At 47.0% G+C, this 144,179-nt stretch overlaps 1 long non-coding RNA gene and 1 pseudogene across 3 annotated transcripts; both read left to right on the top strand.

Moving 5' to 3' along the window:
* Nucleotides 1-28,827: 28,827 nt before the first annotated feature.
* Nucleotides 28,828-29,189, top strand: LOC309523390. 2 transcript variants are annotated; one of them, XR_014215341.1, is made up of 2 exons: nucleotides 28,828-28,928; nucleotides 28,965-29,189. It is a non-coding gene; the product is annotated as an uncharacterized lncRNA (long non-coding RNA). The 2 variants fall into 2 exon arrangements; XR_014215342.1 differs by having other exon boundaries at nucleotides 28,961-29,189.
* Nucleotides 29,190-32,579: 3,390 nt separating this feature from the next.
* Nucleotides 32,580-116,982, top strand: LOC309523262 (NALCN channel auxiliary factor 2 pseudogene; annotated as a pseudogene). The gene is made up of 3 exons (XR_014224659.1): nucleotides 32,580-33,291; nucleotides 113,555-113,726; nucleotides 116,375-116,982. The product of XR_014224659.1 is annotated as an NALCN channel auxiliary factor 2 pseudogene (transcript).
* The last annotated feature ends 27,197 nt before the right edge of the window (nucleotides 116,983-144,179 follow it).

The following is a 144,179-nucleotide window of genomic DNA, read 5'->3' as shown; positions in this document are numbered from 1 at the left end:
AAGAGACAAAAATTGAACACGGTTACAAACTTTGAAACTGAAGGGAGAAATATCCAGAAACCTGAGGAAATTAGAAAGTGCTTCCAGAGATACTTTAAACAACTTTACACACAAGGGCCACAGAAAGAGACTGAGATAGACCAATTTTTAAAAATTAATGGATTACCAAAATTATCCCAGGAAGAGAGAACAATCCTGAACTATAAAATAACACAACAAGAAATTGAAGGTGCCATTCAGAATATGCAACTAGGCAAATCTCCAGGGCCAGATGGACTCACCTCCAAGTATTATAAGACATTGAAAGACTTCTTGATTCAACCACTAATGGAGGTGTGTAACCAGATCATGGAGGGGAAGAAGGCACCTGAATCGTGGAAAGAAGCTTTCATCACATTGATACCTAAACTGGAAACTGAAAAGACTCAACTTAAGAACTACCGTCCCATCTCACTCCTAAATGTGGATTACAAAATTTTTGCAGATATTTTGGCAACTAGACTTTAAAAAGTGCTAAATGAAGTAATTCATAAAGATCAGGCAGGCTTTCTCCCAGGCAGACACTTGTTTGATAACACTAGGAATATTATTGACATTTTGGAACTTTTGCAAACTAATATCAATACAAAAGCAGTGTTAATTTTTATTGACGCGGAGAAGGCCTTTGACAATATTTCTTGGAAGTTTATGAAGAAAAACCTTGAAGGGATGGGAGTGGGACGGGGGTTTGAAAATGGAATAGAGGCAATTTATTCAGAGCAAAAAGCTAAATTGATAGTTAACAATGTGGTGACAGAAGAGTTCAAAATTGAAAAAGGAACACGACAAGGTTGCCCCATATCCCCTTTGTTATTTATTTCAGTCCTGGAGGTGCTTTTGAATATGATTAGTGTCAGGGAACTGCCATCGGAGGGACAGGTGGTGGAAGGGCTCACGGAGGTTGGGAGAGACCCAGCAGCTGAAGCAGGAACCAGCAGGGGGAGAGGTGGGTCTCTGAGGGAAAGCGAGCAAGAGGGAGGGCTCAGGGAAACGTCCAGCGAGAACAGTGGGGAGGTTTCTGGACCTCCCATAGGGAGACCCACTCCTCGCCGGAAACTGTCACGCCGCGAGTCCAGAAGACGTGTTTCCGTTAAGGAGCTTTTATGTTGGAAGCGATTCCGAAAGCAACCACTGTCGGAATCTACCAGTGACTAGAGGAGCCATGTCTGAGGGGCTCCGTCACAGACAGAGGTTTGTGGACTTGAACAAACTCTGAGGGACTACGATTTTACGCACAAGCAGCTCATCATCCCTTCACAGCATTCCGACAGTCTTTGTAAGCAGCTTGTGCAGGAGAAGGCATCATGAGCGACCCAGCCGGAACCGGAGAAGCAGGAGCAGGAGCGGGTCCAAGCCTGGAAGAAAGGTACCGGGTGTTGGAAGTCCAGCTAGCGCTGCAGACGGCGAGGCTTGAGGAGAGGAGGGCTCTGGATGCAGACAAAAAGGGGAAAGCCACCCAGCTCACCAGAAAGGTACCAGGATTGGTGCAGAAGTTTGGGGGGGAGCCCAAGGACTATCATGCCTTTCGGACAGAGATGCAATATGCCCTCAATCTGCAGTTTGATGAATTCCCTGACGAGGAATCGCGAGTGGCTTTCGTGATTGGGCATCTTGAAAAGGGGGCGAGAGACTGGGTTAGACCCCGATGGCAGCGAATAATGACATCCTAAAGGACACTAGGAAGTTCTTTCGCGCCATGGGTCTGATGTTTTCCAGCGATATTGAGCAGGGAGTGGTGCGCAGACAGCTAATGGCTTGCAAACAGGGGAGCCGATCTGTCCGTGAGTACTGGACTGAGTTCACCATGCTGGTTCACAGATTGGGGTGGGACTTATCGGCGGAACCCATTCAAATGCTATTTGAAGAAGGGCTTGCTTCGGCTGTGAAAGACGAACTTTCCCGGGGTCCCAGGGCGGATTCTATGGACCAGCTGACCAAATCTGCGCTGACCATAGGAGCGCGCCAGGAGGCGAGAGCCTTGGAGAGGCGGGAAGGGAAGGGGGAACGTTGGAGGGAGTTCCGCATTCCAGACATTCCAGAGCCAACTTTCCCGCCTGCAGAGCCGATGGAAATCGGAACAGCGCGCGCGCAGTTTCAAAGCCCAGTGAGGGGGGAAAGAAGGAGGGAAAAGGCGCCCGGAAATGCTATCTCTGCCAACAGCCAGGTCACTTTGCCAGAGTCTGCCCCCAGAGGAAGGAATGGCAAGGGATGGTGGGAGCTGTTGAGGGAAGAGAGGAAGAAATACAGGAGCAAGTAAAAGCCAACGCCTGGCTGCCACCATCGGGGCACAGCAGCCAGGCCAAAGAGCAGTGAAAGTGCCCACGCCAGAACCTCCGAAACCCGCCCTAGTGATAGAAGTGTCACTAGAGCTGCCAAACGGACACCCTCTAAAGATAAAGGCGCTGTTGGACTCAGGCAGCTCCTGCAATTTCATGAGCAAGGAGTTTGCAGCTGAACACCAGATACAGACCATCCCTTTAAGCAACCCCCTGCAGGTGACCACGATCGATGGCAGGGAGCTGTTGGGAGGAGAAGTCAGCTTGCAGACCGTCCCAATGCTAATGAAGGTGGCAAGGCACACCGAACTGATAGCGTTTAATGTGGCCACCTTGGGAGGTGCTCCCATTATTTTGGGGATGAGCTGGCTAGCGTTACATGATCCGCTGGTGGGCTGGCATCAGAGAGTGGTTTCCTTTGGTTCAGCACATTGCTTAGAACACTGCAAAGAGGGAAAGGGTTCAGCAGGGGCCCAAGCCACCCGGTGTGATGGCCTGGGATTCCGATTCGGAGGATGAAACAGAGGAATCCCAGCCTGCACAGGAGTCCCCGCCTCCAGGGCCGGCTGAACTGGGGCAAGGCCTAGATGCTGAGGAGCCTGCACCTGTGGCAGTGCATCAGGAGCTGGCCCCAGGTGAAGCCCTTCTGGCCCCAGAGGGGCTTGATGACTCAGTGGCCACAGGTGAGCCTCCTCCAGGGCCCAGTAACCCTTCGGCCTCTCCTGATCTGCAGAGGCTTAGGGCAGAGAGGCGAAGGGAACTGGTTGCCCCCAGGAGGAGTGCTCGCCTTAAGGCCAGAGGAGGCGGGGCTCCTGGGGGTCGGGACCGCCCCTGACCTTGGAAGAGGATAAAAGCCCAGTCAGGCCGGCCCCAGGTTGCGGGAGCAACGTCGTTGTTGGCTACGGACCTTCCTGTGTTCTTGATCCCTGCTCGGCCTCCTGTTCCTGACTATCCAGTACTCCTGTTCCCTGCTCGGCCTCCTGTTCCCGACCATCCGGCGTCCCTGTGACCTGCTCAGCCTTCTGTTCCAGCGTTCCTGTTCCCCGCCCGGCTCTCTGCATCGGACCTCGCCCCTCTTCGTGTGGACTCTGCTACACTCACGGTACCTTACCCCCGGGACGAGCACAGTTTGCTCCCGCCACACCCGCACTCCCCCTTCGTAGGGGTGCGTTCGGGAAGAGCCAGAGGCCATGGCTGACCAGGCGGCTGCACTGGTGACTTTGGCCCAGGAGAACCAGGCCTTGACTCACACCGTGCAGCAGCTCAGTGACGCGGTTGTGGCACTTCAGCAACGCTTGGAAGCCCTACCGGCTCCTGGGGCCGACGCCCCGGCGCCTGGCAAGTACCCAGTGGCTTTGCCTGAGAAATTTGATGGAGCCCCGGCCAGCTTTCCCATGTTCCTGGCCCAGGCCAAGCTGTATATTCAGGGGCGAGCCCGGAACTTTCCTGACGACCGCACCAAGGTGCACTTTTTGATTAGTTTGTTAAAGGACCAGGCGGCCAAGTGGGCGTTGCCGCTACTCAGGCAAGACTCCCCCTTGCTGGCAGACTATACGGGGTTTTGCAATCGTTTGGAGGCCGCGTTCGGCAACCCCCAGAAAGGGAGTCAAGCCAACCGGGCGATTCGGCGTTTGAAACAGGGCAAGTCCACGGTGGCCGCATATACCACGGAGTTTCGGCGGTTGGCACAGGACTTGACCTGGAATGATTCGGCACTGCGGGACCAGTATCTCGAAGGGCTTTCGGACGAGGTACTGGATCAGTTGGCCACAATGGAACGCCCCACCACGCTAGACACTCTCATTCAACGGAGTCTACAAATAGACGACCGGTTGGAGGATCGTTGTCAGGCCCGGGGTCGCCGACACTTCCAGTTCACGGCACCAGCTTTTTCCGGCAGCCCCACGGTCACAACTGATTTAAAGGAGGAGCCTATGCAGCTCGGGGCAGTGCGGCCACGCCTTTCCCCCGCCGAGAAGGCGCGGCGTCGGGAGGGAAATCTCTGTCTTTACTGTGGCGGAAGTGGACACTTCGCTCGGTCTTGCCCTGAGAAACGCCAGCCGCAGGGAAACCGCCAGTCCCCAGTAGCTGATGGCCCTAGCTACCGGGGGTCCCAAACCGCGCAGAATGGGCCTGCACCAATGGACTTGCAACATCTTATGGTTTCGGTACGTTTATACCCTCCAGGTGGGCCCTGGATCCTCACCCATGCTTTGGTAGATTCAGGGGCAACCCGCTCCTATATGGACGCTGCTTTTGCCGCCCATCATCAGGTGCCACTTCGGAACAAGCCAGTACCGGTCCAGGTGGAAGCGATTGACGGACGACTTCTGTGTTCAGGTGCCGTTACTCAGGAGACCCAGCCCCTGGTCCTGTGTTTCCAGCAGCACCGGGAGTTGCGCACTGTGGACATTGCCTCTATGCCCCGCTTCCCCCTGGTGCTCGGGATGGACTGGCTGGAGGCCCACAACGTTCAGATTGACTGGGTCAAACGGACCGTGCACTTCCCAGACCCATGTTCCCATGCTCAATCCGGGACGCTGGCGGCCGCGCCCTCAGAGGAGGCAGCACCCACGCTCCCAGCCGTGTATCAGGACTACCAGGACGTGTTCGAGGAACGGGGGGCAGATCAGCTGCCGCCGCATCGGCCTTTTGACTGCGGCATAGACCTCCAACCCGGAGCGCCTTTACCAGTGAGTCGCTTATATTCTCTAACAGAGCCAGAGCGCGAGGCTTTACAGGACTTCTTGCGCAAGAACCTGGAGCGTGGGTTCATTAGGCCTTCCACCTCGCCTACCGCGGCACCAGTGCTTTTCGTTAAGAAGAAATGTGGGGAACTCCGCCCTTGCCATGATTACCGAGCCCTGAACAAAATTACTGTCCCAGATCGGTACCCCTTGCCCCTTATCTCGGAGCTGCTGGAGCGGGTGCAAGGGGCACAGGTGTTCACCAAGCTGGACCTCCGGGGGGCCTACAACTTGATTCGGATCCGAGCCGGGGAAGAGTGGAAGACAGCGTTTGGGACCCGGTACGGGCAGTTCGAATATTTGGTTATGCCGTTCGGTTTGTGCAACGCGCCTGCTGTGTTCCAACGCTACATCAACCACGTGTTTCAGGACTTGTTAGACAAGTACGTGGTGGTGTATTTGGATGACATACTGATTTACTCCCGTGACCCGGCTCGCCATGAGGGACATGTCCGGACCGTGCTGCAACGCTTGCGTGAGCACCGTTTGTACGCAAAGCTCAGCAAGTGCGAGTTCCATCAGCGGACTGTGGACTTCCTTGGTCACCGGCTCTCTCCGGATGAGGTGCAAATGGACCCGGGGAAGGTGACAGCGGTTCAAGAATGGGCGGCACCCCGGAACCGCAAGGACCTACAACGTTTCCTGGGGTTCGCCAATTACTACCGGACCTTCATCGCTGATTATGCTCATCGCACCACCCCGCTGACCCAGCTACTGCGCCCAAAGACGCTGTTTTCCTGGGACAAGGAGGCAGAGGAGGCGTTTCAGGGGTTGAAGGCCTGTTTCCAGAGGGCACCAATCTTACAACATCCTGACCCCTCTCGACCCTTTGTGGTGGAGACCGACGCCTCCAGTACGGCTCTCGGTGCCGTCTTGTCTCAACAGATTGGTCCTGAAGCGCCACTCTTAGCCTGTGCCTTCTATTCCCGCCAGCTCCTACCAGCGGAGCGTAACTATACTGTGTGGGAGCGGGAACTACTGGCCATCAAGGTAGCCTTTGAGGTCTGGCGCCATCATCTTGAGGGGGCACGACATCCGGTGGAGGTGAGAACCGACCACCGGAACCTGGAGTACCTCCAGACCACCTGCAAGCTGAACCAAAGACAGATCCGGTGGCCGTTGTTCTTTTCCCGGTTCCAGTTTCGGATCCGCTACATCCCTAGCTCTCAGAATCAGAAGGCGGATGCCCTGTCCCGGAAACCTGAAGACAACGCAGACACGGTACAGCAAGCAGAACCCACCACGATCCTACCTCCGGCTGCATTCCTAGCCACCCAGGAGGCGCAGCCACTGCAGGTTCGGGTGCGGGAACAGCAGCGGGTCGACGCTTGGGCCCAGGATCGTCTCCGGGAGCTGGCTGAAGGGTCCAGCCCACAGTATCCGGGGCTGGTCCTGCATCAGGGCCTTCTGCTGCACCACGGTCGACTGTACGTCCCGCCAGGGCCACTACGGCTGGAGGTTCTCCGGATGGCCCATGATGCCCCAGCAGCGGGGCACTTTGGTCGGTATCGGACCACCCATCTGGTCAGTCGTGAATTTTGGTGGCCCCGCCTGAAGGCTGACGTGGCTCGCTACGTTGCTGGTTGTGATGTCTGTCGTCGCGCCAAGGGTCCTACCGGGCGACCCCCCCGGCCTACTTCAGCCATTGCCAGTTCCACCGCGCCCTTGGCACACGGTTTCGTTGGACTTTATAGTGGACTTACCCTCGTCTCGTGGCTGTACCTGCCTTCTGGTTTTCTCCGACCATTTCACCAAGATGGTACACTGCGCTCCCTGTCCATCTGTACCCACAGCCAAGGAAACTGCTCAGCTGTACCTTCAGCATGTCTTCCGCCTGCATGGACTACCTGAGCGCGTGGTGTCCGACCGGGGAGTTCAGTTCACATCCCGGTTCTGGCGAGCATTACACCAGACCCTCGGGACAGAGGTCTGCCTCTCGTCAGCCTACCACCCACAGACCGATGGCCAGACGGAACGGGCGAACGCGGTGCTGGAGCAGTACCTCCGGTGTTACTGCAGCTACCAGCAGGATGACTGGGTCGACCACCTGGCGTTGGCGGAGTTCGCCTATAACAACGCGGTGAATGCGTCCACCCAGCAAACCCCGTTCCAGGCCAGTTATGGTTATCATCCACGGCTGTTTCCAGAGGTGCTGCCGGCATCCGCGGTCCCGGCAGTGACGGAGTGGCTTCAAGAGCTCCAGTCCCAGCAACAGCTTTTGGTGGAGCAACTGCACCAGGCTAAGGAAGCGTACAAAGGCCAGGCCGACCGCCACCGCCAGGTGGGGCCGGAACTTCGCGTCGGTGACCTGGTTTGGCTCTCCACTCGCCATCTCCACCCCTCTCGACCTTCGCGGAAGTTGGACGCCCGCTTCACCGGCCCATTCCCTATCGTAGACCAAGTCTCTCCTGTGGCATTCCGTCTCCGGTTACCCGCAACCCTGAAGGTTCACCCGGTCTTCCACAGGTCCCTTTTGAGTCCGGTGGCCCCACCCGACGAGTTCCACCCGAACCGTCCCCGACCGCAGCCAGTGTTGGTTCGGGGAGAGCCTGAGTACGAGGTGGAACGCATCCTGGACTCCCGATACCGCAGGGGAAAGCTGCAGTATCTCATTGACTGGAAGGGGTACGGACCGGAGGACCGTTCCTGGGAACCAGCGGCCAACGTCCACGCACCTGCCTGCCTCCGAGAGTTCCATGCGACGTACCCCGGCAAGCCAGGTCCGGACCCTCGGTTGAGGGGGGGGCCTGGGAGGGGGGATGGTGTGATGGCCTGGGATTCCGATTCGGAGGATGAAACAGAGGAATCCCAGCCTGCACAGGAGTCCCCGCCTCCAGGGCCGGCTGAACTGGGGCAAGGCCTAGATGCTGAGGAGCCTGCACCTGTGGCAGTGCATCAGGAGCTGGCCCCAGGTGAAGCCCTTCTGGCCCCAGAGGGGCTTGATGACTCAGTGGCCACAGGTGAGCCTCCTCCAGGGCCCAGTAACCCTTCGGCCTCTCCTGATCTGCAGAGGCTTAGGGCAGAGAGGCGAAGGGAACTGGTTGCCCCCAGGAGGAGTGCTCGCCTTAAGGCCAGAGGAGGCGGGGCTCCTGGGGGTCGGGACCGCCCCTGACCTTGGAAGAGGATAAAAGCCCAGTCAGGCCGGCCCCAGGTTGCGGGAGCAACGTCGTTGTTGGCTACGGACCTTCCTGTGTTCTTGATCCCTGCTCGGCCTCCTGTTCCTGACTATCCAGTACTCCTGTTCCCTGCTCGGCCTCCTGTTCCCGACCATCCGGCGTCCCTGTGACCTGCTCAGCCTTCTGTTCCAGCGTTCCTGTTCCCCGCCCGGCTCTCTGCATCGGACCTCGCCCCTCTTCGTGTGGACTCTGCTACACTCACGGTACCTTACCCCCGGGACCAGCACAGCCTAGCAGGGACTGAAGTAACGGAGAAAGTGAAGGTACCACGACAATACGCAGATCTCAGCGACGTTTTCAGCGAAAGGGAAGCTGACCAACTACCCCCGCATAGACCCTTTGACTGTCAAATCAATTTACTCCCTGGGGCACAGCTCCCAGTAGGCAAGTTGTATGCCATGTCAGACAGGGAGATGTTACAACTAAGGGAGTTCATTGACAAAAATCTGAAGAGGGGTTTCATCCGAGATTCCAGAGCGGTGGGAGGCAGCCCAGTGTTTTTTGTGGATAAAAAAAACACGGACAAGCCGAGGCTGGTGTGTGACTTCAGGGCGTTAAACGCAGTGTCAGAACCAGTGGCCTTCCCTATGCCCATAATTGACGACATTTTGACAAGGGTGCGGAAGGGAAAGATTTTTACAAAGCTGGACCTAAGGGGGGCGTACAACCTGATACGTATAAGGAAGGGGGATGAATGGAAAACCACCATGTTCACCCCTTTGGGGGCATTTGAATATTTAGTTATGCCCTTCGGCCTACAAGCAGGTTCTGTGTGCTTTCAATCGTTTATGAACCACGTACTGGGGCCTTTGTTTACAAGAATTGTGTGGCCTTCCTAGATGATGTGTTGGTGTATTCTGAGAATGAGGAGCAGCATGTGAGAGACGTCAGAGAAGTGTTGAGCAGGCTGCAAGCCAACCAGCTGTGGGTGAAACTGGAGAAGTGTCAGTTTCATACCAAGGAGGTGGAATTCCTGGGGTATTGCCTGTCAGACAAGGGATTGGCCATGGATCCCGGCAAGGTCCAGGCAGTGCTGGAATGGAAAACACCCAAAACAAAGAAGGATGTGCAGAGGTTCCTAGGGTTTGGGAACTTCTATCGTAAGTTCATCCGAAACTTTGCCCACCTGACGGCGCCCATTACGGACTGTCTCAGCAGTAAGAAGAAATTCGTTGGGACTGAGGAGGCGGAGCGAGCTTTTGAGGAACTAAAAAGGGCCTTCGCCTCGGAAGAACAACTCCTGCATGTGGATTTACAAAAACCGATGAGAGTAGAAACTGACGCATCAGACAGAGCGATCGGGGCGGTGCTTCTGCAGCCAGGAAAGGAGGAGTCGGAGTGGAGACCGTGTGCCCTTTTTTCGCGAAAGCTGAACAAATCCGAGAGGAACTACACGGTGTACGACCGAGAACTACTCGCCATTCATGAGGCTTTCCGGAGATGGAGGCACCTGCTAATTGGCGCACAACATAAGGTGCAAGTGTGCACTGACCACAAGAACCTAGAGTATTGGAGAATGGCACGAGTGCTCAACCAACGGCAAGTGAGATGGGCTCAGGAGTTCTCCAAATTTAACTTTGAGATTTGTTACATGCCAGGCCCAGAGAACATTAGGGCGGACGCTCTCTCACGCAAACCTGAATATTTGGAGGGGGAGGGAGCACCCGAAGAGAGACATGTCATTCCAGAGGACCGCTGGGTGTGTGGGGCGGCATTGGTGGGGCAAAGAGAACTGGTAGAGGGAACGGAGAATGATGAATACGCCCAGGACAAACTCAGGGGTCTCAGGAGGGAGGGAGACAAACCCGGAGGTTTTGAGGAGAGAAACGGGGCGTTGTATTACAAGGGAGCGCTGTATATACCTGAAGGAGAGTTGAGGGGGAAGGTACTCAAGCAGCTGCACGATAGCCCCACAGCGGGGCATTTTGGGCAACACAAAACCATGTGGCTGGTTACCAGGGAATTTTGGTGGCCCAAGGTCAGGGAGGATGTGCGGCAGTATGTGAGAGGTTGTGATCAATGCCAGCGAGCCAAAGGGGAGAGGCGGGCGCCGGCGGGGTTATTAGAACCGCTACCCACACCTGAAAGACCATGGGAAGCGGTGTCAATAGATTTCATGACTGATCTGCCAAAGTCCAGAGGGAAAACAGCCATCATGGTTGTGGTAGACCTGTTAACCAAAATGGGCCACTTTATAGCCTGCTCACATGCTGTCACGGCAAAAGAAACAGCGAAATTGTTTGTAGAAAATGTGTTTAGGTTGCATGGCGCCCCCTTGAGGGTGGTTTCAGACCGAGGGAAACAATTTACTTCCAGGTTCTGGAGGAAGCTCATGAGCTTACTGCATGTAGAGGTCAATTTTTCGACTGCCCGGCATCCTGAAACCAACGGGCAGGCGGAAAGAGCCAATGGCATCCTCCAGCAATATCTGAGGTGTTATGTCAATGACAGAGAGAATGATTGGGTGGAGAAGCTGGCGTTGGCGGAATTTGCCTACAACAATGCGGAGAACGTGTCCACAGGGATGAGCCCCCTTTTGGCTAATTACGGGTGCCATCCCAGGGCTTTCCCATGGGGGGAAGGGGAGAGATGGAGCGTCCCTGCTGCCGAACAGTTTGTAGAAGAAATGGAAGCGATCCATCGTCAGCTCCAACTCAACTTAGACAGGGCCAAGGAGGAGTATAAGAGGCAGGCAGACAAAAACAGAAGGGAAGGTGAAACCATTAGGGTGGGGGACCAGGTGTGGCTGTCAACCCAAGGGTTACCATTCAAAGGGGGTTGTAAGAAGTTAAGACCCAAAAGATTGGGCCCATTTGAAGTCACGCAACAGGTCAACCCAGTGGCTTTCAGACTCCGGTTACCGAACCACATGAAGTTGCACCCAGTTTTCCACAGGTCGTTGCTGTCACCGTATAAAGGGGACAGAGAAGGGAGGTTCACACGGGGACCAGCAATGGAGGAAAGGGAACACAGCAACCATGTGGCGGAGATCCTTGATTCCAGGTGGAAGGGAGATAAAGTGGAGTATTTGGTAATGTGGGAAGGGGAACCGGAGTCGGAAAACACCTGGGTCATGGCAGAGGATGTCAATGACGAGGTCTTAATAGAAACTTTTCATCAGAGGTTCCCACGTAAACCTCAGCCTGTAGCGAGGTTCCGGAGGGAATACTTTGCAACCACAGATGAGGAAGAGGAGTTGGAGGGGTTCACAGATTCCGAGGAGGAGGAGGATTCAGCGACCCGGAACGGCAACCGATGGAGGGAAATGTTCGAGACATCTGAAGATGAAGGGGATTCTTTTCGGGGTTTTACCTCCTCACCGCCCAGAAGAGAGGGAACGGGAGGGGGTGAAGGGGGCCCTGGCAGAGTTTCGAAAAATTGAAGGGAAAGGTGCGAGACTGGTTTCATTATGCCCAAATTTTAGAGGTTTTTAAAAAAGATAAGAAAATTGGTTTCCAGGTGGAAAAATCAAAACTAGAGACAGAATTACTTGAACCTAAGACTAAAGTGCTTTCAAGAATGTATAACTTGTTGCTTAAATGGAATACTCAAGATGAGACAGTTAAATCAGCTATGATAAAATGGGCACAAGACATTGGGTACAACATTATGTCTGAAGACTGGGAAAGGTTATGGACCACCGGTATGAAATTTACGGCATGTAGTGCCTTAAAAGAAAACATTATGAAAATGGTATACAGGTGGTACATAACCCCGGTTAAACTTGCAAAGATATATCATCTGTCTGACAATAAATGTTGGAAATGTAAGGAGGCTGAAGGTACCTTTTTTCACCTCTGGTGGACATGCCCGAGGGTGAAGGCTTTCTGGGAAATGATTTATAATGAGTTGAAAAAGGTATTTAAGTACACCTTTCACAAGAAACCAGAGGCCTTCCTCCTGGGCATTGTGGGCCAGAGAGTGTTAAAGAAAGATAGAGTTTTCTTTTTATATGCAACTACAGCAGCAAGGTGGGACGCGGGTGGCGCTGTGGGCTAAAGCCTCAGCGCCTAGGGCTTGCCGATCGAAAGGTCGGCGGTTCGAATCCCCGCGGCGGGGTGCGCTCCCGCTGCTCGGTCCCAGCGCCTGCCCACCTAGCAGTTCGAAAGCACCCCCGGGGGCAAGTAGATAAATAGGTACCGCTTACCAGCGGGAAGGTAAACGGCGTTCCGTGTGCGGCTCTGGCTCGCCAGAGCAGCGTTGTCACGCTGGCCACGTGACCCGGAAGTGTCTTCGGACAGCGCTGGCCCCCGGCCAATAGATGTGAGATGGGCGCACAAACCCCAGAGTCTGTCAAGACTGGCCCGTTCGGGCAGGGGTACCTTTACCTTTACCTTTTACAGCAGCAAGAATTCTTATAGCCAAACATTGGAAAGCACAGGAGTTACCCACGCTGGAAGAGTGGCATTCACAGCTGATGGACTACATGGAACTAGCTGAAATGACCGGCAGAATTCGAGATGTGGGAGAAGAAGCGGTGGAAGAGGACTGGAAAAAATTTAAGGACTATTTACAAAAACATTATAAGTTACATGAATGTTGAGAATTTGTTAAGTTTTCGGGAAAAATATGCTTCAGTATTGAGATTGGTAAATGGTGGAAATCAAGTTAGCATTCTGAAAAACATAAATCACAGACTATATAATCAAATGAAAGTACAAAAACACATAAAATAAGGTATCAATTTGCTATTTATTTTTATTGTAAAGAAAGCAGGGGATGGAAGATGTGGGGAAGTCCAGTTGATTATGAAAATAGATCTGGAAAAGTGATTTTCTTTTTTTTTCTTTTTCTCTTTTTTTCTTTTGTAACTTTCTTCTTTTTTGTAAAACTACTTTTGTTGTGTCAATGACGATGTATTTTGACCTTGGAAAAAAAAGCAAATAAAAACTATTTAAAAAAAATAAAAAATGAAGGGGGCCCTGGAGGGGAGGTGGATGTCAGGGAACTGCCATCGGAGGGACAGGTGGTGGAAGGGCTCACGGAGGTTGGGAGAGACCCAGCAGCTGAAGCAGGAACCAGCAGGGGGAGAGGTGGGTCTCTGAGGGAAAGCGAGCAAGAGGGAGGGCTCAGGGAAACGTCCAGCGAGAACAGTGGGGAGGTTTCTGGACCTCCCATAGGGAGACCCACTCCTCGCCGGAAACTGTCACGCCGCGAGTCCAGAAGACGTGTTTCCGTTAAGGAGCTTTTATGTTGGAAGCGATTCTGAAAGCAACCACTGTCGGAATTTACCAGTGACTAGAGGAGCCATGTCTGAGGGGCTCCGTCACAGACAGAGGTTTGTGGACTTGAACAAAATCTGAGGGACTACGATTTTACGCACAAGCAGCTCATCATCCCTTCACAATTAGGGAGGACCGGTTGGTGCAAGGAATACAGGTCGGAGTGAAACAGTACAAACTTAAAGCTTTTGCAGACAACTTGGTTTTAACATTACAGGAGCCAGAATCTAGTACGAAAAGAGTTTTAGAATTGATTCAGGAGTTTGGTCGGGTGGCGGGATTTAAACTGAACAAGCAAAAAACTAAGGTTTTGGGGGAAAATTTGACACCTTTGGAATCAGAAAGGTTTCAGAAAGAGACAGAGTTAAATGTGGTTAAAAAAGTGAAATACCTAGGGGTTAATTTGACTGCTAAAAACCTGAACTTATTTAAAGACAATTATGAAAAATGTTGGTCAGAAATCAAAAAGGATCTAGAAACTTGGTCAAGGTTGAAACTTTCCTTGTTGGGTCGAATTGCAGCTATAAAGATGAATGTATTGCCAAAGATGTTGTTTTTGTTTCAAACCCTACAGATTGTGGACAGAGTGGAATGTTTTGGAAAGTGGCAGAAAGATATTTCTAAGTTTGTCTGGCAGGGCAAAAAGCCCAGAATAAAATTTAAAATTCTAACTGATGCAAAGGAAAGAGGGGGATTTGCCCTGCCGGACTTAAGGTTATATTATGAAGCTGCAGCTTTCTGTTGGATGAAGGATTGGTTACTTTTAGAGAACAATGATGTCCTAGATCTGGAAGGGTTTAATAATGCTTTTGGATGGCATGCATATTTGTGGTACGACAAGGTAAAGGTTCATAAAGTGTTCAAAAACCATATTGTCAGGAAAGCAATATTTATTGTCTGGACAAAATACAAAGACTTATTAGAAAACAAGACCCCAAGATGGTTATCACCAATGGAGGCTAAGGCCCGGAAAAGACTCTATATGGAGGCCGGTTGGCCGAAATATTGGGAAATAATAGAAAAAATCGGAGACAATTGGAGGTTGCAGAGCTTGGAGAAACTAAAGAATAAGGTGCGAGATTGGTTAAATTACGCTCAAATTAAAGAGGTTTTTAATTTGGACAAAAAGATAGGATTCCAGGTGGAAAAATCGAAATTAGAGACAGAATTGTTAGAACCAAAGACTAAGGTACTTTCAAGAATGTATAACTTGCTGCTTAAATGGAATACTCAGGATGAGACAGTTAAATCAGCCATGATAAAATGGGCTCAGGATATTGGGTATAACATCATGTTTGAGGACTGGGAAAGGTTATGGACCACCGGAATGAAATTTATGGCATGTAATGCCTTGAAGGAAAATATTATGAAAATGATATATAGGTGGTACATGACCCCAGTCAAGCTTGCAAAAATATATCACCTGTCTGATAATAAATGTTGGAAATGTAAGGAGGCTGAAGGGACATTCTTTCACCTCTGGTGGACTTGTCCAAGAGTGAAGGCTTTCTGGGAAATGATCTATAATGAGTTAAAAAAGGTATTTAAATATACCTTTACTAAGAAACCAGAAGCCTTCCTCTTGGGCATTGTCGGCCAGAAAGTGTTAAAGAAGGACAGAACTTTCTTTATGTATGCGACTACAGCAGCAAGAATACTTATTGCAAAACATTGGAAGACACAAGATTTGCCCACACTGGAAGAGTGGCAGACGCAATTGATGGACTATATGGAACTGGCCGAAATGACTGGCAGAATCCGAGATTTGGGAGAAGAAACAATGGAAGAGGACTGGAAAAAGTTTAAGGACTATCTACAAAAACAGTACAAGCTGTATGAATGTTAAAAAATTGCACGATCCAGAAAAATATGGTTCCAGTAACTTGACTGTGAGACATAGAAAATTAAGTGATAGGTAAGAAAAGGTCGAAACTTAAAGCAATATTATGTTTAATTTAAGTTACAACTAATTGACGAAAATTACTTTAAGTCTAGAAATATAACATTTGAGAAGTACAAAATAAGGAATGAAACAAGGTAATAATTTGCTGGTATTTTTATTACAGAGAATGCAGGGTAAGGGAGATGTGAGGAAGTCCAGTTAGTTATACAAAAAATGTTATGAATAGTTGTGTTTTTCTTTTTTCTTCTTTTTATATTATTTGTTGGTGTAATTGTACTTGTTTTTTTGTTTGTTATTTCTTTGGTGAAGGGATTCTGTGTGTTTGATATATGACTTTCTATTTTGTGTTTGAAAACCTAATAAAATATTTATATATAAAAAAATAAAGGTACAGCACTGTAACACAAAATGTAATGTGGCGGATTTGTATACAAAATGTTTGGATGGTCCTAAATTTCGAGACTTAAGAGAATTATTAGGTCTCAAGCCTTTGATTTAAGGAGGAGTGTTGGGATTCGCAGGATGCTGAGGAAGTCTGCATGCTTCAGTTTGCAACAGGCTGATGCAATACTCTGTGAAGTGCTGGGTCAGAATGACTCAGCAGTAATGTGATTGGCCGTCACCTGTTTTAAAGGAAAAGCCTGTTCAACAGTAGTTGTGGTGCTGTGGTGGAGTGGTGTAGAGTTTTCAGCTTTCGTTTGCCTCAAGGTGCAGGTACTCTGTATGAACTGCTTTTGTAAATATCTGTATATATGTTTAGCTCACATTAAACAAGACTGCTCTAAAGAACCTGGGACTCTGAGCGTTCTGCTAAAAGCGCCGTGAGGAATTCGCGACAGGCTCCTCCACCGGCAGCTGCTTGCCCAGGGCGCTGCCAGCCCGAGTGGGCAGCATGGCCCCTGAGTAAGCCGCTAGGTTGGCCTACCAGCCTTTTGTGATGGCCAGCAGTGGTGTGGGCCCCAGCTGGGCCGCAGCTGCGGGCTGCTTGCATTTGGGTGGCAGGGGGGGGCATCACCCCTTGCTACCCCTTCCTACCCTGGGGGGCGGCGCGGGGCTCCAGCAAGGCCGCAGCCGCGGCCTGCTTGCTTTTATGGCGGGGGCACCGGGAGGGTGGCACGGGCCCGCTTAGGCCACAAAACGCGGCCTAGTCCCTTTGTTCAGTGGCGGGGGGGCGGAATTGCCCCCGCATGAGACGCCTGCTGGCCCAGGAGGGCGGCATGGGCCCGACTAGGCCGCAAACGCGGCCTGGTCGCCTTGTTTGTTTCAGCAGTGGGGGTGGACCTGGCTAGGCCACAGGCGCGGCCTGCTTGTCTGTTGAGGCTTATTGTTGAGGTTTGTTGAAGCTGCTGCTGCCGACCCGAGCGGGATCTAGGCAGCAGGCACTGCCTGCTTACTTTTGCAGCTGGGGGTGGCATTGCTGCCAGCCACGGGTGTTGCTGGCCCAAATGGGTGACGCGGGCCTCAGCTGGGCCACTAGGCCGGCCTGCTTGTTTTGCCATCCGCAGGGGGCCACATGGCGACCTTTTTGAACTGAATCACGCTGGGGAGGGGGTGCCCCGCCGGACTGCAGGGCAACCCACTTCAGTTTTTCCTTATTGGGGGGGAGCTAAGTCAGACCGCATGGCGGTTATGCTCGCACCCCCCCTGTTCCCCCAAGTTGGTATTCAGGATGTGTGCTAACTGTTTCTATCTTTTGCAGTCTTAGCGTTTGTGCGCAGTTAGGTTGGCTGGTTCTGTCTTTCACCAAAACATTCCGATTGCAAATATAAATAAATCTAATAATTATAATTAATAAAACAAACAAACAAACAAAAACATACAAATAAATACAACAAACTGCCATCATACTTAGGTATTTGTAGGTCTTAGTAGTGGTTGACTTGCTTCAAGGTGCATTATGTCTCTAGCCGTGGCTGCTGATCAGAGAAGGCTCCCCCTCGCACTCTCTTGGTGCCGTAGTGGTGGGCACCCCAAGAGGCGCATCGAGGGGTACCCCTAGCAATGCCGTAAAGGCAGCCAACAGGATTTAAAAAAGGGCCTTGTCTTCCAGCCGGAAGGTCCCACCTATGAAGTTCATAATCTCCAAAAAAAAAGTGAGGGATGATGGCCCCTCCACCTCTGATGCCAGGCCCACCAGGGCCCTCCCTAAGAAGAAAAAGCGAGCATACACAGAGGAGCTCACTGCTGAGTGCGATTCTTCCCAGTCCAGTGAGGGTGATGTGCAGGAAGTACTGCGTCAGAACCGTAGCCTGCAGCATCGCCTGGCTAGGGCTAAGGAGTGCTTAGATAAGTCGAAGTCCCCTCGTCGACGCTCTCGCGAGGGTAGGCGTAGGCATAGGTCACCTGTTTCGAGTTCATCAGACAGCTCCTCCAGCCCTGATTTGCGCAGAACACATCGCAGGAAGAAGAGGTCTTGCAGATCGAGGAAGCATGAGCGTAAGTGCAAGAGGGTCTCTTCAGATTCTTCGGATCTTTCAGGTACGTGTGATTCCTCCTGTGGCGAGTCGGAAGAACGGTGCAAAGGGTGCAAATGGTGCAAAGTTACTACCCACAAGGCCCCTGGCCTGCCTAGTTGGATTTGGGAACATCGCACCCGGCGCCATCGCCGTGCCTTTGGGGCCAAGGAGCCATTTGGGGAGGATGGGCTTGATGCGAAAGGGAAGGTGCAGGAGTCAAACTTCAAGACCACGGATCAGCCTCCCGGCATCCAGCTTAAAAAGAATATATGCAATCGCATTCTAAATGGGGAAATCGTGGACTTGTTTGCCCTGCTCTCCCCGGCTTATTCTTGTAGTTCCAAGTTTAAGCCTGAATCGTGTTGCAAGAAGGACAAGGCAGTGGATATTGATAGAACTTTTGACAATTGGCTAACTGCTTTCTCCTCTTACATGGGATTGGTGGCCGCTGCTTACCCTGATAGGGCTTGGCACTTGGCTAACTATCTGGGCATTATCTTAAAAGCCAAAAAAAATGGCAGGGGACTCAGCAGCTTTGGCTTACGGTGAGCTGTTCCGTGAGAGGGCTGCTGAAGAACCCACGGCCCATTGGGACATCAAGGACAATGATCTTTGGTCTGAAGCAGTGGCCCCATACTTCCAAAAAAGGGCTTTTGGGGAGAAGTCAGGTAAACCCCCCTCCAAAGTGCAAAGGGTGGCTATATCAACATGTTGGGAGTTTAATAATGGGTTGTGCAGCAGGGACCGATGCCGCTTTGACCATGCTTGTGAGCGTTGTGGTGGTCCTCACTCACGGACTAAGTGTTTTCGGGTTAAGCCCCCTTTTCGCAGTTTTCGAAAAACAGGATCGGGGAGTGGAGCCAAGGACGCCAAGGGAGACTCAGGAGCCCAGCAAGCCAAGGCTGCCTCCCAAAAATGAGGTTTTTCCCACCCTAGTCCCAACCCCTCTCCGCCTCTCCGTGATGTTACCTTTGTTACAGGCTTATCCCAACAGGACTGCAGCCAACTACTTGGAGGCAGGGTTTCGTTTTGGCTTCCGCATCCGTGTCTCCAATACACCGGTATCCAGAACCCCTCCTTATCAAAAGTCGGTAATGGAAATGCCCCTTGTTGCTTTTAACAAAACTGGAAAAGAGCGGCGTTTAGGCAGGGTGGCTGGCCCTTTCCCGGCTCCCCCTTTCAAAAAGTTTATAGTTTCCCCTCTCGGCATAGTGCCCAAAAAACTTCCTGGTGAGTTCCGCATGATACACAACCTTTCTTATCCTAGGGGTGGGTCTGTAAACGACGCCATACCACGGAAGGTTTGTTCAGTTCCTTGGAAGTGGCCATCAAAATGATTAGGGAATTGGGCACTGGAGCCTTATTGGCAAAATGTGACATCGAGTCAGCCTTTCAGCTGCTCCCGGTTCATCCTGAAGATTTTTGGCTTCTTGGATTCAAATTCAGGGATAGCTGGTATTTTGACAAGGCTATGCCCATGGGTTGCTCTGTGGCCTGCGCAGCATTTGAAACCTTCAGCACATTCATTGACTGGGCCTTCAAAACCACATCTGCTTCCCCTTTTGTGACCCATTACTTAGATGACTTTCTTATCATTGGGGCCCCAGGCTCCCCCGACTGTGCCCTATCCCTAGCTACATTCATGTGCCTTGCAGCTGACTTTGGCATACCTCTGGCTGCTGACAAGACCGAGGGCCCTTCGACTATCCTTTCCTACTTGGGTATTGAATTGGACACAATTCGGCAGTCGTCACGCCTACCGCAAACCAAGTTGGAATCCTTGAAAGTCTTGCTGGAGGCAATGCTTGGGGTTAAAAAGAGCTCCCTTCGCCAGGTGCAATCCCTATTGGGTCATCTTAATTTTGCATGTAGAGTAGTGGCGCCAGGCTGTGCCTTTTGTGCCTGTCTGGCACGGCTCACGGCCGGGGGGGGTAGCCCCCCACCATCACATCAGGGTGACAAAGCAGATAAAGGACGATCCGAGGGTTTGGCTTGCATTCCTGCAGGATTATAATGGGGTTTCTTTTTGGCAGAAGTGCCTTAACCCCAGGGTGGAGTTCCAGGTTCATTCTGATGCTTCTGGCCGCTTTGGCTTTGGCGTGTTCTTCAGGGGACATTGGTGCGCCCAGCCGTGGCCATCTTCTTGGCACACAGCAGGCATCACTCGGGATTTAACCTTTCTTGAGTTCTTTCCTATTCTAGTCGCCATTCGCATCTGGGGAACCCTCTTTTCGAATTCCAGGGTCTGTTTCTGGTCCGACAATCAAGCGGTGGTAAGAGTTATATCTAGGCAGTCAGCAAAGTCCCAGAGGGTCATAAGGGTCCTGCGCCTGTTTCTGCTGGAGTGCCTGTGGCACAATATTTCTTTCACTGCCCGCTTCATACCTGGCCTTAACAATAACATTGCTGACGCACTGTCTTCTTTCCAGATGGAGCGTTTCTGTGAGCTGGCACCAGGAGCAGCCCAGTCCCCAGATGCCTTCCCAGACGATCTGTGGGAGATTGGAAGCGAGAAGTAAACCAGGGAGTATTGGCAGCAAAAGCACCCTCCACTAGACGTTCTTATTCCAGGGCCTGGGCTGCCTTTGGGTGCTTTCGTGGCTCTGCAACACGGCGCACATCCGAGGAGGAGGTGCTTCAGTTCTTGGTGTTCTTAAAGCGCAAGGGCTTTGCCATAAAAACTTTAATGCTTTACAGGGCAGCTATTTCTTTTGTAAATTCCGTCACTGGCCGGACCCCTGTGACAGCTTCCATGTCAAGAAGTTACTGGCTGGGTGGCGGCGTGTCATTCCCCCACGTCAGGATGGCAGGAAGTCTATCACCATAGACATACTTTATCTAATTTGGAAAAAACTACTAGAGATCTGCTGGTCAAATTTCGAAACGCGTCTCTTTCGGGCAGCATTCTCCCTAGCCTTTTTCGGTGCCATGCACATTGGGGAGTGTTTGGCTGGGCCCCTGCAATCAGGGTTGGCAGACAACGACATCAGGTTCTCTGGGCATACGTTGAATGTTAAGATTCGGTCCTCAGAAACTGACCAGTTGCGGAAAGGGGTCACGCTCGCACTGCCCCCAACGGAACAGGCGGGCCCCTGCCCATAAGGCGACACACGCCGCTTCTTCAGGGTCCGGCCCCAGTGCAAGGGCCCTTTCTTCATTCACTCAAACACGTGCCCGTTGACATGATCACAATTCACAGCGGTTTTACGCAAAGCCTTATCTCTTTGCGGTGTTAGTCCCCAGGAATATTCCGGGCACTCATTCCGTATTGGGGCTGCTACTTCAGCGGTGATACAGGGTTGGGACCCTGCACACATAAAGACACTGGGGCGCTGGCACTCAACAGCATACAAAAGTTACATTCGTCCTGGCTCCTCCTCCTTATCACTTGCAATTTAATTGTCTTACAGGTTTGCCCACCATGAAGATCTGGGTGATAGGCCACAACATAGTCCATTGGGCAGCGGATTATGCACGGTCTCAAAATTGTGGCCATAACCTTAACATCCACCCCAAGGTACGCTTTTATCGCTTTTATTGGATGGCTCAGCAGGGCATGCGTTGGCGGAGCTTGATGCCCATGCTGCGTAGTGCCACAGCGACCCATGGCCCTCCAAGGGTCTTGATTATACATGCAGGGGAGAATGATCTAGTGGAGCAAAAAGGCATTGCCCTTGCCCTTGCTGCAAGGGAAGATTTAAAAAGCCTGCATGCCTTGTAGTAGTAGTAATAATAATAATAATAATAATAATAATAATAATAATAATAATAATAATTTATTGTTATCTGTACCCCACCCATCTGGCTGGGTTTCCCCAGCCACTCTGGGCGGCTTCCACAGAAACCAAAAAACACTAAAATACCATACATTAAAAACTTCCCTGAACAGGGCTGCCTTAAGATGTCTTCTGAATGTCAGGTAGTTGTTTATCGTTTTGACATCTGATGGGAGGGCGTTCCACAGGGCGGGCGCCACTACCGAGAAGGCCCTCTGCCTGGTTCCCTGTAGCTTTGCTTCTCGCAATGAGGGAACCGCCAGAAGGCCCTCGGCGCTGGACCTCAGCGTCCGGGCAGAACGATGGGGGTGGAGACGCTCCTTCAGGTATACTGGGCCGAGGCCGTTTAGGGCTTTAAAGGTCAACACCAACACTTTGAATTGTGCTCGGAAACATACTGGGAGCCAAAGTAGGTCTTTCAAGATCGGTGTTATGTGGTCTCGGCGGCCGCCCCCAGTCACCAGTCTAGCTGCCGCATTCTGGATTAGTTGTAGTTTCTGAGTCACCTTCAAAGGTAGCCCCACGTAGAGCGCATTGCAGTAGTCCAAGTGGGAGATAACTAGAGCATGCACCACTCTGGCGAGACAGTCTGCGGGCAGGTAGGGTCTCAGCCTGCGTACCAGGTGGAGTTGGTAGACAGCTGCCCTGGATACAGAATTGACCTGCGCCTCCATGGACAGCTGTGATTCCAAAATGACTCCCAGGCTGCGCACCTGGTCCTTCAGGAGCACAGTTACCCTATTCAGGACCAGGGAGTCCTCCACACCAGCCTGTCCCCCCAAAACAGTACTTCTGTCTTGTCAGGATTCAACTTCAATCCATTAGCCGCCATCCATCCTCCAACCGCCTCCAGGCACTCATACAGGACCTTCACCGCCTTCACTGGTTCTGATTTGAAAGAGAGGTAGAGCTGGGTATCATCTGCATATTGATGGACACCCAGCCCAAACCCCCTGATGATCTCTCCCAGCGGCTTCATATAGATGTTAAAAAGCATGGGGGAGAGGACGGAACCCTGAGGTACCCCACAAGTGAGGGCCCAAGGGTCTGAACACTCATCCCCCACCACCACTTTCTGAACACGGCCCAGGAGGAAGGAGCGAAATCACTGTATAACAGTCCCCCCAGCTCCCAACCCCTCTAGATGGTACAGAAGGATGTTATGGTCGATTGTATCAAAGGCCGCTGAGAGATCCAGCAGAACTAGGAAACAACTCTCACCTTTGTCCCTAGCTCGCCGGAGATCATCAACCAGTGCGACCAAGGCAGTTTCAGTCCCATGATGAGGCCTGAACCCCGATTGGAAGGGATCCAAATGGTCCGCATCCTCCAAGCGTGTTCAGCAACCACGTGCTCAATCACCTTGCCCAAGAATGGAAGATTTGAGACTGGGCGATAGTTGGCCATACTGGCCGGGTCTAAAGATGGTTTTTTAAGAATCGGTTTAATGACCGCCTCTTTCATCGGATCTGGGAATGTTCCCTCACAGAGGGAAGCATTCACCACCCCGCAGAGCCCATCGCCCAGCCCTTCCCAGCTTGCTTTTATTAGCCAGGATGGGCAAGGATCAAGGAGACAGGTGGTTGGTTTCACGCGTCCAAGCAGCCTGTCCACATCCTCGGGGGTAACGGATTGAAATTAACCACACAGGGCTCTAGCACTCACCCGCCCCAGCCCTGCTCCCACGGTGGTGTCTAGCTCCTTCCAAATATGAGTGATTTTTATCTGCAAAAAACTTTGCAAAATCGTTGCAGGAGATCTTGGGGTCTTTACAAGGCCCCAGTGGTAAAGGTGGTTCCGTTAAATTGTGGACCACCTGAAAGAGTCTCCTGCTACTATTTTCTGCAGATGCAATAGAGGCGGTGAAGAAAGTCTTCTTTGCCGTCGCTATCGCCACTTGGTAGGCTCGACGTTGAGCTCTAACCTGTGTCCGGTCAGATTCGGAGTGAGTTTTCTGCCACCGATGCTCTAGCCGTCTCAGAGATTGTTTCATTGCCCTCAGCTCCGATGAAAACCACAGGGCTGTCCGGGCTCCATACAATAGGAGAGGGCGCTTCGGAGCCAGACAGTCAATAGCCCTGGTTAACTCTGCATTCCAGCGGGCCACCAGGGAATCAGCTGAAAGGCCACCGACATGGGATAAAGCATCCCCTACCACTCTCTGGAAACCATTTGGATCCATTAAGTGGCGGGGGCGAGCCATCCGAATTGGTCCCACCTCCCTGCAGAGGGGAAGGGTCGCGGAGAAGTCCAGTTGCTCAAGAAGTCCAGGAAGTGATCTGACCATGGCACTTCTTTTGCTTCACTTTTACTTAGTGTCAGATCACCCACGTCACTAGAGGTGAATACCAGGTCTAAGGCATGTCCATGACTATGAGTTGGGCCCAACTTATTCAGGGACAGCCCCATGGAGGCCATGCTTTCCACGAAGTCCCGAGCGGCCCCTTGTAAGGTCGTGTCGGCGTGGATGTTAAAATCCCCTAGGACAACCAAACTAGGTGTCTCCAGGAGAACATCCGCCACGACCTGCAGCAGCTCGGACAGGGAATCCTTGGTGCAGCGGGGAGGTCGGTACACCAAAAGGTAGGACGCCTGATGCAAGCTAATGACTTCCTAAAAATCACTGCAACCCCCCCCTCCCCGTCCACATGACCTGGGTTGCTGTGCGTAAGAGAAACCTGGTGGGTAAGCAGCGGCAAGGACAGGCCCATCTGCTTCCTCCAACCAGGTCTCTGTCACACATGCCACGTCAAATCCTCCATCCACAATCAGGTCGTGGATGGCAGTGGTTTTATTCATAATTGACCTGGCATTACACAGCAACACCTTCAGGTCATGTGGGTTTCCCCTGTTGATTCCAGTATCCATCTGGTCAAGGCCAGACCCGGAGGCAGGGATAGTCCTCAAACAATGACTAAACCTGCCTCCTCGGTAATGACATGGTCTGGTCTTAGCGTAACTCCTCCTCCTGCCCATGATCACCGAGATCGGATGTCCCAGTGTCCCCCCCCCCCGTGGAACTTGTCCCAGCCATCGTGTTGGCTGGGGCCCCACTCCCAGGCAGCCCTGATCCTGCCCCTTAAAAACAAAACACAAACTGCCTCGGACGTAAGGTCACCAGGCTAAAAAGACGGACTAATGGACTTTGGTTTGGGATTGAAACCGGGGAGAGAAGGGTGGGGTTTGGAAGTCCAAAGGGGGCCTGATCTTTCTTTTGCTGTGTTAAAATTTTATGTTGTTTATCATTATAAGAATGGGGAATTCGTGGAAGGGAAATAGGGTCAACCTTAGAAAAAGTTTTTTTCTTCTTTTTACATATGATCAAGGTATATAATCTAAAAGTTGTTTTATAAACTGAACTAAATATAATAATGAATTAAGGGTTAAAATCTATTATAAAGAAATACATTAACAAATTAAGGTTAAGACATTAGGGATAAAAACTTGTTGAACAAATAACTGGATTTGGAATACAAGAAGGGGAGGTGAGGGGAAGTCGTGAAAAGAAGTTATTGAAAATGAGATCTTAAAGGTGGAATTTTTTGTGTGCTTTTCTTTGTTTTTCTGTTTTGTTTTTTGTACCTTTTGAAACTTTAATAAATATTATTTAAAAATAAATAAAAACAAAACACAAACTATACAGAACCAATAAAACAACAAAAAACAAAAACAGAACAATTATACTAAAATTAATCCCCAATCAAATATCCATCCATCCCACCCACCCAGACCCAACAAAGGAAAAAAGAAAAAAAAGAAATACAAATTTAAATTGCCACCGACTGCTTGAGGACATTTTAAAACACATTAACCACTTGGAACAGAGAAGAAATCGCAGAACACTTCCTACACTTCCCCAAAAGTTTGTTCCAAATAAGGGCCTGGGCCATGCCCCCTGGGCCAGTTGGAAAAGGCCCTGGAAGGGAGCAGGCCCTGCCGTCCTCCCCACAGCCGATGGTCTGTACCCATCGATGACCATCGGCTGGTCCAATCTCCTACCCCGTCTTCACTGGAGGAGGGCTTCCAATCCCTCTCGCCTCAATTATGCGGTGAGTAAAATTAACAGGGCCATGCACAACACCATGCGCCAAATTGGTGGGTTCTCTATCCCACATCCCACCATCACATCAGATAGAGTTGACCTATTCCGGGGGGACGGGGTGCACCTGTCCCCACTGGGCAATGACTTCTGGCTCCACGACTTGCGACGAGCCGCTGGGGACTGGATAGATTGCGGGGTTTGATTGGTCCTCAGTTGTGGGATTTGGCGGCGAGGCCCCTTAGGGCCTCGAGTGGTGGTTCTAGGCCTTGGCAAGGTAGCCTTTAGTCTAACATCAAGTTGGGGGGATGCATTCATGCTCCCTCCCCATGCGGCAGTGCTTGCAGGGCCCGTTAAAGGGCAAAACTGGGAGTCCCTGGCCCTAGAGTGGCAGTATGTAGGTCAAAATCCCTGGACGAGGTCAGTGGCAGGGCATGCTGTGTAAGTTTGCACTTTGCAGTCCCCTCTCACTGGGCCTCAACTGCCTGCATATTCTCAGCCAGGCGGGCTGAGAGGGTTACCTGCCAAGGCCTGTGCCAAGTTTCCCACTTCTGAAGTTCAATAAAGTTGTGGCCAATTTGAACCCATACTCTGGTCTCTTGTGTTATCATTTGGGGAAAGGGGTAGGCACCACAGACAGGGTTTAGCGTGTGTGCCCGCAATACTCTGCTAAGCTTTGCATCAGGCGAAAGCACTTCAAAAGTTCACAGGCTTCAAAGTTTTAACACACTGTTGATTCATGTTAAGCTTGGGGGTCTAAAAAGACCCCTAGATGGTTCTCACATGTACTACTTGCAAGCCAGGTGTCCCTCATGTTATATTGGTGCAATTGGTTATTCCTGCCTAAGCGCAGAACTTTACATTTGTCCCTATAGATTTTTTTTTGTTAATTTTGGCCCAGTTCTCCAATATGTTAAGGTCATATTGAATTCTGATTCTTTCTTCTGCAGCATTAGCTACCCCTCCGAGTTTTTGGTGTCATCTGCAAATAGGATGAACATCCCCTCAATACCTTCAGCCAAGTTGTTTATAAAGATGAATGAATGAATCTTTATTTGTGTCAGCCATTGGCCATAGCAATAAAACAACAATACAATATACAAAGAATACAAATGAAAAGTCAATTATATAAAATACATTTTAGGGTTTTGAATCAATAGCCAAATAGTGGATCTTATTCTGATTGCCCCAGCTAAAAACCTTGCAACCTTTGCTGTCACCTGCTCATCTTGATTTGCCAAGAGAAAGGACAGTGTGGCCGTGGCTGGGCGACCCAGAATGGACAATAAAAGAGGGGCAATAACCTTATTCTCCAAGTCTTTATAAAGAGTGCAAGCCAGAAGGGCATGCGCCACTGATTCGGTATTGCCATCTCCACAGGGACATAAGCTTTTTTCATGTGGAATCTGTTGGAATCGTCCCTCAAGTACAACCAAGGGCAATACATTCAATCTTGCAAGAGTAAAAGTGCGTCTATATTTTAGAATTGCTAGGTTATGCAGATAGGGTGCCAGAGAGTCGAAATGGGAAGGTGGATCCCCTCAATACCTTCATCCAAGTTGTTTATAAAGATGTTGAACGACAATGGACCCAGGACAGAAACCTGTGGCACCCTACTTGTCACTGGTCACCGTAAGGATTGCATCAAGCAATCCTCCCTGTGGAGAGCACTCTGCAGACTAGGGCTGTGAGATAAATTGCCATACCGTTGAAATGACATTGTGGTAAGTCTTTCAACTAGGCCAGGCATGTCCAACTCCCAAGAGACTGCGATCTACTCCCAGTATAAACAAACTGTCAGTGATCTTGCCACTTTTTGGGTGGAGAACCAAGCTGTTGAGCTTTTTTTTAAGGGGAAATGCCAGAAAAAAATCACTCACCAATAAAACCGCCACTAACAAACACACGAAGAGCAAAATCTGATGTCAAATGGCCACCCACTTGACCACCTGTAGATCTCGGTCCACCAGTTGGACATGTCTGAACTAGAAAATATACTGGTGAACAAAAGGAGGAGACTGACAGCTTGGGGGGGGGCAGTTCAGCTAAACTGATACTTTGCAGATACTATCATCTCTCCTGCTTTGTTTGCTCTCTCACTCCTCCCTCCCTCACATCCTGATAATGATGATGATAACCCCTCACACAAACCAGCAAACTCTTTCAGCTTAACTGATATGTTTCTTGCTACTTTCCTTGGCAAGAAGGCAGGCACCCTTTGTTGTCCCTCCCCTTGCTGAAAAATAAGGACATAAGTCCTAGGCTGTAACCAATAATCCCTTGCAAGCACACAAACCAACACAGGCCTAACTTCCTGTTCTCTCTCCAAAAACTCAGAGCTCAGCTAATTATGCAGAACCTGCTAACAATCCAGGAGCAACCCCCCATGGCTAGGCAATCAAAGATCCAGCACAAAGCAAACAAAGAACTAAACAAAGAACTGGAAAACACTTCTATCTTTTTCCCCTTGCACCCACCCCCACTGGTGAAAAAAAAGGGAGGGTGTATTTTTATTTTCTGGTGGTGTTTACATTGTTGGTTCCCACTAAATAGCTTTCCCATAGGCGCCGACTCCATGGGGCCTGAGCCCCCTCAAAAATTCGTTTGGGGGGGCTCTGCCCCCCCCAATAATCTCAGGCGCCCCCCCAGCAGAGCGCCGCCGCCGCCGCGGCTCTGCTCCTCGGCTCAGCCTCCCTCTCGCCTTGACGTCACGGCGCCCAGCTACGGTCTGTCCGCCCCCCCTCTCCACCGACACCACCCCCAAACACACACACACAACCTGCCCAGCGTGCTCCTAACGAGCGCCCACCTGCCAGCCTCAGTGTGGCTTCTCTGGTTCCTATTATGAATGTGATTTCTGCCTCTCTGTGTATAGAAGGCATCGACAAGGGTGTATGCCCCCCTTTCTTTCTCTCTCCCTCTCCCCCCTTTCTCTCTCTCTCTCTCTCACACACACACCACAGGGAAAGGCGAGTGCTGGGAGGTGGGCGGGGGGGAGCGGGGGGTGAGGGGAGAGGGGGCAGCAGCAGCGGGGAGTAAGGGAGAATAGCGATATAAAATCAATTGCGGCTGGAGGGTGAGCGAGAGTTTCAGCTGGGCTGTAGGGCGGGCGGTGAGGGGGGAGAGTGTGAATCTGTGGGGAAGGCGAGAAGGAAGGAGGGAGGGATAGGGGTGAGATTGAGAGAGGGGGAGGGAGGAGGGGTGGGGAAGGAAGGAAGGAAGGAAGGAAGGGTTGGAGGAAAGGAAAGAAATGAATGAAACAGGAAGCAACGAGAAGAAGGAAGGATGGAAAGGGTTGGAGGAAAGGAAGGAAGGAAGGAAGGAAGGAAGGAAGGAAGGAAGGAAGGAAGGAAGGAAGGAAGGAAGAGAGAGAGGGGTGAGATTGAGGGAGGGGTGGAAAAGGAAGGAAGGAGGGAGGGAAAGAGAGAGAGGGAAGGAAGAAGGGAAAGAAAGAAAGAGCAGGGAAGGGTTGGAGGAAAGGAAAGGAATGAATGAAACAGGAAGCAATGAGAAGAAAGGAAGGAAGGAAGGAAAGGGTTGGAGCAAAGAAAGGAAGAAAGGAAGGAAAAAGGAAGGGAGGGAGGGAGGGTGAGATTGAGGGAGGGGGTGGAAAAGGAAGGAAGGAAGGAAGGAAGGAAGGAAGGAAAGAGAGGGGGAAAGGAAGGAAATAAGAAGCAATGAGACGAAGGAAGGAAAGAAAATGAATGAAATAAGAAGCAATTAGACGAAGAAAGGAAGGAAGGAAAGAAAAAGCAGGGAAGGGTTGCAGGAAAGGAAAGAAAGGAATGAAATAGGAAGGGAGGAAGGAAGGAGCATCGAAGGGTTGGAGGAAAGGAAGAAAATGAATGAAATAAGAAGGAATGAGACGAAGGAAGGAAGGAAGGAAGGAAGGAAGGAAAGAAAGAGGGGAGCAGTGGAAAGAGGGAGGAAAAAAAACAGGAAGGAAGGAAGGAAGGAAGGAGTACTTAGGCTATGTCTCTTGGGACAGGTTAGCTGAGCTCCTGAGCAAGCGCCCCGTGCCCCGCCTGCCCTCTTCGCCCCTCGGCCCCGTCTGCCTCCGCCCCCGACTGTATCAGGACCCCCGCCTTCTCCCCACCTGCTCCCTCGCCAGCCAGCCAGCCACGCGCCCTAGCCGGAGAGCCCCGGCCGTCCCCATCGCGCAATCGGCTGGATCTCCCTTCAGCAGGCCGTGCTCACAACTCGGCCCAGGGACCCCCCAGCAGCGGATCTCCGGCCCAGCTGAAGAATCCGGCAACAAGCCCCCTCCTCCTCAATCGCTCCGCCGAAATACGCTTCAAAACCCCCAGATAGGCCGCCGGCCACCAAGTCTCGTGGTGCCCTGAGCGAGGCTCTCTCCCCAACACCACCACCTCGAACTGCGTTCTCCCGGCTACCCGAGCGAACCAGCGGCAGGACCCCGGTATGGGCCCCCCCAATATTTTTTATAAGTCGGCGCCCCTGAGCTTTCCTCCATATTAAAAAGGAAGGTTTTTTTATTTATTTAAATGAGACTATTTCTTTGCTTGCTTGCTCTCCCTCCCTCCCTTTGATAAAAAGGGAGAGTCTGCTGGGATGGGTTTTTTTTTGGGGGGAGGAGGGCTTCTGTGTCAGGGGGAAATAGAGGGGAGAAGATTTAACTGGCTGCCTTCTGCTGAAATGGGAGGTTGGGTACTGCGTGAGAATGATGAGGAGGGTGTTTATCGGTAAGCAGTGCAGGCAAATGTGTGTCTACTCACAAACAAGCCACACTGAATTCAATGGGGCTTACTCCCAGGAAAGTCGAAGTACATTTAGTTGAACTCAGTGGGGCTTATGCATGCACAGATTCCACTTAGACCTCTGAGTGGGGAAGCAGATGCAACTTGACTAGTAAATCACTTAATCTATTCTTAAATTAGTTGAAAATATATTAAATATATTATATGGAAATTCATTTAATATTTTAATTAAATCTACTACTTCCTTACATTTTAAAGCCCTCCACCACCACGGGAAGGCGCAGCAAAGACTGCCGTCACCCCTGGGAAGCACAGTGCACCCTCCACCACTGTGGCGAGGCCCTCCCCCACCGTGGGAATGCCTGGCAAGACCCTCCACTGCCAGGGATAGGCGAGGTGAGGCCCTCCACCACTGCAGGAAGGCATGGTGGGACCTTCTGTCACCACGGGGAGGCACAGTGGGGCCTTCTTTCTCCACAGAGATTCCTGGTGATGCCCTCCACTGTCGCAGATTGGTGCACAAGGCCCTCTGCCACCGCAGGGATGCTCCGTGAGGCCCTCTTCTGCCATGGAGATGCCTGGCAAGACACTCTGCTGCTGCAAGGAAGTGTGATGGGGCACTCAGCTGCCGCGGATATATATTGTGATATATCAAGATATTGTGATGTTTAGCTGGTGATATATTGTGATCTTGAAAAGCAGATATCGCCCAGCCCTACTGCAGACAGGGAGCCACCACTGAAAAGGTCCCATTCTCCTGCTTGTAAAAGTAAAATAATTATAATAATTTTAATTATCCCTGAGCAGAGTGCCCAGTTCAAACAAACAGGAGCGCCTGAGCACCTCTGCTGCTTTAGTCTTTAAGAGAGGGGAGACACAGGATGTGATGGGAACCCAGAGAATTATCTAGTACAATCTCCTGCAATGCAGGAACCACAGCAAAATAATCCCTGAGTTCACAGCGAAAGTGGATCACCTTCTGAGGGAGACTGCTCCACTGTCAATTGGCTCTTACCCCTACAAAATTCTTCTGAAAGTTTAGTTTGAATCACCTTTCTTGCCATTTAAATAAATTGAAACACAGACTCATAGAATTGTTAGCTTTCCATACTGCGCTCTGTAGATTTTCTTCATGAGCGGATTTTCTCTTTTTTCTGTGCATGCAGAAGAAGCACCAATACTAAGTTCATAGTTATGTCTTATGTGTCTTTGAATCGTAGAATTGTAGAGTTGAAAGGGAGCATGAAGCCCAACCCCCTGCAATGCAAAAAATCACAGCTAAAGAACCTCTAACAGGTGGCTGTCCAACGTCTGTTTAAAAACCTCCAAGGAAGGAGAGTTCACCACCTTCCGAGGGAGAACGTTCCACTCGAAAGACGGCGACCGTAGAGAGGCGTCCAGGCAAGGCAGCAGTAGCAGCGCGCCACCTCCTTGGCCGAGAGCTGCCCGGAGCTGTCCTTTCAGCACCACTGCGGGTACCTCCGTAAGCAGAGCTCATGCACCAGTCGCCGCCCCGGCTCAATTCCGCAAGGTATTCTCAGAAGAAGGTGAGCAACGGGGACAGTGGCAGACCTTGTGACCTCAAATTTTAGCGGCGCAAATTCGGCAGCTATCCCCACCTCCAATTCTACATAATATTTGTACAATTGACCGGTGCACCAAACAGTTCGCGTTCCCCTAAATCCGCCTCTGGCGGAGTGTGGGGAGAGTGAGCGAACGAGCAATGAGCAAGCTGCGCCCCACCCTGCGCCAGGCTCCCGCGCCGCTGCGCGGTCGGCCGGGAAAGAAGCCAGCGAAGGCGGAGTGGTCGATTGGGAGCGAGTTGGCCGGCCAGTCCCCGCATAAGCTTAGCGGAGATGGGGAGGTGGTGGAGGAGGAGAGCCGAGCGGTGACAGACGAAGATGAAGAAGAGGACTGCTGCCAGGTGGCTGGCTAGGGGATGCCGACGCCCCGGTGCCGGCCATGGTGAAGGGTTTCCCGGCGGTGGCAACACAGCATCATGCACTGCTCGGTGGGAGCCCATAGCAGCAGCAGCCAAGCGGCAGCAGCAGGGAGAGGCTGGGGGCACTATCGGGGCGGGGACCGGCGGTGGACAGGGGGCGCCGCTGCCGCGCGTCTCCTTGTGTCCAAAGATGCTTCTGCCGCCGCCGCCGCCCGTCGTCGCCGAGCCACCATGCTGCGGAGGAGGAGGAGGCCGGTGACATTGCCGGGAGGGGGCGCGAAGAGGAGTCAGGAGGAGGAGAAGGAGCCCCTCCCTCGCCCCCCCTTCCAAAAATATGACCGGCGGCACCGCCTTCCAGAGCCGTCGCCCCCGTGCCTCCTCCAGCCCGCCCGACAAGCCTTGCGCCGACTCTGAGCGGGCCCAGAAATGGCGCCTGTTGCTGGCCTTGCTCCTTTTCTTCACCGTCCTTCTTTCTGACAGCCTCTGGCTCTGCGCCGTCGCCGCTGGGGCCCAGCTCGGAGCCCAATATAGGAGCGTCTCCTGGCCAGAAGTCGCGGTGATGGGCAGCGACGATGGTCAGGCCCCGACGGCTCGGCCCTGTCTGGACTTGAGTTCGGCCTGCAGCCCACGGCACCTCCTGCAAGGACCGCCCGGGGTCGCCTTCCCGGCAGCGCGTGTGGAGGCCTCACCGTCGCACCTGGCCTTTCTGGAGCGGCACTTCCGGGTCCTGCGGCTCCAGTTCTGCGAGGCCTACACCGTCTGGGACCTGCTGCTGGGCATGGACGACCCGGAGAGCCTGGACTGCAGTCTCCGCAGCCTGCTGGCTGACGTGGCGGCGGGCGGAGCGCGGCGCGGGGAGGCCTGCAGCGGCTGCCTCGAGGCCTACCAGAGGCTGGACCAACACGCTCAGGAAAAATACTATGAGTTCGAAGAGCTGCTGGAGAAGTACCTGCAGGCTAAGGACTACTCTGTGTGCTCCTGCCTAAGGGACTGTAAGGTATGGTTATTATCACTATTACTACTATTAATTGCCATTATATCCCACCTTTCTTCCAAGGAGCTCAATGTGGTGTACACAGCGGCGTAGCGTGGGTTGTCAGCACCCAGGACAAGGCAAGTAATTTGCGCCCCCTAACCCGTGGATTTGTGCCCCCTAACCCTAACCCCCAGATGTTGCGCCCGGTGCGGCCGGCCCCCCCTGCACCCCCCACGCTACGCCACTGGGTGTACATACTTCTCATTTAATTCTTAGTCCTTTAATTCAATGTGGTGTACATACTTCTCATTTAATTCTTTTTTTTAATAAAATATTTATTAAAGGTTTTAAACAATATAACACCAAGCACATAAAACACCATCACCAAAATAAAAAAAATACACACAGAACAAAAAAAATACAACATAGTTAAATTTCAAAAACCAAATTTCCATAACCTTCTTTTCAGACTCCCTCACATCTCCCTTTCCTGCGTTCCCGTTTACAAAGTCATATTCAGCAATACTTCCCCTTCTCTCAAATCTTGTTTTAATTTGTACCTTTCAAATATTATGTCTCCAATTTTACCCTTTGTTATCAAATATTTAAATATTTAAGCTTGACATAATATTAATCAAATTTCATCTTTGTTCTTATAGTTCAGTTATTTTCATACTTCTTTCCACTAAGTTACTAATGCCAAGTTATCTTTATATCCTGCATCATTCTAGCATTCATACAATTTACAGTACTTTTGCAAGTAGTCCTTAAATTTCTTCCAGTCCTCTTCCACTGTCTCTTCTCCCAGGTCTCGGATTCTGCCAGTCATTTCTGCCAATTCCATGTAGTCTATCAGTTGCATCTGCCATTCCTTCTCATTTAATTCTTAGTCCTCTTTGGTAGGCTAGGCTGAGAGGGTGTATGACTGACCATCCAAGGTTACAAGCAGTGAGCTTCATGGCCAAGTGGGGATTCAAATCCAGGTCTCCTTAGTCTGCCACTCTTAACCATTACACTACACAAGTGACTTGTTTTCCCTCGTGTTTGCTTGCTCACACCTGCACACCTTGCTCATTTAGAGTAAACTGCTCTGTAACATAGCTGAAATCTAGGTATAGAATCATAGAACTGTAAAGTTGCAAGTGTCACCTAGTCCAGTCCTCTGCAATGCAGGTGGAAGGACAGCAGGAAAATTGGTTTTATAAAAGGAGGGAAAGCAGAGGACAGCCTCATATCTCCCCACCCTGAACAGTCAATGAATTGTTGGGCAGGGTGGGTGGGGAGTTGCCATGGAGCCTATGATGGAGAAAGGCTACTAGCCACGATGGCTATGCTCTGCCTCCACAGTTGGGTGAAGTGGTGCTTCTGCATACTAGTTGCTGGAAACTAGCTCTCAAAGTTCACTTGTCCTCTGGAGCACATTGTTACACTATGGAACTTACTCCCACAGGAGGCAATGATGGCCACCAACTTGGATGGCTTTAAAAGCGGATTAGACAAATTCATGGAAGAGAGGGCTGTGGACCATTGGCCTGATTCTGCAACCTGTTGGATGAGGTGTGTGACTCATAATCAGAAGAGCCCTGCTGGATCACTCCTCTTTTAAATTTCCTATTATAGGTTTCAAAATTCTGTTACTTACAAAAATGATGCCTGTTGCGCTCGTATCATGTAGCTTGGTGGGAATTTGTCTACTTCATGAGGTCTAGGAACCTGCTAAATTTCAAACCAACCTGATAAAAACTGAGATAAGTACAGCAAGTTGGAAAGTGCTCGCCTTTGTCATTGTTGGAAGATTCAAACAGTGTTAGGAACTCAGATATTTATTTATTTATTTCCAGTTTTTTAAAATTCATTTTATAACACAAATGAACAAAACAAACAGGAAAACAAACAATACAAACAATACAGATTCTTGTATTATCCTTATTTTTTCTAAACATCATAATTTCTAACCATTTTTTTATCACACTTGCTTTAACCATAAAAACTTCACATTTTATCACTTGCAAATAATACACTATCTTCTACTTCTAACCCTACAGCCTAAATCCACTTCCAAAGCTATTCTAAGATTTAAATATTAACATGTTTTTTCAAATATTCCTTAAACTTCTTCCAATCTTCTTCCACTGTCTCCTCTCTCTGGTCTCGGAGTCTCCCAGTCAGTTTGGCAAGTTCCATATAGTCCATCATCTTCATCTGCCATTCTTCGATAGTTGGTAAATCTTGTTTCTTCCAATTCTTCGCTAGCAGTATTCTCGCAGCTGTTGTGGCATACAGAAAAAAAGTAACATCCTTTTTTGGGATTTCACCCCCCACTATACCAAGTAAAAGGTCTTCTGGTTTTTTAATAAATGTGTTTTTCAACACTTTCTTCAGTTCATTATAAATCCTTTCCCAGAAGTCTTTTACCTTGGGGCGCGTCCACCACATGTGGTAAAAGGTTCCTTCTTTTTCTTTACATTTCCAGCATTTATTATGATGAGTATGATACATTTTGGCTAACTTCACTGGTGTTAAATACCATCTATACATCATTTTCATCAAATTTTCTCTTAATACATTACAAGCTGTAAATTTAATTCCTCTTTTCCACAATTTCTCCCAATCCACCATCATGGTATTGTGCCCCACATCCCTGGCCCATTCAATCATTACAGATTTCACTTGTTCATCTTTCGTATGCCATTCCAGCAACAAATTGTACATCTTAGATAGGTTTTTTGTTTTTATATCTAATAATTCCATTTCCAGTTTGGATTTCTCTGCTTGAAAACCAATTTACTTATCCATTTTAAAGACTTCACTTATCTGGATGTACTGGAACCAATCATTAATTTATCTTTTCAACCTTTCATAGGATTTTAATCTAAATTGGTCTCCTACTTCCATCAGAATATCATTATACTTCAACCACATATCTTTCATATTCAACCTTTTATGGGTCTTAGCTTTCAATGGTGATATCCACCTGGGTGTTTTCCTTTTTAGCAAATCCCTATATTTTATCCAAACATTGTACAAAGATTTTCTAATTATATGATTTTTAAATCCTTTATGAGTTTTTATCTTCTCATACCATAAATATGCATGCCAACCAAATACATTATCAAAACCTGCCAAGTCCAAAACGTCTGTATCTTCCAGTAAAAACCATTCTGTCAGCCAGCAAAAGGCTGCAGCTTCAAAATAAATCCTTAAATCTGGCAGGGAGAAACCCCCTCTCTCTTTCACATCTGTTAATAATTTAAACTTGATTCTGGGTTTTTCCCTCTGCCAGATAAATTTAGATAATACCTTTTGCCATTCCTTAAAACAATTCAACTTATAAATGATAGGAAGTACTTAGAACAAAAATAACAACTTAGGCAATACATTCATCTTTATCGCAGAAATTCGGCCCAACAAAGATAATTTCAACCTTGTCCATATATCCAAATCTCTTTTGATATCTTTCCATAACTTTTCGTAGTTGTCTTTGTACAAATTCAGTTTTTTTGCAGTCATACTTACACCCAGATATTTCACCTTTTTCACAAACTTCAGCCCTGTGGTTTCCTCTAAATTAAGTTTTTCATGTATTGTTAATTTTTTCCCTAAACCTTTGGTTGTATTCTTATTCAATTTGAAACCTGCAACTTGTCCGAACTCTTGAATCATCTTCAGTGCTTTAATTGCACTGATCTCGGGGTCCTGTAAAGTCAATACCAAATCACCAGCAAAGGCTTTTAACTTAGATTGTTTAGTTCCAACTACTATACCTTTAACTTCCTCATCTTTCCTTATCATATTCAGCAGCACCTCTAGGGCAGAAATACAAAGCAGTGGGGAGAGTGGGCACCCTTGCCTGGTTCTCTTCTCAGAAACTCAGATATTTAAGCTACTTGCCAAATGACTCCTTAATCCTGAGTTATTGGTACAACAACGGAATGTCTAGTCTCTGTTTTTATTTTATTTTTTGCAAGATTTGTTGTTGTTTAGTTGTTGAGTCGTGTCCGACTCTTCGTGACCCCATGGACCAGAGCACGTCAGGCACTCCTGTCTTCCACTGCCTCCCGCAGTTTGGTCAAACTCATGTTTGTAGCTTCAAGAACACTGTCCAACCATCTCGTCCTCTGTCGTCCCCTTCTCCTTGTGCCCTCCATCTTTCCCAACATCAGGGTCTTTTCCAGGGAGTCTTCTCTTCTCATGAGGTGGCCAAAGTATTGGAGCCTCAGCCTCACGATCTGTCCTTCCAGTGAGCACTCAGGGCTGATTTCCTTCAGAATGGATAGGTTTGATCTTCTTGCAGTCCATGGGACTCTCCTCCAGCACCATAATTCAAAAGCATCAATTCTTCGGTGATCAGCCTTCTTTATGGTCCAGCTCTCACTTCCATACATCACTACTGGGAAAACCATAGCTTTAAATATACGGACCTTTGTTGGCAAGGTGATGTCTCTGCTTTTTAAGATGCTGTCTAGGTTTGTCATTGCTTTTCTCCCAAGAAGCAGGCGTCTTTTAATTTGTGACTGCTGTCACCATCTGCAGTGATCACGGAGCCCAAGAAAGTAAAATCTCTCACTGTCTCCATTTCTTCCCCTTCTATTTGCCAGGTGGTGATGGGCCCAGTGACCTTGATCTTCGTTTTTTTGATGTTGAGCTTCAGACCATATTTTGCGCTCTCCTCTTTCACCCTCATTAAAAGGTTCTTTAATTCCTCTTCACTTTCTGCCATCAAGGTTGTGTCATCTGCATATCTGAGGTTGTTGATATTTCTTCCAGCGATCTTAATTCCGGCTTGGGATTCATCCAGCCCAGCCTTTCGCGTGATGAATTCTGCATATAAGTTAAATAAGCAGGGAGACAATATACAGCCTTGTTGTACTCCTTTCCCAATTTTGAACCAATCCGTTGTTCCATATCCAGTTTTAACTGTAGCTTCTTGTTTTTTTTAAAAGATATTTATTAAAAGTTTTTAAGCTATAACAAGAAAAAAGAAAAATAAACATACAAAATAAAAAACAGTTAAAAACACACATTAATTTTCAATAACATAACTTCCATACACTTATTTCCTTGGACCTCCTCATACCTCCCTTCTTTGTATTCCAGTTCGATTTGTTTGTTCAGCAAATCCTTACCATTAAACTTTTACCCATTTGTGAAACCTCTTTCCCCCCCCCGTATCTCTTAAAGCATTACACCTGGAAACCGCTTCGTTTCTATCCAACATCCTTCTAACATTCATTAATTTTACAATATTTCTGTAAGTAGTCTTTGAATTTCTTCCAGCCTTCTTTCACCGACTCTTCTCCCTGGTCTCGGATTCTGCCAGTCATTTCTGCCAATTCCATGTCTAACTGTAGCTTCTTGTCCCAAATAGAGATTTCTCAGGAGACAGATGAGGTGATCAGGCACTCCCATTTCTTTAAGAACTTGCCATAGTTTGCTGTGGTCAACAGTCAAAGGCTTTTGCATAGTCAATGAAGCAGAAGTAGATGTCTTTCTGGAACTCTCTAGCTTTCTCCATAATCCAGCGCATGTTTGCAATTTGGTCTCTGGTTCCTCTGCCCCTTTGAAATCCAGCTTGCACTTCTGGGAGTTCTCAGTCCACATACTGCTTAAGCCTTCCTTGTAGAATTTTAAGCATAACCTTGCTAGCATGTGAAATGGGTGCAATTGTGCGGTAGTTGGAGCATTCTTTGGCACTGCCCTTCTTTGGGATTGGGATGTAGACTGATCTTCTCCAATCCTCTGGCCACTGCTGAGTTTTCCAAATTTGCTGGCATATTGAGTGTAGCACCTTAACAGCATCATCTTTTAAAATTTTAAATAGTTCAGCTGGAATATCATCACTTCCACTGGCCTTGTTATTAGCAGTGCTTTCTAAGGCCCATTTGACTTCACTCTCCAGGATGTCTGGCTCAAGGTCAGCAACCACACTACCTGGGGTGTATGAGACATCTGTATGTTTCTGGTATAATTCCTCTGTGTATTCTTGCCACCTCTTCTTGATGTCTTCTGCTTCTGTTAGGTCCTTACCACTTTTGTTCTTTATTATGGTAATCTTTGTACGAAATGTTCCTTTCATATCTCCAATTTTCTTGAACAGATCTCTGGTTTTCCCAATTCTATTGTTTTCCTCTATTTCTTTGCATTGCTCGTTCAAGAAGGCCTTCTTGTCTCTCCTTGCTATTTTTTGGAAATCTGCATTCAGTTTCCTGTATCTTTCACTATCTCCCTCGCATTTTGCTTGCCTTCTCTCCCCTTCTATTGTAAGGCCTCGTTGGACAGCCACTTTGCTTTCTTGCATTTCCTTTTCATTGGGATGGTTTTTGTTGCTGCCTTCTGTATAATGTTACGAGCCTCCATCCGTAGTTCTTCAGGCACTCTGTCCACCAAATCTAAATCCTTAAACCTGTTCCTCACTTCCACTGTGTATTCATAAGCGATTTGATTTAGATTGTATCTTACCGGCCCAGTAGTTTTTCCTACTTTCTTCAGTTTAAGCTTGAATTTTGCTATAAGAAGCTGATGATCTGAGCCACAGTCAGCTCCGGGTCTTCTTTTTGCTGACTGTATAGAGCTTCTCTATCTTTGGCTGCAGAGAATATAATCAATCTGATTTCGAAGCTGCCCATCTGGTGATGTCCATGTGTAGAGTCATCTTTTGTGTTGTTGGAAAAGCGTGTTTGTGATGACCAGCTTGTTCTCTTGGCAGAACTCTATTAGCTTTTGCCCTGCTTCATTTTGAACACCAAAGCCAAACTTGCCAGTTGTTCCTTTTATCTCTTGATTCCCTACTTTAGCTTTCCAATCCCCTATAATGAGAAGAACATCCTTCTTTGGTGTCATTTCTAGAAGGTGTTGTAAGTCTTCATAGAATTGGTCAATTTCAGTTTCTTCAGCACCAGTAGTTGGTGCATAAACGTGGATTACTGTGATGTTAAAAGGTCTGCCTTGGATTCGTATCAAGATCATTCTATCATTTTTGAGATTGCATCCCAGTACACCTTTCGCCACTCTTTTGTTGACTATGAGGGCCACTCCATTTCTTTTACGGGATTCTGGCCCACAGTAGTAGATATGATGGTCATCTGAACTGAATTCGCCCATTCCCATCCATTTTAGTTCACTGATGCCCAGGATGTCAATATTTAATCTTGCCATCTCATTTTTGACCACATCCAACTTACCAAGGTTCATGGTTCTTACATTCCAGGTGCCTATGCAATATTTTTCTTTACAGCATTGGACTTTCCTTTCGCTTCCAGGCATATCCACAACTGAGCGACCTTTCAGCTTTGGCCCAGCCGCTTCATCAGCTCTGAATCTACTTGTACTTGTCCTCCGCTCTTCCTCAGTAGCATGTTGGACACCTTCCGACCTGAGGGGCTCATCTTCCAACGTCATAAGTTTTATATGCCTGTTGTCTTGGTGGCGTTTTCTTGGGAGGGATACTGGAATGGCTTGCCGGTTCCTGCTCCAGGTGGACCACGTTTGGTCAAAACTCTCCACTATGACCTGTCCATCTTGGGTGGCCCTGCACGGCATAGCTCATAGCTTCTCTGAGTTATTCAAGCCCCTTCGCCACGGCAAGGCAGTGATCCATGAAGGGGTTTGCAAGATTACAAAGCCAAAAGAAGTGTATATTGTCACAATTTACAATTCAGTCACACATTTTACCAATTACAGCAACCTTTTTTAAAAAATGAACTAATACACAATTCACATCAGTGACACATTTTTAATATCACATTTTAAATACAGATAGGTAGCCGTGTTGGTCTGCCATAAGTGTCCGTGTTAAGTCTGGTTGTAGTATTATTGTGGGACACTGGCACCAGAGCCTGCAATAAACCCAGTTGCCAACTTTGCTGCCACATACACCCGGACAACACCATTAAGAGTCGTCAACAGGCTCATCTCAGCTACCTGCCAATCTCCCATTCCCACCACCCTTCTGAGTAATACCCCTCCCCACCTTCTCACTATATAGAAGGATCTGGCAACTTCTGTTTCAGTGTATCTGAAGAAGTGTGCATGCACACGAAAGCTCATACCAAGAACTAACTTAGTTGGTCTTTAAGGTGCTACTGGAAGGAATTTTTTTATTTTGACATTTTAAATAGTAATTGTTAATTGGACACCAAAAACATAAATGGGGCTCAGCCTTAGCAATAGCGGCCATCATAAGCATTGTTATAGACTAGGGGGACCCCCTAAACCTTAGAAATTAATAAATGCTAGAATTTTGATTATTTGGGATGTGAAGGGAGAAATATAAACTGCAGAGGAATTCCTGGGCTAGCTTATGCAAAAAGACCTGACTAAGCTAGGGCCATGAATGCACAATAAAGGGTCATTGAGGGACATTAGCAATGTAAAAGAACTATCCTTCCTCCTTGCCCTGAGGTGTGAACAGAGAATGGGTTTGGAAGGTTGCCGGGTAACTGGGTGTGAGGTGACAGGAAAACAGAGGTTTGCCTTTCTCTTTCTTTTTTTTATGGCTGTTTTGCTGAATTAGGAAGCCTCTCATGACCGCTTTACTCGCGTCCCACACAGTATCCAAACTAGTTTCTTTATGTAAGTTCCAGTCAAAATATTCCTTTACTGTCTCTTTCGCTTTCTCTACTATTTTTGGGTTCTCAAACAATGTATCATTCATCCTGCATCTAAAAGAGGATTGATCTTTACCTTTTAATTCCAAATAGATTGGAATCTATTTGGAAAACAGAGGTTTGAGCAAGGGTTGCTGGGAGGAGGAAGGTCTGGGATCCATCTTTGGACAGGCTGACTACAGAGCTGACTTGGAGAGATGCTTTTGACTCTAGGGCTGCACTGCTCTGGGGAACAAGCCCTTCTTGAAATGACCATGCTGTAAAATCTCACTACTCTTCCGAACATATGATCATCATCATTTCTTCATACTGCCACATCATTTCTTATTTAGAGTCCAGTTGACATCCTTCACTTGCTGTTAAACCATTCTTCCAGCTGGCCTCTTTTTCCATCTTACAAACAGCACCTCTGTTACGTCTTATAAATAAGTAATCCATTTCACGTTTGTAGTCCTTCATATACATTGTTGTTCTGGACCTGGTGTGCTGGGAGAGTTCATTACTATTTTCCATTGTTCAGTTTTTTGAAGTGTTTATTTGGATGGTACAAGGTCACATTCCATTCCTCCCACTGTTTACCAACTAGCGTACGAGCTGCGGCCATAAACAACTCACAGAATGCATATCCAAACTCCACCATTAAAATTCTGCTTCTGAGTTCTTCCTCAGCACACAGTTAAAAACAATGTATTTTCTCAAATTCAGCCTCTTTGCCAGATCTGTTTGGCAGCAGTTAATTCTTTTTTCATTGCACCAACAGCACTCCTAGTCCAGTCCAGGAATAATTTTTTAAAAAGTCCATTCAGCCTCGGTCAAGGAGGGAGGGCATAGTAAAACTTTGTTAAATTCCTTGTTGAGCATAAATCAAAACCCTCCTCCCTCTTCTGAAGTAACAAACAGAATAACATAGCAGCGGTCACACACGTCTCTTACATTTTACAGGGGAGGACAAGAAGAAAGGAGACCATTTGAAAACCATATGAAAGCACAAAGCACCATGTCCTCCCCCTTCCTTTCCCGGCTGTTGTAAGGATTCTCTCTTTTTTATATAATATTTTTTAAAAATTTTTTAAATAATATTTTATTAGGTTTTATCAATAGAAAAGTTTAGAAAAATACAAAAAACGAAATAGATACAAAATTACAAAATACAAAAGTACATACTGTAATGGGAATTGGGGTTGCTTGTGCGTAAACTGCAAACTGCTCCAAGCTGGTTGTATAGCTAAACCTTTCCCTGGTTTGACAGCCCTTACAACGCGACTGTCTCAGTCACTGGCAGAATCCGTCAGTGGGCATTTCCTAAACTTCCTCCAACATAAAAATTCCTTGACTCCAAGTCTCCTCCTAGATTCTCTGCGCGGAAGCCTTCTGCGCAGTGTGGGCGTGCCAAGCGGAGGTCCTGTGCTCTCTCCGCTGATTTCACTGGAAGTGTCTCGGAGCCTCCCCTCCGCAGTACTCTCAGCCTCCTCTTTCTCCCTGGTGTCCCCTGGATTTCCTTCCCCAGCGGAAGCTCTCTCTCTCTCCTTGCTAGTTCCCTCCCCTGCATCATTGGAGCGTCTTACCTCTCCTCTTGCCTCTGATGGCAGTTCCCTGACATCCACCTCCCTCCCAGGGCCCTCCCCCTCCCCCGTCCGTTCCTTGGACGGCGATGCGGGAAACCCCGGGAAGGAGCTATCCCCTTCCTCAGCAGATTCAAACACCGCTCTACACCTGCTGCTGTCTCTTTCCGCTGCCCAATCTCCCCAGTCGGATTCCTCTCCCTCGGATACCCCCGCTTCCTCCTCTTCGGAGGCGGGCCATCCCCCAAACTCTGCGATGAAATTCCTCCTGCAGATACTCATCCCTGATCTCTTCTGCTGGAACCCAAGTGTTTTCCGACTCTGGTTCCCCTTCCCAAGCCACCAGATATTCCACCCTTCTCCCTCTCCACCTTGAATCGGGAATTTTCGCTGCGTGACCACTAAGTTCCCTTTCCTCCACCCATGGATGCATGGGGATTTCTCTTTCTCGCCCCTGAAATTCCCTCCCTTCCCGGTACGGTGAGAGTAAGGACCTGTGGAACACCGGGTGCAGTTTCATGTTGGTGGGCAATTTGAGTCTAAAGGTCACAGGATTCACCTGTTGTGTTACCTCGAAGGGTCCCAGTCGCCTTGGCCGTAATTTCTTACACCCCCCTTTGAACGGTAACCCTTGGGTTGACAACCACACATGGTCCCCAACCCTTATTGTCTCCCCTTCTCTGCGGTGCTTGTCTGCCTGCCTCTTGTACACTTCCTTAGCCCTCTCCAGGTTAACCTTAAGTTGTTGGTGTAAAGCTTCCATTTCTTCCACAAATTGTTCGGCCGCCGGCACACTCCACCTCCCCTCTCCCTCCCCTGGGAAGGCCCTGGGGTGACACCCATAATTGGCCATGAACGGACTCATCCCCGTGGACACATGTTCAGCGTTATTGTATGCAAATTCGGCCAGCGCTAGTTTTTCCACCCAATCGATCTCCTTTTCGTTGCCGTAGCAGCGTAGGTACTGTTGAAGTATGCTATTAGCACTTTCTGCTTGTCCGTTGGTCTCCGGGTGTCTGGCCGTCGAGAAGCTCACTTCGACGTCCAGCAGGCTCATGAGCTTCTTCCAGAATCTGGAAGTAAATTGCCTGCCTCTGTCGGACAAAACCCTCAAGGGGGCGCCATGCAACCTGAAAACGTGATCTACAAACAGCCTAGCTGTTTCCTCTGCTGTCACTGCATGCGAGCAAGCAATAAAATGGCACATTTTGGTCATCAAGTCAACTACCACCATGACTGCTGTTTTCCCCCTGGACTTGGGTAAATCGGTCATAAAATCTATGGATACCACCTCCCATGGCCTTTCCGGGGTGGGTAAGGGCTCCAGTAACCCCGCGGGTGCTGCCTTCTCCCCTTTAGCCCTCTGGCAGCGCTCGCACCCCCGTACGTATTCCCGCACATCTTCCCTCACTCTTGGCCACCAGAACTGCCTGGTGACAAGCAACATAGTTTTGTGTTGACCAAAATGTCCCGCCGTGGGGTTATCATGTAGCTGTTTGAGTACTCTTCTCCTCAAGTCCCCTTCTGGTATGTACAATGCTCCCTTATAGTACAGAGCCCCCTCCTTTTCCTCAACCCCCCCCTGATTTTCTTCTGCGTCTCGTATCTCCCTGATTTTAGTTTGTGCGTACTCATCATTCCTCGTCAACCCGGCTAGTTCTTGTCTCCCTACCAACACTCCCCCACACACCCATCAGTCCTCAGGTATAACATGTCGTACTTCCGGCGCTCCCTCTCCTTCCAAGTACTCCGGTTTACGGGAGAGGGCGTCTGCCATGACGTTTTCCTTCCCCGGCACGTACTGAATTTCAAAGAAGAACTTGGAAAACTCCTGTGCCCATCGCACCTGTCTTTGGTTGAGAACTCGTGCAGTCCTCCAATATTCCAGGTTCTTATGATCCGTGCACACCTGGATCTTGTGCTGCGCGCCTATTAGAAAATATCTCCAACGTCAAAAGGCTTCATGAATTGCAAGCAGTTCCCGATCATACACCGTGTAGTTCTGTTCTGACTTGTTCAACTTCCTTGAAAAAAAGGTGCACGGCTTCCACTCTGATCGATTTCCCGGCTGGAGCAGTACGGCTCCCACCGCTCTGTCTGACGCGTCTGTTTCCAATCTCATAGGCTTCTGCAGATCCACGTGTAAGAGTTGCTCTTCCGAAGCGAACGCCCTCTTTAGCTTTTCAAAAGACTGCTGAGCCGCTTCTGTCCATTCAAACTTCTTCTTGCTGCTGAGACAATCGGTTATGGGTGCCGTTAAGTGGGCGAAGTTCTTGATAAACTTCCTATAGAAGTTTCCAAACCCCAGGAACCTCTGCACGTCCTTCCGGGTCTTGGGAGTCTTCCATTCTAGTACCGTCTGACCTTGCCTGGGTCCATGGCTAAGCCTTTGTCCGACAACCTGTAGCCCAGGAACTCAACCTCTCGGGCGTGGAATTGGCATTTCTCCAGTTTGACCCACAGCTGGTGCTCCTGCAGCCTTTTCAGTACTTCCCTGACATCCTTATCATGCTGCTCCTCGTTCTCCGAGTAGATTAGCACGTCGTCTAGGAAAGCCACGCAATTCTTGTACAGCAGGGACCCCAACACGTGGTGCATGAAAGCTTGAAAGCAGGACGAACCTGATTGTAATCCGAAGGGCATAACTAAATACTCAAAGGCCCCCAGAGGGGTGAGCATAGTGGTTTTCCATTCGTCCCCCTCTCTCATCCTTATCAAATTGTACGCCCCCCGAAGGTCCAGCTTGGTAAAGACCTTCCCTTTCCTTACCCTGGCCAAAATGTCATCAATTCTGGGCATTGGGAAGGTCACTGGTTCCGATACCCGGTTGACCGCCCTGTAATCTACGACCAATCTGGGCTCTCTTTTGTCCACAAAGAACACTGGACTGCCCCCCACCGCCCTTGATTCTCGTATGAAACCCCTCTTCAGGTTCTTGTCAATGAACTTCCGCAACTCCTGCATCTCCCTGTCCGACATGGCGTACAGCTTACCCACTGGTAACTGAGCCCCTGGGAGTAGGTTGATCTGACAGTCAAAGGGCCTGTGAGGGGGTAGTCTATCCGCCTCTTTCTCGCTGAAGACTTCTTCCAGGTCTGCATACTGAGGTGATACTCTCCCCTTTTCTCCCACCGCCATCCCTGCCACCCTGGCTACTGCCATCCTCGGGGTTTCCCCTTCGTGGCAGTGCTCTACGCAGTGAGCTGACCCAAAGGTGACTGTCCGCTGGTGCCACCCCACTACTGGATCGTGCAGTGCCAGCCAGCTCATTCCCAGTATGATTGGTGGCCCGGCTAATGTGGCAACGTGAAAGGCAATTGTCTCAGTGTCTGGAGACCCTCATTTTCATGGGAGGGGTCTGGTGGGTCACTCCCCCCCCCCGCAGAGTTCTCTTCCATCAATGGTCGTTACTTGCAAGGGATGTTCTAGAGGCACCACGTGGAGCTGGTGTTCTAGTGCAAAATCCCTGCTAAAGAAGTTGCAAGAGCTGCCAGAATCCAGCAATGCCTTCACCTTAATGGGGTGTCCGTTAGGGAGTTCTAGCACCACCTCTATGGCTATGGCTGCCCGGGGGGGGGGGGTCTGGCTTGGGCACATTTACTGGTTGCTCGCCTGGCTGCTGTGCCCGCTCTCCTGCAGCCAAGCATTGCCGTTTCCCTGCTCCTGCTCACCACCAGCTGCCCCCACCATTCCTTGCCACGCCTTTCTCTGAGGGCAGACTCTGGCAAAATGTCCCGGCTGCTGGCAGAGGAAACACTTCTTGGTCGTTTTCCCCTCCTTCTTGCGAACCTCGCCAGAGTTTGAAACCCCCCGCGCGCGCACTCCTCCAATTTCCATTGGTTCCGCGGGCGGCGCAGGTTGCTCCGGCACGTCTGGAATGCGATTGTCATGCCAACGCTCTGCTCTCCCTTCCCGCCTTTCCAGAGCACGCGCCTCTTGGTGTACTCCCACCGCAAGCGCCATTTTAGTCAGCTGGTCCATCGATTGCGGGCGGGGCGAGCGGGAAAGTTCATCTTTTACCCAAGGGGATAAGCCTTCCTCAAATAACATTTGCACTGGTTCCGAACCCAGTTCCCACCCGAGTTTGTGGATAAGCATCGCAAATCGTGACCAGTACTCGCTCACTGATTGGTTCCCTTGTTTGCACCCCATCAGTTCTTTGCGCATCACGCTTTGCTCCACATCACTCGAGAACATATGGTCCATGGCGCTAAAAAAATTTCTCAAGTCCTTTAAGGCAGCATTCTCGGATGCCATTAAGGGCCTAATTCATTCTCTGGCCCCGCCTTCCAAATGCCCTATCACGAAAGCGACCCTCCCCCCATTGTCTACAAAGTCCTCATACTGCAGATCCAGCGCGTATTGCACTTCTGTCTTAAATGCATTATAATCTCTGGGATTGCCTCCAAACTTCTGCACTAGTCCCAGTACCTTCCTTGCGATGGGGGTGGGCTTTCACTGGGCATCCTGAGTCCGCCTTTCATCCAGCCGCGCTGCTAGTATAGCCAGTTGCTGCTCCAAATCTCTGTTTCTCTCCTCCAGAGTTGGTTCTCCCCTGGCTCCCTCTCCGGCGCCTGCTCCTCCGGTTTGACTCATGATGCTGCCTCTGCTGCACTGCGCACAAGCAACTGAGCGACTGACGGATTGCTGTAATGGGAATTGGGGTTGCTTGTGCGTAAACTGAAAACTGCTCCAAGCTGGTTGTATAGCTAAACCTTTCCCTGGTTTGACAGCCCTTACAACGCGACTGTCTCAGTCACTGGCAGAATCCGTCAGTGGGCGTTTCCTAAACTTCCTCCAACATAAAAATTCCTTGACTCCAAGTCTCCTCCTATATTCTCTGCACGGAAGCCTTCTGCGCAGCGTGGGCGTGCCAAGCGGAGGTCCTGTGCTCTCTCCGCTGATTTCACTGGAAGAGTCTCGGAGCCTCCCCTCCGCAGTACTCTCAGCCTCCTCTTTCTCCCTGGTGTCCCCTGGATTTCCTTCCCCAGCGGAAGCTCTCTCTCTCTCCTTGCTAGTTCCCTCCCCTGCATCATTGGAGCGTCTTACCTCTCCTCTTGCCTCTGATGGCAGTTCTCTGACACATACATTAAACACAAAAATAGAAAAAGAAAAAACACATATAAAAGAAAAACAAAAATTCCCTCTTTCTTAGTTTCTCATCTTTAGTTATTTTCCTGACTTCCTCGCGTCTCCCATTTTTGTATCCCTTTTAGAAATTGGTTCAGCAAATTCATGTCCTATTAATTTATCTATTATTGATCCCATCTTACATTTTACCTTGTTGCTAGAACCCCTTCAATTCATTTCAATGTCATCAGCATTCAAAAATTTTACAATATTTCTGCAAATAAGTTTTAAACTTCCTCCAATCTTCTTCCACCAACTCTTCTCCCTGGTCTCGGATTCTGCCAGTCATTTCCGCCATCTCCATATAGTCTGTTAGTTGCATTTGCCATTCTTCCAAGGTGGGTAGGTCTTGTGTCTTCCAATGCTTTGCGATGAGAATTCTTGCTGCTGCTGTAGCATACATAAAAAAAGTTCTATCCTTCTTTAACACCAATTGGCCAACTATGCCCAGGAGAAAGGCCTCTGGTTTCTTCGGGAAAGTATATTTAAATACCTTTTTCAGTTCATTATATATCATTTCCCAGAAAGCCTTGATCCTTGGGCACGTCCACCAAAGGTGAAAGAATGTACCTTCAATTTCTTTACATTTCCAACATTTGTTATCGGGCAAGTGATATATTTTTGCAAGCTTGACTGGAGTCATGTACCACCTGTACATCATTTTCATAATATTCTCTCTTAGGGCATTACATGCCGTAAATTTAATCCCGGTGGTCCACAACTTCTCCCAGTTAGCAAACATAATATTATATCCTATATCTTGTGCCCATTTTATCATTGCAGATTTTACCGTTTCTTCCTCAGTATTCCATTTCAACAGCAGATTATACATTCTTGAAAGTGTCTTAGCATTGGGTTCTAACAATTCTGTTTCTAACTTTGATTTTTCCACCTGGAAACCAATTTTTTTATCCAAGTTATAAACCTCTCTTATTTGAAAGTAATGTAACCAGTCTCGCACCTTCTCTTTAAGTTTGTCATAACTCTGCAGTTTCAATTTATCACCTTCCTGTTCTAAAATTTCCCAATATTTTGGCCATTTAGCCTCCATATTGAGTTTTTTCAAAGCTTTCGCTTCCATAGGTGATAGCCACCTTGGGGTTTTACTCTCCAGAAAATCTTTGTACCTTGTCCAGACATTAAACAGTGCTTTCCTGACAATATGGTTTTTAAATGCCTTATGTGCTTCTACCTTGCCATACCATAAGTATGCATGCCATCCAAATATGTTATCATACCCTTCAAGATCCAAAACATCTGTATTCTCAAGAAGTAGCCATTCCTTCAGCCAGCAAAAAGCTGCTGACTCATAATAAAGTTTTAAGTCTGGCAGGGCAAACCCCCCTCTGTCTTTAGCATCAGTAAGTATCTTAAATTTTATTCTGGGCTTTTTGCCCTGCCAGACAAATCTAGATATATCTCTTTGCCACTTCTTGAAACAGTCCATCTTATCAATAATTTGCAATGATTGAAATAAGAATAACATTCTCGGCAAAACATTCATCTTAATAACAGCAATTCGACCCAGCAAGGAAAGCTTCAGATTCGTCCAAATTTCTAGATCTTTTTTCACCTCTGACCAACATTTCTCATAGTTGTCTTTAAATAGGTTCACATTCTTGGATGTCATATTCACCCCCAGGTATTTTACCTTCTTTACTAATGTTAAATCTGTCTCTTTCTGAAACCTCTCTTTCTCTATCTGCGTCAAATTTTTCTCCAAAACCTTAGTTTTCAATTTGTTCAATTTAAAGCCTGCCACTTGACCAAAATCCTGGATTACTTCTAGGGCCCTCTTAGTGCTGGATATCGGCTCCTGTAATGTCATAACGAGATCATCTGCAAAAGCTTTAAGTTTGTATTGTTTAACTCCGACCTGAATACCTTGAATCAAATGGTCCCTTCTAATCATATTTAGCAAAACCTCCAGGACCGAAATGAAAAGCAATGGGGAAATTGGGCAACCTTGTCGTGTCCCTTTCTCTATTTTAAACTCTTCTGTAACCATATTGTTTACTATCAATTTAGCTTTTTGTTCAGAATATATCACACCTATACCATTTTCAAAGTTTTGTCCAACCCCCATCCCCTGAAGATTTTTCTTCATAAAACTCCAGGAAATGTTGTCAAAGGCTTTCTCTGCATCTACGAAAATCAAGACTGCTTTTGTCTTAATGTTCACCTGCAGCTTTTCTAAAATGTTAATTATATTCCTCGTATTGTCCGATAGGTGTCTTCCAGGGAGAAAGCCGGCCTGATCTTTATGTATCACCTCTGCCAAGACTTTTTTCAGTCTTTTAGCCAAGATATCTGCAAAGATTTTGTAATCCACATTAAGTAGGGATATGGGGCGATAGTTCTTAAGTTGTGTCTTTTCAGACTCAGTTTTCAGGATAAGTGTGATATAAGCTTCTTTCCACGTCTCCGGCGCCTTCCCCCCCTCTATAATTTCATCGCAAACCTCCTTTAATGGTTGAATTAAGTAGTCCTTCAAAGTTCTGTAATACTTGGAGGTTAATCCATCAGGCCCTGGAGATTTGCCCAGTTGCATATTCTGAATCGCGCCTTCCACCTCTTGTTCAGTTATTTTGTAATTCAATAATACTTTGTTTTCTTGAGAAATTTTTTGTAATCCATTAGTTTTCAGAAATTGATCAATTTTCGACTCAGTCTGCGGCCCTTGTGTATAAAGTTGCTTAAAGTATCTCTGGAAGCAGCTTCTAATCTCCTGTGGATTCTGAATGTTCTTTCCCTCCACTTCAAGATTAGTAACCGTGTTTAGTTTTTGTCTCTTCTTCAACTGCCATGCTAACAGCTTTCCACATTTATTAGCTGATTCGAAGGTCTTTTGTCTCATCTGTTTAACTTTCCATTCAATGTCCTGATTTATCATTTTCATATATTGTACTTGATATAACTTAATTTCTCTCAAAATCTCTTGTGATTTTGGTTTAGCTCAAAGTTTTTTCTCTCCTTCTCTTATTTTCTCCAAAATCTTATCTTTTTTCTCATTTTGGGTTCTCCTTTTTATTGCATTTTGCTGAATCAAAAACCCTCTCATTACGGCTTCGCTTGCGTCCCAGATTGTTCTTTTTTCCACTGTGGTCTTCAAATTTATCTCAAAATAGTCTTTTATAATTTTTGGGGCCTTCTTGGTGATTTCTGGATCTCTAAATAAGGCGTCGTTCATCCTCCATCTGAAGGAACCAGTCAATGTTGGTTTCATTTCCATTTTCACAGGATTATGGTCGGAGCAAGTTTTTGGGCATATTTCCACTTTTCGGATCTTAGGAGCCATTCCTCTGGTTATCCAGATTTGGTCAATCCTTGTCCAAGTCTTTTGGGCTTCAGAAAAGAATGTCCCCTCTCTACCTAGGGGGTTCTTAGTTCTCCAGATATCAATTAAGTCCATATTGTCTGTCATTTCAAAAAAAGTTTTCGGTAGTCTTCCATCTTTTGTCACCACTTGTCTTTCTGACTTGTCCATATTTGTCGATACCACTCCATTCATATCTCCAAACATAATGATGTTAAAATCCATAAAATCCAGCAATGTCTCATGCAGTTTCTTATAAAATTCTGATTTCCCCCCATTTGGTGCATATATTCCTACTATCAAGAATTTCTCACCTTGAAATTGTATTTCAATAGCCACAAATCTTCCTTTGTCATCTTTAAAGACAAATTTAGGTGATAAGCTTTCTTTTGCGTAAATCAGCACTCCTCTTTTTTTAACTTTGTCTGATGAAATTAATTCTTGTCCTAATCTTTTGTTGATCACCGTATTTTTCGCTCTATAACACGCACCTGACCATAACATGCACATCGTTTTTAGAGGAGGAAAACGGGGGGGGGGGGGAATTCTGAATGAAACAGTGGATGTATCATTTTTGTGCTTCATGCTGTGGCCACAGACATGTTATCTGATGGTGAATTTGGGGTGACCCAATGCAAAAATCCTGCGAATCCCTGTGGATTCATGCTTTGTAACCATGTTTTTGCACCATTGCAGCCCCAAGCAACAGTGGGTGCGTGATTTTGGGGGGGCAGGCTGTAGCCATGGACATGCTATGTGATCTGATGGTGAATTTGGGGTGACCCAATGCAAAGATCCTGAGGATCCATGTGGATCCATGCTTTGTAACCACGTTTTTGCACCATTGCAGCACCAAGCAACAGTGGGTGCATGATTTTTGGGGGGCAGGCTATAGCCATGGACATGCTGTGTGATCTGATGGTGAATTTGGGGTGACCCCATGCAGAGATCCTGAGGATCCATGTGGATCCATGCTTTGTAACTGCATTTTAAGTGGGGAGGGAAGAAAAACACAGAAGGGACAAGGAGCATAAGAATGCAGGAGAGGAATTTAACGGGAGGGAGGAAAGAAAGAAAGGCAAAAGTCCCCCCACCCCACCCAAGCCAGCCCTCTCTCTTCTTCTCTCTCTCCCTCTCTCCCACCTGCATGTTTTCTGGCTGCCTGTGAGGAGCAGGGAGAGGAATTAGAAGGAAGGACGCTCTGCTTTCCCCTCTCCTTGCCTGGAGGGGAGGGGATTTGCCTGCTCTTTATTCCGTTTGAGCAAACACAGCAACAAAACAGAAGCGGGTGGGCAGTAAGACCCTGAGGCAGAATGCAGGAAAGCAGCAACTTCCTCTTTTCAGGTTTCCCTTCTCCGACGCGCGATTTGACTTTTGACTGATTTTTGTTCCTGCGCTTGCCTTAGTCGGCTCCAGGGACCACACATTCACTCAATAACATGCACAGACATTTCCCCTTCCTTTTTAGGAGAAAAAATCTGCGTGTTATAGAGAGAAAAATACGGTAATACTTTCCTGTGTGTTCTAGTCACATGAGTTTCTTGCAAACATATCATGTCCAATTTTTCCTTTTTCAATAGATGAAAGATTCTTTTCCTCTTGTCAGGGGAGTTCAAACCTCGAATATTCCAGCTTAATACCTGCAGAGACATTGTGTGGTTATTCTGCTTCCCCTCCGACTGCTCCCAGTGCTTGTTCTTGGTCTGTGGGTGGTATCACTTCTGGTTTGTCCAGTTCCAATGGTAGCTTTGCTAGGTCCAAAACTCCTGGTCTTAATTTTGGTTCTCTTCTCTCTGCCTCTTTTTGTAGATCTTCCTCGTGATCCTTCAGGAATCTCACTTTGTCCTCCTCTGATCTTATCTTCACCTTTTTCCCTCTGTGAGTGAAAGACAGCCCCTGGGGAAATTCCCACCTGAAGATGACACTGTTTCTTCTTAACAAGTTCACCAGGTCTCTGTAGTTGGCTCTGAGGTCCAATAGATATTTTGGGATGTCTTTAAAAATTTCTATCCTTGAATCCTCTATTTCCAATGATTTCTGATAATGTAGGGCCAGTATTTTGTCCCTCTCTTCTTTAGATCTGAGTGTAATCAAACAGTCTCTTACCTTGTTCTTCCTTCCCCCTTTGTTCCCTTTGCCAAGTCTGAAGGCTGTCACTATCTTGAAGTCTTTCTCTGGATCAAGGCCCCAGAATTCTTCAAATTCCTGTGTTAGAAAGTCACTCAGTTTGCCTTCTTCCAATTCCGGTACCGCCCTGATCCTTAGATTAGCCTGTTTGTCTTTCAGTTCAATTAAGGACAGTTGTGCCTTATGGTCTTCTAATTGTTTATTAATTGGCTGTAATTTTCCTTCTACCGCCAGCACCTTTTCTTTAGCTTCGTTGGCAATTTTCCTTGTCAATTTAGATTCCTGCAACAATCGGTCAATGGCCTGAGTATTGGAGCTGATAGTTGTAGTGTTTAAGTCAATTTTAGCTGACAATTTTTCCAAAGCTCCAAATATTTTGTCTAATGATGCATTTAATGTCTCTTCAGAGCCTGTACGTTTTGCTCCAGGCTGCCCAGTATCTTCTTTTTCTAGGACAGGAGGTGCTACTATTGATTGTCTTCGTTGCTGCAATCTAGTTTTTATCCTTGTAGGCTGGGGTTTTTCCTGATGCATTACTTTATCTTTAAAGTTCAAGGTCACTCACGCAGTTCAAATTTCCTTTCTGGTGAGAAAGTTTCCAGGCCAGCTGTAATGGAAAATCCCCAGCTATATCCCAGGCCTCCTCTAGGGGAGCACCTTGGCAACAATGTTACTTTCAGTGCAACTTTTCCAAAAGCAGTCCTGCCCTTTTTAACTTTCACTTTTTCAATAAAAGGCAACAGTTCAATAATAGGCAACAGTTGCAAAGAGTCCTTTCCAGTTCACATGCAGAGTATTCACAAACAGTTACAAATATTTATAAACGGTGCAACACTTTCTTACTGTCTCTGGCAGACCAATATCAGGGATTAGGCAGTGGTCTTTTTCCTCACTTTCTTATTCTCAAGTCCAAAACTTCCTTCTCCCCCTCACTCCAAGAGGGCGTTCTTGTATCTGGCATTAAAATTTAAACTCCTCTTAATTCTGCTTCTCCAGCTCTAGCTTCAAAAGTCTTTGCTTTAATCCTGTTTACAAAACCGGAAGACGGACTTCCTTTTTACGCCTTCCCGCTTCAGTGCCAAATTCAAGTTCGCTGCGTCGATCAAAGGCAAACCAAACCTTTGATCTCCCGATTCTTAGAAAGTCTTACTCACGGGTTGTAATTTGAAAGCCGAAATTTCAAAGGAAAAAGGTCAGCGCTCTCCGGCAACAGCTGCGCGGCTTCACTCCACGGAAGTAGCGATCGACTCTCAGCACCACGCCACCCCCGTTCCGCTCCGGAGCCCCTCGCGGGGTTCCTTTGCTAATTGGGGGGGCACTTCTGGCGCCCGCCGAGTCCCACAGCCGCAGGCTTCCCTCACCTGCAGTTTTTGAACGGGTCCCCGCTGCGCCGTAGCGGTAAGACCCAGTTTCCGCGGAGCTTCTCCCTCCGACTTAGAAGGAGACCGCCATTGCCGTTGGCGCCGCCTCCGGAAGTCCTATATAATATTTTTTAATGGTTTTTACATATATTTCCATACATATCATAGTATACGAAAGTAAATAAAACATTTGGCTCCCCAAGCCTGTGACTCCCCCCCTTCCCGATTGATAGCTTTCAAACCTATTCTCTGGATACTGCATTTTCCTATATTTCTTATTACTATTAAATCATAATCTTGTGTAAATACTAAATTAACTATAATGAATAGTAACTGATAGTTTTAACCTTACAAAACTTCTTGTAACCCTATTAGCGATGTTAATTGTTTACAATTGTCTTTCAAGTATAACAAAAAATTGTTCCAGTCTTTCAGAAAAGTCTGATCCTGCTGGTTCTGGATTTTTCCCGTCAGTTTTCCCAATTCAGCATAGTCCAATAATTTCATCTGCCACTCTTCTTTCGTTGGTAAATCTTCTTGTTTCCATCTTTGGACTAGTAACATTCTCGCTGCAGTTGTTGGATATAGAAACAAAGTTTTATCCTGTTTATGTATTTCTCTACCTACTATACCTAGCAGGAAGGCTTCTGTTTTTTTGTAAACGTATATTTCAACATTTTAAAAAGTTCATTATATATCATTGCCCTGAAGACCTTCACTTCCTTACAAACTCACCTCATACTGTGTGGTAAGTGGTACCTTCTTTTTCTTTACATTTCCAAAATCAATTATTTGTTCAATACATTTTTGCTAATTTCACTGGTGTTAAATACCATCTATAAATCATTTTCATTATACAGTGATACCTCAGGTTAAGTACTTAATTCGTTCCAGAGGTCCGTACTTAACCTGAAATTGTTCTTAACCTGAAGCACCACTTTTGCTAATGGGGCCTCCCGCTGCTGCTGCGCTGGCGGAGTACGATTTCTGTTCTCATCCTGAAGCAAAGTTCTTAACCTGAAGCACTATTTCTGGGTTAGCGGAGTCTGTTACCTGAAGCGTATGTAACCTGAAGCGTATGTAACCTGAGGTACCACTGTATTTTCTTTAAGCGAACTGCATGTGGTAAAGTTTATTCCATCTTTCCACAATCTTACCCAATCTTCTAACTGTATATTATAACCAATTTCCTTTGCCCAATGTATCATTATAGATTTTACTTCTTCAATTTTCGTATGCCATTCCAAAAGTAACTTATACATTTTTGACAATATTTTAACCTTGTTGCTTAATAGATTTATTTCAAACCTGGATCTTATAAATTCAAATCCATTTTTCTTTTTATCTTATTTAAATACTTCATTTATTTGATGGTAATGTAACCAATCATTTACCAACTCTTTTATTTCCTTTCTTTTTTTGACAATAATTTTTATTAGTTTTCAATTACAATAATCCAATGGTAGCCTCATTAACAATGGCAAATTATAATAAAATTACTAATCCCAATCATTCAAATGCCAAATTATATAATTTAGGCGGCCTCCTGTATGCTAGAATTGATGCTTTGATGCGTTACTTTGTTTCTGCGTTTCAAAATTTTATTCATCTCAAGTACATTCCAGTCAAAATAGTTATCCCTTATACAACTGCAATATTAATGACAACCATTTATCTTGACACATTATATGATTTATAAACCCAAAGGTGAAGCATTCCTTATTCTTCCTGTGTGTGACAATTATTCTGTCTGTGGTGTTCCTTCCTGTCCTTGTAAAATGTTATGTCTGTGAAATATACTCAGAGTCGCAAAGTGATTTCATGCTCTTTATTCAGCTCATAGTGGTGAGGAGGAATGAATGAAAGTCCCCTCAAAGTATCTGCTTTATATACATTATTTACACAATGGGCTGCACATGATTGGTTAATTCTGGAATTCTACTGTAAGCCAATCAGGTTGTGGATTCACTTATATCTGGAGCATGATTGGGTGGTTCCTGCCAACCAATCATACTGCTGCATTGTTCTTGGACCAATCAGACTGCTGCATTCTGAATCCTATTGTTCTAGGACCAATCAGACTGCTGCAATTTGGATCCTATTGTTCTAGGACCAATCAGACTGCTGCAGTTTGGATCCTATTCAACTCAGTACATAACACCCCTCCCCTCTGAGTTCCAGTCCTGCCCGGGAGGTCGCATTCATAGTCCTCTAGGTACGCCGGCGGCCTACGTGTGTGTTGCGGCCTGTGGGGTTCCCTGGTCCGGGGTTCAGGTTCTGGCTCGTGTTCCAAGGATGCTGGCTGTGATGGGCCTGTTTGGTCTGGCGCAACCGGCTCGCTCAGTCGTGGTTCTGGTTCCGGTGTCCTTTCGGCCTCATGGGTCCTCTCTGTATTTACTGATCCTGTCTCTCCTGCTGGCCCCTCCTGGTCTATGGGCTTCACTGCCCCTCTGTTCCCTTGGGACTCCTCTGACCTTTCCTCCTCCTGGTTTTCTCCTGGGAATCGTCGCCATATCTGGTCGCAGTGGTGGTGCCAGCATTGCCCCCCATCCGTTAGCACCTCATACGACACAGGGCCAGTGACCCTGGTGACTGTGGCGGGTACCCATGCTGGGCCTGCCCCAAAATTCTTTGCGTACACTGGGTCCTGGGCCTCGAAGGTCCGGGGGTTCCTGCCTTCCCCCACCACTACCTTATCCTGAGCTCTATCGGGGTGAAGGCGGTCCAATCTGATTGCAAGGCGCCGACCCATTAGTAGTTCAGCGGGGCTCCGGCCAGTCGTTGAGCTAGGGGTGCTGTGCTGTGCTAGGAGGAATGTGGCAAGGCGGTACTCCCAATCCCCTTGCGTCATGCGGCGAAGGGTGTCCTTGGTGGTCCGCACCATGCGTTCTGCTTGGCCATTGGTGGCAGAGTGGAACGGCGCCGAACGGATGTGGCGGATGGCGTTCTGCGCTGTGAAGGTTTGGAATTCTCCTGACGTAAATGCAGTCCCGTTGTCTGAGACGAGAGTGTCAGGGAGCCCGTGGGTTGCAAACAGCCTGCGTAGTACCCGGATGGCTGCGGACGTGGAAGTGGACGGTACCAGTGCGACTTCCAGCCATTTGGTGTAGAAGTCCACCACTATGAAGAATGTTTTCCCCTGAAAGGGGCCAGCGAAGTCCACATGCAGGCGTGACCATGGTGCTTGGGCGGACTCCCAGGACTGGACTGGGGCCCTTGGGGGATCTGGGCGGGATTCTTGGCAGGCCTGGCAGTGTTTGACCCAGGCCTCTATCTCTCCGTCGATCCCTGTCCACCACACATAACTCCTGGCAAGGGCCTTCATTCTTACTACCCCTGGCTTTGTCTCGTGTAGGGCTGTGAGGACCCTTTTGCGGAGGGGCTGGGGAACAACGACCCTGCTTCCCCATAACAGGCACCCCTTGTGGGCCGACAGTTCATGTTTGCGGGTTGTGTAGCCAGCGAATTCTGGCCCAGGGCTGCTGCTGGGCCATCCCCTCCACACCCAGTCCAGGACCCGGGAGATGACCCTATCTTTCTTGGAATGGTGTGCAACTTCTTGTGCCTGAATGGGGCGGTCGGGAAGCAGCTCCAGGCTCATAACCTCTTGTGCAGGTGCTGGGTCGGGGCCTGTTTCCGGTAGTGGTAGCCTGCTGAGGGCGTCCGCATGGCCCATTGCCTTCCCCGGGCGGTGAATCAGTGCATACTGGTAGCTGGCAAGGAAAATTGACCACCTGAGGACGCGAGGAGACAGCACTTGGGGGGTCTGCTTTTCGGGGGCAAACAAGCCAAGCAACGGCTTGTGGTCAGTCACCACGGTGAAGGGCCGCCCGTACAAGAAATCATGGAATTTTTTTACTCCCTTCACGATTGCCAGACCCTCCTTGTCTATTTGCGAGTAGTTCCGCTCGGTTGCGTTGAGTGTCTGGGAAAAGTATGCCACCGGTACCTCTCTTCCATCCGGGAGTTGGTGCCCCAGGACAGCGCCAATGCCATAGGGCGAGGCGTCGCATGCTAGCACCACCGGCAGCCTCTCGTCGAAGTGTGCCAAGACCGAGTTTGAGACAAGCAAGTCCTTGACTGCCTGGAATGCAGCCTCCTGGCGCTGGCCCCACACCCAAGGGGCCCGCTTGTCCAGGAGTCTGTGTAGGGGCTCTGCTACCGCCGCCTTGTGGGGAAGGAAGGAATGGTAAAAGTTCAATAGTCCCAAGAAGGCCTGAAGTTCAGTCTTGCTCTTGGGCGTTGGGGCATCACAGATGGCCCGTACCTTGTCCCCAGTCAGGTGGACCCCTTCTGCGTCCACCATAAATCCCAGAAAGTCCACCTGAGGCACTCCTAGTAGACATTTTTCCCGCTTCACCTTGAGACCCGCCATCTGGAAACGGTGCAGAACGGTGTGGAGGCGGTCCTCAAACTCCTCTGGTGTGGGCCCGGCAATCAACACATCATCGAAGAAGGGGGTGACGCCAGGAATCCCTTTAAGGAGAGAGTCCATTAGATTCTGGAATATGCCTTGTGCCACAGTGACACCGAATTGCAGCCGCTTTACCCTGAACGCTCCTCTGTGTGTCACAATCGTCTGTGCCTCTGCTGTGGCCTCATCTACTGGCAGCTGTTGATATGCTTGGGCCAAGTCCAGCTTGCCAAAAATTTTCGACCCAGCCAGGGTGGCAAGGACATGGCTGACCACTGGCACTGGGTATGCGTGGGCCGTGAGGGCCTTGTTTATGGTACATTTGTAGTCTGCGCAGATGCGGACCGAACCATTAGGCTTGACGGGTGTGACGATTGGGGTTTCCCAGGGGGCATTAGGCACCGGCTCCAGCACTCCTTGCTCCACGAGCCGGTCCAGTTCCTCATCTTTACGGGGTTTCAGGGCGAACGGGACCCGGCGGGCCTTGAGCCTGACCGGTTGTACTGCGGGGTCAAGCTGTAGAGCAATGGGGGGGGGGTATACTGTCCCAATTTCCCATCGAAAACCCCTGGAAATTCCTTGCAGATGGCGTCCACGTCCACTTGTAAGGTAGTGTGGTTCACCCCGGTGATGGCTAGCCCCAGTGGTCCAAACCATGCCAATCCCAGTAAGCTAATGTAGGGGCCCTTGACCACGAGCAAGTCCAGTTGCCGCGTCCGCCCTCGGTATTGCACCCTGAAGGTCCCCACCCCCATCGTGGGGACCTTATGTTTCTGGAAGCCTCGGAGGGTGAATGGGGCCGGCCTGAGTTTGGGACCCCCAGTAGGACACAGTTTCCTTAAGGTCCTTGCCGAGATTATGGATAGAGTTGAACCCGTGTCAAGCTCCATGCGGCATGGGGCCCCCTCTATCTGTACCTCTACATAAATTTTCTCTACGTTGGGGTGGGGCAGCTGGTATACCTGGCAGTCCGTGAGCTCCGTCGAGTTGCCTTGGTGCGTTGGGCCCCGGGACCTGGGGCTCTTGGATTGGTCATCTGATGCCTGGCGTCGGGTGGGCCGAGCTCGACACACCCGGGTGATGTGTCCCAATTTTCTGCATTGCCTGCACTCTGCGTTGCGGAAACGGCAGGTCCTCCTCTCGTGACTTTCCCCGCAGCTTGCGCAGTTCCCTCCTTTTCGTCGAGGCAGCTGTGGTATGTGGGCTGCTTGAGTGCGCTGCTGTACTCGGTGCACCTCCTCCCTGTCAGATCCTGAGTCGTTGGTGAGGTCTTCATGGTGGACCCTCGGTTGGGGTGGCAGGCTCGGGCGTGCCTCTTGCGTCGACCTCTTGGCAGCTTCCATTGCCAGGGCCTCCTCCAGAGCGACCTGGAACGTTAGGTCCTTCTTGGCGTAGAGGCGTCGTTGCACCTTATTATCCTTCAGGCCACCGACGAGGCGGTCACGAAGCATGTTCTCCAGCTCTGAGAAGTTGCAGAACCGGGCAGCTTGGCGGAGAGAGGTCACAAACCCAGTTATGGTTTCCCCAGGGGCTTGCCGCTTTGCGTAGAAGGTATTTCGACGAGCCACCACTGAGGGCTGCAGCGAAAAGTGCCCCTTCAGCTGTTCCATTATTGTTTTGTATGGAACAGTAGCGACGTCTTCAGGCGCAAGGAGAGCCCGGGCGACTTCAAACGTCTCCTCTCCGCAGACGCTGAAGAATATCGCCCTCTTCTTGGCGTCTTCTTCGTCAGTGACCCCTTTGGCTTCTAGGAGGAAGGTGAAACGGGAGGCGTACGCTTCCCAGTCTCCAGATGCTGGGTTGAATGGCGAGAAGCTGCTGTTGGCTGCCATTCTGAGTTCCTTGTGTCCCGGAGCTGAAGCCTGGATACACGGTGCGAGGCAGCGGTGCGGCAGGTGGCGGTGCTGCGGTGCTGTGTGTGGCAGTCAGCTCAGCGGGATCCCACCTTCGTCGCCAGTGAAATATACTCAGAGTCGCAAAGTGATTTCATGCTCTTTATTCAGCTCCTAGTGGTGAGGAGGAATGAATGAAAGTCCCCTCAAAGTATCTGCTTTATATACATTATTTACACAATGGGCTGCACATGATTGGTTAATTCTGGAATTCTACTGTAAGCCAATCAGGTTGTGGATTCACTTATATCTGGAGCATGATTGGGTGGTTCCTGCCAACCAATCATACTGCTGCATTGTTCTTGGACCAATCAGACTGCTGCATTCTGAATCCTATTGTTCTTGGACCAATCAGACTGCTGCAGTTTGGATCCTATTCAACTCAGTACATAACAGTCTGTCTATTCCCAGCCGTTGCTGCTCTCCATCATGACTTGTGTGGAGCTAATATCCCATTATTGTTTCAGAAGTTCTTCATTGCTCCGTCCCATTCATTGTTTTACAACTTCAACAGCAGTTGCAAAAATCACACTGTTCCAATAGATATCCTGTTTTCACCATTGTTTTTTCTCAGCTTGGGAAGGAGAGTGATTAAACACACTTCAAATAGCTCAGTAATAAACCTTCCTTGGCAAGCATGCAGATTCCTTTCATCCCCCCCCCCCCATTCAGCCGATATATTTCCAATTAAGTTAAATTCCAAGTCATTTTAGCATTATTCAATTCAGTCCACTAATGATAGAGAATAGAGAAGAGTCAGCTCTAAGTTTCCCTCTTGCAAAATAGAGCTTTCCTCCCTCTTTCCTCCCCCCACAATTTTTACACACACAGTTCCATTTGGTGTTATTTTCCATAGCTACTATCCAGCTTCACCTATACATACATACATAATTTAAACTAACATTTCAAGGAGAGTCACCAAATTATAACTCTAGAGAAATATATATATATATATCAAGAAGCTGTTGGCTCCCCCCCCCATATTTAACACCGAATGAAGTCTTTCAAGTTCAAAACTTAACAGCCTTGCAGTTGATTAAGTTCCACAGTTTATGATCTCATCTCTTCTAGCGCATGCCTGTAAATTAGTCCAAATTAAACTCTAATTAACAGGAGAACCTCTGCTTCTTAATGGTGGTGTAGGAGGGTTATCAGCAGGCAAAGTGCTTTTGCATTCAGTGCCTCCCAGCCTCCCGCATTCCATGCCAGAGTGAGAGCCAGGTACCTACAGTAGATGAACTGCTTCAGCCTATCCCCCCCTCCCCCCCCGTCCTTGCAGGTCTCCACCACAAAATGGCTGTCCGTGGTGGTGGCTACTCCACCTGCTGCAAACCACACACCTCACACAAAGCACACATGCAAAGCCAGTTCGTTGCCCCACGTACTGCGGCACTGGAGCCCCTTTCTGCTTCTTGGTCGGCAGGGCAGGCAGCAGAAGCTATTATTCTGGAGGCTTCTTCTCCCTCCAGCTCTTCACAAATACAATTGTGCTATTTTAAAGTTTGTGACAAACACTGGAGCATTGCAACTTCCTATGCTCCTGTGTTCACATCCATTAAACATCTATACTGGAACCACCATCTCATTCACAAAATTGATGTTCTATATCTTGCTTGAACTCCAAAGAGCTCAGGGTGGCCTCTGTAGTTTCCCCCTGTCCTGTTATCCTTCCAACAACCCTGTGAAGTAGGTTCGTCTGAGAGTGAGTGAGTGAGTGAGTGAGTGGCCCAAGATCTCTTAGTGACCACTATGGCTGAGTGGGGATTTGGTTTCTGGTTTCCCTGCTTGCTGCAGAACTGCAGTTCTTTGTGCATTTCAGGGGGCTGAACTAGATGACCGCTAGAGCCCCTTCCAGCTGTACAGTTCTATGATTCTACATTTTCTGGGTCTCTAAAAGACTGGCCATTGTAGGGGATGTTACAATGTGGAAAGAGGGGTGCTCTTTTTTTAAAGCAAAAATCTTAAAAGGAGGTATGCAGAGCCATTCAACCAAGACATCAGAGGGATGAAGGATATTAAGATGTGTAGTCTTCTCACTCTATTGAATAATAGAAGATAGTCATGTTTCTTTTGAAATGTATTGTACATATCATTGATGAGAAAACATTGCAGGGAATTGTTTTGATCATGTGAAAACATACAGCAGTTTCTCCACCTGTGTTTGTTTATTACAGATAGCTATCATGGTGGTTGTGTAATGGTTAGATAGTGTGTTGGACTAGGACCTGGGAAAGCAGGGTTCAAATCCCCACTCAGACATGAAGCTCACTGGGTGACCTTGGGGCCAGTCACCATCTCTTAGCCTAACCTACCTCACATTGTTGTTGTGAGGATGAAATGGGGAGGAGGACATGGGTGTAGCCGGGGAGGGGGGGGAGCCGCTGCCCCAAAATCAATAAAAATCAATAAAAATACTTAACTAACTGAGGTTTTGCCCTCCCCCCCACAACATACCGTATTTTTTGCTCCATAGGACGCACTTTTTCCCTCCTAAAAAGTAAGGGAAAATGTCTGTGCATCTTATGGAGCGAATGTGTGGTCCCTGGAGCCAAATCGCTGTTGCCCTGCGCTGCTGGGGTGCTCTTTGGGGGTGGGGGGAGGAGCCACGGTGCTCTGCCGGCAGCCTCCGCTTTCCCCTGAAGCCCCAACAAGGTTTGCAAGCAGTGGGAAGGCTGTGCACCTTTGCCCCGCGCTGGGTGGGGGTGGGGAGCAGCAAATTGCCGCCTCTCAGTGCCTCCTAATTCAACTGCAAAGGCTTGATTGCCTAACTGGATTCTGATCTCCATTTGAAGCTTAAAAATATTAAGTTTGGGGATTTCTTCAAGTAGCAGTTTTGCGGAAATAGTCATAAATACATGCAAAGCATCTCCACAAACCAGTAACAGTGAGCTCAGCTAAAATGGAGCAGTCATCTGGCTCAAGAACAGTTTAAACTGCACAACTATAACCGGACATCCTGTGTGTTTGTGTGTGGACCATGTTCCTAGCAGCTAATCTTTATTGCTGAAAAGAGGCACTGATATTCCACTCCAACTCTATAATTCATTATACAAATTCTTACAAGTACAGTCCACCTATACCAAACCAAAAACATTGTGTTCTCTTGGTATTGAATGGAAGCTATTTATCTGCCCTCTTTTCCTCCTCAGTTCTTTGCTGAGTCACCCCATTTTGAATCTTCCTTTCAAAACAACCAGGCCTGTTTTGAGAAAACTTCAGAGATTTAGGAACTGGAGCACAATCATTTGATCTCTTTGCTGTTCCTCCATACTCCAAGCACTTCTCATTTGCACAGCCCTGGTTTCTCTCCCTGACTATTAATATTCTTGATTAATAACAGTAAAATGCTCAAATTTTAGTTTTTGTGACTGCTGCCAATACTGACTTCCCAGTGATAATGAAAACAGCTACATTATAATGGAATGTCTGTCCTTTTCCCATTCTCTTCATTATATACTGTGGCTCGCTTTAAAGCAGCAAAGCGGACAGGAGCCGCCCGCTTTGCTGTTTTAAATAGTTTAGTCAGAATTCCCCCCCCCTTGTTTTCCTGCTCTAATAACTTGGTGCGTCTTTTGGTCAGGTGCGTCCTATGAAGGGAAAAATATGGTAAATCATTGCTATTCCCATTGAGGAGGAGAACCTTTAAGCATATGTTGGATGGCTAGCTGCCATGGATGCTTTAGTTGAGATTCCTGCATTGCAGAGGGTTGGAGTAGATGACCCTTGGGGGTCCTCTCCAATGCTATGATTCTATGTATACAACCTTGAGATCCCTGGAAGATAAAAGTGATATATAAATGTAATAAATAAAAAAATAATGGTGGAACGCTCTGTCACAAGAGACTAGGGCCCTGTGGGACTTGACATCTTTCCGCAGGGCCTGCAAGACAGAGCTGTTCCGCCTGGCCTTTGGTTTGGACTCAGTCTGACCCTTATGTTTCCCTCCCCTTATGGTCTTGATCTATCGGCTACTTTTAAAATGAGGCTGCATTTAAAATTGCATTTTAACCTGTATTTTAAATTGCCCCCCCCAATTATGTTTTTACTGTGATTTTATTGGTGTTAGCTGCCCTGAGCTCAGCTCTGGCCGGGGAGGGCAGAGTATAAATAATTTATTATTATTATTATTATTATTATTATTATTATTACAGAGGGACTAAAGTGCTTGGGGAAGGGAAATTTCATCTTTTGAACCACAAATCATTTGGAAGGATACAGTCAGACAGCCTACCTGGGTGGGGTGGGTCAGAGCCTGAAGGAGGGGAGCTGTTGAGGACCATATGGGCCTGTTTACAACAGCCACATGTGACAGAGCCTGCCAGCCAGTGTGCATAGCACCCTCAGCCTTAGCCCTTCCCCAGTTGCCTCCCAAGCCTATGGTAGCCTACTTAGCAGACATTTTCATGTACTTGAACACTCTCAACACAAGCCTTCAAGGTAGTGATTTTACATTGAAGATAAGACTCAGGCAGTGATTTAAAAATTATGCTTCTGGCAAGCTAAGTAGAAGGTGGTAGCCTCACTAACATCTCAACACTGGAGACATTTCTGGAGGCCATTGACAAAGCTTTGATACCAGAAGTAAAACATTACATCACTGAGCACCTGTGTGATTAACGACTAGCTTCAGAGATTACATCCCTGCAACAAATCCTGAAAACTCATGTATAAGGAATCCTTTTGAATGTGGTGATGTACAACTAACAACTATCTGCGGAAGAGCAAGATGCGCTTGTTGACGTGACTTGTGATGGTTCATTGAAATCATTTTTCAAAGAATGTAGACTGTACCGATTCTGGCTGAAGGTTTTTGCTGATTATGTTAGGTGAAAAAGCTTTGAAACATGTAGTTCCTTTGTTTTCCACATATATTTGTGAACAAATGTTTTAAACATCTTGTTATATCAACATCTTGCCCAGAGTGGTTGGGAAAACCCAGCCAGACAGGTGGGGTGTGTATGTATATATACATGTTGCTGCTGCTGTTGTTGTTAGTAGTATTACTAATGAGGTTTAGTAGCTGCTAGACATGTCATAATTTGCTCACTTGTAGTATACATTAATTTAATTTGTGTCCACTGCAACTAAATCTTTATTTTTGCATGTTAATATCACAAAATTTATGGTCTGCTTTTTTTAGTACATATACGTAAAATCCTTTGCTTATTAGTGTTGGCTATTTGCAGTTTAGTAGCGCTGCAGAGAGCTTGCTGGGGAGACCATGCATTAAGAAGGGACTCAAAAGTAACTTAAACAAGGTTTTAATAACAAAAACAAAAACTCCTTATACACTAAATACACCAACAACAAACCAGACCCAACCACCAACCCATCCCCCAGGGTAATGGGAGAGCTAGGTGCTGCTCCTTATATACTATACCCAATTGCTGACACAACTTGATTAACACAACTCAGCAGCACCTGCTATGTTTCACAGCTGTAAGACTGGGTCTCGTTATTTGCCCTGGCCCTGGCCCTTAAAGACATACACAACTTGTGAACCAATAATGAACCTTCACATTTTAAAGTGACCATTCAACATTTAGGGGCTACCCCACATTTTCTTCAAAAAATTGTTTTGTACAGCTAACTACCATAGAGTTATCAAAATTTTTGAAAGTAGGGGGTGGCTTGGCTTTTGAAAAATAGTGGTTGTCCTCCTAGCAAGTAGTTGTCTTGGCTAGTAGCAACCACTAGGCAAGGGGAAAGACTTTGCTTATTAGGGATGCAGCACATAGTGGATCGAAGACTGACAACCTATTGAGTGAAGTGTTAAGGAAAATTCTGGGTGCGAGGATGCTCTGCAGCCCAGCTCATCAGGGTGCAAGCCCCCGTGGGTCTATGTGGTCAGCAAAGAAGGAAGTACCAGCCAAGTAATGGAGCAAATCAGCAGTCAGTAGACCTCAATCTTTATTGTTGCGCAGGTTCCCACACACACAGGGTAAGAACCTTCCTTCCCTTCCCATAATACCTTTCCAGAAGCATCATCAATACATCATTGATACATCACCAACATGTCACAGGGAGGGAGGGGATATTGTTGTGGGATGTGAAACACAAGAGCAGTCAAGTACAACATCCTAGAGTGGACATAAAAGGGGGTGTCTGGACCAGCCAGCCAGAACTTCCTGTTTCTTCTAGGCTGGGACAGACTTCCTCTGCATGTGACTAGAGGTGGGCATGAGCTCACCTGCCCAGGTAACAAAGAGCAGGACTGGTCAGCCATCTCTCTCTCTCTGACCACATTTGTCGAAGAAGCAACATCTGCTTAGCCTAAGATGCTCTCTTGGCTTGTAGCCAAGAGAGGACAAAGAAGCTGTCTCTTTATGGGATAGTTTCCAGGTGTATATTACTTTTGTAACTTAAGTCTGCCTTCTGGGATCCATTTGTGAGCAGAATGTATGAGTAAACTCTTTTTATACTTTTATAGAAGATTGTGTCGTGTCTATCTTTTTATGAGGGACTAAAGGAGAAATTGCCAACAAAACTTATTTTAGAGGCTTTAGTGAGCCTGAGCAAATGCATCCGCTGTGCAAGTTTTTTAAAAAGGGAATGTTACTCTGCTAAATTGTAGAACTTGTTAACACAAGTTGGAAAGGATATAATCAAACAATATATCCTCTCCTGCATCCCTAAACATTCCCACAATTGTGAGGTTGCATGAGTTCCTCAACTTGCCTGTTATCAGATTCAGTTCCAGACACCTCTTAAGTACCCATCACCCATAGAACAATAAAGCAATCTATACATATCCTTGCCCTTTGGGGCTTCTCGAGGATGGGCCTTGTGAACACCTGGTTGTCCATTGTTACTCTCTTTGTTACTGTTCATTGTTACAATGGACAGTGGATGTCCATTGTTACTCTCTTTCCACCTCCCTGGGGAGGGTGTTGTATATGTGCCTCAGGGATTATGGTGGGAGGGGGCATCCAGGTTGTGTTCGTGACCTCGCGCTTGGAGGATTATAGAGGAAAGTGATGTCCAAGTCCGCCATTCTCGTAGGAGTAAAATGCTGTTGGAATGGGGAGAATCGGTTATGGCATTGATTTTATATAGTTTTCCAAAGGTTAGCACTCTTCCAGTCAGCGCTGTCAAGTCCAAAAGGATACATTTTTGACACTTCTTGTTACAATGTAACACTTTAAGGCAATTGAAACTAGGATGGATACATTTGATAGACTTGCCCCATTATCTGCACAGCAGGAGTGTGTTCAGTCAACCCTGCAAAGACTGAGTGGAGGGTTTTGCAGCAATTCCCTGTTGGTTACCTACTTTGCACAATTGAGGTCACTGTTTGATAATACCCGATTGGCTAGCTGTCAAATTTTAAAGCTCCCTATTGGTTGATATTTAGGTGATTCACAGATACAGAGTTCATTCATAAAACAGTAATATTGTCTCTTCATTTATACACATGGAGTTTGTATTTCAACGGTTGATTCTTGTAAACATACAATTTTATTGCTATGGTGTAGTGTAGTGCTTATGCGACTGTGAGCGAAGGTAGTTGGGCTTATCATCCCTGGTTTTGAGGAGGAAGGGGGAAAATGTTCCTGTGTAGTGGCCCCCACCTTCATTTCCGTAACAGAAGAAAGCCTTTATTTTTCGCTCTATAGGACGCACCCGGCCATAGGACGCACCTTGTTTTAGAGGGGGAGAACAAGGGAAAAAAAATCCCCCCTCTCTGCTCAGCGCCCCTTCAGCGAAGCGGCAGGAGAAACGGAGCCCCTTCCATTTCTCCTCCCGCTTCGCTGAAGGGGCGCTGCGCAGCTCTCCCTCTCTGCTGAAGCCAGGAGAGTCTTGCTCTCCCAGCTTCAGCAAAAGGAACCCAAAGCCTCCAGAGCACAGCAGGACCTCCCGCTGCGCTCTGGAGGCTTCAGGTGGCTATCCCTTGTATAAATTGTATAGATGGTATAAATGGTTTGCTGTGTTGTGATGTTAACATAGGGAATGGTGGAAAGGTTGGAGAGACATGTGATGCTATGTCTGATAACCATTTTTTCATGCAGGGTGTATGCATGGATCTTCCAGATTGCTGATGTCTGACATGAAGATGATCAGGTGTACCAAAGATGTTCAGGACAAAGCAAAAGGGGAAGGCAATATGGGTATCTTACAGAAGCACCCTATTGGTGATGATGAATCTGAAACAGATTCATTATCAGATGAAGGTTCTGATAGGGACAGTGCCAAGGAACCAACGGATGGGTCTGACATGTGGGTGGAGACGTCACAAGACAGGAAGCATAGATTCTTCCTGGGGTATGGAAAAGGCTTGTACAAATGTCAGATACCAAGGTGAGTTCCACTGACACAGCTGGTACAGATTTGGCTGTAGCTAGTAGCTCGACGCAGGTCTTGGAACCCGAAGTCTTGAAAGGGGTACAAGGTTTGTCCTCAAAGGACGGGAAACCATGTCCAGAGGCTGTAAGGGTAGACGCTATTTCCTCAGAGAGGAACAGAGCTAGAGCTCTAGTCCCATGGAAGGAGGGTAACCAAATGTGCTAGATGTTAAGGCCCAAGGCTAGTCCAGTTGCAGGTAGTTCCAAGGGTGGAACGGGTGATACAGGGGTATACTATGTGTATGACATCTGTATGTTTGTTGCAGTTACACTGATGACTACAACACGGTACTGTACACAAATCGGGAGAGGATGTTAGGATTCATTCCCCGTCTTGCAGTCATGGGATTGTTTTTATCACATGACAGTGTATGTTTTCATTCCACATTGTGGGAAGTGATGGAGACAGGATGTTTTTATTACTGTGTTTCCGTGATGTAGGATTTTTGTCCTTTTGTTCTTTCTCTTTGCTGTCTGATGCTGAAGAGGCAGGAGCTGAGTCAAGTGTGTATATGTAAATAAACGTAGTATAGCCAAAAGCTGCACTGCTGAGTCTGTCACACTAACTGCTAACACTTTTGAATCTCCCGAACAGCCGACCAGGAGGGAGAGAACATGCCAGTTGGGCATGTGTCTTTTTTTTTTACACTATTTTTTTTTATAGTAAATTTTATTAAATTCTTGCAAACTACATCAGCCAAAACATACAGACATTTAAAAGGTAAAAATAAAGAAATAGAAAAAGATAGAAAAGAAAAAGAATAGAAAATAGATATCAGATTAACACATATTAACATAAAAGAAACAAACTTACAGACGTTACACATTGGCTTCCTTCCATCTCGATTTAGGTTAGATAAACTTATAACCATTCTGCAGTTATATTATAATAACTCTATACATCACAGGTTTTAAATTCCGTCCACTGTTATTTTTTTAATTCCCAAATTACCTTCAATATAGCTTAAAAATTTATTTCAATCATTCTTTAATTTTACATTTTTTTGATGCCTGATCCTCTGTGTCAATCTCGCTAACTCTATATACTCAAATAATTTCGTCCGCCATTCTCTAACCGTGGGGATGTTAGGGGTTTTCCAGTTTTGCGCTAACAGGATCCTAGCCGCCACCATTGCGTATTGGAAGAATGTTTGATCTTTGCTTTTGATCTCCTCTCTGATCATACCTAAGAGGAACGCTTCAGGTTTTTTGGGGAAAGTGTATTTCAATATTTTCTTTAATTCATCATAAATTTGTCCCCAAAATCTTTTCACCTCATCACAAGTCCACCACATGTGGAAAAAATTACCTTCTATAGTTTTACATTTCCAGCATGTTCTATCCCCGGTCTTGTACATCTTCCCCAGTTTTGCCGGGGTGATGTACCAACGATACATCATTTTTTCTAAGTTTTCTCGGAGAGTAGCACAGGCCGTGAACTTCATACCACTCCTCCAAAGTTTCACCCATCTGTCATGTTCCAGGTTATCCCCCAAGTCTCTAGACCATTTGACCATGACACCCTTCACCTTTTCATCTTTAGTTTCCCAGTCCAGCAATTGATTATACATTTTGGAAAGAAGTTTAGTATTGCTTTCTAGGATTTCCACCTGGTATCTGGACTTTTTTTCACTCATCCCTGTTTTTTTATGGTCATACCACAGCGCACTAATTTGGTGAAATTGTAACCAACCAACTAATTTGTCCTTTAACTCTTCATGCGGTCTAATTTTCCACCCCCTTTCTGACTTAACTAAAAGATCTTCATATGTCCATCTTTCACCCTCTAGATCACGGGTGTCAGACTCAAGGCCCGCGGGCCAAATCCGGCCCGGCAGACCTCCTCATGCGGCCCGTGTAGCCGCCGGCGGCCGCCAGCGCTTTTTTTTATTCTCGCTTTTTTTTTTAAGGAGAAAGCTTGTGTGTATTCATTGAGGGAAAGACTGGGGCGGGGTGGGGGGGTGGCAGCACCGCACATTCAGAGAAAAGGAGGACGGCCGGGGGGGGGGGTAATGATTTTACGTGACTGACTGGCTCGAGATTGTGCAAACAAGGCTGGGCTTTCCCTCCGCACGAAATCTGGCTGCCGCAGTGCCGCCTCTTTGCTTTAGCGCGCAGAAGGCGAAGCGCACGGGAGTCCGGCTCCGAGCAGCAAAGCGGGAAAGGAGGCACGCGCCGTCCCACCCCTTTCTCCCCCCCTCCCCAGGAGAGAAAAATGCCAGATAAGCCATAGTACTTTCCTAAAGGAGGGCTCTCCCCTCCACGCTGCCCAATAGCAAGCCACGACCATTCCTGCTAGCCAATGGCGAGGCAACAGAGGACTTTTCCTTTTCAGGAAAGGAAAGACTCTTGCCTTAACCCTTGCAGAGCCGTTGCTAGTCAGCCGTACTCAACCCTCACTGTCGCCAGATATGTCTGGGAAAGACTCTTGCCTTAACCCTTGCAGAGCCGCTGCTAGTCAGTGCCTGGCAGTGCCTGGCTAGATGGACCAATGGTCCGAATCGAATTGTTACAATACTGATGAGAAAAATACACCAGTCAATGGCAAACCTTTATTCTGAATGTGGCAGTGATTTGGAATCACTACCCAGCTCCAGTTTCACCTTGTCAGTCACTAATGTGGATTAAAATGCCACCCACACACGCGAAAGCACGTATTGGAAATCAGGCTTTGGTAGTTACAGCACATTAACCAGTCTTGAGTAAGGTGCCAGTACTTACTGCCTGGAATAAAATTGGCGTGATGCATGTGGGTACTGGGAAGACAAAAGCAAAATACTGCTAGATACAGGACTCACGGGATAAATAATAATAATAATAATAATAATAATAATAATAATAATAATAATAATAATAATAATTTATTTATACCCCGCCCATCTGGCTGGGCTTCCCCAGGCACTCTGGGCGGCTTCCAAAAGAATATTAAAATACATCAAACATTAAAAGCTTCCCTAAACAGGGCTGCCTTCAGATGTCTTCTAAAAGCCTGGTAGTTGTTCTTCTCTTTGACATCTGGTGAGAGGGTGTTCCACAGGGAAGGCGCCACTACCGAGAAGGCCCTCTGCCTGGTTCCCTGTAGCTTTGCTTCTCGCAGTGAGGGAACCGCCAGAAGGCCCTCAGTGCTGGACCTCAGTGTCCAGGTAGAACGATCGGGGTGGAGACGCTCCTTCAGATATACTGGACCAGGGCCGTTTAGGGCTTTAAAGGTCAACACCAACACTTTGAATTGTGCTCGGAAACGTACTGGGAGCCAATGTAGGTCTTTCAAGACCGGTGCTATGTGGTCTCTGCGGCCGCTCCCAGTCACCAGTCTAGCTGCCACGTTCTGGATTAGTTGTAGTTTCTGGGTCACCTTCAAAGGTAGCCCCACGTAGAGCACATTGCAGTAATCCAAGCGGGAGATACTTACATTATTACATTATTACAAAAAACAGTAATAATTGAATGCAGTGACAATAATTTATGATAATAAAGAGTGGACACATAGTCCTACAGATACAACCGGCCCTTTGAGGGTGACCAAACTGCTGATGCGGCCCCCGATGAATTTGAGTTTGACACCCCTGCTCTAGATTTAATTTTTTAGTTGTTAAAATATCAATTGGTGAAAGCCACCAGGGGGTATCTTTTTCAATGAGCTTTTTGTTCCTGTTCCAAACTTCAATTAACGGACCTCTAATAATATGGTTAGAGAACTCTTTATGAACTTTTCCCTTGTCATGCCACAAATAGGCATGCAAGCCAAATCTAATGTTAAACCCCTCCAAATCTAACAAATCTGTATTTTTCAAGATTGCCCAATCCTTTATCCAACAGAGGCAAGCGGCCTCGTAATATAGCCTTAAGTTCGGAACTGCAAAGCCCCCTCTTTCACTTAGATCTGTGAGGAGTTTAAATTTAATTCTAGCTCTTTTCCCTTGCCATATAAATTTAGCTAATATTTTTTGTCACTTCTTAAAGCACGCCGTGCCTCTAATTACCGGGATGTTCTGGAACAAAAACAGTAATCTTGGGAGAATACTCATCTTGATCACGGCCATCCTTCCTGTCCAGGATAATTTCAACCTATTCCAGATATCTAGGTCTTTCTTAATTTCTTTCCAGACCTTAGTATAGTTATCCTCTACTAAGTTTATGTTTTTCGGGGAGATCCATATTCCCAGGTATTTTACCCTTTTCACTACTTTAATACCTGTTTTTAACTCTAGCTGATTCTTACCATCTTCAGCCAGATTCTTTGTTAAGATTTTCTTTTTTTATTATTTAACTTAAACCCGGACAATTTACTGAATTCCTCTAACAACTCTAGGGCGTTACTAGCACTTCCTATTGGGTCTTCTAATGCCAATACCACTACCAGTGTGGTGTAGTGGTTAAGAGCGGTAGTCACGTAATCTGGGAAACCGGGTTCGTGTCTCCGCTCCTCCACATGCAGCTGCTGGGTGACCTTGGGCCAGTCACACTTCTGTGAAGTCTCTCAGCCCCACTCACCTCACAGAGTGTTTGTTGTGGGGGAGGAAGGGAAAGGAGAATGTTAGCCGCTTTGAGACTCCTGAAGGGGAGTGAAAGGCGGGATATCAAATCCAAACTCTTCTTCTTCTTCTTCTTCTTCATCGGCATAAGCCTTTAATTTATATTCTTTTTCTCCAATTCTTATACCTCTTATATTTGGTGTTTTCCTTATTTTATTTGCGATTATTTCCAAAACCATAATAAATAAAAGGGGAGACAGCGGACAACCCTGTCTTGTACCTTTCGCGATTGTAAAAAAACTGGAGAGGTTATTGTTAATTATCAGCTTAGCCCTTTGGTCTGAGTATATTGCTTTAATACCTTCCAAAAAAGGGCCTTGTGTCTCTGTCGGACCCCTACTCATGTGTAGGACCTCCTGACAGCGGTCACCTTTTGGCTCCCCCAGCCACAGGCGAGACGATAGTGCAGTTCTCCTTGATCCACTTCAGAACAGCTGGCTCAGCATACAGGTTATAATAATAACAATAATTTATTATTTATATCCCACCCATCTGGCTGGGTTTCCCCAGCCACTCTGGGCAGCACCCAATCAAATATTAAAAACACAATACAGCACTGAACATTAAAAACTTCCCTATACAGGGCTGCCTTCAGATGTCTTTTAAAAGTAGGATAGTTGCTTATTTCCTTTTTTAAAATAAATATTTTTTAAAGTTTTCACAGTATTACATAATGAAAAAGAAAAAAGAAAAAATACAAAATAAAAAACAGTTAAAAATAATTCCATTTTTCGTCACTTATCTTTCATTTACTTGTTTCCCGGACCTCCTCATACCTCCCTTTTTTGTATTCCAGTTCAATTTATTAGTTCAGCAATTCCTTTCCCTCCTTATTATCCTGATCTTTAATCTTAATATATTGTAGCATTAAATTTTTACCTATTAAAAATCCAATTTTTCCATATTCTTTTATACCATTACAGCTAGAAACCACTTAACTTCAATCAAACATCATTCTAACATTCATTAATTTTCAATATTTCTGTAAATAGTCTTTAAATTTCTTCCAATCTTCTTCCACCAATTCTTCTCCCTGGTCTCGGATTCTGCCAGTCATTTCCACCAATTCCATGTAGTCCATCATTTTCATCTGCCATTCTTCCAGAGTGGGTAAGTCTTGGGTCTTCCAATACTTTGCAATAAGTATTCTTGCTGCTGTTGTAGCATACATAAAGAAAGTTCTGTCCTTCTTTAACACCGATTGGCCGACTATGCCCAGGAGAAAGGCCTCTGGTTTCTTCAAGAAGGTATATTTAAATACCTTTTACAATTCATTATATATCATCTCCCAGAAAGCCTTAATCCTTGGGCACGTCCACCAAAGGTGAAAGAATGTACCTTCAGTTTCTTTACATTTCCAACATTTGTTATCGGGCAAATGGTAGATTTTTGCAAGCTTGACTGGGGTCATGTACCACCTGTATATCATTTTCATAATATTCTCTCTTAAGGCATTGCATGCCGTAAACTTCATACCTGTGGTCCATAACTGTTCCCAGTCAGCCATCATTATGTTATGTCCAACGTCTTGTGCCCATTTAATCATCGCAGATTTCACCGTTTCATCCTGAGTATTCCATTTCAACAGCAAGTTATACATCTTTGACAAAGTCTTAGTTTTGGGTTCTAACAATTCTGTTTCTAATTTTGATTTTTCCACCTGGAAGCCGATTTTCTTATCCAAATTGTATGCCTCCATTATCTGATAATAATGAAGCCAATCACGCACTTTGTTTTTTAGTTTTTCAAAACTCTGCAATTTTAATCTATCTCCATCTTGTTCCAAAATTTCCCAATATTTTGACCATTTGACCTCCATATTGAGCTTTTTCAGAGCTTTCGCTTCGATCGGTGATAGCCACTTTGGGGTTTTATTTTCCAATAATTCCCTGTATCTTATCCAAACATTAAACAATGCTTTCCTGACAATATGGTTTTTAAATGCTTTATGCGCTTTGACCTTATCATACCACAAATATGCATGCCATCCAAATACGTTGTTAAAACCTTCTAAATCCAAAATGTCTGCGTTTTCAAGAAGCAGCCATTCTTTCAACCAGCAAAAAGCTGCTGATTCATAGTAAAGTTTCAAGTCTGGCAGGGCAAATCCACCTCTTTCCTTTGCATCTGTTAGTATTTTAAATTTTATTCTAGGCTTCTTGCCCTGCCAGACAAATCTAGAAATATCTCTCTGCCACTTCTTGAAACAGTCCATTTTGTCCACAATTTGCAATGTTTGAAACAAAAACAACATTCTAGGCAATACATTCATTTTTATCGCAGCAATACGGCCTAGCAGTGAAAGCTTCAAATTTGACCAAATTTCTAAATCTTTTTTCACTTCAACCCAGCATTTTTCATAGTTGTCTTTAAATAAATTTCCATTTTTTGCTGTCATGTTAATCCCCAAGTATTTGACTTTCTTAACCACTGTTAAACCTGTCTCATTCTGAAACCTCTCTCTCTCAATTGGTGTTAAATTTTTCTCTAAAACCTTGGTTTTTGACTTATTCAGTTTAAACCCTGCAACCTGACCAAATTCTTGAATCAGTTCTAAAACTCTTTTAGTACTTGATTTTGGCTCCTGTAACTCTCAATTTGTACTGTTTGGCTCCGACCTGTATACCTTTAACCAACTGGTCCCTTCTTATCATATTCAGCAAAACCTCCAGGACCAATATAAAAAGCAATGGGGAGATTGGGCAACCTTGTCGTGTCCCTTTTTCTATCTTAACTTCCTCCGTCACCACATTATTTACAATCAATTTAGCCTTTTGTTCAGAATATATTGCACTTATACCATTTTCAAAGCCTTGGCCTACCCCCATACCCTGTAAGTTTTTTTTCATAAAAATCCAAGAAATGTTGTCAAAGGCTTTCTCCGCGTCCACAAGGATTAAAACTGCCTTAGTGTTTATATTCACTTGTAATTTTTCTAAAATATTAATTATGTTTCTCACATTATCAGATAGATGTCTTCCTGGGAGAAAGCCTGCTTGGTCCGATAGTTGCTTATTTTCTAGACATCTGATGGGAAGGCATTCCACAGGGCAGGTGCCACTACCGAGAAGGCCCTCTGTCTGGTTCCCTGTAGCTTTGCTTCTCGCAGTGAGGAAACCGCCAGAAGGCCCTTGGCGCTGGATCTCAGTGTTCGGGCGGAACAGTGGGGGTGGAGACGCTCCTTCAGGTATACTGGGCCAAGGCCATTTAGGACTTTAAAGGTCAGCACCAACACTTTGAATTGTGCTTGGTTGGAAATGTACTGGGAGCCAATGCAAGTCTCTCAGGACCTGTGTTAAATGGTGCCAGTGGCCACTCCCAGTCCCCAGTGTAGCTGCTGCATTCTGGATTAATTGCAGTTTCCAAGTCACCTTCAAAGGTAGCCCCATGTAGAGCACATTGCAGTAGTCCAAACGGGCGATAACTAGAGCATGCACCACTCTGGCGAGACAGTCAGCAGGCAGGTAGGGTCTCAGCCGGCATACCAGATGGAGCTGGTAGACAGCTGCCCTGGACACGGAATTGACTTGCACCTCCATGGACAGCTGTGAGTCCAAAATCACTCCCATCCTGCACACCTGGTCCTTCAGGGGCACAGTTACCCCATTCAGGACCAGGGAGTCCTCCACAACAGCCCACCCCCTGTCCCGCAAGAACAGTACTTCTATCTTGTCAGGATTCAACCTCAATCCGTTACCCACCATCCATCCTCCAACCACCTCCAGACACTCACACAGGACCTTCACTGCCCTCACTGGTTCCGATTTAAGAACAAGGTAGATCTGAGTATCATCCACATATTGATGAACACCCAGCCCAAACCCTCTGATGATATCTCCCAGTGGCTTCATGTAGAAGCATGGGGAGAGGACGGAACCTTGAGGTACCCCACAAGTGAGAGCCCAGGGGTCTAAATCCTCATCCCCTAACACCACTTTCTGGACACGGCCCAGGAGAAAGGAGTGGAAGCACTGTATAACAGTGCCCCCAGCTCCCAGCCCCTCTAGGCGGTCCAGAAGGATCTTATGGTCAGTGGTATCAAAGGCCGCTGAGAGATCCAGCAGAACTAGGAAACAGCTCTCACCTTTGTCCTTAGCCCGCCAGAGATCATCGACCAGAGGGACGCATTCACCACCCCGCAGAGCTCATCGCCCAGCCCTTTCCGGCTTGCTTTTATTAGCCAGGATAATGTCAAGGAGACAGGTGGTTGGTTTCACTCGTCCAAACAGCCTGTCCACATTCTTGGAGGTAACAGATTGGAATTAATCCCATATAACATGATTAGACAGGACTCCCGCACTCTCCTGCCCCAGCTCTGCTCCCATGGTGGAGTCTCCCTCCTTCTGAATCTGAGCGACTTTATCTGCAAAAAACTTTGCAAAAGCATTGCAGGAGAACTTGGGGTCCCTACCATGCCCCGGTGACAAAGGTGGCTCCAGTAGATTGCGAACCACCTGAAAGAGTCTCCTGCTGCTGTTTTCTGCAGATTCAATAGAGGCGGTGAAGAAGGTCCTCTTCGCCATCGCCACTTGGTAGGCTCGACGTTGAGCCCCTACCCATGTCCAGTCCGATTCAGAATGAGTTTTCCGCCACCGGTGCTCTAGCCATCTCAACAATTGTTTCATTGCCAACAGCTCCAGGGAAAACCACGGGGCTGTCCGGGCTCCATGCAATCAGAGAGGGCACTTCGGAGCCAGACAGTCAATAGCCCTGGTTAACTCCACATTCCAACACAACACCAGAGAATCAGCTGAAAGGCCACCAACATGGGATAAAACATCCCCCACTACTCTCTGGAAACCAGTTGGATCCATTAAGTGGCAGGGTCGGACCATCCAAATTGGTCCCACCTCCCTGCAGAGGGGAAGGGTCGCAGAGAAGTCCAGTTGCACCATCTGACCATGGCACTTCTTTTGTTTCACTTTTAATTAGTGCTGCTGCATCGTGAGTGTTGGAGAAGGCCTCTCCCTCCTCAGGCCAATTCCACCCGGCCTAGGGGGCGGGGCCCAGGCTCACCTTCGCCACAGCTTTAAGAGGCCTCATTGGGGTCTGGGACATCGCTGCTGCTGCATCGTGAGTGTTGGAGAAGGCCTCTCCCTCCTCAGGCCAATTCCATCCGGCCTAGGGGGTGGGGCCCAGGCTCACCTTCGCCACAGCTTTAAGAGGCCTCATTGAGACCTGGGACATCGCTGCTGCTGCATCGTGAGTGTTGGAGAAGGCCTCTCCCTCCTCAGGCTCATTCCATCCGGCCTAGGGGGCGGGGCCCAGGCTCACCTTCGCCACAGCTTTAAGAGGCCTCATTGAGACCTGGGACATCGCTGCTGCTGCATCGTGAGTGTTGGAGAAGGCCTCTCCCTCCTCAGGCCAATTCCATCCGGCCTAGGGGGTGGGGCCCAGGCTCACCTTCGCCACAGCTTTAAGAGGCCTCATTGAGACCTGGGACATCGCTGCTGCTGCATCGTGAGTGTTGGAGAAGGCCTCTCCCTCCTCAGGCCAATTCCATCCGGCCTAGGGGGTGGGGCCCAGGCTCACCTTAGCCACAGCTTTAAGAGCCTCATTGGGGTCTGGGACATCGCTGCTGCTGCATCGTGAGTGTTGGAGAAGGCCTCTCCCTCCTCAGGCCAATTCCATCCGGCCTAGGGGGTGGGGCCCAGGCTCACCTTCGCCACAGCTTTAAGAGGCCTCATTGAGACCTGGGACATCGCTGCTGCTGCATCGTGAGTGTTGGAGAAGGCCTCTCCCTCCTCAGGCTCATTCCATCCGGCCTAGGGGGCGGGGCCCAGGCTCACCTTCGCCACAGCTTTAAGAGGCCTCATTGAGACCTGGGACATCGCTGCTGCTGCATCGTGAGTGTTGGAGAAGGCCTCTCCCTCCTCAGGCCAATTCCATCCGGCCTAGGGGGTGGGGCCCAGGCTCACCTTCGCCACAGCTTTAAGAGGCCTCATTGAGGCCTGGGACATCGCTGCTGCTGCATCGTGAGTGCTGGAGAAGGCCTCTCCCTCCTCAGGCTAATTCCATCCGGCCTAGGGGGCGGGGCCCAGGCTCACCCCCGTAATAGCTTTAAGGACACTGGTGCTGCTGCAGCACATGTTAAACATGTTTATGTTGATATTGCAGAGTCCTGTGCACAACGGAATGACGAACAGTACGTGCCACATGCTTAAAGTTGCTTTATTTTCAGTTCATTGTTGAGAAATTACAAACATGCATCTTGCCTCTGCGGGAGCAGAGAAGCAACCGTCCTTCTCCTCGGAATAACGAAAACCGAGAGAAAACAGTGAAAAACAGGAAACCAGTGTACGTCACATCCAGCTTCCCATTCCCGTGGGAAAACCCAACAGTGCTCTGACTGTGGAATGTAAACATTGTCTTGTGACAAGCACTTCGCTGCACAGTGAAGAGAGCAGAAACCAACATCCTCCCCCTTTCTGTGAACATCACTGGGCAGCGTGTTCGTACAATATCAGTACAAACCCAACTTCTGTACATAGGTACAGTGTTGATCCCTTGATACAATCTTGGACAATACATCAGCAGGAATTTCATTACCTGGCATATAGGACACCGTTACGAGTCCCTTTTGAATATGTTCCCTAGCATGTTGCACCTTCAACTGCAAGTGCTTCGTGCTTTGCTTACAACCTTCAGAATTCAGCAAAGCCAAACATGCCTTGTTGTCCTGGTAAACCTGGATTGGACATTTGACAGGAATTTTCATGTCTTTGCACAATTGTAACAACCATTCACAATCCTTAAGTGAATAAGACAGTGCATTCAGTTCAGCTTCACAAGTACTTAAGCTAATTGTTGTTTGCTTCTTGCATGACCAATCAAATAGACCCTGATTGTACATGTAGCAAACTCCAGACGTACTTTTCCTGTCTGTGGTGTCACTTCCAAAACTTGCATCTGCAAAAATTTCAAGACCACCAGACTTCTGATTGTTAAATCTCAGTCTGTAATGCATAGTGCCTTTCAAATACCGCGCTATGCGTTTCAGAGCTTTCCAATCCTTAACAGTAGGATTGTTAACTTGTCTGCTTAGCAAATTACAGCTAACAGCAATGTCAGGTCTTGAACATCTGGCAATGAAGTTTAGCTTGCCTAGCACACTTCTGTACAGTGTAGTGTCAGAAAATGCTTCTTCAGTGTCTTCTACCTGATAACCTGTTGTCATCGGTGTGTCTACAGGGTTAGCATCCATCAGGTTTAGTTTGCTTAACACATCAGCAATTTTCCTTGACTGGTGTACTAAAATATTACCACTTTGATCTTTCTCTATTTCCAGAGATAGGTAGTTGTTCACCTCACCAAGATCTTTCATGTCAAAGTGCTCTTTCAGTTGAGCTAGGGCGTTATTGTACATTGTGACATCTTTCCAAAAGAATAAAATATCATCAACATAAAACAAACAGTACAGCTTCTTTTGCCCCTCCTCTTTGACAAATACACATGGATCAGCTTTCCCTTGCTGAAAACCTAGAGAAAACAATGCTTCAGTGAGTTTTGTGTGCCAACACCGTGCACTTTGTTTGAGACCATAAAGGGACTTTTTCAGGGCACAAACAAATCCCTGTTTTACCTGTACGCCATCAGGTGGAAGCATATAAAGTGATTCACCTAGAGATCCGTACAAAAACGCTGTATTCACATCGTGGTGACTAATGTGTAGATTCTCCTCTGCAGCTAGCTTGAGCATAAGCCTAATGCTCTCATATCTCACAGTGGGTGAGTAGGTCTCATGATAGTCTTCACCTGGTACCTGTGCAAAACCTCTGGCTACCAATCTGGCTTTGTGTCTGACTATCTTGCCATTTTGATCAGTCTTCGCTTTGAAGACCCATTTGCTTCCAAGCAGTTTCATTCCTGGAACTACTGGAACTAGCTCCCAAGTTTTGTTCCTTTCTAAGGAATCAAGCTCAGCCTTCATGGCACTTAACCATGGCTCAGCTTCCTTAGAATCCAAATCCTGGATTTCTTGGAAACTTGAAGGTTCAAATACCTTCTTGGAGCTTTTAACAGCTGCTACTGCTGTCTTAGCAAATTCATCAGCAAATCTCTTTGGAGGTCTGCCTTTTGTGGCTCTTTGTGACCTGCGAATTAGCCTTTGGTCTTCAACACTCTCCTCTTCCTTCTTAGGAGAAAAGTGACCTATTGTGAACAATGGTTCTTCCAATTCCTGATCAGAGCTTTCAGAGGGTCGCATAGAGGCTTTCGCACTCTTGAAATCCTCTGAATTATCCGATTCAGTTTCAGACTCAGAATCAGAATCAGAACCTTCATCAGTGGGTGTGGGTTGTTGTTGCTGCTTATCCTCAGTCTCATCACTGTCATCAGGATAACATTGGAAAATTCCCACATTCTCCCCCCACTTGGCATTGTACTCAACACTTCTTGTGAGCTTAATTGTCTTAGAGTCAGTCATCATTATCCTGTAAGAACCTTTCTGGTAACCTAGAAAGATACCATGCAATCCACGTTTGCCTAATTTGGAGCTTTGTGGTGAGTGAATCCACATATCAGAACCAAAAATTTTCATGTGTTTGATGTATGGTTTCTTGCCAAACATCTTCTCATAGGGGGTACAACCAATCGCTGAAGATAACCTGTGATTGTAACTGTAAACAAAACACGAGAGAGCTTCGGCCCAATAACTCTCTGGAAGATTGGCATCATGCAGCAAGGTTTTTAACCCTTGAAGCAATGTTTGATTTGCCCTTTCGCAAAGCCCATTCTGCCATGGCGAGCGAGGACTGGACAAATCGTGTTGAATTCCTTTCTCAGTCAGAAAAGCTTCAAACTGCTGAGAAGTGAATTCTCCCCCGCGATCTGTGAAAAGAATTTTTATCTTCTTACCATGCACATTTTCCAACCAAGCACAGAATTCCTTGAACCTTGGAAAAGCCTCTGATTTCTGCTTGAGATTGTACACGTAAATATACCTGGAAAATGCATCAATGAGAACCATGAAGAACCTATTGCCACCTAAAGAGGGCGATAGTGGACCAACTAAATCAGCATGAACAATCTGGTATGGTTCTGTAGCTTGCCTACTAGACACCTTACCTTTCGCAGCCATTTTTACCTTGTTTGCTGCGCATGCCTTGCACTTCATGTGGTACCTGCAGGGTTTAATAGTCATACCTTCAACCAAGGTAGGCATTTTAGATACTGCCTCAAAATGCAAATGACCAAATTTCCTGTGAAAATCATGAATACATCCTGCATGCAAACTTTTGTTAGAACCTGCAATGCAACAAGTATCATTCTGCACAACATCATCATAATACAAAACAAACAAACGATCAACACATTCAGCATGCAATACATAATCGTCTTTCTTTGTGATGGTGCATTTCTTGTTCTTGAAGGAAACGTCAATGTTCCGTTCATTCAGCTGCATCACACTTAGAAGATTGTGTGTGGCATCTGGAACATACAGTACATCCTGTATCGATAAGTCCAAACTGTGAAGAACAACAGTTCCGTAGCCTTGACTGGGGATTGTGTGGTCATCCGCCTGGTGAATCGCACCTTCCTGCGGTGTAAAAGACACGAACAGTCTCTTGTCGTTGCACATGTGGTGGGTAGCTGCTGAATCAACAACGAAGAAAGATCTAGACGTCTTCTGGACCTTTGCAACCTTTGGAGTGAAGCGTGAGACCATTGCCTTGTGCTGCGTTGTCCTGGAGACCGGACCTTTGCCTTTGCTTTGGCCTTTTCCACGCGATGAGCTTCCGCTGCGCTGCTCTGTCTTGGCCCTGGGATATTTGCATTCCCTCTTCATATGGCCTAGACGTCCACACGAGTAGCATTTCACTGCCTTCAAAGCTTTGGCGCCCTCTGGTGGTTCCACTGCACTCTGGGATGACGTCTGTGAAGACTCCCCCATACCCATGCAGCTAGCACCCCGGCGATCTGCTTCATTCTGGATCACGGCAGTAACATAGGCTACTGTGAGCTGAGCAGTTGGTTGAACAGCAATCTGAGTGGTAACGGACTCCCAACTTGGTCCCAAAGAATGTAGTATCATAAGGGAATACACAGCCTCTGGAAAGTTGAGTCCTCTCTGTTGCAGCTCATGTCTCAGATTCTGCATCTCCATCAGATGTGTACGCACATCACCACCTTCAGCAAGAGCCATGCCATGCAGCTTGGCATAGTAGTACATTGAGGAACCAGCTTCTGTCCTCAAGTGAGCCTCTCTTAAAGTGTTCCAAATTTCTTTGGCTGTGGTCTTTCCACGCAACAGACAGAGCTCTTCTGGGGATACTATCAACGTAAGCGTTCCCCGTGCTTTGGAATCCTTAGCAGTCCATTCAGCTGTAATTGGAGCTGGGGGGTTGTCTGTAATAACATTAAACAGACCTTCCTTCCGCAGAATTGCCTCTGCATACTGCACCCACTCCGTGTAATTTTTCTTATTGAGCTTAGGAATCCCAAAAGCATCAGCCAGCTTTGCTTCAGCCATCATTGCTGCTTTAAACAAGCTGCGTCACAGTACTGCAGCTTCTTCCAAAAGCACTTTTAAAAAGTACTTTCGCTTTCTCAGCCATTGCCTGTATCGCGGCAAAACGGCTTTAAAAGTTCAAAGTCCAGCCATAAAACCATAAACTAGAAACTGGCAAGCTGCTCCGGGCAGCATGAGCACATACCTTCATCAATCAAACTTGACGCGCAGAGCAGATAACGCGATCCGTTCCTCTGTTCCTCTGCCGGCATTCCTCAGTTTGATTTACGTCTTTCTGGGCCCCATAACCAAAAAATGTTGATATTGCAGAGTCTTGTGCACAACGGAATGACGAACAGTACGTGCCACATGCTTAAAGTTGCTTTATTTTCAGTTCATTGTTGAGAAATTACAAACATGCATCTTGCCTCTGCGGGAGCAGAGAAGCAACCGTCCTTCTCCTCGGAATAACGAACACCGAGAGAAAACAGTGAAAAACAGGAAACCAGTGTACGTCACATCCAGCTTCCCATTCCCGTGGGAAAACCCAACAGTGCTCTGACTGTGGAATGTAAACATTGTCTTGTGACAAGCACTTCGCTGCACAGTGAAGAGAGCAGAAACCAACAGTTTATATATATTTTAAGATGTTTTAAAGGTGTTTTTATTGTTAACTTTGTTGTACCACCGTGAATGGTGGTTTTTATCTATGTATTTTTGTTTTGTTCTGTTTTGTTTTGTTTTGGGGTCGGACATTGAGTGGGGTGGGGATTGGTTTTGTTTGGGCATAATTGTTTTTGGTTGTTTTGTTTTCTATTTTTTAAACGGAGGTTAGTATGAGGCTTGGGATTGCTACCGTGGAGGCGCGAGGGAGGTATGGCGGTGGGGGCAGATGTTATAGGCGAAGGGGATCGAGATACGGATATGCTCGTACCCCTTCCAATCTGCGCCCCATCCCGAGGGACGAGGGTAGGGTGAGCAAGGATTACTCACCTCCTTCACTGGTGTTGTGCAATGCCAGGTCTATAGGCAACAAAACCGCTACCCTGCGAGATTTCTTTACCTCGCAGGGGGTCGACCTGGCTTGTGTGACGGAGACCTGGGTGCGCGAAGGGGTAACTGTTACCTTACGAGAGATGGCGCCCCCGGGTTTCTCCGTCCTCCACCAGTCACGGACTGTGGGCCGGGGGGGAGGGGTGGCAGTATTAATCCGGGAAGATTGTTCTTTAAGGGCTCTACCATCGCCATCGATCCCCGGCATTGAATGTGTTGGCCTAGTGTGGGGCTCCGAGGAGAGCTTGGCTGTCTGGCTGGTGTACCGGCCACCTAGCGCACCAGCAGCCACCCTGTCAGGCCTGCTGGAGGCGGTGGCCGGCTGGGCCTTGGCGTTCCCTAACCTATTGGTATTGGGAGACTTCAACTTCCATGCTGATGCCACTCCCTCCTCACAGGCTCTGGACCTGGTGTCTTCCATGGCGACACTAGGGCTCTCCCAGTTTGTTTCGGGCCCCACACATCAAGCAGGCCACACGCTGTATTTGATCTTTGGCGCCGGTATAGATGTGATCATGTCTCCCTCGATGAAGGTGCCATGGTCTGATCACTACGCACTGAAAGCCAGGATTGATTTTCCACCCCCGCCCTGCTTAGGTGGTGAGCCGATTTGGGCTCGGCCGCAGAGGCTGATGGACCCTGATAGATTCCGTCAAGCCTTGCGGGACCTTGCTCCCCCTGGCGACTCATTGACTGAGCTTGTTGAGGGCTGGAATACCCAGCTCCTGGCAGCCATCGATGAGATCGCACCTAAGCGCCCTCTGCGACCCCGCAGAAACCGGGCTCCCTGGTTTACCGAGGACCTTCGGAAAATGAAGCGGGACCTCAGACGGCTAAAGCGAGTATGGCGGGGTGCCCGTGACGGAGCCTCAAGAACATCTTATAGGGTTTTTATGAAAACCTATGAGATGGCAGTGAAGGCCGCTAAGAAGTCTTACTTCTCGGCCTCCATTGCATCCGCTAGCTCTCGCCTGGCGCAATTATTTAGTATAATTCGGTCTTTAACGTCCCTTGAAGGACAGCCAAATTTAATTAACAATCTGACACACAGCTGTGAGGCATTTGCGAGCTTTTTTGCGGAGAAGGTCCTGTTGCTCCGCCATGACCTCCCTGCCAATTTGGATACAATAAAGGAACTGGAGGCCCCTCAACTGTCCTCGGGTCCAGTATTGGACCACTTTGACCGGATATCTCCAGCCGATGTGGACAGATTCCTCCAAGCTGGAAAGCCCACCACCTGTCCTCTTGACCCGTGCCCGTCATGGCTGATTAGAGCGTGTCCAGACGAGGTGCGGGCCCCCCTGGGGGATATCATCAATTTGTCCCTTGGCACCGGGATATTCCCAGGGGAACTGAAGGAGGCGGTGGTGCGTCCGCTCTTAAAGAAAACATTACTAGATCCCTTAAAGGTAAAGGTAAAGGTACCCCTGCCCGAACGGGCCAGTCTTGACAGACTCTGGGGTTTGTGCGCCCATCTCACATCTATAGGCCGGGGGCCAGCGCTGTCCGGAGACACTTCCGGGTCACGTGGCCAGCGTGACAAGCTGCATCTGGCGAGCCAGCGCAGCACACGGACGCCGTTTACCTTCCCGCTGGTAAGCGGTACCTATTTATCTACTTGCACCCGGGGGTGCTTTCGAACTGCTAGGTTGGCAGGCGCTGGGACCGAGCAGCGGGAGCGCACCCCGCCGCGGGGATTCGAACCGCCGACCTTTCGATCGGCAAGCCCTAGGCGCTGAGGCTTTTACCCACAGCGCCACCCGCGTCCCTACTAGATCCCTTAGATCTATCCAATTACCGCCCGGTCTCGAATCTTCCATTCCTGGGTAAGGTGATTGAGAGAGCGGTTGCTGAACAGCTTGGTAGGTTTCTGGATGAAACATCTGCTTTGGATCCATTCCAGTCCGGCTTCCGTGCTGGTCATGGGACCGAGACGGCTCTGGTCGCCCTAACAGATGATCTCTTTTTTATATATATATAAATTTTTTTATTGGTTTTACAAAATTTTTTAAAACAAACAAACATATAAAAAGACATACAAACATGTATAGTTTCATAGCATTTTTTCCATAAACCTCTCTTCTCGGACTCCCCCATACCTCCCCTTTCTGCATCCCAATGTCCATAATTTTTTAACAACTTCTAAATATTTCTTTCCAACCTCTGTCGTCTTAATCTTTTCTTTAATCTAATCTTATATCACTGTAACCCTTTCTTTCTGAAAACCTCGACATTCTAGCATTCATCAAGTTTATAGTAGTCCTTAAGATAAATTTTAAATTTCTTCCATTCTTCTTCCGCCGTCTCTTTTCCCTGATCACGGATTCTGCCAGTCATTTCGGCCAGTGTCATATAGTCCATCACTTTCATCTGCCATTCTTCCAGGGTGGGTAGATCTTGTGTCTTCCAATACTTTGCGATAAGTATTCTTGCTGCTGTTGTTGCGTACATAAAAAAAGTTCTATCTTTCTTTGGCACCAATTGGCCGACAATGCCCAAGAGAAAGGCCTCTGGTTTCTTAAGAAAAGTACATTTAAGTACCTTTTTCATTTCGTTATATATCATTTCCCAGAAAGCCTTAATCTTCGGACATGTCCACAAAAGATGGTAAAAAGTACCTTCAGTTTCTTTACATTTCCAACATTTGTTATCCGACAAGTGGTAAATTTTTGCCAGCTTGACTGGGGTCATGTACCACCTGTAAATCATTTTCATAATATTTTCCTTTAAGGCATTACATGCCGTGAATATAATACCGGTGTTCCATAACCTTTCCCAGTCAGCAAACATAATATCATGACCAATATCCTGTGCCCACTTAATCATAGCTGATTTAACTGTTTCATCTTGTGTATTCCATTTCAGCAGCAAATTATACATTCTTGACAAATTCTTAGTATTGGGTTCTAACAGTTCAGTCTCAAATTTTGATTTTTCCACCTGGAAGCCAATTTTCCTGTCTTGTTTGTAAACCTCCATTATTTGGTAATAATGGAGCCAATCTCGTACTTTAGGTTTCAATTTCTCATGACTCTGTAATTTCAATTTGTCTCCGTCCTGTTCCAAAATCTCCCAATACTTTGGCCATCCGGCCTCCATATTGAGTTTCTTCAGTGCCTTCGCCTCCAAGGGTGACAACCATCTAGGGGTTTTGTTTTCCAACAGATCTTTATATCTTATCCAGACATTAAACAACGCTTTTCTGACAATGTGATTTTTAAAGGCCCTATGCACTTTGATTTTGTCATACCATAGATATGCATGCCAACCAAACATATTATTAAAACCTTCTAAGTCCAAGATGTCTGTATTCTCGAGGAGCATCCACTCTTTCAACCAGCAAAAAGCTGCTGCTTCATAGTACAGTTTTAAGTCTGGCAGGGCAAATCCCCCTCTTTCTTTTGCATCCGTAAGTACTTTAAATTTTATTCTGGGCTTTTTGCCCTGCCAGACAAATTTCGCAATATCTTTCTGCCACCTCTTGAAACAGTCCATCTTGTCAAGGATCTGCAAGGTTTGAAACAAAAATAACATTCTAGGCAATACATTCATCTTGATAACTGCAATTCGGCCTAACATTGACAATTTCAGATTTGACCATATTTCTAGATCTTTTTTAATTTCTAACCAGCATTTTTCATAGTTGTCCTTATACAAATTCAAATTTTTAGTTGTCAAATAAACCCCTGGGTATTTCACCTTCTTAACCACCGTCAAACCTGTCTCCTCTTGGAATTTCTCCTTCTCCATATCTGTTAAATTTTTCCCTAAAACTTTAGTTTTTTGTTTATTCAGTTTAAATCCAGCTACCTGGCCAAATTGTTGAATTATTTCTAACACCTTTTTCGTGCTAGTGTTTGGCTCTTGCAAGGTCAATACTAGATCATCTGCAAATGCCCTTAACTTGTAATGTTTAGCTCCGACCTGTACACCTTTAACCTGCTGGTCATTTCTAATCATATTCAGCAACACCTCCAGAACCGAAATGAAAAGCAATGGGGAAATTGGGCACCCCTGTCGTATCCCTTTTTCTATCTTGAGTTCCTCAGTTATTACGTTATTTACAATCAGCTTAGCTTTTTGTTCAGAATATATTGCACCCATACCATTCTCAAATCCTTGCCCTACCCCCATCCCATGAAGATTCTTTTTCAAAAAACTCCAAGAAATATTGTCAAAGGCTTTCTCCGCATCCACAAAAATCAGCACTGCTTTAGTATTTATATTCACCTCTAACTTTTCCAGAATATCTATTATATTCCTTACATTGTCTGATAGGTGCCTTTTTGGGAGAAAGCCTGCTTGGTCCTTATGAATCTTCTCCATCAACACTTTTTTAAGTCTTTTTGCCAAAATGTCTGCAAAAATTTTGTAATCCACATTAAGTAATGATATTGGGCGGTAGTTCTTCAGTTGAGTCTTTTCAGTCTCTGTCTTTGGTATGAGTGAAATATACGCTTCTTTCCACGATTCAGGTGCCTTTTTCCCCTCTAGGATCTCGTTGCAGACTTCCTTTAACGGTTGAATCAACCACTCCTTCAAAGATTTGTAATATCTGGAAGTCAATCCATCTGGCCCTGGAGATTTGCCCAATTGCATATTCTGAATGGCACCCTCTATCTCTTGTTCTGTTATTCTCTGGTTCAGATCCATCTTACTTTGATGAGAGATTTTTTGTAATCCATATTTATCAAGGAATTTATCTATATCTTCTTCATTTTGTGGTCCTTGAGCATAAAGTTTTTTAAAATAACTCAAAAAGCAATTTCTAATCTCATTGGGTTTAGATATGTTCTTTCCATCCACTTCTAGGCTTGTAACTGTATTTAATTTCTGCCTTTTCTTCAATTGCCATGCCAGAAGTTTGCCACATTTGTCTGCCGATTCAAATGTCTTTTGTTTCATTTGCTTTATCTTCCATTCAATCTCTTGGTTCATCAGTTCCATATATTGTGTTTGATATAACTTAATCTCTCTCAAAATCTCCTGGGACTTTGGCTTTACTCTTAATTTTTTCTCTCCTTCCTTTATCTTTTCCAAGATCTTTTCCTTTTTCTCATTCTGTTTCCTCTTCTTTATTGAATTTTGTTGGATCAAAAAACCTCGCATCACAGCTTTACTTGCGTCCCAGATCACTCTTTTTTCCACATCGGCCTTTAGATTTATTTCAAAATAGTCCTTTAAAGTTTTTTGGGCCTTCATGCGGATCTCCTTATCTCGAAAGAGGGTGTCATTCATCCTCCATCTAAATTGACCAGTTGTTGTAAGTTTCATTTCCATCTTCACGGCGTTATGGTTGGAGCAAGTTTTTGGGCAGATTTCTACCTTCTTAATCTTTGGAGCCATCCCACTAGTAATCCAAATTTGATCAATTCTGGTCCAGGTCATCATTGCTTGGGAGAAAAAGGTTCCCTCTCTCTCAAGAGGGTTCCTTGTTCTCCATATGTCTATTAAGTCCATATTTTCCGTCATTTCAAAAAAGGTCTTCGGGAGTCTCCCTTCCTTGGTGACTGTCAATCTTTGTGCCTTGTCCATGTTTGTGGAGACCACACCGTTCATGTCTCCGATGATTATCATATTGTAATCCAAATAGTCCATCAAAGTCTCATGAAGTTTCTTAAAGAATTCTGCCTTGCCTTCGTTTGGTGCATAAATTCCAACTATCAGGAATTTTTCTCCTTGTACTGGTATCTCAACTGCCAGGTATCTTCCTTGTTCATCTTTAAACATCATTTTTGGGACCCACTTCTCTTTTACATAGATCACAACTCCTCTTTTTTTGACTTTGTCCGATGAGATAAATTCTTGTCCTAATCTTTTGTTTATAAGTAATCTCCTGTGAGCTCTGGTTATATGAGTTTCTTGTAAACATATCAAATCCAGTTGTTCTCTGTTCAGAATATGAAAAACTTGTCGTCTCCTCAAAGGCATGTTGAGCCCATTACAATTCCAACTAAGGAATTGCAGGGCCATCTTGTTATTTTTCTAATACTCCTCCAACAGCTCCAAGTTGTTGCTCTTCCTCTGATGGTGGTGGGTTATGTCCAAACGATAGGTTCAAGATGTCTATTGCTCTCCTCTGTTCTGCAATTGGGTCCACAGTTCCCTTCTGTAAGTCCTCTCGGTTTCTTTCCAAGAATCTCTCTTTATCTTGTATCGTCTTTATTTTCACCTTCTTTCCCTTGTAGTCAAAAGACAGTCCCTGTGGGAATTCCCACCTGAAGAAAAGGCTCTTTCTGCGGTAAAAGGGGGGCACTTCATAACAGATGATCTCCGCAGGCAGCTGGATCGAGGCGGGTCGGGGCTGCTGATTCTTCTAGATCTGTCAGCAGCCTTTGACATGGTCGATCACGAACTCCTGGACCACCGCCTTGCCGACATGGGGATCCAGGGCACAGTCCTTCAATGGCTGCGCTCGTTTCTCTCTGATCGGGGACAGAGGGTGGCGCTTGGGGGGGAATTGTCATCGCGCCACTCCTTGGTGTGTGGAGTGCCTCAGGGTGCGATTCTCTCCCCGATGCTTTTTAACATCTTTATGCGCCCCCTCGCCCAGCTTGTCCAGAGTTTTGGGCTGGGTTGCCATCAGTATGCTGATGACACCCAACTCTATCTGTTGATGGATGGCCATCCTAACTCGGCCCCAGACACACTGACCAGATGTCTGGAAGCTGTGGCTGGATGGTTACGTGGGAGCCGGTTGAAGTTAAATCCTTCGAAGACAGAGGTCCTGTGGCTGGGGCGGGACGATATGGGATCGAGGGGGCAACTCCCATCTCTTGCGGGGGTGCAATTAGTGCCAGCACCATCCGTTAAGAGTTTGGGTGTAATCTTCGATACCTCCCTCTCTATGGAGGCGCAGATTACAGCTATAACAAAGGCGGCATTTTTCCATCTCCGCCAAGCTAAGCAGTTGGCCCCTTATCTCTCTCGCCCTGACCTAGCCACTGTGATCCATGCGACGGTCACCTCCAGACTGGATTATTGTAACTCGCTCTACGTGGGGCTGCCCTTGAGACTGACCCAGAAACTCCAGCGGGTGCAGAATGCCGCGGCGAGACTCCTTATGGGGTCTTCGCTGCGAGATCACATTCATCCGGTACTATACCAGCTGCACTGGCTCCCGGTGGAGTACAGGATCAGGTTTAAGGTGCTGGTTTTAACCTTTAAAGCCCTATACGGCCTAGGACCCTCGTACCTACGGGACCGCCTCTCCTGGTATGCCCCACAGAGAAACCTACAGTCTTCAAATAATAACATCCTCAAGGTCCCAGGCCTCAGAGAGGTTAGGCTGGCCTCAACTAGAGCCAGGGCCTTCTCAGCTGCGGCTCCAACCTGGTGGAATGCTCTGTCACAAGAGACTAGGGCCCTGTGGGACCTGACATCTTTCCGCAGGGCCTGCAAGACAGAGTTGTTCCGCCAGGCCTTTGGTCAGGGCGCAGCCTGACTCCCTCCTCTGGCAACCTGCACAGAATTTTGCTTAATCGGTTGCCATCAATTTGATTTTAACTAATTTTATAATGAAATATTTTTAGAATGTATGATTATTTGATTGTTTATTTGATTGTTGTTAGCCGCCCTGAGCCCGGCTCAGCTGGGGAGGGCGGGATATAAATAAAATTTATTATTATTATTATTATCCATAGCGGTGAACACCAGGTCTAAGGCATGTCCTAAGAGAGTTTGTGTACTGGTCCAGTAAACGCTTCCGCTGCGCCACCAGCAACAGCTCTCTTTGCAGAGCATTAATTAAGTCCAGTGCAGAGATTCTTGTTGTAGTAGAAGCTTCAGAGTCTCAGCAGCAAAGAAATAACGACACAGGGAAGCCTGTCCTTCCAAAGACAGGTTTATTGCAGAAAGATAACAGAAACACCTCCGGAGCTTTCAGACATTTTTGCTTCACGCCCCACAGACAGAGAAAACAAACACTCTTTATATACTGAGCAACTTAACAACTTAACGAGCTTGACTACTTAAAGTTACATGACACTGCTAACTTGCCAGCGTCTTAGGTTTCACACCCTAACACCCCCTCTCGCTGGCAGTACAAAACAAAATTACTTCAGACCCATTTCTTCACAAAAGTTTTCATGCCGCTGAAACCCAAGCGGTTTTGTAAAACCATCAGCTTGATTTTCATGACTGGGACAGTAATTTAATTTAACAATTCCTGCTTTTACCGTTTGACAAACATTTTGAAAGCGGATATCCAAATGTTTTGTACGACCTTTAAACTGCCCATTTTGTGCCAACTTAAGACACGGTTGATTATCACCCCATACAGTGATTGGAGTAATGGCCTTTTCATACATCTCTTGTGCCAAGCATTTGTAAAATTCTAGATCTCTACATAACTCAGATAAGGCACAGAACTCAGCTTCTGTTGACGACAAAGTAATCAGGTTCTGTTTCTTGGATCTCCACCCAATCAGAGAGTTACCAAATTTTATTACACAGCCAGACACTGATTTTCTATCCTTTAAATTTGCCCAATCACTATCTGCCCAACAAGTAATCTGTGCTTGTCCTTCCGAAGATAATTCAAGGCAAAAATCTTTGGTGTATTGTAAATATCTTAACACTCTTTGAATTCCTTTCCATGCATTTACACTAGGTTTCGAAGCTTCTCTGCTGAGTAAGTTAACAGCGTAAGCAATATCTGGTCTACTCCATTGCGAAAGATGAAGTAAGCTTCCCAGTGCTGACTGAAAGATTTCAGCACGCTTGAATTCAGCACTATCCTTGAACTCATTGTCTTTTACAAAACCCATTTCCATTGGTGTTCTAACACCTGCACACTCCGTCATGTTAAACTTTTTCAACATTTGCAATATCTTGCCTTTTTGATTCAGTAGAAAACTGCCATTTTTGGTCCTATCTATCTGAACACCAAGATAGACCTTCACATCACCAAGATTCTTAACTTTGAAGTGTGTATTTAACTCTTTGGCTAGTTTTTTTACTTGTTCTTGTGTCTTTGAAGTATAAATCAGGTCATCTACATAAACAAGCAAAGATTCTTGAGCATCTCCTGAACTTCTGAAATATAAGCAATTGTCAGCCTTGCTCCTGCTAAAACCAATGCCTACCAAAACGTCATTCAAACACTCATTCCAATTATGAGCAGATTGCTTGAGTCCATAAATAGATTTATGTAGTTTCCATACCTGATTTGATTTACCAACTTTCAATCCTGGCGGTAGCTCCATATAGAGCTCTTCAGCCAAGTCTGAATGAAGATAAGCTGTAGAGACATCAAATTGATTCACTTTGAACCCTTTCTGAGCAGCAACTGCTAATAGTGCCCGTAGGGTTTCACTCCTTGAAGTGGGTGCATAGACTTCGGAATAATGTAACCCCTTTCTTTGCGTAAAACCTCGAGCTACAAGCCTTGCTTTGTACTCTGGTTTCCCCATCGCTGTTGTCTTTATCCTGTACACCCACCTACAACTTACTGCCTTGGTACCTTCTGGCAGTTTGGTGATGGAAAACACACCCAGTTCTTTCATAGAATTCAACTCCTTTTGCATGGCCTCATGCCACCTACTGGCCTCCTCCTGGGGTAATTGCTCAACCTCCTCAAAACTTTCAGGTTTGCAATTTGCCAAACCAGCCCAAACACTAATAGCTTGGTACCTTTCAGGAGGTTTACCTTTGTTGGTACGCTTAGAACGCCTTAACAGTTCCTGAGATGTTCCTTCAGTTTCCCCCTCTGACCCAGAATCACTAGTCGTCACCTGTTTGTCACTAGTAGTTGAAGAACTTTCTGATTCTGACTTTACACGTCTCTCTTGCTGTACAGGTGAACTTTTAGAGCTAGAAGATTCTGACTTTACAGACTTGGGTGAACTAGGCGATTTCTCACCCTCGTCCTTAGACTCAAATTCCTCAGTCTGTTCTGGAACTAATACCTGCCCTGGGGCCTGAGTTTCATTGTTACTGTTCACCACATCAAATAGTATGTCAGGATTTCCATGAATTTTATTCCAACCATCCTGTTCACAAAATTCCGCACTTCTGCTGATTGTGATTTTCGTTTGATTTCCTTCTACATTCACAAATCTCCAACCTTTTGTGTTTGCTTGATAACCACAGAAAAACATTTCTTTAGACCTAGGATTGCCTTTCCTACGTTGTGCCCTAGGCACCAGCACATAAGCACGACATCCAAAAACTCTTAGATGATCAATTTTTGGTTTTCTCCCAAATAGCATGAAGTAAGGAGTGTTGCCTACTGTGCTATTGTACACTCTGTTAAAAGTATAATTCGCATACAGTGCAGCCTCAGTCCAAAAACGCTGTGGAAGTCCAGAATCAAACAGCAAAGCAGCAATGGCTTCCTGTAATGTTCGAAATTTTCTTTCGGCAACTGCATTCTCCTGTGGTGAATAGGGATTGGTAAGTCTATGAACTATTACCTTTCCTTTTTAACCACGTCTCCAGCGTGTGGTTCACATATTCCCCACCACGATCTGATTGTATTTTACGTACCCTGGTGTCAAATTTACATTCAACTTCTTCAATCCAATCCATCAGGATGGAAGCTGCTTGTGATTTTTCTTTCAGAAAGAAAACCCAACTAGCCCTTGAAAAGTCATCCACCAAAATTTGCATAAATCTCGCACCTCCAAGCGATTTGACTGGCATAGGGCCACACATGTCTGTGTGCACAAGTTCAAAGGGTTTCTTGCTTACTCTATCAGATCTAGGATAGTTACATGTCTTAACCTTAGCATGTTTACAAGCACAACAATCCAGAAAATTTGGACAGGGTTTCATGTTACACTCCTCAGCTAAATCTGGCATCTTACTTACATACTTAAAGCATATATGAGCTAACCTTCTGTGTAGTAGATGTGCACAACCTGTATGAGGAGCCTTATTTACACACTTAGCTTGCGCTTCACCTGTTGAACATCTACCTGCTGCTAACTGCTCTTCATCCAAAACAAAAAGCCCATCCTCACAGGGAATTTTAACTAGCTCCTTTCCCTGTTTCGAAATGGTGCACACATCATTTTCAAACTCAACCTTAAAACCACTTTTTACCAGGCATGACACACTCAAAAGTCCATTCTTCATTCCTGGAAGAACAAAAACAGGAAGGTTAGTTTGCAAACAGTTAACATAAATTGTGCCTTTAAGGTTCATTTCTCGTTTACTATTGTCTGCTATAGTCACGGTTTTTGCAACTGGCAATGTCTTGCAGTTCATCAAGCGGCCACTAGATGTCGCTGGAACTAAACTGTGACTTGCTCCACTGTCAATTATCCACTTCAAGGTTTGTTGGCTCCTTTTAGGACTCTGTTGTGCTGCCATTGCAGATAGTCCCTTATCAGCACCTGCTCCCCCTCTGGATCGTTGATTCTTCTAGTTCTCACGTCGTCTTCCCCTGTAACTCCGGAAACTGGCCTTGGACTGTTGAAATTCCTGTTGCTTTTCTGGACACTTTGCTATCAAATGAAACCTGCTGCCACATCGAAAACATGACTTGCTGGCCATAGCAGACACTTGTGAGGCTTCCTTACAGCTCTGCTAGTTTCCCCACGCTGGGAATTATCTGAACATCCAGCCCTTGGGGTATTTGAATTATCAATACGTTTTCGATGATGTTGATATTCTTGCTCACACAATCTACCAGTCACATAATTCATATTCAGCTGGTCCTCTGGCAAAACTTGTAAAGTTAGTACTAAGTTTTCAAACCCTGCATGCAGGCTGCTAAGCAGAGTATAAACTTTAATATTTTCAGGAAAATTCACACCTAAAGATGACAGTCGGTTGAAATACTCAGTCATCTGTGACGTGTGTTCAACCACACTATCCTCTAGCTTCAATTTCAACTCATACACAGCACGTATAATGTTCACCTTCTCTCCGGGCGTGGCTCTATGGTGAATTCGCCTAAGAGCTTCCCAAATTTCAAATGCAGACCTTAAATTTTCCACATGAGGTAATTGGGAATCGTCTATCGATACCATCAACATGCATCTAGCTTTAGTGTCCATTTTCTCATGTTCCCTGTTCTGAGCATGTGCAGCAGCCTGTTGCTCTGCTGTGGCATCTGCTGCAACAGCCACAAACGGCTTTCGCCTCTGGACATAGTCAGCCCACACTTCTTTGGCTTCCAACCAGACTTGAGCCCTCTTAGACCACTGCACGTAATTAGCAGAGTTCAACTTTGTAAAGGGAACCTGGAAATTTTCCACTGCCATTCTTGGGGTCTGCTGCTACTCCCTCTGTGTGCCCTTTCTTCTCTTTCCCATTGGGATTTGTTTTACTCACATTTCAGATGCCTCCAGCCTCCTTTAAGAGCTGGATTTACGACCAAGCCAGTCTTCTCTCATCCGAAAGCTGCTTTCACTTTCTCTGCACATAATACAGCTGTAGAAACGTAGAAGGATCCATAACCTAAGAGAGTTTGTGTACTGGTCCAGTAAACGCTTCCGCTGCGCCACCAGCAACAGCTCTCTTTGCAGAGCATTAATTAAGTCCAGTGCAGAGATTCTTGTTGCAGTACAAGCTTCAGAGTCTCAGCAGCAAAGAAATAACGACACAGGGAAGCCTGTCCTTCCAAAGACAGGTTTATTGCAGAAAGATAACAGAAACACCTCTGGAGCTTTCAGACATTTTTGCTTCACGCCCCACAGACAGAGAAAACAAACACTCTTTATATACTGAGCAACTTAACAACTTAACGAGCTTGACTACTTAAAGTTACATGACACTGCTAACTTGCCAGCGTCTTAGGTTTCACACCCTAACATGTCCATGATTATGAGTTGGGCCAAACTTATTCAGGGACAGCCCCATGGAGGCCATGCTTTCCATGAAGTCCCGAGCAGCCCCTTGTAAGGTCGTGTCGGCATGGATGTTGAAATCCCCCAGGACAACCAAGCTAGGTGTCTCCAGGAGCATATCCGCCACAACCTGAAGCAGCTCGGGCAGGGAATCCTTGGTGCAGCGGGGAGGTCGGTTGTCAGGAATCCAGCTCAACTACACAGGGAGCGTAGTTCAGTAGAAAGGATGATTTATTGACCAAGTACACAGATAACGCAGGACGGCATTAACACAGCTGCTGCCCTCATGAATTATGATGACTCTTCTGCCGAGTCCCTCCCTTTCCCCCAATTTAAATGGAACTTCTGACCCTTACGTTTCTGCTTCCACATCCTATCACACACACTCCCCCAGCGGTGACTCTGTGGGCTCATTGGATCCCCTCCAATTTCTTCCTGCGAAGACAGGCTGTCAATCTTCTCTTACTCACCTTTCTCTTCCTGCCTACTTCCCTCTCTGAAAGGTGGCTAGGCTGGCTCATTCATGACATTGGTACACCAAAAGGAATCCTGTGCTGCCCTTATTGCCCAACTTCCAGAACATTCACTCAGAAAATTGGGTCTTCCCAACGGGACACCTGGTGCAAACTAATGACTTCCTAGAAATAACTGCAACCCCCCTCCCCGCCCACATGACCTGGGTTGCTGTGCGTAAGAGAAACCTGGTGGACAAGCAGCGGCAAGGACAGGCCCATCTGCTTCCTCCAACCAGGTCTCTGTCACACATGCCAGGTCAAATCCTCCATCCATGATCAAGTCATGGATGGCAGTGGTCTTATGAATCATTGACCTGGCATTGCACAGCAGCACCTTCAGGCTATGTGGGTATCCCTTGCTGATTCTAGTATCCATCCGGTCAGGACCAGACCCGGAGGCAGGGATAGTCCTCAAACAACGACTAAACCTGCCTCCTCGGTAATGACATGGTCTGATCTTAGCATAACTCCTCCTCCTGCCCGTGATCACTGAGATTGGGTGTCCTGGTGCTTCTGCCCCTGTGGAACCTGCCCCAGCCATTCTGGTGGCTGAGACCCACTCCCAGGCAGCCCTGACCCTTTCCCCTTAAAAAGCAAAATACAAACTATACAATAACCTAACAAAGCAAGTAAAAGTAAAAACAAAGCAAGAAACAATTATGCTAAAATTAAACTAATCCCCACACCAACTAAACATTTGTCCCACCCCAAACAGAAAGAAAATAATAAAATAAAATAAATAATAAAAAGCCGCCATTTGAGGTGCAACAAATTAACGCTTTTAAAACACTTAAAAACATTTTCGCCACTTGCTGCAGAGAGCTGCTCAGAGTACCTGTGTGCCCTGCCCCCTAGGCCCGATGGAATTGGCTTGCAGGAGGGAGACATCTTCCTAAACATTCAAAGCAGTCGCAGCAGCAGCAGTTGTCGACAGGGATGTCAAAGAAGTCCTGGGCCAGGAATAATAATAATAATCATAATCATAATTTATTTATACCCCACCCATCTGGCTGGGTTTTCCCAGCCACTCTGGGCAGTTCCCTATTATTATTATTAGGCATCTGATAAAAGCAGTTGAAAAACGTCAAAAAAAGCAGACCAACAGACAGCCCCATAATAACATAGTCAACGTAATAATACCATATTGGCCCAAATACAAGCCTCACTTTTTTCCCAAATTCCGACCGTGAAAAGTTAAAGTGCAGCTTGTTTTCAGGCCAATACGGTAGTATATCTGAAGAAGTGTGCATGCACACAAAGGCTCATACCAATAACAAACTTAGTTGGTCTCTAAGGTGCTACTGGAAGGATTTTTTTTATAGTATTATTATTAGGTATCTGATGAAAGCAGTTGAAAACATCATAAAAAGCACACCAACAGACAGCCCCATAATAACATAGTCCACTTGGCCCAAATATAAGTTGCACCTGAATATAAGCCACACCTTTAAAATTCAAGGGGGGGGGGGAATACCCAAATATAAGCCGCTCACTTAAAATTCTGCAGGCACTCACACCTGTTCCGTTTTACTGTATGTCTGTTTCAACAGAGATATCGTAAAAGCCAGTTTTTGTAAGGTCGCAAATTTAAGTCGCTCTTTAACTTTTCATGGTCAGAATTTGGGGGAAAAGTGAGGCTTATATTCAGGCCGATACGGCATTGTTGTTGTTGTTGCTATTACTACCACCATTTGTGTCACGTAATATTTAACAACACCAATTATTATTATTAAAATGAAAAAGTACACCATTAACATAAGTGTTGAATAGTCAAATATTTAGAAAGTCCACACATGGCCATGCGGGCTGGACTAAATGAGCCCTGGGGGGTCTCACCTGGATCTGAGAGGCGTGCAGGTCCATAGTGATGATGTGGTTGGCGCCAGCCACCAAGAGCATGTTGGCGATTAGCTTGGCAGAGATGAGCACCTGGCTCTGCAATGGAAAGTGGGCCGTTGAATCAGACGCCATGCTACAACTCCCAGCGTGCCTGGCCGGAAGCAGAACTCCCATCCTGCATAGCCAGCAGGGCTCCAACTCCCATCATTCTGGTAGGAAGGACTGCAACTCCCATCAGGACTCTCTGCCCGCACTACACTTCCCATCATTCTGTGCTGATAGGATCTCAAATCCAAGCATGTCTATCCGGAAGGACTCCAACTTCCATCATGCCTAGGCAGCCAGACTATACCACCTCTCATACCTAGCTGATACGATCACAAACCCCATCATGCCAAACTGACAGGACTACAACTCCTATCATGCCCAGCTGGTCGGACTCCAACTTGCCTCATGTCTAGCTGCCAGAACTCTAACTCCCATAGTCCAAAGGCTATTCATCAGGAAATAAGGATTTGTTTTAAGTTTTTCATGTGTGCTAAAACTTAGTCTGTTTTTTTAATTTTAAAAAAATGTTTAAACACATCAATTAACAAACATGGATACATATGGTATTGTTTTAGTGAAATAAATGGTTTAAATTGTGATTAAGGAAATGATTCTTTTTCTCCTTCCAATCAAGTACAGTCATACCTCGGGTTACAGACGCTTCAGGTTGCGTTTTTTCGGGTTACGGACCCGCCGAAACCCGGAAGTTACCGGAAAGGGTTACTTCCGGGTTTCAGCAGTCATAGAATAATAGAATCATAGAATCATAGAGTTGGAAGAGACCACAAGGGCCATCGAGTCCAACCCCCTGCCAAGCAGTCACACATCTGCAGAAGCGCCAAATCGCAACCCGCATGTGCGCAGATGCGCCGCTGTGGGTTGCGAACGTGCATCCTGCACAGATCACGTTTGCAACCTGAGCGTCCACTGTACAGCAGAAAAGTTGTCCAAATAGAAACAGTTAACTTATTAAACCTTACCATAATTTCATAATTATCTGTCTATGTATTTTTAAGAGTAGAACCAAATCAGTCATTTTTTTATTTAACTGTAAAAATGACTCTGGAAATTTATTATTCCAAAAATGATATCTTCATCTTGCTGTAAATATTAAGATGGTACTGGCAAGAATGAGTCTTTCTGTAAAAAAATGCCTTAAATCAAATCCACTCTGGCGTTAGGATTAATCTTTAGTACATTTGTTTGTTGATTTACCGTATATGAAATAGAATAATAAGATTTAGAATTGGAAGGGACACGAAGGGTCATCTAGTCCAATCCCTTGCAATGCAGTAATCAGTGCTGTGCCTTATTACTCCAGTACGTTATAACAAGAGTCAAATTATTGATGAAGGCATTACCCGCTTCAGTAATTGGTGTTGGTGCTGACCTTTAAAGCCCTAAACGGCCTCGGTCCAGTATACCTGAAGGAGCGTCTCCACCCCCATCGTTCTACCCGGACACTGAGGTCCAGCACCGAGGGCCTTCTGGCGGTTCCCTCACTGCGAGAAGCCAAGTTACAGGGAACCAGTAATAACCAGTAATACTAATAATAATAGTAATAACCATTATTATTATTATTATTATTATTATTATTATTATTATTATTATTACCTTGCTGTCTGTCCTCTCTGGTTCTCACCATATATGCAAGCTTAATCATGTGCAGTACAGTACAGGTGAAACTCGATAAATTAGAATATCGTGGAAAAGTTCATTTATTTCAGTAATTCAACTTAAAAGGTGAAACTAATATATGAGATAGACTCATGACATGCAAAGCGAGATATGTCAAGCCTTTATTTGTTATAATTGTTATATTTGTTATAATTGTTATAATTGTGATGAAAACCCCAAATTAACAATCTCAGAAAATTAGAATATTAAATGAAATCAGCAAAACAAGGACTGCAAATAGAGCCATATTGGACCTCTGAGAAGTAGACGCACGCATATGTACTCAGTGCTTGGTTTGGGCCCCTTTTGCATCAATTACTGCCTCAATGTGGTGTGGCATGGATGCTATCAGCCTGTGGCACTGCTGAGGTGTTATGGAAGACCAGGATGCTTCAATAGCAGCCTTCAGCTCTTCTGCATTGCTCAGTCTCATGTCTTTCATCTTTCTCTTGGCAATGCTCCATAGATTCTCTATGGGGTTCAGGTCAGGTGAGTTTGCTGGCCAATCAAGCACAGTAATCCCATGGGCATTCCAAATTTTAGTTATCCATTCCTGGATGGTGTTCTCATTCCACCCCAGTCTGATTTTGACAAATAATAATTTTGGTAGCAGTTAAGAGGTGTTGCATTAATTCGCTGTCCTCTATTAGTACTGTAGTGGTTGGGAGTTACTCGTGCGTAATCCTGCCCCGTTTGAGCATCGGATTGCCTGGTTAAACCCTCTGGACTTTGTTGAGAACCAGATGCAATGGCTAACAGTGGTTCTTCCTTCATTTGTGAAGGTCTATCCATTATGTGAGATTTCCTCTCAATGATTGTTACAACTGAACTCTCTGAGCTATCAGTGTCGTCATCAGTACCACTGCAATCTGTGACATCAGAAAAATCATCATCTGAATTGTCATCTGTAGGTAAAGTGTGTACTACTACCCGCTCTTGTTCCGGAGCACTCTCTAGAAACTTTGTGAGAATCACCTGACCAGATTCAGACAAAATTACTCTGTAGAGACCCTTTTCATAACCCACAAAAATGCCTTTGGCATTCTTTACTCCACCTGGAGCTTCTGTTCTCACATGAGACCCGAAAACCTTGAAATAGGCAACAGAAGGTTTTCTATGGAACAGCTTCTCAAAAGGAGAACATCCCAACTCTGTTGAGACCTTTCTCACCCACACGTGAACATAGGACGCTAGAGACTCCGCCCAATATTCATGTGGCAAATGTGAACTCAGCAATTGCGCATTCATTCCCTTTTGCAATTCTTTGTTCACCCTCACACAGACCCCTCTGTTCCACGCTTCTGCCGAAACAGCAATTTTGTGGTCTATCCCTTTTCCATCCAGGAACTTCTGAAATTTCTGTAACAGAAAAATTTGCTTCTCATCTGTGAAAAGACAATCAATGTTAGCATCATGCATATTATTAACCTTGTCACAAAATTCCTGAAACTTTTCTAAAGTTTCTTGCGGTTTCTCCATCATAAAAACCCAAGAATAATTAGTAAAACAATCAACACACACAAGGTAAAATCTTGCACCGCCCCTAGATGGTTCTAGAGGACCAATCACATCAGCATACACCCGCTGAAATGCTCTGTCGACCTTCTTGTTCACCTTCCTGGTGCTCACATTGGTCACACCTGCAAGAGAGATTTTGTTAGAATCAGAAGAATTACATTTCATGTAATCACTTTGATCAAAAGACAACAAATACAGTCCATCTTTCTCTCTGGCAGTAAGATACAGTTCTCCATCTTTGTAGATCTTGCATCTTTTAGCATCATAGGTCAGTTTCAGTCCTTTCTTTGCAATCTGCGACACACTCAGCAGATTAAATCTCAGTTCTGGAACCAGGTAAACATTGCTTATAGTCAAGTTCAGACTTTCAAGATACACAGTCCCAATTCCGGTCGCTTCCAACTCTTGACCGTTGGCCTGTTTCACAGTGAAGCTTTGCTTCTTCAACGTCGAAAACAGTTCTCTTTGCGGGCACATATGAACTGTGGCGCCCGTGTCGATTATAAAGGCGTTCCCAACATCTGGCGTGGTTCCTTTCGCCATCATAGCCTTTGCAGGTTTCACCTGGCACTTGGTACGGCTTTTGCCTGACGCCTCAGGCTTCGTAGAGCTGTTCTTCGCGCCTCTTGACTGGCGCGGCTTCCTACAGTTTCGCTGTAGATGCCCAGTCCGTCCACAATTGTAGCATCGGACAGCGCTCAATGCTGTAGCATGCTCTGCAGTAGCACCAGCAGTGGGAAGATTCGAACTCTGTTCTTCCCTCCCCCTGTCCTTCACTTCCAGTGCAGCAAGTCTGTCGTGTTCATTCTGGACGACGGCACACACTCTTTCCGCGGTCAGGTCTGCCGCAGGTAGGGAACCAAGCTGACTGGCAACAACCTTGTAGGTCCGATTCAGGCTGTTTATCATCATGAAGCAAAACACTTCCTCCTGTAGATTGAAATTGCGTTCCACCATCTGTTGACGCAGAAACTTCATTTCTGTCAGGTGCGCTTGAACATCTCCATCAGGCGCTAGTCTCAGATTGGTTAACTTCTCAAAATACAGCAACGCTGAAGAACCAGCATCTCTCTGATGCGTTGTACGCAGCGTGTCCCAAACCTCTTTCGCATGTTGTAAATGCTGAATATGCACCAACTGCGCATCTGAGACACACAGAATTATAGCAGTCCTGGCCCTCATGTCCTGTGATTCCCAACCTCTGGTTGGTGCTGCAGGGATGGGGTTTTCAATTACATCAAAAAGCCTCTGATTCTGCAGCAGGGCCTTCATCTTTACAGACCAAGATGAATAATTGTCATTATTTAAGGGAGGTGGGTAAGGCAAACCCCCTGCCTTCTTGGCATCTATCTTGAAGCCAAGCCTTCAGCTCACACTCTCAAACAAGCTGTAAAATCCAACAGTTGTTTCCTGTCATCTCTGTGGCAGGCAAACTGCAAGTTGTTTACGCTCTTTGGCACCTGGCAGCTAAACACTGGCTGCTATGGAAAGTCCCTTCCAAGAGCTCGTAAACTTGTAGCCAAAACACTTCGTGGTTTTGTTTTGCTATTCCCAGCCTCACAATCCAGCTTCTATGCCAGTAACTTTCCACGATCGTTACTTAGCAACAGTGCATACAGGACTTCTTATCTTAAAACCACAAGAATTTGTGGAATGCAGGCCTCTTCTCCCGGAGCTGTATTTTTCCAAAACGCAGCTCCCCCGTGAACCAGAGAATTAATCAATCTGCATTCACACTTTTAGCCCGAAATGTAGCATACCTTGAGCTCCGTTGCGTGGAAAAACAGCTTCCTCTTTCCACCAGCCGTCTGTTGAGCTTCTGGCTTCTCTCAGACGCTTATCTCCTCCCTTGGAGCAGAGGAGGACAATTCACCAGCCTCTCATGCAGATGTTCGATGAATCGCAACCATCCTCTGCTACCATATGTTAGTATCTCAGCTTACAGTCAGAGGTAACTGGCCTCCCCCGGGCAAACTGAGCTGGGTACTTGATGACCTCTCCGCTGCGTCTCCCAGCAGGCAAGGTCATAAACCCGGCGATTCTCCTCGTCAGTCAGACGTGAGGAAAACACACCCTCTGCTACTCTGTTTCTCTCCCTCCCTGCATTCTCCCCAGGGAGGGGGAAATGAGACAGACAGGAGTCCTATTTACATGTTTTATTCCTGTCATTCAGCAGTACATAGAAAACGTGACTGCACCCTTCAGACTCCATCAGAAGAGACACGACTCCACCCCTGTACTTCCAGCACAGGTCATATGACACTCTGAGCTAACATCCGGTGCTCAGTAGAGAGAATAGACTCCTCCTTTTCTCCAACAGTACATCTGCAAACCACAACATATTGTTTTGCATTCCAGCCATCTGGAGCTGGCTTTTGCCTTGGTGCTTTTTCCCAACACTACCTGTGGGCTCTATTGTAGCCTCTGCTCTGGTCGGTGAGCCAAGAAAACCCCGGAATGAGCTGTCCTCCTCATCTGTGGGTGCGAAAACCTCTTCCCACCTGCTAAGGTTCCCACCCAAGGAATGACCCTCCCAATCCGATTCTTCTTCGGATTCTGAAAACCCTTCGAAACTCTCTTCCTCCTCTGTGGTACCGAATTGTTCCTCCCAGAATCGCTCTAAGGGCTGGGGCTTATCTGGGAACCGTCGGTGGAACACTTCCACCATATGCTCGTCGCCAACTGCCTCTGCGGGCACCCACGTGTTTTCCGACCAGGGCTCTCCTTCCCACGCCACCAAGTACTCCACTTGCCGACCTTGCCACCTTGAATCAACTATCTCTGCGGCCGAACTTTGGTGTTCCCTTTCTTCTACCTGTGGTGGTGGCGTGACTTCTACCTCCCGCCCCTCGAATTCCCGCCCCTCTCTGTGTGGTGAGAGTAAGGACCTGTGGAACACGGGATGTATTTTCATGTTGTCGGGCAACCTGAGCTTGAACGCCACGGGGTTTATCTGTTGTATGACTTCAAATGGCCCCAGTCGTCTGGGCTACAACTTCTTGCACCCTCCCTTAAAGGGTAACCCTTGAGTGGACAGCCACACGCGATCCCCCACCCTTATGGTTTCCCCTTCCCTTCGGTGTTTATCTGCTTGCTTCTTGTAATTGGCTTTGGCCCTTTCTAGGTTCATCTTGAGCTGTTGATGTAACGCTTCCATTTCTTCCACAAACTGCTCAGCTGCGGGCACACTCCAGCTCTGTTCCTCATTACCCGGGAATGCCCTGGGATGACATCCATAATTGGCCAAAAATGGACTCCTTCCTGTGGATACATGTTCAGCGTTATTGTACGCAAATTCTGCTAACGCTAGTTTCTCTACCCAATCATTCTGCCTCTCGCTCACGTAGCAGCGTAAGTATTGCTGGAGTACGCTGTTTGCCCTTTCCGCTTGCCCATTGGTTTCTGGGTGTCTTGCGGTCGAGAAGCTGACCTCGACTTGCAGTAGGCTCATGAGCTTCCTCCAGAACCGGGAAGTAAATTGTTTTCCGCGGTCTGAGAGAACCCTCAAGGGGGCGCCATGCAGCCTGAAAATGTGTTCTACAAACAACCGTGCCGTTTCTTCTGCCATCACCGCATGTGAGCAAGCGATGAAATGGCACATTTTGGTTAGCAAGTCGACTACTACCATCACTGCTGTTTTCCCCCTCGATTTGGGCAAATCCGTCATGAAATCAATTGACACCACCTCCCAGGGTTTGTTGGGTGTGGGTAAGGGTTCCAGCAAACCCGCTGGTACAGTGTGTTCCCCTTTGGCCCTCTGGCAGCGGTCACACCCTCTTACATATTTGCGTACATCTTCCCTCACCCGTGGCCACCAAAATTGTCGAGTCACCAGCATCATGGTTTTGTGTTGCCCAAAGTGCCCCGCTGTGGGGGTGTCATGTAGTTGCTTGAGTACCCTTCTTCTTAGAGCCTCCCCCGGTACGTACATCGCCCCCCTGTAGTACAACACCCCTTCCTTCTCTTCGAACCCCTCTGGTGCTCCCCTCCCCTCTTGGAGTTCCCTGATTTTTGTTCGTGCGAATTCATCGTCCCTAGTGAGTCCTGCCAGTTCTCTCGTGCCCACTAGAGTACCCCCACACACCCATCGGTCCTCAGGTATGACGTGTCGGGTCTCCGGCGGCCCCTCTCCTTCGAAGTACTCTGGTTTCCGCGAGAGAGTGTCTGCTCTCATGTTTTGCTCGCCTGGCACATACTGGATTTCGAAGGAAAACTTGGAAAACTCCTGCGCCCAGCGAATCTGTCTCTGGTTGAGCACCCGTGCTGTCCGCCAATATTCCAAGTTCTTGTGATCTGTGCAGACCTGGATCTTGTGCTGCGCCCCTATCAGCAAATGGCGCCACCGACGAAAGGCGGCGTAAATTGCTAGCAGTTCTCGGTCGTACACGGTGTAGTTTTGTTCCGACTTGCTCAGCTTCCTCGAGAAAAAGGCGCACGGTTTCCATTCTTGTTTGTTCAGTCCTGGCTGCAACAGAACCGCCCCGATGGCTCTGTCTGACGCGTCCGTCTCCAACCTCAGTGGTTTCTCCAAATCCACATGTAGTAATTGTTCTTCCGACGCGAACGCCTTCTTCAATCTTTCAAAGGATTGCTGGGCTTCCTCCGTCCACACAAACTTTCTTTTACTACTGAGACAGTCCGTGATTGGCGCCGTCAAGTGTGCAAAGTTCTTGATGAACTTCCTGTAGAAATTGCCAAAACCTAGGAACCTCTGCACATCCTTTCGTGTCTTTGGGGTTTTCCACTCCAATACTGCTTGCACCTTGCTTGGGTCCATCGCTAAGCCTTTGTCAGATAACTTGTACCCCAGGAACTCCACCTCTCGGGCATGAAACTGACATTTCTCTAGCTTGACCCACAACTGGTGTTTCTGCAAGCGTTGTAGCACTTCCCTGACATCTCTCACATGTTGCTCCTCATTTTCTGAATATATCAAGACGTCATCCAGGAATGCTACACAGTTCTTGTAAAGCAGAGACCCCAACACGTGGAGCATGAACGCTTGAAAACAGGCGGAGCCTGACTGTAATCCGAAAGGCATAACGAGATATTCAAAGGCCCCCAGGAGTGTGAACATGGTGGTCTTCCACTCATCTCCCTCTCTCATTCGGATTAAGTTGTAAGCCCCCCTAAGGTCTAGCTTGGTGAATATCTTTCCCTTCCTCACTCTCATCAGAATGTCATCAATTCTGGGCATAGGGAAAGTCACAGGTTCTGACACCAAATTTATTGCCCTGAAGTCCACGACCAGCCTCGGTTTATCAGTGTCCTTTTTGTCCACAAAAAATACTGGACTGCCCCCCACTGCCTTTGACTCTCTTATAAACCCCCTCTTTAGGTTCTTGTCGATAAAGTCCCGTAACTCCTTCATCTCCCTGTCTGACATGGCATACAGCTTACCCACCGGCAGCTGCGCCCCAGGGAGCAAATTGATCTGGCAATCGAACGGACTGTGGGGTGGCAGTCTATCTGCCTCCTTTTCACTAAAAACCTCCTTCAGATCAGCATATTGTGGTGGCACCTTCCCTTTACCCTCCACTGCAGTGCTTGACACTCTGGCTACGCTCATCCTTGGCGTTTCCCCGCCTAGGCAGTGCTGCAGGCAGTAGTCAGACCCAAAGCTGACGGTCCTCTGATGCCACGCCACCACCGGATCATGTTGCGCTAGCCAGCTCATCCCTAATATTATTGGGGGACCCGCTAATGAGGCAACGTGGAAGGCGATTGTCTCTGAGTGCCTAGACACTCTCATTCTCATCAGTGGGGTCTGGTGGGTAACTTCCCCCCCAATCAGTTCCCTCCCATCAATGGTGGTGACTTGCAGAGGTGCATCCAAAGGTAGCAGGTGAAGCTGATGCTCTAAGGCAAAGTCCCTGCTAAAAAAGTTGCATGAGCTTCCTGAGTCCAGCATACCCTGAACCTTCACTGGGTGCCCATTTGGGAGTTCAAGCACCACCTCAATGGCAATTGCTGCTCTTGGAGAATCTGGTTTGGGCACATTCATTGGTTGTTGGCTCGGCTGCTGTGCCCGCTGATTGGCAGCCAAGCGTTTCCGTTTCCCTGCTCCGGAGTCTGGGGTTCCTCCTCCTCGCCCCCCACGGCCCCCAGCATTCCTTGCCAGGCCTTTCTTTGTGGGCAGACTCTGGCAAAATGTCCTGGCCGTTGGCAAAGGAAACATTTCTTGGTCGTTTTTACATCCTTTCCCTCCTTTTTGCGACTCTCGCTGGAGTTTGAAACTTCCTGGGCGCGCGCACCGCCTATTTCCATTGGCAAAACATGACCAATAGTCTCTAACTGACCCTTCTCCCTGCTTACAGCTCAGCAGTTCCCGTTTGGCCACACTCTGTTGCACATCGCTACTGAACATAGCGTCCATCGCCTGAAAGAATTTCGATAGATCCTCCATGGCGTCATTCTGCGTCGCCATAAGCGGTCGAATCCACTCTCTCGCCCCGTCCTGCAAGTGCCCCACAATATAAGCAACTTTGGCTGCGTCATTTTCAAAATCGTTTTGCTGCAGCTTCAAGGCATATTCTCTTTCTGTTCTAAACGCCCCATACTCTTGAGGCTTTCCCCCAAACTTGTGCACCAGTCCCGGTACCTTCCTCGCTATGGGGGTGGGTTTCCCCTGAGCATCCAGCGACCGTCGTTCGTCCAGCCTCGCCGTCAGGATGGCTATGTGCTCTTCCAAGTCGCGGTTTCTCTCCTCCAGCGATTGGCCTCCAGCCGCCCCTCCCGTGGCTCCGACTTCTCCGGTCTTACTCATGATGCCCCCTTCTGCTTGTTGCGCACGAGCAACTTTCAGTGACAGACAGATTGCTGTAGTGGTTGGGAGTTACTTGTGCGTAATCCTGCCCCGTTTGAGCATCGGATTGCCTGGTTAAACCCTCCGGACTGCGCAGCCCATCTCAGCGTGGCTGCCCTTAGTCACTTGTAGAATCTGTCTGTGGCCGTTTCTTAAAGCGCTGCCAACATAAGAGTTGTTTGATGCCTAAGTGTCTCCGCCTCTCACTGCGCGGGAGTCTCCTGCGCAGGGTGAGCGTGGGCAGTGGGGTGCTTGGGCTCTCCTCACTAACTTCCAACGAAGAGTCCTGGAGCCCCTGCACCTCCCTGTCCCGTTGCTCTCCTGGATCCCTGGTGTTACACTCATTCTCTTCCCCTTCTTCCCAGCTGAGTCTCCCCCTAGCGCTGGGACCTTCTCCTGCAGAATCAGAGACCCTCTCCTTCTCCCGTGCTTCTGATGTCAGTTCCCTGACAAGTACAGTTTCTTTAACGTATTCTAATAGTAAAATTAGAGGATCCTTGGATAAACTATAGTCAGTTATTCCTTCAATTTCCATTGCTATACCTTCCCAGAATTTTCTAATTTGGGGACACATCCAGAATATTTGCCACATCCCAGCACCACTGGCTGTTCTGTATCTCCAGCGAAGATGTTAACAGTGTTAAAATCATAGAATTGTAGAGTTGGAAGGGACCCCAAAGGTCATCTAGACCAATCCAAGGTACCAACAGAACAGAAACTTAGAGAATTTTTTTTATTGGGACCCTGTTTGTTGAGGAATTGTTTGTTGAGGCTGCTAGCCATGGCGGCTGTGCTCTGCCTCCATGGTTGCAGGCAGAAATGCTTCTGAATACCAGTTGCTGGAAACAGCAGAAAGGGAGAGTGCTCTTGTGATCAGGTCCTGCTTGTGAGCTTCTCCTAATAGGTATCTGGTTGACCACTGTGAGAACAGGATGCTGGACTAGATGGGCAATCGGCCTGATTCAGCAGGCTCTTCTTAGGTTTATGCCAAATCAAATTCCAGGGGTGTTGGTTTTTTATTTATTCCATACAACAGAGGTTTTTAACCTTTCTGAGTCCACGACTCCCTTGACCAACGGCATTCTTTCTGTGGCTTGCCTTCAGCCTGTTTGTGGGCAGTGCTGTTCCCTCTGAGGCAGAGGCTGGACTCAGGAACTACATTTCCTGTCAGGCATGCTTTGGAGGTGATGCAGCCCTCTCTTCCACCACATGTGGCCTCTTCTATTAATCTAATCGACACAGTCTAATCTATTAGGAGGAGGGAGAGGCGAAGGAGGGTCAGAGGCCAGTGCTGCCCATGGCTTCCCCCAAAATCATTCAAAGTGCCCCAGGGTGCTGTAGCACATTGGTTGAAAACCACCGTACTATGAGGATGGGAAATGAAATGGATCCTGAGATGTGGAAAAAGAAAAGTGGAGGTGGGTAGGCGTGGGTGTGGATGTAAAGCCTAAAGTGCTTACAACAAAAAACAACAGTGGGAATACAGTCTCAGGAATGCTGAAAAAACAAATTTACAGCTGCATCCCCCAATTTAGTCTTTGCAAAGCTGTAGGGAACTAAGGAGGGGAGCCCAGGTGGTTCAACAGGCAAGGAAAAGCAGCCCCAGAGTTGACCACTGGTTCCCAGGCACCCTAGTGCCAGAGAGACCCTGAGGAAAACAGGGAAGGGCCCCTGTTAGTGTGATGGCCAGGGAGAGCTAAGTGAGGAAACAAGTGCAAAAAAGAAATAGCAGGGGCGGTGGAGGAGGGTGTTTGCAATGTGGCAGAGGAAAGGGGGCATTGGTTCAATAGGCAGATGCAACAGGACTGGTGCTTCCAGGGCGCCATTGAAAAAGACAAAAAGCTTGATGTTGCATAATGGCTCTTCAGGGGGGAGTCATGTGGGTTAGTGGCGGGTTCATGGCTGCTGTGGCTTCTACTGCCTGCTGGTAGAAGGGAGGGAGGAGAAGGAAGTGAAGGGAAAGGAGAGGGAGCAGGCAGCGGCACACTTATTGTTGAGAAACAGGCAGTACTTGGCCCAGGGAAGTGGCACCACTCACACCACCTGCCTGCCAGCTTGCTTACTCTTCTGAGCTGCTCGCTGGGCAAGCAGGAGAGAGGAGGGGAGGCCAGGGCTGCCCGCGGCTCTCCTGACAATCCTTCAAGACTCTCCAAGGAGCCACTGCTCACCAGTTGAAAATCACTGTTGTACAGCATTTCTCTCTATTCCTACCTTGACAGCATGCAAGTCTGTTCCCTGTTGAGTTCACATGGATCCCTGTTACCTGACACCCTCTCCTTCCTCCTCCCTTCTTGCAGGCTGTCTACAAGGCTTGGCTGTGCTCTGAGTACTTCAATGTGACCCAGCTGCAGTGCCAGCACCGGATCCCATGCAAGCAATACTGCCTGGAGGTACAAACAAGGTGTCCCTTCGTCTTGCCTGACAACGACGAACTGATCTATGGAGGACTGCCTGGCTTCATCTGCACAGGTAAGGCTTAGAATTGTAGAGTTGGAAGATACACCCAAGGGTCATCTAGTCCAACCCACTGCAATGCAGGAATCTCAACTAAAGCATCCATCCAAAGTCTGTTTAAAAACCTCCAATGATGGAGAGTCTACCACCTTCTGAGGTGGTATGTTTTATTGTCGAACAGCTCTTACCACTTACAAAGATAGGGGATGTACCCCAAAAGCAGAGGCGTAGGAAGGTCAGGTGGTACCCGGTGCGGAAAATTTCTTGTCACACCCCCCCCCCCAATGATTTATTTATTTTTTGCCTGCAAAAATGGTTTTACATTATTTCATATTTTCTTACAAAGGAATGTGGATTCTGGGCCTCAGATAACAAGTAGGCAACTATGGGCAGATACTTAAATCCACAGGATGGATTGTGTTTTGGCTTGTGTTATTGTTTATTTATTTAATAAAATCTATTTTTAAAAACCTGCAAAGTGGTTTACCAAAACAAAAAACAAAAAAAACCACAGCAGTAAAATCAAGAAAAATTGGCTGAATGCAAGGAGCGAGGCAAAGGTAAGGCAAGGCCTAATCTACTGGGCCTAGTCTCATTTTCTTCACATAGGCTGACTTTCCATGACCCGGGAAGCCCAGCGGAGGGTAGGGCAGTAGGGTGGTTCATAAAAAAACTTTTTTAAAAAAAAAAATCTGCTCCAAAGGTCTTATTTTACTAAACTAGGGATAATATAGCTATATCTGAAATTTCATGCATATCAGTTAATATCTTGACCCTGCTCCACCGAATTGAAATTTCAGGCTTCACGACATAGGAAAACGGCCAAATAAACAGCTATTTTCGTGGAGGAGGGTCAAGATATTAACTGATATGCATGCAATTTTATAAATTAGCTATATAATCCCTAGTGTAGTAAGATAAGACCTTCGGAGCAGGCATTTTCCAAAAAAAGTTATTTTATGAACTGCCCTAGTAGGGCAGTAATTGTTCCTTGATCATTTGTCACCCCCCTCCATGATGGCACCTGGTGCGCCCCCCCCTCCTACGTCCCTGCCCAAGAGACAACCCAAAATGTTTTATTAACATAATTAACAACCCAAAAGTGCTATAGCAGGGAATTAAATTGTCTCATATCCAGAGGAATCAAACAATAAATACTGTAAATTGTAAGAGGAAGAAATGGTGAGACACAGCAATATAAATCAAGACATCCGGGAAAGGTCATAGAACAAATACTTCAGCAGTTGGTCTGTGAGCACTTAGGAAAGGAAGCTCTGATTTCTAAGACCCGGCTGTTTGACAGTGGAACAGTCTCCCTCGAGAGGTTGTGGACTCTCCTTCCTTGGAGGTTTTTAAGCAGAGGTTGGATGGCCATCTGTCATGAATGCTTTAGCTGAGTTTCCTGCATTGCAGGGGGTTGGACTAGATGACCCTTGGATCCCTTCCAACTCTATGATTCTATGATACAGCCAAATGCAGATTTTTAAAGGTTTCCATTGCTGGGCTCTTGAAATCCTAGCAGTGTAAGGAGTCGGACTAGATGACCCTTGGAGTCCCTTAGAACTTTACAGTTCTCTGTTTCTATTATTCTAGCTTCAGCTAACAACAGTGTCAAAAGCTCTGGACATCCACATATTCAATAATTATAGTTGTGGGGAAGCCTGAACAGGTGATTTACTTATTTTAGGTATTCCTTGATATACTTGGGATCAGAATTAATGAAATGCGAGGACATTTCCACCAAAGATGGAGGAATGTCCCTTGAAACCCACAGTCCCACCAGCAGTCATGTGCTGACTGATGTAATATGGGACATCTTCATAGGCGTGTTATGCCATCTATGCAGATCTTTGAGGGAATGTTCTCTCACATATGATGGAATCAATTTATATGGCTTATATGACCACAGTGATTTCCTTTCAGATTTCTCTATTTGAACATTTATCTCCTTCTCCCAATAACATTTAAGGCCCACAAATAGACCAGTGGCAAACTCCAAAAACTGTATAAATAATGGAGACCAGTTATTTGCCTCGGTGTCCATGATTCAGTTCAGTAGGTTCAACTAGGCCTGCCTAGTTGAAGGTCCTCTGCCCCATAACAGCATGCCCTTAGAAGGGATGGGGAAGCTATTTGTCTGGTACATGTCAACCCTTTTCTGGTCTGTCTCTTGATTTTCAGAATATGAGGAAACCACGTCAGCCAACCCTGGGCTCTGCTGCTGCTGCTGCTGGTAGCTAGTGCCAGGTTGATCCAAAATAAGTCATCTGCTCTCTGGGATTTGATCACAGAGGTGGACTCTCGTTCCTTGGAGGTTTTTCAACAAAAGTTGAATGACCACCTTTCAGGGATTTCTTAGCTGTGATTTGTGCATTGTAGGGGGTTTGACTAAATGATCCAGAGGACCTTCCAACTCTACAATTTTGATTAAGAGTGCAAGTTCATCTTGTTGATTTCCCATGCTCTGTACATTAGTATAGAAACAACAGAAGCCACCAATCATTCCCTCTGGTTGCTTCCTTCTTCCTTTTTCCTACCCATTAGCGGATTCCTCTAATTCTACCCTGGTTTCATGTACATCAGTGAACTCTCCTGAAGGTAGCACTTAGCAGATCTGACACCACTTCTCTCCCCCCCCTCCTTTCTTGTTGTCCTTTTGCCAGGGTTGCTGGAGAGCAATCTGCCTGAACAGGAAGCCAAGTGCTGCGACATGCTGTGGGACTCATGCAACCACCACCCAGACGACAGCTGCAATACATCAGCCAAATCCATCGAGTCAGAGTCATTCCATGACCAACTTCGTGACATCCCCCATCACCACCACCACGTTCACCAGCAGCGGCAGCAGCACTACAACCTTTACTACCACCACACCCAGTACCAGCACCAGCACCATCCATCCCTGCTGCCTGTGTCTGCGGGCTCCCACCTCAGCAGCGGCAAGATCCGGTTCTGCGTCCTGGTTATAATGCTCCTCCACACCATGGTGTCCTTCTCAAGCGTGCCCAGCAGCACGGGGCTGAGCCTGGGGGCCCTCCCTGCCATGGACGAGACCCTCACAAGGGATGGGGGACCCTCATTTGCAATGCAGGGAAAAGGCAACTGCCAGCTCTTTTTCACCAGTGGGGGGAAAGGGGCTGGGTGCATAAATGCTCTTCCTCCAGTGGCAGGAGGTGACACAGGATTGGGGGTGATGCACACAGACCCACCCCCATGCAGACCCCCCTCCCACCCCCCAGAGCACCTCATCACAGGGACTGCTTTGCGATGAGAGAATCTCTGAAGCATGTGAGGCTGTGGGAACAGCTTCTGGGGAAGGAATCATTCAACAGCATGCTTCAGGCTGGGTCTCTGAAGAAAAAGTTTAAATCAGCATCAGGCTTCAGTTAAAAATGGTTCAGTCACCAGCAGGCCTCAGGCTCTAAGGCTCTGGTGAAGGCTTCAGTTGGCAGCAGACCTCAAGCCGGGCCTCTTGAGAAAATGGTTCGGTTAGCAGCAGGCCTCAGCCTGATGGCCTTTGGCCTCAAAACAGCTCAGAGGCAGAGGGAAAGCCCACAGGAGTAGCTCTAAGAGAACTGTCTTCTGAGGAAAGGCAAACACAAACACCCCAGCTCCATTGAGGGCTGCTTCTTCTCCCCCCCCCCCAATGTGCCTCGTTTATAGGGCCACAGGGGTCTCTTCCCCATACCAAGTTACTCGCACTAGAGGCAACAGAAATGGCTTGACAGAGATCTGTTACGGATTCCCCGCCCCCCTATCATCTTCTCAGCCCAGCCCAAAACTATAATCATGATGGTGTGATGACCTCCTTCCGCCGCCCACCCACCCAAGTTCAAGGCTCCTCCATCAGTCACTAACTCCTGAGCAGCCTTTGTGTGCTCTTGGTTGAACATCTGTCATTGGTTGGTCCTTCAGCATTGCAGAGTGTTGGGCTGCATGACCCTTTGGGTCCTTTCCAACTCTACAATTTATGATTTTGCAAGTTGTATTCTCTTGCTCCTTGAAGGGCTTAAGCTGAGGACACACCTTCATCATCCTTGTCCTCTGGGACATGCCACGAACAGCAGGTCCACTCCTGCTCCTCCCTCTTCCCTGCCCCACCCTGAGGTCCTGTCCCTGGTTAACACTCCAGTATTTTGAATTGCTTTGGCCATAATTGGGAATTTCCTCATAATTCAGCTTCAAAAGAAGAGTTTCATTGGCAGAGCTGCAGCTGGGGGGGACGGGACCTTTAGTGTCTGGTCTTGTTCAGTCCAGAAAGAGACGCACTTACCTTTCTGAACCTGGAGTTTCTCCTTGTTATTTGAATTTCCCCATTTTTAAAATATATTTTTATTAGCACTGGTCCCCTAAACCAGAGGTTTTCAACCTCTCTGAGTTCACGACTCCCTTGACCAACTGCATACTTTCTGTGGCACCCCTGTGGGGCTCAGGAGCCCATCTATGTCACCCCTTGCCTGCAGAACTGGCAGCCTCTCACCCTTTTTGAAACACCCTCCCCTGTGGGATGTTCCCTCAGCCTCCTCTCCTCCCCCGTCTCCTTGGGAGTCCTCCGGGCTGCTGCTGCCACTGCCCTGGTCTCTGAGCTGCCCCCTCTGCCCCAAAGAGAGATTCCTACTCACACTGCCCCACAGGGGCCTGGGAAGAGGATGCCCCCAGTCTTAGTGGCCTAGTGGAGACTGGCAAAAGTGAATGTGAGACAAGCACCTTACCTTGAGAGGCAGCAGTGACAGCAGTGGGCACTGCCAGGCCTGCATGGTGAAAAGGCTCCCCTTCAGCACTGGACACTAAGCTCCCAGGCAGATCTTGCACACATCAAGCACAAGGAAGGCCAGTGCAGCACCTGCCTGCCTGGCCTCCCACTTGTCTGTTCATTCCCAACAAGTGCTGGCAAACTGGCTGGCTGGGCTTCCTCACCTGCTTGCTTGCTTACTCTGAGGCCACCTCAGCTCCTGGCACCCAGCACCCCCTGGCCAGCCCCAGAGGCACCATTTGCCTGCGGAGCTTGTAGCCAGAGCTGTTGCAGCAAATAGCTGCGAAAGACTTTGGGAGGCAGAGATGCGAGAGGGCATCAGAGAAGGGAAGGAAGGAAAGAGAGATGGAGGCCAGTGTTGCCCACAGCACCCCTGACCATCATTCAAGGCACCCCATAGTGCCATGGCACACTGGTTGAAAACCACTGCCCTAAACAGTTTCCTTTCCTTGCCCATGTCAGTTTATAAGATTGCATAGCCGTCCTAATTTTCTCCCTAGCCCACTGGGGATATTCCAAAGGCCCTCTTTTATGTATATCACCTGAGTGTTGCTGGGAGACACAGATGAATCTTAGAAATCATAGAACTGTAGAGTTGGAAGTGACTCCCAAGGTCTGACCCCCTGCAATGCAGGAATCACAGCTCAATAATCATTGACAGACAACTGGTCTCTGTTTAAAAACCTGCAATAAATGAGAGTCCAACACCTTCCAAGGGTGTCCATTCCACTGCTGAACAGCTCTTACTATGAGAAACCTTTTCCTAATATCTCCTTTCTTGCAATTTGAATCCATTGAGTTGGGTCCTCTCCTCTGGAGCAGCAGAAGACAAGCTTGCTCCAACTTCCATAGGACACCCCTTCAGATATTTGAAGATGGCTACCATATCACCTCTCAGCCTCCTCTTCTCCATTCTAAACATCCCAAACTCCCTCAACTGTTCCTCATAAGGCTTGGTTTCCAGACCCCTCATCATCTTGGTCTTTCTCCTCGGCACACGTTCCAGCTTGTCAATAGCCTTAAATTATGACACCCAGAACTGGACACAGTACTCTAGGTGTGGTCTCACCAAGACAGAATAGTGCAGGACTATTACTTCCCTTGATCTGAACACTAGACATCTGTTGATGCAGCCTAGGATTGCATTAGGCTTTTTTGCTGCTGCATCACACTGTTGCCTCACGTTAACTTTGCAGTCTACTAAGACACCTGGATCCTTTCCACATGTACACAGTTCATGTTTCTTTTAAGGAACTCGTCTGACTCACAGATAATCCCTCAGCCCCAGGAGGAGGAAGGTGATCACTGTGGTCTTGTAGAGACACGATGAGCCTCTCTGTCCATCCAGCCCAGAATTGACCATGCTGATGGGCAGAAACTTTCCAGGGACCCAAGAGAAATAAAGCTTTCCCCCGCCCTGATTATTATTTGTTTGTTGGTTTATTTATCTATACCTCACCTTTTTCTCAGGTTGGGACTCAAGGTGTCTTACACAGATCAAAATCACACAGATAAAATTAAGCTAAAAACATATAAAAGATAATTGTTAAAAAGTAGTTCAACTTGAATAAAATTAAAACAATATTTAAAACACCACAAATCTATTAAAATACAGATAAAAACAGCACAGTAGTATTGAAAGCCCTTTCCTTAAAAAAACCCAAAAAAACCAGTCCGTCCCCAAATGCCTGTTGGAATATATCAGTCTTTACCTGCTGACAGAAGGACAGTAAAGAGGGGAGCCAATCTGGTTTCTTTGGGAAGGGAGTTCTAATGTTGTCTGGGAGCAGCCACCACCCTGTCCCACGTCCCCACCAAGCAAGCCTTTGAGGATGCTGGAGTAGAGGGAACAGCCTCCCCAGAAGATCTCAGATAGGGTTGTCATATGTCCGGAATTTCCTGGACATATCCGGAATACCACAGTCAGAAGCACTTTCCAGGCAGAAATCGGCCATCCCCAGTGGTTCACCTCTCGCAGGGCGTCCTGTCAACAGCCCGGCCCTTCATGCTTAGCAGCCGAGAAGGCCCAAGAGGCAGAGGTTTGGTTCCAGGCTGAATGGTGGCAGCCTTAAGTAGACAGGAGGGATTTCAGACTAGGGTTGCCATACATCCCAAAAAACAGCTCCACAACTTACGTGTCCAGATTTTCACCTTCTGAAATATGGCAACCTAATCTCAGAGCCCGGGCAGGCTCATATGGGAGGATAGAGTCCTTCAGATAGCTTGGTCCTATGTCTGATCTGAGATGCTGAGGTTAGACCCCTGGGGCTCTCTGGATGCAAAAGTAGGTTTTTCATTACCGCTCCCCTAAAGGGGCATCAGTAAGCAATAGAAGGAAGAGTGTGGACTTTAAGAACTGCTGGTGCCTACAGGATGTCCCACTACACTTTAGGCCAGTTTGCCACAGGCTTCCCCAAAAGAAGATCCAAGAACTGAAGTTCTGTGAGATGAGAGGAAATCCTCTGTGGTAGCTCCCAGAGTTTGAGGTCCTCCTGGGGAGGATATCAAGCACCTCCACCCACCTGTGCCTGCCTCATAGTCTCATGAAGATGGCAGGGATATCATATCCCAAGGCTCAGGCACAGTGCAAAAAAGATTTCTCCCCATAAATATTTTGGAGATATTTTTTGTCTTTTACACCAAGCTGTGAGGTTAGGGGTGCAATTGGCCATCTTTTGGCTGCTTTAACTATGATTCCTGCATTGCATTTGTGGAATGCTCTCCCCAGGGAGGTTCTCCTGGTGCCTTCATTACATATCTTTAGGTGTCAAGTGAAAACATTCCTTCCAGGCCTTTGGCTAATTAAAACAATCCATGGCCTTTTAACTGGAGTGATTTATTGTTTTGTTTGTTATGACTTATGTCTTTTTCTGTTTTTATACTGTAAACTGCCCTGTGATTTTCCGATGGAGGACAGTATATTTTTAAAAAAAAAAATCCACAGGTTTAGACTCGATGGCCCTTGGAGTCCCTTTCAACCCTATAATTCTATGAAACCCAACTTTCTATTAAACCTGCTTATTCAATACCAAAACACCTTTAAACCCCCATCTGTTTTGGCTTCCAGAGGTTGTGCCTGTTCATTTGATGGTTGGAAACGCAAAGCCAGAATGATTTTGCCTTCCAAGAAGGATGAGGCCATGCCCCCAAGTCCAGGCTGGCTTTACTCCAGTACCCTTCAATCCAAAAACACCGCACTACCACCCCAACAGCGCTGGCAGTACTCTAATTTAGTCTTTAAAATGTTGAATGGATTCATGTTAAATGTTGTTTTACAATGCTGATTTTATTTTTTTTAATTTTTTAATGATTAATTTGAACACACTTTGAGGACCTTTGTGGTAGACAGGTGCCCCCAGCATATTGAAAAACTGCCTGCCTCTTTTTGTGGCTCCACCAAGTGAGATCCAGTGAGGTCAGGGAGCTTGTGGAGGTGGACAGGGCTTTTTCCAGCCAGAACTCAATGGAATTGAGTTCCGGCACCTCTCGGATGGGCACCATTGCCATTAGAAGAGAACAAGGGAGGCGTTCATGGTGAGTTCTGGCATTTCTTTTTCTGGAAAAATAGCACTGGCAGTGGGGATGCTGTGATTTGGAGACCCAGGCCTGGTTGCTGAACCCTTCCCAAGTGCTTGTGGACACCAAGACCAGACCTGCTGTGAAAAAAGTCAATAATAATAATAACTATTATTATTATTATTATTATTATTATTACTACTACTACTACTACTACAATACATGGTGTTGAGGTTTAAAAGTTAAAAGTCTTGTTGCTGAAGTCAACTTTTAAAAACCTTTCTGCTCCCACTGTCTCATTTCTGTTTCAGTTCCTTCTCTCTCTGAGCGTCTTCACACTTTTGCTCACCCCATGTTTTGATTATATCGTGTGCCAGTTTTGATCGTACCATGTGCCAATTGGATTTTCACAAAGTACAGCCACAAAAAAATGAGAAAAGTTCTTGGACCCAAGGGAATTTATCAGGATGCAATACAGTAAAAATACTGGTTGAGGAAAAGTGTGGATGAGACCTTAAGCAAAATTGCACTCCAGGTTTTCTGCATGGATGATAAGATCCAGTATGGCATGTTGGATCGGATTTCCACAAGGTGCAGCCATGGAAGAACAAGAAAAGTCAGACCCAAGAAGAATCAATCGATACACGATACAATCCAAATATGGGTTGAAGAAGATTGCAGATGAGCTCACTGTCATAATAAAGTGGCTTGTGTCTTTGGAAGCAGGCATTGGTTTTCTTATGCCACTTGACACACTGTGCTTCACCTTTAGAACTTTTTTGCACTAGTTCTTATTACATTTATTTTCCAAAAATGGTTTGGGAGTTGGCAGGGTGGGGTGGGGTGGGGAGGTGAGGAAAGGAGAGATTGGGAAGGGAGGGGGAACCAAACAACAAAACGATGCTATAATTCAGTTGTATTGAAACTATTATATTACTCTGTGTTTTCAATAGTCTCTGTACCTGTAATGCTTTCAGTTCCATTGTATTTGGATCAGGGATTTTCTCTGGTCCTTGTTTAACACAGTACATAAATAAAATGTTAAGAATTGATTATAACTTTTCCTTCCAGTGCAATAGTTCAGCTTCACAGATTCCATTTCCGCTACCATAGATCCATCCATCAGAGGACAAAGGCAATTAATTTCCAATTTCCTATAAGGCTGATCTTCAACTGGTGGGTTGGGACGCAATAGTGAATGACCCTCGAGGTCCCTTCCAACCCTACAATTCTGTGATTCTAAAGACAACCTAGGCAGGGAAACCATCCAAGCCACTCCTCAACCCAGCGGGCTGAGCCAGGTGTACCGCACTGCATTTCTCCAAAAGCTGGGCACTTGGCATTCAGTTGCTCTACTGGAGCAGAGGTGGGGCTGAGTTTGCACAGTAAGGCCCCAGCATGTCTCATGGTGGGGTCTTGGCTGACTTTGTATACAGACATGCGCCCACCCTCACCTGATCTTTATCATTTCTGTCATCTGATGTTCTGTAGCTGATGTTTAGTTGGTCTGTTCTACTCAACTAATTAGAGTTATCGAGTTGCTGATACTATAAGCAGAACAACTAGACTGGGAAAGAATAACATAAATTGCCATCAATGGAGGCTAGTATGAGGCTTGGGATTGCTACCGTGGAGGGGCGAGGGAGGTATGGCGGTGGGGGCAGATGTCATAGGCGAAGGAGATCAAGATACGGATATGCTCGTACCCCTTCCAATCTGCGCCCCATCCCGAGGGACGAGGGTAGGATGAGCAAGGATTACTCACCTCTGTCACTGGTGCTGTGCAATGCCAGGTCTGTAGGCAACAAAACCGCCACCCTGCAAGATTTCTTTACCTCGCAGGGGGTCGACCTGGCTTGTGTGACGGAGACTTGGGTGCGCGAAGGGGAAACAGTTACCTTACGAGAGATGGCGCCCCTGGGTTTCTCCGTCCTCCACCAGTTGTGGACTGTGGGCCGGGGGGGGAGGGGTGGCATTATTAATCCGGGAAGATTGTTCTTTCAGGGCTCTACCATCGCCATCGATCCCCGGCATTGAATGTGTTGGCCTAGTGTGGGGCTCCGAGGAGAGCTTGGCTGTCTGGCTGGTGTACCAGCCACCTAGCACACCAGCAGCCACCCTGTCAGGCCTACTGGAGGCGGTGTGGGCCTTGGAGTTCCCTAATCTACTGGTATTGGGGGACTTCAACATCCATGCTGATGCCACTCCCTCCTCACAGGCTCTGGACCTGGTGTCTTCCATGGCGACACTAGGGCTCTCCCAGTTTGTTTCGGGCCCCACACATCAAGCAGGCCACACGCTGGATTTGATCCTTGGCGTAGGTATAGATGTGGTCATGTCTCCTTTGATGAAGGTGCCATGGTCTGATCACTACGCTCTGAAAGCCAGGATTGACTTTCCACCCCCACCCTGCTTAGGTGGTGAGCCAATTTGGGCTCACCCGCAGAGGCTGATGGACCCTGATAGATTCCGTCAAGCCTTGCGGGACCTTGCTCCCCCTGGCGACTCATTGACTGAGCTTGTTGAGGGCTGGAATATCCAGCTCCTGGCAGCCATTGATGAGAGCGCACCTAAGCGCCCTCTGCAACCCCGCAGAAACCAGGCTCCCTGGTTTACTGAGGAGCTCCGGAAAATGAAGCGGAACCTCAAACGGCTAGAGCGAGTATGGCGGGGTGCCCGTGACGGAGCCTCAAGAACATCTTATAGGGTTTTTATGAAAACCTACGAGATGGCAGTGAAGGCCTCTAAGAAGCCTCACTTCTCGGCCTCCATTGCATCCGCTAGCTCTCGCCTGGCGCAATTATTTAGTATACTTAGGTCTTTAATGTCCCTTGAGGGACAGCCAAATTTAAATAACAATTTGACACACAGCTGTGAGGCATTTGCGAGCTTTTTTACGGAGAAGGTCCTGTTGCTCCGCCATGACCTCCCTGCCAATTTGGATACAATAACGGAACTGGAGGCCCCTCAACTGTCCTCAGGTCCAGTACTGGACCACTTTGACCGGGTATCCCCAGCCGATGTGGACAGACTCCTCCGAGCTGGAAAGCCCATCACCTGTCCTCTTTACCCATGCCCGTCTTGGCTGATTAGAGCGTGTCCAGACGAGGTGCGGGCCCCCCTGGGGGATATCATCAATTTGTCCATTGGCACCGGGCCATTCCCAGGGGAACTGAAATCAAATCTTCCATTCTTGGGCAAGGTGATTGAGCGAGTGTTTGCTGAACAACTCCAGGCATGCCTGGAAGAAGTGGACCATTTGGATCCCTTCCAGTCGGGATTCAGGCCTCATCATGGGACTGAAATTGCCTTGGTCGCACTGGTTGATGATCTCCGGCGGGCTAGGGACAAAGGTGAGAGCTGTTTCCTAGTTCTGCTGGATCTCTCAGCGGCGTTTGATACCATCGACCATAACATCCTTCTGGACCGTCTTGAGGGGCTGGGAGCTGGGGGCACTGTTATACAGTGGTTCCGCTCCTTCCTCCTGGGCCGTGTTCGGAAAGTGGTGGTGGGGGGTGAGTGTTCAGACCCCTGGGCCCTCACTTGTGGGGTGCCTCAGGGTTCTGTCCTCTCCCCCATGCTTTTCAACATCTACATGAAGCCGCTGGGAGAGATCATCAGGGGATTTGGGCTGGGTGTTCATCAGTATGCGGATGATACCCAGCTCTACTTCTCTTTCAAATCAGAACAAGTGAAGGCAGTGAAGGTCCTGTGTGAGTGCCTGGAGGCGGTTGGAGGTTGGATGGCGGCTAACAGATTGAGGTTGAATCCTGACAAGACAGAAGTACTGTTTTGGGGGGACAGGAGGCGGGCAGGTGTGGAGGATTCCCTGGTCCTGAATGGGGTAACTGTGCCCCTGAAGGACCAGGTGCACAGCCTGGGAGTCATTTTGGACTCACAGCTGTCCATGGAGGCACAGGTCAAATCTGTGTCCAGGGCAGCTGTTTACCAGCTCCATCTGGTACACAGGCTGAGACCCTATCTGCCCACGGACTGCCTCGCCAGAGTGGTGCATGCTCTGGTTATCTCCCGCTTGGACTACTGCAATGCACTCTACGTGGGGCTACCTTTGAAGGTGACCCGGAAACTACAACTAATCCAGAATGCAGCAGCTAGACTGGTGACTGGGAGCGGCCGTAGAGACCACATAACTGTTACGATATTGAAGCAATGCAGCCGCGAGCTGCTGGTAGCTTGAAAACAAAACATAATGGGAATGTTGGGACTGTTCCGTGGGAAACAGAGGGACAGTCAATTCACAGTGCAGAGGGCACCGGAATTAGCTCAGAGTGTAGTATGAGCTGGACAGGAAGTATTTGTTCTCTCTCGACTGCAGGAGTATGAAGAGAGCAGTCATGTTTTTGTAACGCTGCAAAGACAGAAATAAAGGCATGTAAATATGTTTCTGTCTATCTCTTTCCCCTGCCTGGGGGGGGGGAGGAAAGAGGGGTGTGTTCTTCTCACGCTGAGAAGGATCGCCTATCGCGACCTCTGCCTGGATCTTGCCGGGAAAGCAGACAGGGAGGTCAACAGGAGATCAAGCCGGGTGCCTGGAGAGTGGCCAGTTTCTCCTGATAAAGGCTTGATTCCCGACAATAACACCGGTCTTGAAAGACCTACATTGGCTCCCAGTACGTTTCCGAGCACAATTCAAAGTGTTGATGCTGACCTTTAAAGCCCTAAACGGCCTTGGTCCAGTATATCTGAAGGAGCGTCTCCACCCCCATCGTTCTACCCGGACACTGAGGTCCAGCACCGAGGGCCTTCTGGCGGTTCCCTCAGTGCGAGAAGCCAAGTTACAGGGAACCAGGCAGAGAGCCTTCTCGGTAGTGGCGCCTTCCCTGTGGAACACCCTCTCACCAGATGTCAAAGAGAACAGCAACTACCAGGCTTTTAGAAGACATCTGAAGGCAGCCCTGTTTCGGGAAGCTTTTAATGTTTGATGTATTATAGTATTTTAATATTCTTTTGGAAGCCGCCCAGAGTGCCTGGGGAAGCCCAGCCAGATGGGCGGGGTATAAATAATAAATTATTATTATTATTATTATTATTATTATTATTATTATTATTATTATTATTATTATTGCATGGCTTTGTGGAAGCATCAGATGAGAACCCCAAAACTCTTCGTGAGAATATTATTAGGTTGCTGAAAGAGATAGTTCCTGAAGCTCAATGGGAAGAAGTGGACATAGAGCGGATTCACAGTCACTTATAGAAGTACCTTGAGATATAGTCATGAGATTTGCAAGTTATTATAAGAAAGTAATTTTTATGAAAGCAACAAGACAGATCTCTGACCAGCTGATGTAAAAATCAGTACCAATTCAAGTGTTCAATGACTTATGCCTGGAAATTATAAGGTGGAGAAGGAGTGTGAAGTCCTGCACTTCAATATTGAAAAATGCTGGAATTACTTATAGCTGGGGCTACCCAGTAACTCTGAATTTTCAGTGGGCAAGAAAATGGTACAAAATAACATCTTTGTAGCAGGGGATGGACCTACTGCAGGAAATGAAGCTGGAACCACAGAGACGAGAAGCAAGAAGAGGAACCTGGGGTGGCAGGAGACAAAAAAATGAATACCAAAGACTGAAAGCAAAGGGTGAACTAAATTATATCAGAGTGAAGACATAAGAAATATAATGGGAGAAGTTCTGCTGTGGCTCCATGATCGGAGGAGCCTCTCCCCCCCCCCCACCTCCTTGAGAGTATTTTTAAATTGTAGATTTCATGTGCCTAATGAATGGAATATCATTCCTTAATACCTATAGGTATTTTATGGTCTTTTTTGCCATTTGAATTCCGTCCTTTTCCTAGAGAACACCATAATCTTCGTTTTATCATAATTAATTTGTAATGTTTCCTTTTTGCAATAACTCTCCAAAGCTCTCAACAAATGCCTCAAGCCTACGCTTGTCAAAGACAAAAGTACTACATTGTCTGCATATAAGAAAATTTGCAGGGGTTTATTTGACAAACTCCCCTTGGAGATAACAAGATGCATGTTAAAGGATGCATCCCTGCCACAGAAGCTGTGGGGAGATGCAGCAAACATAGCAGCGTATCTCCAGAATAGACTGCCAACCAAGGGAGCTAAACGCACACCTTTTGAACTTTGGCATGGGAGAGTTCTCAACCTGTCACACATAGTGTGTATGGAAGTCTATGTTACTACCACATCCCCAAAGAACATAGACACAAGCTTGAATTCAGTATTGTTATGTTCTTATCATTTTAACATCATCTTTGTAAATTCTGTATTCGTGTTGTTAATTTTAAGTGTTTACTCAAATCCTGCTAGTGAGTCAATTTCTTTACATTGTTTCTGTAGATAAACATAAATGGCTCCCAGTCTTTACACCCAGAGTTTAACACTTGTGAGACAGTGTGGTGTAGTGGTTAGGGTGTTAGACTAGGGGCTCAGCTATACAGCTGCAAATAAAACATTTGAAATGTGTTGTAGAGTGCAATATACAAATGTGACACTAGATGACGATGATGAGCTATGGCAAATTCAATATATTTTTCAAAATGTCTTTTTAAAAACAAAACAAAAGCATTTTCACAGCATTTCTTATCTGTGTGTAGATTCCACATAGGACCTGAGAGACTAGGGTTCATATCACTACTCAGCTATGAGCACCCACCCACCAGTGATTGTCCTTTCCTCCTAAGGCAGGTATAGGCAAACACCAGCCCTCCAGATGTTTGGGACTACAATTCCCATCATCCCTAGCTAACAGGACCAGTGGTCAGGGATGATGGGAATTGTAGTACCAAACATCTGGAGGGCCAGAGTTTGCCTATGCCTGTCCTAAGGTTTTGTGAGCAATTTACTGTGTTCTCCATGTGTTGTGCAGCGGTGTTGCACACACAAGTATACACACGCAGTGTTAGAGTACTGTTGATGCAAATCAGAAAGCCCTTTCTGCTTTGCAAAGCACTGAGAGCAACAACAGGCACTCTTAGGCAGAGACGATGTATTTGCGGTCTTCTCAGTCATAACCATAGCTGTCAACCTTCCCTTTTTTTGTGGGAAATTCTCCTATTTCAGTGCCGTTTCCCGCTGCTATCCCGGATTGTTAGATATCCCGTAGACTGTCCCTGGAACAGGTGAGGCTGCTGATCCCTTATTTTCAAATCCGAAAGTTGACAGCTATGGTCATAACACTAGAACTCAGGGACATTCAATGAAGCCGAATGTTGGAAGATTCAGGACAGACAAAAGAATGTACCTTTTCACTGTAGCTTTCCATTAAGAACAAGAGTGCACTGTCCACCAAGCACTAATATTTATCCTCCATGCTTGTGAAGGCCTAAGATCATTCCTCCATTCTTTCAGACAGAGGAAGTCTTCCTTTTTGAGTCTAAAAAGCCTAGCTCCTTACTGTGGCTTTACAATGTTTACATTAAGCAATATAAGAGAAAATTTTACTTGCAGTGGGCTGCATGAGAGACTGTAGACATATGAAATATGCAAAAAATAAAATAAAAAATGCAATAGTTTGCAGAATTCACAGAGAACCAAATAATGTACTTCTCTGTCAGTTCTGCAAACTATTGCATATTTTCCCCCCTCCCACTATATCAGGGTATCTTTGCCAATTTGAATACAACATCTCATGAATATTGCTAAATAGTTTTATGATAGTGGTGAGCCCTCTGACAGTGATTGGTGAACTGCTGTGATACTATAGAGTGTTCATATATGTTTCAGTTGAAGCTCTCAACAATGGGTTTCCAAAGTTTTCAGGGAGGGAAGTGAATCAGCAATTTGGTGGAGGAGAGGGGGCCCTCACCCAGTCCCACAGCCAGATCCAAGGTATGATTGTTTTCCACCTAGTCATTTTCACACTTTGGCAACTTATCTGCAAAAATTAACAATTCCAATATACAGATATACTGCCTTCAGTTGTACATGAGGGTCGGTTTCAAAAAATTCCACTGGAAAAATGGTTATATCCCTGTGGAGATGGCAGTATTGAGTCATTGGCTCATGTGCTTCTGGCTTGCGCTCTTTATAAAGATTTGAGGAGTGAGGTCATTACCCCTCTATTACTGTCCATGCTGGGTCACTCAACCATTGATACTGTGTCCTTTCTTTTAGTAGAACAAGATGATCAGGTGACAGCAAAAACTGCAAAGTTTTTAGCGGGGGCAATTAGAATAAGATCTGTTATTTGATTATTGATGTAAACCCCCAAAATTTATTTTCTATAGTTAGGTTTTTACCTCTCTCTTCAGTACATTCTATTTTATTTTATTGCTATGGCTAGTGGGTGATGCAAATAAAGATTCTATCATATCTATCTATCTATCTATCTATCTATCTATCTATCTATCTATCTATCCATCTATCTATCTCACAGCCAGAAGGGTTTGTGTGGGCTAAATACAAAATGCTGAGCAGGAAAAGGTAGCAGGATCTTAAGGAAAATAAGGAGTGCAGAAGTCTGACAGAAGGTTGTTGCAGGAAGAGAGAAGGGCAAACCATGAGCTGAAAAACAGTTTAGCAGGTGCAAATAAAGGAATATAGAGGAGCAGAGACAGCAGAGACCCAAAAATACAGTTAAAATGACACCTAGGGCAATTGAAGTTACACAACAACTCTTTCCACCACATTGGTTCACAACTGATTTTATCCAGAAACTTGCACATTAAGAGAGAGCCTGTATGATAGAAGTAGTTAATGTGTCACACTAGAATTGGGGAGTCTTTGGTTCAAATTCTCACTTAGTCATAAAGCTTGCTGGGTGACCCTCAACCAAACACTATCTCTCCTCAGTGGTTTCAAATTTCAGCAGCACTTTCTGTGACGCCAAAATTCAGCATACTCCCCCACTCTGGCTCTCGTCTTCCATTCTAAGTTATTGTCGCTGCACCCCCTGCAGCGCCCAGTGTGGGTGACTCAGTTGCACTCCACTGAATCTGCCTCTGCTCCCAGACTTACATATAAGGTTCTTGTGTGAGGATAAAAAGCAGGAGAGCATCTTAGAAGAACAATGGGATAAAATGACAGCCAGACAGTCGATATTGCTTGAGACGGCTTTCCCAAAACATTTTAATTGAAAGGACTTCTCAGCTTTGGCCACTAGAAACCTGTCAGCATTTACATCAGACATGGGGAATTGTTGGCCCTCCAGATGTTGAGGAGCTACAAAGATGGCCAATGGCCAGGGATGATGGGAGAGGTAGATCAGCAACATCTGTAGGGGACAGAGTTTCCCCACAAATGATTTACATATACGGAGCAGGCTTATGGGTGTAATTGCAATCATTTTTCATGAAATGAATGATTTAGTGGGTGGGAAAATGAATTTTAGGAGCAGTGTGTATTAAGAGAAAAGACCCTTTTCTTTTTTCTTTTTTTAATGAATATTTATTAGCGTTTTCATAAAGAACAAAACATATAACAACAAACACAAAAATAAACAGAAAAAACAAGAAAAATACAAAAATCGAAAACATAAAGAAGAACAATTAAAAACACCTGATTGTTCATATACTTATTCTCTTTTACCCTGTTTCTCAGACCTCCTCACACCTCCCCTTCTTGTATTCCAATTTGAATTATTGGTTCAGCAAATCCTTGATCTACTTCTCCATTTTAACTTAATTTAATTTTATTATTATTTAACTTTTCTTCTTTCCTCCAATTCCTCAATTTATATTTACTCACTTTATTTTCATTTAATTTAGACCATTTTAAAAATAAAACAATTTCAGCTTATTCAATTTTACCCATCATTTTCCTAAGATCGACCAGAAGTTTCCCTTCCACGTCTTTCCCCATTTCCATACCAGTAGCAAAACAAAATAAAAATAAAACAAACTATATTTATATACCCTTTGGATTCCCAAACTCCACCCACCCTTTTCCCGGTTTCAGTCCCCAACAACAAACATCAGTCCCAATATTCTGTTTAGCCTGGCGATCTCACGTCCGAGGCTCTCAATTCTCTCTCAGTTCCTCTCTGCCGGTCTTTTTGATGGTCTTTAATGTTAAACTCCAAATCTCGAAGAAGCACCGGCCCAACTGGATCCATATTTCTACCAGCCAGACCTCCATATTCAACAGTAGAGCTTACGAGGTTCTTCAAATCTTGTTTTATATTCCTTTCAGATCCAAATGTCCCCCAAGTTCCAACTTCCACCTCCAATTCAGGCCAGGCTCTCCACATCAGATTTTTATTTTCCTTTTTTTTCATCTTCTCAGGCATCAAAATGCTGCTCTCCTGCAACTTCTGCAAAATTTCTGCTTCTCCCTCCTTTTCTTCAGGGACAACATCTGTCATCTGCTCCATATTGTCAAAGCTCTCCATTTTCTCTGTTTGTTCAATTGGATAGGCTCCTTGTTTCAAGTCCTTATCAGGTTCAACAATGTTACTTACTGTTAAGCCCAGAGCTGTCACATTTGTAGCCAAAACATCATATTGCCTTTGTAACTTTCGAGAAAAGACCCTTTTCAACCAAGCTGAGCAAGATCATATTAGCATGTGTGTTAGACCTATTTTATTTCGCACTTGGAAAGAAATGAGACAATAGTAGTTTAACACTTTCTAAAGTAAAATCAGTATAGTATAGTATGTTTTTCAGGCTAGAAGATGCAGCCTTAACTCAGCCTTAACGATATGTAAAACTCAGCATTAAAAGGTTTCTGCATGGGAGAAGTAACTAAAGGTCTTTGAAAAAGAAATGCATCTAATGCCCTGATTAAAATGAACTGTATTTTTATATGAGCAGTACTCTTTTCACTAGGAATTCAGGGCCTGTCTTCTTTAGGGTGTGTATGGGTGCAGAGAGGGGAGAAAACAGGAACTTGGTTCCTGACGGGGAGCAATTCAACATCACGCTAAGACAAAATGTCAAGGCATTTTGGCTTGCCAGGGGGAATGACACACCCGTTACTACCCCACATCCTGTTCCAGGGGTTCTCCCACTTACCTCACAAGCCAATTTTGGGGGTGTGCTGGGGGAGGAGAAAGAGAAAAGCACCATTGCACAAGCATTGCTCAGGGCTTCCGCTGACAGGACACATTAGCTGAATCCCACCCTCAGTCTTCACGTTCAGGAACCGAGCCAATTTTAGCACCTGCTCGTTAATTGTTTCAAGCACTATCAGATCAATGAGTGCAACATTTGTCTCAGGTCAAAGACCAGCAGAAATGGTCAATATAGACAACTCAGTCCCATCTCTGCAGAAAGATGTTAAGTTGGCCTGCATTGGAAGTTCCCCCATGGCCCAGACGGTGGGATCGTGGGCCCAATTCTCTGGAAATCCATCCCAGCTGAGTTCTGAAATGTACTCTCCCTGTTGAACTTCTAGCACTGCTAAAGATTTTTTAAAAAATGATTATTCCTTTATTTCAGCAGGCATTTTGAGTAAGTTTTCTGATTTCACAGTTTTAGTTTCAGTTTATTCTAACTTTCTAGCCTTACTCCTTTGAGACTATTGCATGAAGTGGTGTATACATTGCTGAAATAAAGTAAGAAAGATCTGTGGCTCTATTAACAGTTCTGAGGCAATAAATGAAAGAAGGATAAGACAGCAATTTGCACTGCAAGCAAATTTTCTTTATACACTAGGATCTCAGGATGGAACAACAGTAACCTGTTCCTAACTGCATCCTGTATTATGAACGGAATCTCATCAGTGCTGCCTTTGGTACGAAACATGCACTACAAGTACTGAACATGCATTAGAAGAGATAATGTGATGGCCTGGGAATCCGATTCAGAGGGTGAAGGAAGGAAGGAAGGAAGGAAGGAAGGAAGGTTTTCGCACTAACCTGATTGACAGGCTGTTTCCCCTTGTTTGGAATTTATGTTATGAAGGCACATGTTGTCTGCCATGGAGCTGTGGCATTTCCTGACTATATTTCAAGCAAAGCTAGCCAGAAGAGCAACTAAAGGCTCACCAAAGCAGGATGGATTTTGCAAGGTGCATAATGTATAGTAATGAAGGGACCTGATGAACATTCCATGTTTTGACATCCAACTGGGAAAAAACCTCTCTGATAATCACCTGCTTGTCTTCAGAAGACAAAGATGAACAGAAAAGGCCCTCTGATAAACATCTGAGTTGACAGGCAGTTGTATAGATATCTCAGCCTGAGGCCATGTAGGACTTTAAAAAGGTCAAGTCAGCACTATGAACAGAGCTCAGAAACAAACCAGGAGCCAACGAAGACCTTTTAATGCTGGAGTCATGTTCACAGCATTCAGCCGCTTTTTGATGCCTTTGTCCATGTATATGACTGTGCCTCTCTCTAACAAAAAGGATTGCTTCCCCTTGTCTCTCTTAGCTGACCCAACACAGTAAAGCCCAGGAACATGAGCATCCAGGAACATCTATTGGAGGGGATCTTCTGGGAAATTGTTATCCAGCAGTCTGCATACCTCTGAGATTACCTCTGCTGCCTTACAGCTATACTTGTTTGTGAGAAAGGGCTTCAAGAGTAAACCCCAAGGAGAAATCTGTACCCAGTGCCTTGAGGGGCATCTTTGGGAGAAGAAAAGGCTAAGGAGTAAACCCTACACAAATCCAGAGTGGAGTCCTTAAGACGGTTCGGTGGCATCCTGTTCGCCTCCTTCCGGCAACTGCTGCAACCAAGCTGGTCCCAGATGTATTGCTCTGCTTTCCTTTGAGCCACATCAGTGAGTCTGAAAGTATTATCATCTGGGTAGCCCACGACCTCCATACACACTTCTCAGACCTGCGCCCCAGAAAGGTCACTTTGGTGCTGCTAGTGTAGCAAGGACAGTGTGGGTGGCAGCAGTTATGAGTTACTGGTTTCTGCAGCCACAGCCGGTGCTGTGATTCTCCAGCGGTTTGACTTCACCTTTGGAGATGCACTCCCTTGTCTCTTGAGAGATGCCAACGACGACTGCCTGCATGGATCCTTGTGACCCTCCCAGCCAGCCACTGAAATATCACAATGAACTTCACATCTACAGAGTTCTGCCTCTGTTCCAAATTGACCCAACTCTTAGGCAAGCTTCCAAGTACAGACAAAGTGCAAAGCAAAAACATGCCAACACAATAAGGAAGGCAACAACAACCTCCCAAGATAAAACTGTGGAGTAAAAGGCATTTTATCGCAAGGCGCACAGTAAAGTTGGCATTGTGTACTAGAAATGCCTTTAGCAAAACACATCATCACATTTTTACCAACTCCTGTTCAAAGCTGTAGATTGACCTAAAACAACAACACACACACACGGAATATTAATGCTCTGTTATTAAGCATTTCTAATGGTCTTAACTATGGTTCAATTGCCTTGCTGTGAGTGGGTCACCATCAAAGTATCACCATCCAAAGGGTGGCACCAAAGGAGTTTGTCCTTTAGGGTTGTCACTTTGGAGGGCATGGAAGGTATGGCTGATGCTCCATTTTTGTTTCCGTTCTACTAACTAGCAGTGGTTATGGTATGTTAGCTAACAGGTTAAAACACTGTTCCTTTTTTCCAGGTATGCTGGGGCATATGGTTAATTCTGCAGCACCTGTTCTTATTGGTATGTTGAGTCTTAAATTTTGTGACACTTTATCAAACGATTGTTTGAATATTATGAATTATAACCTGTTTTGGGAACCTTATAATCCAGGGGAAAATACTTTAAATATCTAAATATTCAGCAACACTCACCTTCTGATTACTATTTCCTCCCCATATATCTTCTTTGGTAAAGGTGATACGAAAGCAATTTCTTCAACAGAACTCTTCTGTACTTTGTCTATAGCCATCTATGAACAAAGATGTTTATGAACTAAAACAGAATGATAGCTCACTAGGGTTAAATCATTAGATCAAAGAGATACGAATAGTTTCCCAAGAATTTCATCCAAATACTTTTAAATATCAACTGCAAGGACAATCTTATTACATTTCTATGCCCAAAATTCGTCTATCTATCTATATGTATAAATCCCTGTCTGCTATTCATATTTCAACTGTATTTGCATATGGAAAAGAAGGTTTGTTTAATCTTTTGCCAAATACTTAATCTTTGAAAAATCTTTGCTGAGTCTATTTGAATATTGAGAGCACCTGTCTACCATGGTAAAGCTGATGAGCCCCAAGCAAAATATCTACATGTTAAAAAATGTGTGCACGAACTCCACTATGCTAGTGGAAGTTGAGATAAACAGCTGGCATGAAAAAATATACCAGCAGAACTGCCCAGATATGCTGGCAGAATACTCTGCCAGTTCAGCTGTTTTGCCAGCCAAGATGTATCTTGTCAGAATTATATTGCACAAACACCCTTTTCCTCTACCCCTGCAGTGAGGAAAAGCATCTCCCATACAGGCGATATGCTCAATCCTTTCTGCAGATAAGTCCCACTTTACCCCCATAGAGCCACTTCCGAACTAGAGAGGAGGTGGGGTTGCGGGCTTCACACCCTCTCCACGTGCACGGGGGCTGGACCTCAGCCTCCATGTGATAATAATAATAATAATAATAATAATAATAATAATAATAATAATAATAATAATAATAATAATTTATTATTTATACACCGCCCATCTGGCTGGGTTTCCCCAGGCACTCTGGGCGGCTTCCAACTGAATATTAAAAACAGTACAGCATCAAACATTAAAAACTTCCCTAAAGAGGGCTGCCTTCAGATGACTTTTAAAAGTAAAATAGTTGTTTATTGCTTTGACATATGCTGGGAGGGCGTTCCACAGGGCAGGCGCCACTACCGAGAAGGCCCTCTGCCTGGTTCCCTGTAACCTCACTTCTCGCAATGAGGGAACCGCCAGAAGGCCCTCGGCGCTGGATCTCAGTGTCTGGGCTGAACGATGGGGGTGGAGACGCTCCTTCAGGTATACAGGACCGAGGCCGTTTAGGGCTTTAAAGGTCAGCACCAACACTTTGAATTGTGCTTGGAAACGTACTGGGAGCCAATGCAGATCTCTCAGAACCGGTGTTATGTGGTCCCGGCGGCCACAAGCTACCAGCAGCTCGCAGCTGCATTGCTTCAATATCGTAACAGTTATGTGGTCTCTGCGGCCGCTCCCAGTCACCAGTCTAGCTGCCGCATTCTGGATTAATTGCAGTTTCCGGATCACTTTCAAAGGTAGCCCCTCGTAGAGCGCGTTGCAGTAGTCCAAGCGGGAGATAACTAGAGCATGCACCACTCTGGCAAGACAGTCCGCGGGCAGGTAGGGTCTTAGCCTGCGTACCAGGTGGAGCTGGTAGACAGCTGCCCTGGACACAGAGTTAACCTGTGCCTCCATGGACAGCTGTGAGTCCAAAATGACTCCCAGGCTGTGCACCTGGTCCTTCAGGGGCACAGTTACCCCATTCAGGACCAGGGAATCCCCCACACCCGCCCGCCCCCTGTCCCCCCAAAACAGTACTTCTGTCTTGTCAGGATTCAACCTCAATCTGTTAGCCGCCATCCATCCTCCAACAGCCTCCAGGCACTCACACAGGACCTTCACCGCCTTCACTGGTTCTGATTTAAAGGAGAGGTAGAGCTGGGTGTCATCTGCATACTGATGAACACCCAGCCCAAACCCCCTGATGATCTCTCCCAGCGGCTTCATATAGATGTTGAAAAGCATGGGGGAGAGGACGGAACCCTGAGGCACCCCACAAGTGAGAGCCCAGGGGTCTGAACACTCATTCCCCCCACCACTTTCTGGACACGGCCCAGGAGAAAGGAGCGGAACCACCGTATAACAGTGCCCCCAGCTCCCAGCCCCTCTAGACGGTCCAGAAGGATGTTATGGTCGACATCCAGCAGAACTAGGAAACAGCTCTCACCTTTGTCCCTAGCCCGCCGGAGATCATCAAACAGCGTGACCAAGGCAGTTTCAGTCCCATGGTGAGGCCTGAACCCCGACTGGAAGGGATCCAAATGGTCCGCATCCTCCAGGCGTGCTTGGAGTTGTCTGGCAACCACCCGCTCAATCACCTTGCCCAAGAATGGTAAATTTGAGACTGGGCGATAGCTGGCCAAATTGGCTGGGTCTAAAGATGTTTTTTTAAAAAGCGGTTTAATGACCGCCTCTTTCAGTGGGTTTGGGAAGGCTCCCTCACAGAGGGAAGCATTCACCACCCCACAGAGCCCATCGCCCAGCCCTTCCCGACTCGCTTTTATCAGCCAGGATGGGCAAGGATCAAGGAGACAGGTGGTCGGTTTCACTTGTCCAAGCAGCCTGTCCACATCCTCGGAGGTAACAGATTGGAATTGATCCCATGTAACAGGACTAGACAGAACTCTAGCACTCTCCCACCCTGGCCCTGCTCCCACGGTGGAGTCTACCTCCTTCTGAATCTGAGCGACTTTATCTGCAAAAAACTTTGCAAAAGCATTGCAGGAGATCTTGGGGTCCCTACCAGGCCCCGGTGGTACAGGTGGTTCCGATAGATTGCGAACCACCTGAAAAAGTCTCCTGCTGCTGTTTTCTGCAGATGCAATGGAAGCGGTGAAGAAGGCCCTCTTCGCCGTCGCCATTGCCACTTGGTAGGCTCGACGTTGAGCTCTAGTCTGTGTCCGGTCTGATTCAGAATGAGTTTTCCGCCACCGGCGCTCTAGCCGTCACAACTATTGTTTCATCACCCTCAGCTCCGGGGAAAACCACGGGGCTGTCCGGGCTCCATGCAATCGGAGAGGGCGCTTCGGAGCCAGACAGTCAATAGCCCTGGTTAACTCCGCATTTCAGCGGGCCACCAGGGAATCAGCTGAAAGGCCATCAACTTGGGATAAAACATCCCCTACCACTCTCTGGAAGCCAATTGGATCCATTAAGTGGTGGGGGCGGACCATCCGAATTGGTCCCACCTCCCTGCAGAGGGGAAGGGTCGCGGAGAAGTCCAGTTGCACCAGGAAGTGATCTGACCATGGCACTTCTTTTGTTTCGCTTTTAGTTAATGTCAGATCACCAACATCCGTAGAGGTAAACACCAAGTCTAAGGCATGTCCGCGGCTATGAGTTGGACCAAACTTATTCAGGGACAGCCCCATGGAGGCCATGCTTTCCACGAAGTCCCGAGCGGCCCCTTGTAAGGTTGTGTCGGCATGGATGTTGAAATCCCCCAGGACAACCAAGCTAGGTGTCTCCAGGAGCATATCCGCCACGACCTGAAGCAGCTCGGGCAGGGAATCCTTGGTGCAGCAGGGAGGTCGGTACACCAATAGGAATCCTGTACTGCCCCTATTGCCCAACTTCCAGAACATGCACTCAGAAAATTGGGTATTCCCAATAGGACGCCTGGTGCAGACTAATGACTTCCTAAAAATCACTGCAACCCCCCCTCCCCGCCCACATGACCTGGGTTGCTGTGCGTAAGAGAAACCTGGTGGGGAAGCAGCGGCAAGGACAGGCCCATCTGCCTCATCCAACCAGGTCTCTGTCACACATGCCAGGTCAAATCCTCCATCCACAATCAGGTCGTGGATGGCAGTGGTTTTATTCATCATTGACCTGGCATTGCACAGCAACACTTTCAGGTCATGTGGGTTTCCCTTGCTGATTCCAGTATCCTTCCGGTCAGGACCAGACCTGGAGGGAATCCCCAGCCGCGTCATCCCCTGGCCAGCCAATTGGCTGGCCTAGGCGGAGTGGCCTGGGACTATTTAGCCCCAGCGTGGCCGGGGGTCTCCCTCTTTGGCTGCTTCAGCTTCAGTGGTTTAGGATCATCGCCAACCCCTTCTGTTTGTTCCTTCCTCTCTCGCTATGCCGTGCTGCTACCCTGAGCTGGAATCACTCGCGGGACCTCGGTCTTGGGTCAGAGCTGAAATCACTAGGTTGCTTTTTGCCTGCGGAGACGCTGGGTCTTTCAGCGGCAAAGGGGCTGGGGAGCGCACGTCTGTAGCCTTTGTTGTGGCGTTTGGAGGAGTTTAGCTGGATCTTGGAGCGTGGAGAAGAACAGCGGGCACGTTTGTGGGGAGAAATCACTCTTTCCAGCCTCAGCTTGGAACTCGTGGGCGAAAACCGCCGGGCGCAGAAGGAAGCAGATCGCAATGAGGGGCGGAGAGCCGACGAGTCCTCACCTTCGTGGATCCCCCTAGGTGGCTGGTAACGTAACCAGGTTTGGGGGTGTTGGGTACTCAGGGGCCGCAACAAGTTTTGGAGAGCACCTTATAAAGTTCGCTATTCAGCGGGTAGGGGAGTTTTGCCTTTCCTTTCCTTAAACCCACTGCCCACGCGGCTTCCCTCCCCCCTTCTTTTATGTGCCTGTAATCGGTATCCCAGGCAGGGCGGTCGATAAAGCCGGTTACCGCGGCTTGTCGCTCGTGTGCTCCTTTCTGGCATCAGGCGAACCAGGCTATGTTTATTAGTCAGATAGCGTGTACAACCCCCCCCCCCCCCAAGCTCCTGTAGCTGCCTACAACGGCCCCTCTTTGTGGGGCGGCAAGTTGTTTACTGTTGCCGTGGTTATGGCAGCTGTCGCCATCTTGGGGGTGCACCACGTGGCAAAGCTCCTGCAGCCATTTTAAGTGAGGCGTGCTGATAGGGTTCTTTTCAAGCTTAAGCAGTGGATGATTAACAGCGCTAATTATTTGACAGTTAATCAAAGCGCAATCATTTGACTGAACTGACAACTTTGGTTGAGTCAATATTATTTGCAGCAAGTCAATACATTCGTTTAAATTAAAGCAGGATCATAACGAGCTCAGGGGCTGGAATTCATAGTGCTTAGGGGCTGGAGTTTGAAGGCCTATGTGGCTAAAATTTAAAGGGCTTGGTTGGAATTTAAATTGTTTCTGGCGAATTAAAAAGTGCTTGGCAGCTGGAATTAAAGTGCTGAGTGGCCGGAATTTAAAGTGCCTCTTGGCTTGAATTCAAAGTGCGGCGTAGCTTCAATGTAAAGTGTTATAGCTTGAATTTAAAGTGCAAAAAGGGCAGGAAGTAACAGGCTCAGCAACTGGAGGCAAAAGTAAAATTAAAGTATAAGAACTGCTAACAGGCAATTAATTGGTGAACTCATATTTCGGGCGTAGTCGTGAATCTATTATAAGGTAATAAATTGATCTGTTATTGGTATCCTTAAGGCATTGTTTCAAGGCGCTATGGCAATACTGAACTAAAATTTCTGTTATCTATTAGGCATTGTTAAAGGGCAGTGTAGACAATACTGAGCTAGGTTGGACAGATCTACAGGGCTTTGCTCAAGGGCAGCGAGGGCAATACTGAACTAGGTATCACGCCCAGATATATCGTAGTTTTCAAGCAGGGGGCTGTGTGTGGTATGGCTTTCAGGGGAAGTCAACAGGCACCCTCTCACAACGGAGGTGGGTCTGGCACGCAAGGCGGGTCTCAAATGCCTGCGATGCCATGCAACCCTCAGGCCTTTGCTCAGTTTTTCTCTGCTTTCAAAACATTCTATCAACAGTGTAGGCCAATGGTCACTGGGTCCCCTGCAGCATTAGCGGGTTCTCAGGATTGCATCGCATACACCCTCCCCAGCAACCAGGAGCGCCTCGGCACTTCAGCTTCTTACTCCGGTGCTGCACAGCCCGGAAGCAGCACATCTAACTGCCCCCACACACGTTCACAGTCTTCGCATGCCCACAAGTCCAAATTTGGTTCCGCGGGTGGCAAGGCTCCTTCTGGTAGGCCTAACAGTTCTAATTCACAGCAGGTCGTAGATGTTCCTAGTATATTCCAGGAGCCACTACTTCAGCCTACACCCACAGAAGGTGGATCAGGAACCTCTTCAGAGGAGGAGGTGCAGGTACAACAAGGAACTCCCACAGCCGCCGACCAGATCCCAGCCACCAGTGATGGACAGGGGGAAAGAGAAAGGCGAAGAAGAAGCACACATTAAAGAAGAATAAGAAAAGTAAGCCTTCTGACACCGAGGATGAATCAGGTACTTCTTCATCAGATTCGGATAGCGACACCCCTTTGGATGGTGTAGTGGTTTGGAGTTACTCATGCGTAAACTGTCCCTGTTTGGGAGCTTAACAGCCTGGGTTAAACCGTCTTGACTGCACAGCCCATTTCCGCGCAGCTGCCTCAGTCGCTAGGAGAATCTGTCTGTGGGCGTTTCTTAAACCTTTGTTTTTTTTATATATAAATATTTATTAAGTTTTCACAAATTTTAAAAACACAAACAATACACACAATACAAAGATATACATACAATAACAAACAAACACGTATAATTTCAACTCCTTTTTTTTCTTAAACTTACTTCATCGACTTCCCCATACCTCCCCTTTCTGCATTCCAATTCCCAAAATTATTTCAGCAAATCATTCCCCTTAATTTTATCCGATTTTTTCCTTTTCTTTTCTTTTACTTAATCTTTAACAGCTGTAATCCCTTACTTTATATAACCACAACATTTTAACATTCATTAATTTTGCAATATTTCTTAAGATAAATTTTAAATTTCTTCCAATCTTCTTCCGCCGTCTCTTTCCCCTGGTCTCGGATTCTGTCAGTCATTTCAGCCAGTCCCATGTAGTCAATCACCTTCATCTGCCATTCTTCCAGAGTGGGTAGATCTTGTGTCTTCCAATACTTAGCGATTAGTATTCTTGCTGCTGTTGTAGCATACATAAAAAAAGTTCTGTCCTTCTTTTGCACCAATTGGCCGACAATGCCCAGGAGAAAGGCCTCTGGTTTCTTCAAGAAGGTATATTTAAATACCTTTTTCAATTCATTATATATCATTTCCCAGAAAGCCTTAATCCTAGGGCACGTCCACCAAAGGTGAAAGAATGTACCTGTCAGGGAACTGCCATCGGAGGAACAGGTGGGGAAAGGGCTCACGGAGGCTGGAAGGGACGCAGCAGCTGAAGCAGGAACCAGCAGGGGGAGAGGTGGGTCTCTGGTGGAAAGTCTCACGGAGGCTGGGAGAGACCCAGCAGCTGAAGCAGGAACCAGCAGGGGGAGAGGTGGGTCTCTGAGGGAAAGCGAGCAAGAGGGAGGGCTCAGGGACACGTCCAGCGAGAACAGTGGGGAGGTGTCTGAAGCTCCCATAGGGAGACCCACTCCTCGCCGGAAACTGTCACGCCGCGAGTCCAGAAGACGTGTTTCCGTTAAGGAGCTTTTATGCTGGAAACGATTCCGAAAACAACCACTGTCGGAATCTGCAAGTGACTAGAGCAGCCATGTCTGAGGGGCTCCGTCACAGACAGAGGTTTGTGGATTTGCACAAACTCTGAGGGACTACGATTTTACGCACAAGCAACTCATCATCCCATCACAGCATTCCGACAGTCTTTGTAAGCTGCTTGTGCAGGAGAAGGCATCATGAGCGACCCAGCCGGAACCGGAGAAGCAGGAGTTGGAGCGGGTCCAAGCTTGGAAGAAAGGTACCGAGCGTTGGAGATCCAACTGGTGCTGCAGACGGCGAGGCTTGAGGAGGGAAGGGCTCAGGATGCAGACAAGAAGGGGAAAGCCACCCAGTTCACCAGAAAGGTACCAGGATTGGTGCAGAAGTTTGGGGGGGACCCCAAGGACTACCATGCCTTTAGGACAGAGATGCAATATGCCCTCAATGTGCAGTTTGATGAATTCCCTGACGAGGAATCACGAGTGGCTTTCGTGATTGGGCATCTTGAAAGGGGGGCGAGGGTCTGGGTTAGACCCCTGATGGCAACGAATAATGACGTCCTAAAGGACACAATGAAGTTCTTTCATGCAATGGATTTGATGTTTTCCAGCGATATTGAGCAGGGAGTGGTCCACAGACAGCTAATGGCTTGCAAACAGGGGAGCCGATCTGTCCGTGAGTACTAGACTGAGTTCACCATGCTGGTTCACAGATTGGGGTGGGACTTATCGGCGGAACCCATTCAAATGCTATTTGAAGAAGGTCTTGCTTCAGCTGTGAAAGACGAACTTTCCCGGAGTCCCAGGGCGGTTTCTATGGATCAGCTGACCAAATCTGTGCTGACCATAGGAGCGCGCCAGGAGGCGAGAGCCTTGGAGAGGCGGGAAGGGAAGGGGGAACGGTGGAAGGAGTTCCGCATTCCAGACATTCCAGAGCCAACTTTCCCGCCGGCGGAGCCGATGGAAATCGGAACAGCACGCGCGCGCGCAGTTTCAAAACCCAGTGAGGGGGAAAAGAAGGAGGGAAAAGGAGCCCGGAAATGCTATCTCTGCCAACAGCCAGGTCACTTTGCCAGAGTCTGCCACCAGAGGAAGGAATGGCAAGGGATGGTGGGAGCTGTTGAGGGAGGAGTGGAGGAAATACCGGAGCCAGTAAAAGCCAACGCCTGG

The sequence above is a fragment of the Podarcis vaucheri genome (genome assembly GCF_965113315.1).
Source record: "Podarcis vaucheri genome assembly, chromosome: W".
NCBI classification, from domain to species: domain Eukaryota; kingdom Metazoa; phylum Chordata; class Lepidosauria; order Squamata; family Lacertidae; genus Podarcis; species Podarcis vaucheri.
This window is presented reverse-complemented; position numbering and strand designations above follow the sequence as displayed.